General features: G+C 46.5%; 3 protein-coding genes and 1 long non-coding RNA gene across 5 annotated transcripts; 2 read left to right on the top strand and 2 right to left on the bottom strand.

The window, feature by feature from the left end:
* The first annotated feature begins 31,108 nt into the window (after positions 1 to 31,108).
* Positions 31,109 to 33,413, top strand: LOC103651069 (uncharacterized). 2 transcript variants are annotated; one of them, XM_020551166.1, is made up of 3 exons: positions 31,109 to 31,547; positions 31,641 to 31,794; positions 31,917 to 33,413. In XM_020551166.1, the coding sequence occupies exons 2-3, from the start codon at positions 31,677 to 31,679 to the stop codon at positions 33,137 to 33,139; spliced, it is 1,341 nt and encodes a 446-aa protein (XP_020406755.1). In that variant the 5' UTR covers positions 31,109 to 31,547; positions 31,641 to 31,676; the 3' UTR covers positions 33,140 to 33,413. The 2 variants fall into 2 exon arrangements, with proteins under 2 accessions (XP_020406755.1, XP_020406754.1); XM_020551165.2 differs by having other exon boundaries at positions 31,110 to 31,540.
* A 579-nt stretch (positions 33,414 to 33,992) lies between these two features.
* Positions 33,993 to 36,668, top strand: LOC103651068 (putative pentatricopeptide repeat-containing protein At3g11460, mitochondrial). Its single transcript, XM_008676664.4, has one exon. The coding sequence runs from the start codon at positions 34,151 to 34,153 to the stop codon at positions 36,212 to 36,214; it is 2,064 nt and encodes a 687-aa protein (XP_008674886.1). The 5' UTR covers positions 33,993 to 34,150; the 3' UTR covers positions 36,215 to 36,668.
* Positions 36,669 to 45,331: 8,663 nt separating this feature from the next.
* LOC103651067 (probable inactive serine/threonine-protein kinase scy1) lies at positions 45,332 to 80,876 on the bottom strand. Its single transcript, XM_008676662.3, has 21 exons — positions 80,522 to 80,876; positions 79,274 to 79,372; positions 77,231 to 77,382; positions 76,996 to 77,068; positions 76,410 to 76,532; positions 75,803 to 75,911; positions 75,411 to 75,490; positions 75,186 to 75,267; positions 74,890 to 75,029; positions 74,655 to 74,765; positions 74,452 to 74,568; positions 74,270 to 74,359; positions 73,787 to 73,840; positions 73,644 to 73,718; positions 72,489 to 72,564; positions 72,271 to 72,370; positions 56,561 to 56,630; positions 56,058 to 56,131; positions 55,495 to 55,604; positions 46,192 to 46,437; positions 45,332 to 45,965 (listed from the first exon to the last, which is right to left on the bottom strand). The coding sequence occupies exons 1-21, from the start codon at positions 80,645 to 80,647 to the stop codon at positions 45,601 to 45,603; spliced, it is 2,472 nt and encodes an 823-aa protein (XP_008674884.1). The 5' UTR covers positions 80,648 to 80,876; the 3' UTR covers positions 45,332 to 45,600.
* On the bottom strand, positions 61,345 to 69,374 carry LOC109944877 (uncharacterized). The gene is made up of 2 exons (XR_002268174.2): positions 62,600 to 69,374; positions 61,345 to 62,522 (listed from the first exon to the last, which is right to left on the bottom strand). It is a non-coding gene; the product is annotated as an uncharacterized lncRNA (long non-coding RNA).
* Positions 80,877 to 134,127: the final 53,251 nt, after the last annotated feature.

Genomic DNA, 134,127 nt, shown 5'->3' with positions numbered 1-134,127 from the left:
TGGCAGTTAGATTATTCAAGACAAATGTATAACAATAGGTCTTCATTTTACTAGTCGAGAGGTGCTTAAACATTGAAAACTGACGGAATCAGTAAGCTAGATAGTCGTACTTTCAAGATGAATCAATTGTCTTGGCGGGTCTCTAGTGCCTTTTTGCTCATATATTTGATACATTTGCATGAAAACTAATGCTCATATCAGAGCATTCAAACAAATTAGGCAAAAAAAATTGCTTGAAAAAGAGCTGAATTTTTGAACTTCATATAGTCCGCCCAAGGGTGCGGACTGTTGAGAGCACCTAGAGGGGGTGAATAGGTGATCCTGTAAAACTTGAAACTTAAGCCACAAAAACTTGGTTAAGTGTTAGCACAATAATTGCCAAGTGGCTAGAGAGGAGTCAAAATACAATAACCACAAGAAATCAATCACAGAGATGTCACGGTGGTTATCCCGTGGTTCGGCCAATACCAACGCTTGCCTACTCCACGTTGTGGCGTCCCAACGGACGAGGGTTGCAATCAACACCTCTCAAGCGGTCCAAAGACCAACTTGAATACCACGGTGTTTTGCTTGCTTTTCTCAATCCCGTTTGCGAGGAATCTCCACAACTTGGAGTCTCTCGCCCTTACACTTGAAATTCACAAAGAAGCACAGAGCAAGGGAGGATTAGCAACGCACACAAGACACAAGAATCAGAGTGTCAACACGCACACAAGTCGCAACAAGAGCTCGCAACACAACTCAATGAGTTCACAACTCCACTAGAGCTCTGAAAGGGAATTAGGCTTACACCTAGTTCCTATATAATTTTGGTGGTTGAATTGCCCAACACAAATAATTGGACTAACTAGTTTGCCCAAGTGTATAGATTATACAGGTGTAAAAGGTTCACACTCAGCCAATAAAAAGACCAAGTTTTGGATTCAACAAAGGAGCATAGGGGCAACCGAAGGCACCCCTGAACTGGCGCACCGGACTGTCCGGTGCGCCACCGGACATGTCCGGTGCACCAGGGGAACTCAGACTCAAACTCTCCACCTTCGGGAATTCCCAGAGGCGACTCGGCTATAATTCACCGGACTGTCCGGTGTACACCGGACAATGTCCGGTGCGCCAAGGGAGGTCGGCCTCAGGAACTCGCCAGCTTCGGGAAACTCCAACAGCTAGTCCACTATAATTCACCGGACTGTCCGGTGTGCACCGGACTGTCCGGTGCGACTCCGGAGCAACGGCTATCTCCGCGCCAACGGCTCTCTGCAGAGCAATAAATGCGCGCGCAGCGCGCACAGGAGTCAGAATCGCCCATGCTGGCACACCGGACAGCAAACAGTACATGTCCGGTGTGCACCGGACACCCTGGAGGGCCCACAAGTCAGAAGCTCCAACGGTCAGAATCCAACGGCAGTGATGACGTGGCAGGGGGCACCGGACTGTCCGGTGTGCACCGGACTGTCCGGTGCGCCATCGAACAGACAGCCTTCCAACGGCCACTTTTGGTGGTTGGGGCTATAAATACCCCAACCACCCCACCATTCATTGCATCCAAGTTTTCCACTTCCCAACTACTACAAGAGCTCTAGCATTCAATTCTAGACACACCAAAGAGATCAAATCCTCTCCAAATTCCACACAACGCCATAGTGACTAGAGAGAGTGATTTGCTTGTGTTCTTTCGAGCTCTTGCGCTTGGATTGCTTCTTTTCTTTCTCGCTTGTTCTTGAGATCATAACTCACTTGTAATTGAGGCAAGAGACACCAATCTTGTGGTGGTCCTTGTTGGAACTTTGTGTTCCAAGTGATTGAGAAGAGAAAGCTCACTCGATCCGTGGATCGTTTGAGAGAGGGAAGGGTTGAAAGAGACCCGGCCTTTGTGGCCTCCTCAACGGGGAGTAGGTTTGCAAGAACCGAACCTCGGTAAAACAAATCTCCGTGTCTCACTTGTTTATTCGCTTGGGATTTGTTTTGCGCCCTCTCTCGCGGACTCGTTTATATTTCTAACACTAACCCGGCTTGTAGTTGTGTTTCTATTTGTAAATTTCAGTTTCGCCCTATTCACCCCCCCTCTAGGCGACTTTCAATTGGTACCAGAGCCAGGTTCTTCATTAGAGCCTAACCGCTCGAAGTGATGTCGGGAGATCACGCCAAGAAGGAGATGGAAACCGGCGAAAAGCCCACTACAAGCAACGGGAGCACTTCATCGGAAGAGTCCCGCACCAAGAGGAGGGAGAAGAAGAAGATCTCCTCCAACAAAGGGAAGGAGAAGAAATCTTCTTCTCACCACAAAGAGAAGAAGGAAAAATCTTCTTCCCACAAGCCGCATCGGAGCGGAGACAAACAAAAGAGGATGAGGAAAGTGGTCTACTATGAGACCGACACTTCATCAACATCGACCTCCGGCTCCGACGCGCCCTCCGTAACTTCTAAACGCCAAGAGCGTAAGAAGTTTAGTAAGATCCCCCTACACTATCCTCGCATTTCTAAACATGCACCTTTACTTTCCGTCCCATTAGGCAAACCACCAACTTTTGATGGTGAAGATTATGCTAGGTGGAGTGATTTAATGCGATTTCATCTAACCTCACTCCACAAAAGTATATGGGATGTTGTTGAGTTTGGTGCACAGGTACCATCGGTAGGGGATAAGGACTATGATGAGAATGAGGTGGCCCAAATCGAGCACTTCAACTCTCAAGCGACAACGATACTCCTCGCCTCTTTAAGTAGAGAGGAGTATAACAAAGTGCAAGGGTTGAAGAGCGCCAAGGAGGTTTGGGATGTGCTCAAAACCGCGCACGAGGGAGATGAGCTCACCAAGATCACCAAGCGGGAAACGATCGAGGGGGAGCTCGGTCGGTTCCGGCTTCGCAAAAGGGAGGAGCCACAACACATGTACAACCGGCTCAAGACCTTGGTGAACCAAGTGCGCAACCTCGGGAGCGTAAAGTGGGATGACCACGAAGTGGTTAAGGTTATTCTAAGATCTCTTATTTTCCTTAACCCGACTCAAGTTCAATTAATTCGTGGTAATCCTAGATATACTAAAATGACCCCCGAGGAAGTAATCGGGCATTTTGTAAGTTTTGAGTGCATGATCGAAGGCTCGAGAAAGATCAACGAGCTTGACGAACCCACCACATCCGAAGCTCAACCCGTCGCATTCAAGGCGACGGAAGAAAAGAAGGAGGAGGCTACACCAAGTTGACAACCAATAGACGCCTCCAAGCTCGACAATGAGGAAATGGCGCTCGTCATCAAGAGCTTCCGCCAAATCCTCAAGCAAAGGAGGGGGAAAGACTACAAGTCCCGCTCCAAGAAGGTTTGCTACAAATGTGGTAAGCCCGGTCATTTTATTGCTAAATGTCCTATATCTAGTGACAGTGACCGAGGCGACGACAAGAAGGGGAGAAGAAAGGAGAAGAAGAGGTACTACAAGAAGAAGGGCGGCGATGCCCATGTTTGTCGGGAATGGGATTCCGACGAAAGCTCAAGCGACTCCTCCGATGACGAGGACGCCGCCAACATCGCCGTCACCAAGGGACTTCTCTTCCCCAACGTCGGCCACAAGTGCCTCATGGCAAAGGACGGCAAAAAGAAAAAGGTTAAATCTAACTCCTCCACTAAATATGAATCTTCTAGTGATGATAATGCTAGTGATGAGGAGGATAGTTTGCGTTCCCTTTTTGCCAACCTTAACATAGCTCAAAAGGAAAAATTAAATGAATTAGTCAGTGCTATTCATGAAAAGGATGATCTTTTGGATTCTCAAGAGGATTGTCTAATTAAAGAAAACAAGAAACATGTTAAGGTTAAAAAGGCTTATGCTCTTGAGATTGAGAAATGTGAAAAATTATCTAGTGAGCTAAGCACTTGCCGTGAGATGATTGACAACCTTAGACATGAAAATGCTAGTTTAAATGCTAAGGTTGATTCACATGTTTGTAATGTTTCAATTCCCAATCCTAGAGATAATAATGATTTGCTTGCTAGGATTGAAGAATTAAACATTTCTCTTGCTAGCCTTAGAATAGAAAATGAAAAATTAATTGCTAAGGCTAAAGAACTAGATGTTTGCACTGCTACCATTTCCAACCTTAGAGATAAAAATGATATTCTTCATGCTAAGATTGTTGAACTTAATTCTTGCAAACCCTCTACATCTATTGTTGAGCATGTATCTATTTGTACTAGATGTAGAGATGTTGATGTTAATGCTATTCATGATCATATGGCTTTAATTAAACAACAAAATGATCATATAGCAAAATTAGATGCTAAAATTGCCGAGCACAACTTAGAAAATGAGAAATTTAAATTTGCTCGTAGCATGCTTTATAATGGGAGACGCCCGGGCATTAAGGATGGCATTGGCTTCCAAAGGGGAGACAATGTCAAAATTAGTGCCCCTCCTAAGAGATTGTCCAACTTTGTTAAGGGCAAAGCTCCCATGCCTCAGGATAACGAGGGTTACATTTTATACCCTGTCGGTTATCCCGAGAGCAAAATTAGGAGAATTCATTCTAGGAAGTCTCACTCTGGCCCAAATCATGCTTTTATGTATAAGGGTGAGACATCTAGTTCTAGGCAACCAACCCGTGCTAAGTTGCCTAAGAAAACTCCTAGTGCATCAAATGAACATAGTCTTTCATTTAAAACTTTTGATGCATCTTATGTTTTAACTAACAAATCCGGCAAGATAGTTGCCAAGTATGTTGGGGGCAAGCACAAGGGGTCAAAGACTTGTGTTTGGGTACCCAAAGTTCTTGTGTCTAATGCCAAAGGACCCAAAACCATTTGGGTACCTAAAGTCAAGAACTAAACTTGTTTTGTAGGTTTATGCATCCGGGGGCTCAAGTTGGATACTCGACAGCGGGTGCACAAACCACATGACAGGGGAGAAACGAATGTTCTCCTCATACGAGAAAAACCAAGATCCCCAAAGAGCGATTACATTCGGGGATGGAAATCAAGGTTTGGTCAAAGGTTTGGGTAAAATTGCTATATCTCCTGACCACTCTATTTCCAATGTTTTTCTTGTTGATTCTTTAGATTACAACTTGCTTTCCGTATCTCAATTATGTCAAATGGGCTACAACTGTCTTTTTACCGATATAGGTGTCACTGTCTTTAGAAGAAGTGATGATTCAATAGCATTTAAGGGAGTGTTAGAGGGTCAGCTATACTTGGTAGATTTTGATAGAGCTGAACTCGACACTTGCTTAATTGCTAAGACTAACATGGGTTGGCTCTGGCACCGCCGACTAGCCCATGTTGGGATGAAGAATCTTCACAAGCTTCTAAAGGGAGAACACATTTTAGGATTAACAAATGTTCATTTTGAGAAAGACAGGATTTGTAGCGCATGCCAAGCAGGGAAGCAAGTTGGCACTCATCATCCGCATAAGAACATAATGACGACCGACAGGCCACTAGAGCTCCTACACATGGATCTATTCGGCCCGATCGCTTACATAAGCATCGGCGGGAGTAAGTACTGTCTAGTTATTGTGGATGATTATTCCCGCTTCACTTGGGTATTCTTTTTACAGGAAAAATCTCAAACCCAAGAGACCTTAAAGGGATTCTTGAGACGGGCTCAAAATGAGTTCGGCTTAAGGATCAAGAAAATAAGAAGCGACAACGGGACGGAGTTCAAGAATTCTCAAATTGAAGGCTTCCTTGAGGAGGAGGGCATCAAGCATGAGTTCTCTTCTCCCTACACGCCACAACAAAATGGTGTAGTGGAGAGGAAGAATCGAACTCTATTGGATATGGCTAGAACCATGCTTGATGAATACAAGACTTCGGATCGGTTTTGGGCGGAGGCAGTCAACACCGCTTGCTACGCCATCAACCGGTTGTATCTACACCGAATCCTCAAGAAGACATCATATGAACTCCTAACCGGTAAAAAGCCCAACATTTCATATTTTAGAGTCTTTGGTAGCAAATGCTTTATTCTTGTTAAAAGAGGTAGAAAATCTAAATTTGCTCCTAAGACTGTAGAAGGTTTTTTACTTGGTTATGACTCAAACACAAGGGCATATAGGGTCTTTAACAAGTCCACTAGACTAGTTGAAGTCTCATGTGACGTTGTGTTTGATGAAACTAACGGCTCTCAAGTAGAGCAAGTTGATCTTGATGAGATAGGTGATGAACAGGCTCCATGCATCGCGCTAAGGAACATGTCCATTGGGGATGTGTGTCCTAAGGAATCCGAAGAGCCTTCAAATGCACAAGATCAACCTTCCTCCTCCATGCAAGCATCTCCACCAACTCAAAATGAGGATGAAGCTCAAGTTGATGAAGTAGAAGATCAAGCAAATGAGCCACCTCAAGATGACGGCAATGATCAAGGGGGAGATGCAACTGATCAAGACAAGGAGGATGAAGAGCAAAGGCCGCCACACCCAAGAGTCCACCAAGCAATCCAACGAGATCACCCCGTCGACACCAACCTCGGCGACATTCATAAGGGGGTAACTACTCGATCTCGTGTTGCTCATTTTTGTGAACATTACTCGTTTGTTTCCTCTATTGAGCCACACAGGGTAGAGGAAGCACTCCAAGATTCGGATTGGGTGGTGGCAATGCAAGAGGAGCTCAACAACTTCACTAGAAATGAGGTATGGCATTTGGTTCCACGTCCTAACCAAAATGTTGTAGGAACCAAATGGGTCTTCCGCAACAAGCAAGATGAGCATGGTGTGGTGACAAGGAACAAAGCTCGACTCGTGGCCAAGGGATATTCACAAGTCGAAGGTTTGGATTTCGGTGAAACCTATGCACCCGTAGCTAGGCTTGAGTCAATTCGCATATTATTGGCCTATGCTACTTACCATGGCTTCAAGCTTTATCAAATGGACGTGAAGAGTGCCTTCCTCAATGGACCAATCAAGGAGGAGGTCTATGTTGAGCAACCTCCCGGCTTTGAAGACAGTGAGTACCCTAACCACGTTTATAGGCTCTCTAAGGCGCTTTATGGGCTCAAGCAAGCCCCAAGAGCATGGTATGAATGCCTTAGAGATTTCCTTATCACTAATGGCTTCAAAGTCGGCAAGGCCGATCCTACACTCTTCACTAAAACTCTTGACAATGATTTGTTTGTATGCCAAATTTATGTTGATGATATCATATTTGGGTCTACTAACGAATCTACTTGTGAGGAATTTAGTAGGATCATGACACAGAAATTTGAGATGTCTATGATGGGGGAGCTGAAGTATTTCTTAGGATTCCAAGTAAAGCAACTCCAAGAGGGCACCTTCATTAGCCAAACGAAGTACACTCAAGACATTCTAAACAAGTTTGGGATGAAGGACGCCAAGCCCATCAAGACACCCATGGGAACCAATGGGCATCTCGACCTCGACACGGGAGGTAAGTCCGTGGATCAAAAGGTATACCGGTCGATGATTGGTTCATTGCTTTATTTATGTGCATCTCGACCGGACATTATGCTTTCCGTTTGCATGTGTGCAAGATTCCAATCTGACCCTAAGGAATCACACCTTACGGCCGTAAAACGAATCTTGAGATATTTGGCTTATACTCCTAAGTTTGGGCTTTGGTACCCTCGGGGATCCACATTTGATTTAATTGGTTATTCGGATGCCGATTGGGCGGGGTGTAAGATTAATAGGAAGAGCACATCGGGGACTTGCCAGTTCTTGGGAAGATCCTTGGTGTCTTGGGCTTCAAAGAAGCAAAATTCGGTTGCTCTTTCCACCGCCGAAGCTGAGTACATTGCCGCAGGCCATTGTTGCGCGCAATTGCTTTGGATGAGGCAAACCCTGCGGGACTACGGTTACAAATTAACCAAAGTTCCTTTGCTGTGTGATAATGAGAGTGCAATCAAAATGGCCGACAATCCCGTCGAGCACAGCCGCACTAAGCACATAGCCATTCGGTATCATTTTCTTAGGGATCACCAACAAAAGGGGGATATCGAGATTTCTTACATTAACACTAAAGATCAATTAGCCGATATCTTTACCAAGCCTCTTGATGAACAAACTTTTACCAAACTTAGGCATGAGCTCAATATTCTTGATTCCCGCAACTTCTTTTGTTAGATTGCACACATAGCTCATTTATATACCTTTGATCATATCTCTTCTGTATATGCTATGACTAATGTGTTTTCAAGAGTATTTCAAACCAAGTCATAGGTATATTGAAAGGGAATTGGAGTCTTCGGCGAAGATAAAGGCTTCCACTTCGTAACTCATACTTCGCCATCACTCCAAGCAACTCTCTATTCCTTGGGGAGAAATGAGCATCAAAGAAAAGGACTTCGTCTTTGGGAGAAAGTAAGAGCCCAAAGCTAAAGGACCGGACTTCGCCTTTGGTGTAATCTTAACTCATTTATTTATGACCAAAGGGGAAGATAGCACCTCGAGGGCTCTAATGACTCCGTTTTTGGCGATTCATGCCAAAAAGGGGGAGAAATAAGCCCAAAGCAAAAGGGACCGCACCACCACCAATTTCAAAAACTTAGTGTTGAATATTTTCAATTGGTTTTCCTATTGTGTTCAAAAGAGGGAGAAAGTAGTATTTTAAAATGATATATCAAAACCCTCTTGAACACTAAGAGGAGGATCTCATTTAGGGGGAGTTTTGTTTAGTCAAAGGAGAAGCATTTGAAACAGGGGAGAAAATTTCAAAACTTGAAAATGCTTTGCAAAATCTTATTCATTCACCTTTGACTATTTGCAAAAGAACTTTGAAAAGGATTTACAAAAGAGTTTGCAAAAACAAAACATGTGGTGCAAACGTGGTCCAAAATGTTATATAAGAAAGAAACAATCCATGCATATCTTGTAAGTATTTATATTGGCTCAATTCCAAGCAACCTTTGCACTTACATTGTACAAACTAGTTCAATTATGCATCTCTATACTTGCTTTGGTTTGTGTTGGCATCAATCACCAAAAAGGGGGAGATTGAAAGGGAATTAGGCTTACACCTAGTTCCTATATAATTTTGGTGGTTGAATTGCCCAACACAAATAATTGGACTAACTAGTTTGCCCAAGTGTATAGATTATACAGGTGTAAAAGGTTCACACTCAGCCAATAAAAAGACCAAGTTTTGGATTCAACAAAGGAGCATAGGGGCAACCGAAGGCACCCCTGAACTGGCGCACCGGACTGTCCGGTGCGCCACCGGACATGTCCGGTGCACCAGGGGAACTCAGACTCAAACTCTCCACCTTCGGGAATTCCCAGAGGCGACTCGGCTATAATTCACCGGACTGTCCGGTGTACACCGGACAGTGTCCGGTGCGCCAAGGGAGGTCGGCCTCAGGAACTCGCCAGCTTCGGGAAACTCCAACGGCTAGTCCACTATAATTCACCGGACTGTCCGGTGTGCACCGGACTGTCCGGTGCGACTCCGGAGCAACGGCTATCTCCGCGCCAACGGCTCTCTGCAGAGCAATAAATGCGCGCGCAACGCGCACAGGAGTCAGAATCGCCCATGCTGGCACACCGGACAGCAAACAGTACATGTCCGGTGTGCACCGGACACCCTGGAGGGCCCACAAGTCAGAAGCTCCAACGGTCAGAATCCAACGGCAGTGATGACGTGGCAGGGGGCACCGGACTGTCCGGTGCGCCATCGAACAGACAGCCTTCCAACGGCCACTTTTGGTGGTTGGGGCTATAAATACCCCAACCACCCCACCATTCATTGCATCCAAGTTTTCCACTTCCCAACTACTACAAGAGCTCTAGCATTCAATTCTAGACACACCAAAGAGATCAAATCCTCTCCAAATTCCACACAACGCCATAGTGACTAGAGAGAGTGATTTGCTTGTGTTCTTTCGAGCTCTTGCGCTTGGATTGCTTCTTTTCTTTCTCGCTTGTTCTTGAGATCATAACTCACTTGTAATTGAGGCAAGAGACACCAATCTTTTGGTGGTCCTTGTTGGAACTTTGTGTTCCAAGTGATTGAGAAGAGAAAGCTCACTCGATCCGTGGATCGTTTGAGAGAGGGAAGGGTTGAAAGAGACCCGGCCTTTGTGGCCTCCTCAACGGGGAGTAGGTTTGCAAGAACCGAACCTCGGTAAAACAAATCTCCGTGTCTCACTTTTTATTCGCTTGGGATTTGTTTTGCGCCCTCTCTCGCGGACTCGTTTATATTTCTAACACTAACCCGGCTTGTAGTTGTGTTTCTATTTGTAAATTTCAGTTTCGCCCTATTCACCCCCCCTCTAGGCGACTTTCAAGCTCTATATGCTATCACAATGAAACAAATGCGCGGAATCGATGTCTTGGTGCTTAGGAATGTTGTAGGAATGCTTGGTATTCTCCTCCATGCGCCTAGGGGTCCCTTTTATAGCCCCAAGGCAGCTAGGAGCCGTTGAGAGCATTCAGGGAAGGCTGATCTTGCCTTCTGTCGACTGGCGCACCGGACAGTCCGGTGCACACCGAACACTGTCCGGTGCACACCGAACACTGTCCGGTGCCCGATTTCCTTCCAAAAATTGCGCAGTCGACCGTTGGCAACCTGAGAGCCGTTGGCGCACCGGACATGTCCGGTGCACACCGGACAGTCCGGTGCCCCCTTCTAGCCGTTGGCTCGGCCACGTGTCCCGCGCAGATTGCGCGGCCGACCGTTGGCCCGGCCGACCGTGGGCTCACCGGACAGTCCGGTGCACACCGGACAGTCCGGTGAATTATAGTCGTACGTCGCCGGTGAATTCCCGAGAGCGGCCACTTCGCTCGAGCCAGCCTGGCGCACCGGACACTGTCCGGTGCACCACCGGACAGTCCGGTGAACCCAGACTCAGCAGAGTCTTGGCTGCTCGAGCCAAGACATTTCCAATTGTATTTTTCCTGTTTCCAGCACTTAGACACAATACATTAGTCCATAAAACAATGTACTAAGTCTGAGAAACATACCTTTATCCTTGATTTGTACTTTGTCCACCTTTTTACATTTAGGCACTTGTGTTGGACACTAAATCACCAAAATACTTAGAAATGGCCCAAGGGCACATTTCCCTTTCAATCTCCTCCTTTTTGGTGATTTATGCCAACACAACATAAAGCAAGTAGAACAATTACAAAATCAATTCAACTAAGAACTCAAAATTGTTTTGATTCAAATTTGACATATATGGATCACTCTATGCCACCACTTGGTTTGTTTTTGCAAATCAAACTCAAATTTCTATCTTTAAGTCAAATCCACTTGTAGAGACATAAAGAGAGGTTTTCCAAAGAAATTTGATCAAGGATTTCAAAAACCCCTTTTTCCCATAATCAACACTTCTCCCCACAAGAGGCCAACTTTTGACATAAGAGACAATGAAAGAGTTTTGACAAACCAAAAGCTCTAATCTACTATTTTCAAAATTTCTCAAGTGGTAGCTGATCCATCTATTGCTTTGGCCTTTATTTTCTCCCCCTTTGGCATCAAGCACCAAAACGGGATCAATCTTGGCCCTTTAACCCCATTGCCTCACCAAAATCTTCAAATGAGAACACAAAGGCAATAAGAGGACATGAGATGAACTTGGAATAAGTTACCCTCTCATCGGAGTGCAGTGGAAGTCTTTCATGGTCCAAGTCCACCTTTTCCCTTTCAAAACTCCTTTGAGACTAAAACAAGCAAACTCAAGCATATGATTAGTCTCAAAGGGTCAAGTTGTAGCACAACTCCCCCTAAATATGTGCATCACTTGCACAAGGACTTGTGAGGTCCGGGGAGTGTTTGTACAACTTGAGCACCATTGTAAGCAACAAAATGCATAAGGAACATGATCAAAGGCATAAATACATGTATGCTATGAATCAATCCAAGTTCCGCGAATCTAGGACATTTAGCTCACTACGCAACCTGCAAAAGGTCTTTTCATCTAAAGGCTTAGTGAAGATATCAGCTAGCTGGTTCTCGGTGCTAACATGAAACACTTCGATATCTCCCTTTTGCTAGTGATCTCTCAAAAAGTGATGCCGAATGTCAATGTGCTTTGTGCGGCTGTGCTCAACAGGATTTTCCGCTATTCGGATAGCACTCTCATTATCACATAGGAGTGGGACTTTGCTCAGATTGTAGCCAAGGTCCCGGAGGGTTTGCCTCATCCAGAGTAGTTGCGCGCAACACTGTCCTTGAGAGCACCTAGATGGGGGGGGGTGAATAGGTGATCCTGTGAAACTTGAAAACTTAAGCCACAAAACTTGGTTAATCGTTAGCACAATAATTGCCAAGTGGCTAGATAGGAATCCTCAACAAAACACAATAACCAATAAGGATCAATCACAGAGATGGCACGGTGGTTATCCCGTGGTTCGGCCAAGACCAACGCTTGCCTACTCCACGTTGTGGCGTCCCAACGGACGAGGGTTGCAATCAACCCCTCTCAAGCGGTCCAAAGACCCACTTGAATACCACGGTGTTTTGCTTGCTTTTTCTCAATCCCGTTTGCGAGGAATCTCCACAACTTGGAGCCTCTCGCCCTTACACTTGAAATTCACAAAGAACACGGAGCAAGGGAGGGATTAGCAACGCACACAAGACACAAGAAACAGAGTGTCAACATGCACACAAGTCGCAACAAGAGCTCGCAACACAACTCAATGAGTTCACAACTCCACTAGAGCTCTATATGCTATCACAATGAAAAGAATGCGAGAAATCGATGTCTTGATGCTTAGGAATGTTGTAGGAATGCTTGTTGTTATCCTCCATGCGCCTAGGGGTCCCTTTTATAGCCCCAAGGCAGCTAGGAGCCGTTGAGAGCAATCTAGGAAGGCTGATCTTGCCTTTTGTCGACTGGCGCACCGGACAGTCCGGTGCACACCGGACAGTGTCCGGTGCCCGATTTCCTTCCAAAAATGGCGCAGTCGACCGTTGGCAGCCTGAGAGCCGTTGGCGCACCGGACATGTCCGGTGCACACCGGACAGTCCGGTGCCCTCTTCTAGCCGTTGGCTCGGCCACGTGTCCCGCGCAGATCGCGCGGCCGACCGTTGGCTCACCGGACAGTCCGGTGAATTATAGCCGTACGTCGCCGGTGAATTCCTGAGAGCGGCCACTTCGCTCGAGCCAGCTTGGCGCACCGGACACTGTCCGGTGCACCACCGGACAGTCCGGTGCTCCCAGACTCAGCAAAGTCTTGGCTGCTCGAGCCAAGACATTTCCAATTGGATTTTTCCTGTTTCCAGCACTTAGACACAATACATTAGTCCATAAAACAATGTACTAAGTCTGAGAAACATACCTTTATCCTTGATTTGTACTTTGTCCACCTTTTTACACTTAGGCACTTGTGTTGGGCACTAAACCACCAAAATACTTAGAAATGGCCCAAGGGCACATTTCTCTTTCAATCTCCCCCTTTTTGGTGATTTATGCCAACACAATATAAAGCAAGTATAACAAATACAAAATCAATTCAAATAAGAACTCAAATTGTTTTGATTCAAATTTGACATATATGGATCACTCTTTGCCACCACTTGTTTTGTTTTTTGCAAATCAAACTCTAATTTCTATCTCTAAGTCAAACACACATGTTAAGACATAAAGAGAGTCATTCCAAGAGAAATTGATTCAAGATTTCAACAACTCCCCTTTTTCCCATAATCAATACTTCTCCCCACAAGAAACCAACATTTGACCAGAGAGACAATAAAAGAGTTTTGACAAACCAAAAGCTCTATTCTACTGTTCTCAAAAATCTCTCAAGTGGTAGCTGATCCATTTATCGCTTTGGCCTTTATTTTCTCCCCCTTTGGCATCAAGCACCAAAACGGGATCAATCTTGGCCCTTTAACCCCATTGCCTCACCAAAATCTTCAAATAAGAACACAAAGGCAATAAGAGTATAAAGATGAACTTGGAAAAGTTACTCTTTTCATCGGAGTGCAGTGGAAGTCTTGCATGGTCCAAGTCCACCTTTCCCTTTCAATCCTCCTTTAAGACTAAAACAACCAAGCTCAAGTACATGGTTAGTCTCAAAGGGTCAAGTTGTAGCACAGCTCCCCCTAAATATGTGCATCACTTGCAAAAAGGACTTGTGAGGTCCAGGGAGTGTTTGTACAACTTGAGCACCACAATAAGCAACAAAATGCAGAATGAACATGATCAAAGGCATAAACACATGTATGCTACAATTCAATCCAAGTTCCGTGAATCTAGGACATTTAGCTCACTACGCAGCCTGCAAAAGGTCTTTTCATCTAAAGGCTTAGTGAAGATATCGGCTAGCTGGTTCTCGGTGCTAACATGAAACACTTCGATATCTCCCTTTTGCTGGTGGTCTCTCAAAAAGTGATGCTGGATGTCAATGTGCTTTGTGCGGCTGTGCTCAACAGGATTTTCCGCTATTCGGATAGCACTCTCATTGTCACATAGGAGTGTGACTTTGCTCAGATTGTAGCCAAAGTCCCGGAGGGTTTGCCTCATCCAAAGTAGTTGCGCACAACACTGTCCTGCGACAACGTACTCGGCCTCAGCGGTGGATAGGGCAACGGAAGTCTGTTTCTTAGAGTTCCACGACACCAGGGACCTTCCTAAGAATTGGCACGTCCCCGATGTACTCTTCCTATCGACCTTACATCCAGCATAGTCGAAATCTGAGTACCCAATCAAGTCAAAGTTAGACCCCTTTGGATACCAGATCCCGAAGCAAGGCGTAGCAACTAAATATCGAAGAATTCGCTTCACAGCCACTAAGTGACATTCCTTAGGATCGGATTGAAATCTAGCACACATGCATACGCTAAGCATAATATCCGGTCTACTAGCACATAAATAAAGCAAAGAACCTATCATGGACCGATATGCTTTTTGATCAACGGACTTACCTCCTTTGTTGAGGTCAGTGTGTCCGTCGGTTCCCATCGGTGTCTTTGCGGGCTTGGCGTCCTTCATCCCAAACCTTTTTAGCAAATCTTGCGTGTACTTTGTTTGGGAGATAAAGGTGCCGTCCTTGAGTTGCTTCACTTGGAACCCAAGGAAGTAGTTCAACTCGCCCATCATCGACATCTCGAATTTCTGCGTCATCACCCTGCTAAACTCTTCACACGACTTTTGATTAGTAGAACCAAATATTATGTCATCAACATAAATTTGGCACACAAAAAGATCACCATTGCAAGTCTTAGTAAAAAGAGTTGGATCGGCTTTCCCAACCTTGAAAGCATTAGAAATTAAAAAGTCTCTAAGGCATTCGTACCATGCTCTTGGGGCTTGCTTAAGTCCATAGAGCGCCTTAGAGAGCTTACACACGTGGTCGGGGTACCGTTCATCCTCGAAGCCGGGGGGTTGCTCCACGTACACCTCCTCCTTGATCGGCCCGTTGAGGAAAGCGCTCTTCACATCCATTTGGTACAACCTAAAAGAATGGTGAGCGGCATATGCTAGCAAGATACGAATTGATTCTAGCCTAGCCACAGGAGCAAAAGTCTCGTCAAAGTCCAAACCTGCAACTTGGGCATAACCTTTTGCCACAAGTCGAGCCTTGTTCCTCGTTACCACCCCGTGCTCGTCCTGTTTGTTGCGGAACACCCACTTGGTTCCCACAACATTTTGCTTGGGACGAGGCACCAGTGTCCAAACTTCATTGCGCTTGAAATTGTTGAGTTCCTCCTGCATGGCCAACACCCAGTCCGGATCTAGCAAGGCCTCTTCTACCCTGAAAGGCTCAATAGAAGAGACAAAAGAGTAATGCTCACAAAAATTAACTAATCTCGAACGAGTAGTTACTCCCTTGCTAATATCACCCAATATTTGGTCGACGGGATGATCCCTTTGGATCGTCGCTCGAACTTGGGTTGGAGGTGCCTGAGGTGCTTCTTCCTCTTCAACTTGAACATCCTGTGCTCCCCCTTGATCATGCGCCTCTACTTGAGGTACCTGTTCGTCATCTTGGGTTGGGGGATGCACCATAGTTGAGGAAGGCGGTTGATCTTGCTCCAATTGTTCCTGAGGCCGTACATCTCCAATCGCCATGGTGCGTATCGCGGCAGTTGGAACATCTTCTTCATCTACATCATCAAGATCAACATCTTGCTCTCTTGAAGAGCCATTAGTCTCATCAAATACAACGTCGCTAGAGACTTCAACCAAACCTGATGATTTGTTGAAGACCCTATACGCCTTTGTATTTGAATCATAACCTAATAGAAACCCTTCTACAACTTTGGGAGCAAATTTAGAATTCCTACCCTTCTTCACTAGAATGTAGCATTTACTCTCAAATACACGAAAGTACGATACATTGGGTTTGTTACCAGTCAGCAGCTCATATGAAGTCTTCTTGAGGAGGCGGTGAAGGTAGACCCTGTTGATGGCGTGGCAAGCCGTGTTCACGGCTTCCGACCAAAAGCACTCGGGGGTCTTGAACTCTCCAAGCATAGTCCTCGCCATATCTATGAGCGTCCTGTTCTTCCTCTCTACCACACCATTTTGCTGAGGTGTGTAGGGAGCGGAGAACTCGTGCTTGATCCCCTCCTCCTCAAGGAACTCCTCCACTTAAAGATTCTTGAATTCGGACCCGTTGTCGCTCCTTATCTTCTTCACCTTGAGCTCAAACTCATTTTGAGCTCTCCTTAGGAAGCGCTTGAGGGTCCCTTGGGTTTCAGACTTATCCTGCAAAAAGAACACCCAAGTGAAGCGGGAAAAGTCATCAACAATAACTAGACCATACTTACTTCCTCCTATGCTCAGATAGGCGACGGGTCCGAAGAGGTCCATATGCAGCAGCTCCAGTGGTCTTGAAGTGGTCATCACATTCTTGCTGTGGTGTGCTCCTCCCACTTGTTTACCTGCTTGACAAGCTGCACAAGGTCTATCTTTTTCGAATTGCACGTTAGTCAAACCTATCACGTGTTCTCCCTTTAGAAGCTTGTGAAGGTTCTTCATCCCCACATGTGCTAAGCGGCGATGCCACAACCAACCCATGCTAGTCTTAGCAATTAAGCATGCATCTAGACCGGCCTCTTCTTTTGCAAAATCAACTAAGTAAAGTTTGCCGTCTAGTACACCCTTAAAAGCTAGTGAACCATCACATCTTCTAAAGACAGACACATCTACATTTGTAAATAAACAATTATATCCCATATTACATAATTGACTAACAGATAGTAAATTATATCCAAGACTCTCAACTAAAAATACATTAGAGATAGAGTGCTCATTAGATATTGCAATCTTGCCTAAACCTTTCACCTTGCCTTGGTTCCCATCACCGAATATGATTGAATCTTGGGAATCCTTATTCTTGACGTAGGAGGTGAACATCTTCTTCTCCCCCGTCATATGGTTTGTGTATCCGCTGTCGATAATCCAGCTTGAACCCCCAGATGCATAAACCTGCAAGGCAAATTTAGGCTTGGGTCTTAGGTACCCAACTCTTGTTGGGTCCTACAAGGTTAGTCACAATTTCCTTAGGGACCCAAATGCAAGTTTTATCACCCTTGCATTTTGCCCCTAATTTCCTAGCTACTATCTTCCTATCCTTTCTATAAATAGCAAAGGAAGCATTCAAAGCATGATAAATTGTAGAGGGACCATTTATAACTTTCCTAGGAGCATGAGCAAAATTCTTTCTAGGCACATGATGAATATTTTTCCTAGGCATATCTCTACAATGCATATAGGAAGAACTAGAAGCACACATAGCATAAGAATCATAGGCATGTGAATCAAAAGCATTACAACTCCTATGAGACTGTCTTCTATTATTGTACATAAAAGCATGGTTCTTTTTAGTACTACTTGCCATAGGGGCCTTCCCTTTCTCCTTGGCGGAGATGGGAGCCTTATGGCTTGTTAAGTCCTTGGCTTCCCTCTTGAAGCCAAGTCCATCCTTAATTGAGGGGTGTCTACCAATCGTGTAGGCATCCCTTGCAAATTTTAGCTTATCGAAATCACTTTTGCTAGTCTTAAGTTGGGCATTAAGACTAGCTACTTCATCATTTAATCTTGAAATTGAAACTAGGTGTTCATTACAGGCATCAATATCAAAATCCTTATACCTAGTGCAAATCATAACATGTTCTACACAAGAATTAGATTTATTTGCTACTTCTAATTTAGCATTTAAATCATTGTTAACACTTTGTAAAGTAGAAATGGTTTCACGATACATATATAGTTCATAAGAAAGCATTTCATTTCTTTTAACTTCTAAAGCATAGGATTTTTGTGCCTCTACAAATTTGTCATGTTCATCATACAACAAATCCTCTTGCTTTTCTAAAAGCCTATCCTTTTCATTCAAGGCATCAATCAATTCATTGATTTTATCAATTTTATTTCTATCTAGGCCTTTAAATAGACATGAATAATCTATTTCATCCTCATCACTAGATTCGTCCTTACTTGAAGAAGCATAAGTAGAGTCTCGAGTACATACCTTCTTCTCCCTTGCCATAAGGCATGTGTGACGCTCGTTGGGGAAGAGGGATGACTTGTTGAAGGCGGTGGCGGCGAGTCCTTCATTGTCGGAGTCGGACGCGGAGCAGTCCGAATCCCATTCCTTGCCAAGATGAGCCTCGCCCTTTGCCTTCTTATAATTCTTCTTCTTCTCCCTCTTGTTCCCTTGGTCCTGATCACTATCATTGTCAAGACAGTTAGCAATAAAATGACCAAGCTTACCGCATTTGAAGCATGAGCGCTTTCCCTTGGCTTTGGTCTTGCTTGGCTGTCCCTTGCGACCCTTAAGCGTTGTCTTGAATCTTTTGATGATGAGGTCCATCTCTTCATCATTAAGTCCGGCCGCCTCAATTTGTGCCACCTTGCTAGGTAGCGCCTCCTTGCTTCTTGTTGCCTTGAGAGCAAGGGGTTGCGGTTCGTTGATCGGACCATTCAAGCCATCGTCCACGTACCTCGCCTCCTTGATCATCATTCGCCCGCTAACGAATTTTCCAAGGACTTCTTCGGGCAACATTTTGGTGTACCTAGGATTCTCACGAATATTATTCACCAAATGAGGATCAAGAACGGTAAAGGACCTTAGCATCAGTCGGACGACGTCGTGGTTCGTCCATCGCGTGCTTCCGTAGCTTCTTATTTTGTTGATAAGAGTCTTGAGCCGGTTGTATGTTTGAGTTGGCTCCTCGCCCCTTATCATCGCGAACCGTCCAAGCTCGCCCTCCACCAACTCCATTTTGGTGAGCAAGGTGACGTCGTTCCCCTCATGAGAAATCTTGAGGGTGTCCCAGATCTGCTTGGCGTTATCCAAGCCGCTCACTTTGTGATATTCATCCCTGCACAGTGAAGCTAGAAGAACAGTAGTAGCTTGTGCATTCTTATGGATTTTCTCATTAATGAACATGGGACTATCCGAACTATCAAAGTGCATTCCACTCTCTACAATCTCCCATATACTAGGATGGAGAGAGAATAGGCGACTACGCATTTTGTGGCTCCAAAATCCGTAGTCCTCTCCATCAAAATGAGGAGGTTTACCAAGTGGAATAGATAATAAATGAGCATTTGTACTTTGAGGAATACGAGAGTAGTCAAAAGAAAAGTTCGAATTGACCGGTTTCCTTCTCTCGTAGTCGTTGTGGTCGTCGTCCTTTTGGGAAGAAGTAGACTCATCGCTGTCGTCGTAGTAGACGATCTCCTTGATGCGCCTCGTCTTCTTCTTCTTCCCTTCTTTCCGTCTATGGCCCGAGCCGGAGTCGGTAGGCTTATCGTCCTTCGGCTCGTTGACGAAGGATTCCTTCTCTTTGTCGTTGATCACGATTCCCTTCCCCTTAGGATCCATCTCTTCGGGCGGTTAGTCCCTTTGTGAAGAGAACTGCTCTGATACCAATTGAGAGCACCTAGAGGGGGGGGGGGTGAATAGGTGATCCTGTGAAACTTGAAAACTTAAGCCACAAAACTTGGTTAATCGTTAGCACAATAATTGCCAAGTGGCTAGATAGGAATCCTCAACAAAACACAATAACCAATAAGGATCAATCACAGAGATGGCACGGTGGTTATCCCGTGGTTCGACCAAGACCAACACTTGCCTACTCCACGTTGTGGCATCCCAACGGACGAGGGTTGCAATCAACCCCTCTCAAGCGGTCCAAAGACCCACTTGAATACCACGGTGTTTTGCTTGCTTTTTCTCAATCCCGTTTGCGAGGAATCTCCACAGCTTGGAGCCTCTCGCCCTTACACTTGAAATTCACAAAGAACACAGAGCAAGGGAGGGATTAGCAACGCACACAAGACACAAGAAACAGAGTGTCAACACGCACACAAGTCGCAACAAGAGCTCGCAACACAACTCAATGAGTTCACAACTCCACTAGAGCTCTATATGCTATCACAATGAAAAGAATGCGAGAAATCGATGTCTTGGTGCTTAGGAATGTTGTAGGAATGCTTGTTGTTATCCTCCATGCGCCTAGGGGTCCCTTTTATAGCCCCAAGGCAGCTAGGAGCCGTTGAGAGCAATCTAGGAAGGCTGATCTTGCCTTTTGTCGACTGGCGCACCGGACAGTCCGGTGCACACCGGACAGTGTCCGGTGCCCGATTTCCTTCCAAAAATGGCGCAGTCGACCGTTGGCAGCCTGAGAGCCGTTGGCGCACCGGACATGTCCGGTGCACACCGGACAGTCCTGTGCCCTCTTCTAGTCGTTGGCTCGGCAACGTGTCCCGCGCAGATCGCGCGTCCGACCGTTGGCCCGGCCGACCGTTGGCTCACCGGACAGTCCGGTGCACACCGGACAGTCCGGTGAATTATAGCCGTACGTCGCCGGTGAATTCCCGAGAGCGGCCACTTCGCTCGAGCCAGCTTGGTGCACCGGACACTGTCCGGTGCACCACCGGACAGTCCGGTGCTCCCAGACTCAGCAGAGTCTTGGCTGCTCGAGCCAAGACATTTTCAATTGAATTTTTCCTGTTTCCAGCACTTAGACACAATACATTAGTCCATAAAACAATGTACTAAGTCTGAGAAACATACCTTTATCCTTGATTTGTACTTTGTCCACCTTTTTACACTTAGGCACTTGTGTTGGGCACTAAACCACCAAAATACTTAGAAATGGCCCAAGGGCACATTTCCCTTTCAGTCCTGCGACAACATACTCGGCCTCAGCGGTGGATAGGGCAATGGAAGTTTGTTTCTTAGAGTTCCACGACACCAGGGACCTTCCTAAGAATTGGCACGTCCCCGATGTACTCTTCCTATCGACCTTACATCCAGCATAGTCGGAATCTGAGTATCCAATCAAGTCAAAGTTAGACCCCTTTGGATACCAGATCCCGAAGCAAGGCGTAGTGACTAAATATCGAAGAATTCGCTTCACAACCACTAAGTGACACTCCTTAGGATCGAATTGAAATCTAGCACACATGCATACACTAAGCATGATATCCGGTCTACTAGCACATAAATAAAGCAAAGAACCTATCATGGACTGGTATGCTTTTTGATCAACGGACTTACCTCCTTTGTTGAGGTCGGTGTGTCCATCAGTTCCCATCGGCGTCTTTGCGGGCTTGGCGTCCTTCATCCCAAACCGCTTTAGCAAGTCTTGCGTGTACTTCGTTTGGGAGATGAAAGTGCCGTCCTTGAGTTGCTTCACTTGGAACCCAAGGAAGTTGTTCAACTCGCCCATCATCGACATCTCGAATTTCTGCGTCATAACCCTGCTAAACTCTTCACAAGACTTTTGGTTAGTAGAACCAAATATTATGTCATCGACATAAATTTGGCACACAAAAATATCACCATCGCAAGTCTTAGTAAAAAGAGTTGGATCGGCTTTCCCGACCTTGAAAGCATTAGCAATTAAAAGTCTCTAAGGCATTCATACCATGCTCTTGGGGCTTGCTTAAGTCCATAGAGCGCCTTAGAGAGCTTACACACGTGGTCGGGGTACCATTCATCCTCGAAGCCAGGGGGTTGCTCCACGTACACCTCCTCCTTGATTGGCCCGTTGAGGAAAGCGCTCTTCACATCCATTTGGTACAACCTGAAAGAATGGTGAGCGGCATATGCTAGCAAAATACGAATTGATTCTAGCCTAGCCACAGGAGCAAACGTCTCCTCAAAGTCCAAACCTGCGACTTGGGCATAACCTTTTGCCACAAGTCGAGCCTTGTTCCTTGTCACTACCCCTGTGCTCGTCCTGTTTGTTGCGGAACACCCACTTGGTTCCCACAACATTTTGCTTGGGACGAGGCACCAGTGTCCAAACTTCATTGCGCTTGAAATTGTTGAGTTCCTCCTGCATGGCCAACACCCAGTCCGGATCTAGCAAGGCCTCTTCTACCCTGGAAGGCTCAATAGAAGAGACAAAAGAGTAATGCTCACAAAAATTAACTAATCTTAAACGAGTAGTTACTCCCTTGCTAATATCACCCAAAATTTGGTCGACGGGATGATCCCTTTGGATCGTCGCTCGAACTTGTGTTGGAGGTGCCTGAGGTGCTTCTTCCTCTTCAATTTGAACATCCTGTGCTCCCCCTTGATCATGCGCCTCCACTTGAGGTACCTGTTTGTCATCTTGGGTTGGGGGATGCACCATAGTTGAGGAAGACGGTTGATCTTGCTCCAATTGTTCCTGAGGCCGTACATCTCCAATCGCCATGGTGCGTATCACGGCCGTTGGAACGTCTTCTTCATCTACATCATCAAGATCAACAACATGCTCTCTTGGAGAGCCATTAGTCTCATCAAATACAACGTCGCTAGAGACTTCAACCAAACCCGATGATTTGTTGAAGACCCTATACGCCTTTGTATTTGAATCATAACCTAATAAAAACCCTTCTACAGCTTTGGGAGCAAATTTAGAAGATCTACCTTTCTTTACAAGAATATAACACTTGCTCCCAAATACACGAAAATAAGACACATTGGGTTTGTTACCAGTTAGCAGCTCGTAAGAAGTCTTCTTGAGGAGGCGGTGAAGGTAGACCCTGTTGATGGCGTGGCAAGCCGTGTTCACGGCTTCTGACCAAAAGCGCTCGGGGGTCTTGAACTCTCCAAGCATAGTCCTCGCCATATCTATGAGCGTCCTGTTCTTCCTCTCTACCACACCATTTTGCTGAGGTGTGTAGGGAGCGGAGAACTCGTGCTTGATCCCCTCCTCCTCAAGGAACTCCTCCACTTGAAGATTCTTGAATTCGGACCCGTTGTCGCTTCTTATCTTCTTCACCTTGAGCTCAAACTCATTTTGAGCTCTCCTTAGGAAGCGCTTGAGGGTCCCTTAGGTTTCAGACTTATCCTGCAAAAAGAACACCCAAGTGAAGCGGGAAAAGTCATCAACAATAACTAGACCATACTTACTTCCTCCTATGCTCAGATAGGCGACGGGTCCGAAGAGGTCCATATGCAACAGCTCCAGAGGTTTTGAAGTGGTCATCACATTCTTGCTGTGATGTGCTCCTCCCACTTGTTTACCTGCTTGACAAGCTGCACAAGGTCTATCTTTTTCGAATTGCACGTTAGTCAAACCTATCACGTGTTCTCCCTTTAGAAGCTTGTGAAGGTTCTTCATCCCCACATGTGCTAAGCGGCGATGCCACAGCCAGCCCATGCTAGTCTTAGCAATTAAGCATGCATATAGACCGACCTCTTCTTTTGCAAAATCGACTAAATAGAGTTTGCCGTCTAGTACACCCTTAAAAGCTAGTGAACCATCACATCTTCTAAAGACAGACACATCTACATTTGTAAATAGACAATTATATCCCATATTACATAATTGACTGACAGATAGTAAATTATATCCAAGAGACTCAACTAAAAACACATTAGAGATAGAGTGCTCATTTGATATTGCAATCTTGCCTAAACCTTTCACCTTGCCTTAGTTCCCATCACCAAATATGATTGAATCTTGGGAATCCTTATTCTTGACGTAGGAGGTGAACATCTTCTTTTCCCCCGTCATATGGTTTGTGCATCCGCTGTCGATAATCCAGCTTGAACCCCCGAATGCATAAACCTGCAAGGCAAATTTAGGCTTGGGTCTTAGGTACCCAACTCTTGTTGGGTCCTACAAGGTTAGTCACAATTGTCTTAGGGACCCAAATGCAAGTTTTATCACCCTTGCATTTTGCCCCTAATTTCCTAGCAACTATCTTCCTATCCTTTCTACAAATAGCAAAGGAAGCATTTAAAGCATGATAAATTGTAGAGGGTCCATTCATAACTTTCCTAGGAACATGAGCAATATTCTTTCTAGGCACATCTCTACCATGCATATAGGAAGAACTGGGAGCAAACATAGCATAAGAATCATAGGCATGTGAATCAAGAGCATTACAACTCCTATGAGACTGTCTTCTATCATTGTACATAAAAGCATGGTTCCTTTTAGTACTACTTGCCATAGGGGCCTTCCCTTTCTCCTTGGCGGAGATGGGAGTCTTATGGCTTGTTAAGTTCTTGGCTTCCCTCTTGAAGCCAAGCCCATCCTTGATTGAGGGGTGTCTACCAATCGTGTAGGCATCCCTAGCAAATTTTAGTTTATCAAAATCACTTTTGCTAGCCTTAAGTTGGGCATTAAGACTAGCCATTTCATCATTTAACTTTGCAATAGAAGCTATGTGTTCACTACAAGCATCAATATCAAAATCTTTACATCTATTGCAAATAACAACATTTTCTACACAAGTTGTTGATTTACTAGCTATTTCTAACTTAGCATTCAAATCATCATTAATGCTCCTTAAGCTAGAGATTGTCTCATGGCAAGAAGATAATTCACACGAAAGCATTTCATTTCTTTTAACTTCTAAAGCATGAGATTTTTGTGCTTCTACAAATTTGTCATGTTCTTCATACAACAAATCTTCTTGTTTTTCTAAAAGCCTATTCTTATCATTCAAGGCATCAATCAATTCATTAATTTTATCTACCTTGGTTCTATCTAGGCCCTTAAATAAACATGAATAATCTATTTCATCCTCATCACTAGATTCGTCCTCACTAGAAGAAGCATAAGTAGGGTCTCGAGTACATACCTTCTTTTCCCTTGCCATAAGGCATGTGTGACGCTCGTTGGGGAAGAGGGATGACTTGTTGAAGGCGGTGGCTGTGAGTCCTTCATTGTCGGAGTCGGAGGAGGGGCAATCCGAGTCCCACTCCTTTCCTAGATGTGCCCGCCCTTGGCCTTCTTGTAATTTTTCTTCTTTTCTCTCTTGCTCCCATGTTCCTGGTCACTTTCATTATCGGGACAGTTAGCAATAAAATGACCAATCTTACCGCATTTGAAGCATGAGCGCTTCCCCTTGGCTTTGGTCTTGCTTGGCTGTCCCTTGCGACTCTTAAGTGTTGTCTTGAAGCGCTTGATGATGAGGGCCATTTCTTCATCGTTTAGCCCTGCCGCCTCAACTTGCGCTACCTTGTTAGGTAACGCCTCCTTGCTCCTTGTTGCCTTGAGAGCAATGGGTTGAGGCTCATGGTTTGGACCGTTCAGCGTGTCGTCCACGTACCTTGCCTCCTTGATCATCATGCGCCCGCTTACGAATTTTCCAAGGACTTCTTCAGGCGACATTTTGGTGTACCTGGGATTCTCACGAATATTATTCACTAAATGAGGATCAAGAACGGTAAAGGACCTTACTATCAGTCGGACGACGTCGTGGTCCGTCCATCGCGTGCTTCCGTAGCTCCTTATTTTGTTGATAAGGGTCTTGAGCCGATTGTATGTTTGGGTTGGCTCCTCGCCCCTTATCATCGCGAATCGTCCAAGCTCTCCCTCCACCAATTCCATCTTGGTGAGCAAGGTGACATCGTTCCCCTCATGAGAAATCTTGAGGGTGTCCCATATTTGCTTGGCGTTATCCAAGCCGCTCACTTTGTGGTATTCATCCCTGCACAATGAAGCTAAAAGAACAGTAGTAGCTTGTGCATTCTTATGAATTTGCTCATTAATGAACATGGGACTATCCGTACTATCAAAGTGCATTCCACTCTCTACAATCTCCCATATACTAGGATGGAGAGAGAACAAGTGACTACGCATTTTGTGACTCCAAAATCCGTAGTCCTCTCCATCAAAATGTGGAGGTTTACCAAGTGGAATAGATAATAAATGAGCATTTGTACTTTGAGGAATACGAGAGTAATCAAAAGAAAAGTTCGAATTGACCGTCTTCTTTTTCTCGTAGTCGTCATCGTCCTTTTGGGAAGAGGAAGATTCGTCGCTGTCGTAGTAGACGATCTCCTTGATGCGCCTTGTCTTCTTCTTCCCGTCTTTGTGCTTGTGGCCCGAGCCCGAGTCGGTAGGCTTGTCATCCTTCGGCTCGTTGAAGATAGACTCCTTCTCGTTGTTGTTGACCACCATCCCCTTTCCCTTAGGATCCATCTCTTCGGGCGATTAGTCCCTTCTTGAAGAGAACGGCTCTGATACCAATTGAGAGCACCTAGAGGGGGGGGGGTGAATAGGTGATCCTGTAAAACTTGAAACTTAAGCCACAAAAACTTGGTTAAGTGTTAGCACAATAATTGCCAAGTGGCTAGAGAGGAGTCAAAACACAATAACCACAAGAAATCAATCACAAAGATGGCACGGTGGTTATCCCGTGGTTCGGCCAAGACCAACGCTTGCCTACTCCACGTTGTGGCGTTCCAACGGACGAGGGTTGCAATCAACCCCTCTCAAGCGGTCCAAAGACCAACTTGAATACCACAGTGTTTTGCTTGCTTTTCTCAATCCCGTTTGCGAGGAATCTCCACAACTTGGAGCCTCTCGCCCTTACACTTGAAATTCACAAAGAAGCACAGAGCAAGGGAGGATTAGCAACGCACACAAGACACAAGAATCAGAGTGTCAACACGCACACAAGTCACAACAAGAGCTCGCAACACAACTCAATGAGTTCACAACTCCACTAGAGCTCTATATGCTATCACAATGAAACAAATGCGCGGAATCGATGTCTTGGTGCTTAGGAATGTTGTAGGAATGCTTGGTATTCTCCTCCATGCGCCTAGGGGTCCCTTTTATAGCCCCAAGGCAGCTAGGAGCCGTTGAGAGCATTCAGGGAAGGCTGATCTTGCCTTCTGTCGACTGGCGCATTGGACAGTCCGGTGCACACCGGACACTGTCCGGTGCCCGATTTCCTTCCAAAAATGGCGCAGTCGACCGTTGGCAACCTGAGAGCCGTTGGCGCACCGGACATGTCCGGTGCACACCGGACAGTCCGGTGCCCCCTTCTAGCCGTTGGCTCGGCCACGTGTCCCGCGCAGATTCCGCGGCCGACCGTTGGCCCGGCCGACCGTTGGCTCACCGGACAGTCCGGTGCACACCGGACAGTCCGGTGAATTATAGCCGTACATCGCCGGTGAATTCCCGAGAGCGGCCACTTCGCTCGAGCCAGCCTGGCGCACCGGACACTGTCCGGTGCACCACCGGACACTCCGGTGAACCCAGACTCAGAAGAGTCTTGGCTGCTCGAGCCAAGACATTTCCAATTGTATTTTTCCTATTTCCAGCACTTAGACACAATACATTAGTCCATAAAACAATGTACTAAGTCTGAGAAACATACCTTTATCCTTGATTTGTACTTTGTCCACCTTTTTACATTTAGGCACTTGTGTTGGACACTAAATCACCAAAATACTTAGAAATGGCCCAAGGGCACATTTCCCTTTCAACTGTCTGACGTTATGATTGGTGAGTGTGGTCAGAACCTATGCCATTACATCGTGGACTTGAAAAGTCCACAATGAACAGTCTACGACTGTCCATCGTTATGACTTGTGTAAGTGGACAAAATCTATGTATTTGTGCCAAGGGCCTAGAAAGTCCACAATGGATTGTCCGTCCTTAAGGCACAAATATCTTGTTTTGTGCATGTTGGGTAGAACCTAGATGAGTTATATTGTCTTTCTATGGTAGATGACGAATTGTTCAGATCTAGAGCGTGGATTGTTTGTCGATCATTTTCTTCTCATTTTGTAGCTTGGCATACTTTTGCAATTTGCGAGTTTAGAACAATGGACTGTCAACTACTGGATGCGAACTGTCCGCTATTCATCTGTAAACCCAATTTAGCTCAACCTAGGCTAAAAGATTTAATTCTCTTGTAGTTCTAATTAAATGTGCCTAATGTCTTTGATTTTAGTTGAAATTGTATGTTCACCCCTCTGTAGCTAGTATCCTTGATCCTACAAGTGATATAAAAATTAAGGACTCCTTATTTTGTGGATTTAATCATCTTAGAGTAATGTGCATGTTGGAAAGTCACCCACTATGACAGGAACAACTAAATTACTAGAAAACTAGAATGATGATTCATCTTAGGGAAATGGGAGGATAGATTTGGAAGATTGTGCATGATGGGTATGTCATTCTTGTGGGGGATGACCTCTTGGTGATTAATGAAGAAAACATTTTTGTCAATGATCAAGCCATTAATGTGTCATATGATGCACTTGATGTGTGTGAATTCAATCACATTAAAAATTTCAATACTGCTCATGAGATATGGGAGAGGCTCATAAAATTCATGAGGGTACCACCGATGTGGGGAATGCAAAGCTTTAATGTGCAAGAGCAAGTTCAACACTTTTATTATGAAGAAAGATGAAGATGTTGTTGACATGTTTGATCGGCTAAATGATATTGTGAATGAACTCAAGGGGCTTGGGTTTGATGTGTAAAATGATGGTTTACCTCACAAGTTCGCTCAATCACTTCCGAGCCGATATGACATAATTGTTACCTTGTAAGATCAATCTTGAAGAACACATCGCCAACATCAATCTTGGGTGAAGTGCTTATTCACGATATCTTCAAGAAGTCAGAAGAAAAGCTCATGGTGAAGTTGTTGATGAGAAGAAAAATTGTGTTGCATTTAAGCTCAAGCATCAAAATCAAGTACTGAAAATAGTGATTAAGAAGAAAGTGATAGTGAAAATAATGAAGAGATGGCCCTAGTTTGCGAGGAAGTTCAACAAGTTTATGAAGAAAACAGATGACTATTGAAGGAAGAAATTCTCATCAAGAAAGAACCCCTTTGATGAGAGGATGTGCTACAAGTGTGATGAATCGAGTCATGTTGCAATGTATTTCCCAAACAAAAAGAAGGATAAAGAAGGGGAAGAAAAGAAAAAAAATAAAGTTCATAAAGAAGAAGAATGGACAAGCCTCTCTTGTGAATGGGATTCGGATGCAAGTTTAGACTCTAATGATGATGATGGCAAGACCTTCAAAGTGCTTCACGACACTACTATCAACTATCAAGGAAGCTCCTTTGCTCTTCTCTCCATGTTGCCTCGTGGTAAAGGCTAGCACTAGGGTATCAAATGATAATGATAGTGATAATGATGATGAATTATCTTATGATGATCTTGTGCAAATACTTCATGAGGTCGATGACTACATACATAAAGAAAAAAAGAGAAGTTTAAGGCCTTGAATAAATTGTATAAATCTCTTAAAATGTCTTTTGAGGAGCTAAAAACTTCTCATAAGAATCTTAAGGTTGCCCATGAGAAGCTTAAGGAAAATTCTTCCTTTATTATGCATGAAGCCATCAAGCTAAAGGTTGATATGGAGATTATGGGTGGTCCAACTCATGATGTAAATGTCTTTGGGTGATTTACTATACCAGATTGGCAAAGAACCAATCCATATAGAGCACTTAATCCTTGCGTGAATCAAGGGAGAACCACGCCCTTGTGGGTGCTCCAACGAGAACTATTAGGAAGTGTCAACTCTCTGATACCTCACGAAAACACCATTATATTCCTAACCCTTCTTTGCTTTAAGCATTTACTTTTGAGCAATTCAATTTTTTGTTTTTATATTACTAGATTTGCCATGCTAGAATAGGGTTGGAACTTAGGGTGCAAAACTTTTGTCCTAGAAACAAATAAACTTTTAGGTACAAGGGATGAAGTTGGCTATTCGGTAGGATTTAATTGTTATGAGAAATTTTAGATTAGGCTAATTCTACTCCGCTCTTGGGCATCTTGATCCTCTACCACTACAACAAGATAAGCTCAAAGCATGGCATAACCGAGACATGTGCCATGTACAGTTTCACGTCTGTGACAATATAGGACTAGTTGTACCTCTGCTGGACAAGGTCCATTGTGCAGCAAGTACATAAATTTCGCCTCTTTTGTGTTATAAAGAGAGAAGTAAAGCAATGTAGAAGGGATTGTGGTTGTCCCATGTGGACCCAAACAGACAGGCATCTAGGGCTGGGTTCTGGTTGAGCTAGACTCAATTCATCTTTATAAGCTAGGTTGAACCAAGGGATAACATTTGGAGGTGACCTAGAGGCCAATAGTCTAAACTCTAACCAGAACAAAATAAATAAATAGAGACCAGTGTCATCTGGCTCAGCTGACACCAGAGCCTGTAATCTTCTTCACTTGACTCAGATGTCGTTTAAGTTCTCATCCTGGCGTAGGTGTGAATGTCTTCGTCTGATGAACGTTTGTATTAGCCTTGCACCATTTTTCGACTGGGAAGTACGGTGGGGTTTCAGCTCCCTGGGTTTTAGCTCTGCCAAAAAAAAAAACGCTGCATCGAATCCGATGATTTGCTTGCATGGTCGGAGTAGAAAGGCTCCCGTTCCAACATGCAGAAAGGGTCCGAACCATGGTCCATGGACCCGGTCCCAACGATGGATGATATGATCCGGGCCAGGCGTTGACGCCGATGTCAAGCGAACGTGAACCCAAATGAACGAACGGGTGGGTGGGTATTCACGGAACGGAAGTATATGCGCGCGTCGGTTTGTTCGGTTCCTGATTTTCGAGTCCCACCTCGCTCACGCTTCAGAAGTTTCTGCCCCGGTGCCGGTAGCTTTTCATTCGCACACCTCTGATCTTTCACTAGTCACTACTCGTCAATTGCACCGGCGAGCCTCCGATCCGAGCCTAGAGGGTGTTTCGCGAAGCAAGGGACACTTTGACTTTCCATTTCTTCGTGTCTTGGAGCTGATGCGATAGCGACGACTACGAGGCACGCACCGCCGGTGGGTGGTGAGAAGTCAAGGTTTCCCTGGTACTAGTAACAATGGAGACCCACCCATTGGTTAACCGATGCAAGAACAGTTCAAACCATTTGTAAACAGCAATTGGATGGGAGGGAGAACGAATCACGCGGTGACGTGTGGGAACACGTCCCTCGTTGTATTTGTGCGGGCTCGATGCCTCCTCGAGCGCGCGCGCGCGCGGTAGGGGAGACCGGATCTCCCTCCTCCTCTCGCTTTCAGCACCCGTGCGCGTCGTGTCCTAGCAACCTACCGTACCACTTCACTCGCGCAGGCTGGCGTCGACGGCGGTTTGGAAGCAGCAATCTCGCCATAACAGCCTCTTGTCCAGAGCAGAAGACGTCCTAGTCAGACGCACAGCTTGGCCTAGTCCTACTGCTTCCCTCCCTAGCGGTTTCAAGAGACGACGATTCTCCTCCGTGTTCTTCCATCCTTCTGCTGCTCCGGCGTCACGTCTCAGGAGGGTTTCTTGGAACGGATCTGAGCTGTGCAGGGCAGGGCAGGGCAGAGCAGAGCAGCGAATTCCCGTTTATTTCTTGAGATACAGTTGGTGAACAGGTGGAGAAGAAATCGAGAGAATTCTTAAGAGTTCGGCGGGTCTAGGTACGCGGTATGCCTCTCGATCGGTTCTTCTCGACGGCGTCGTGACGACGCGACGCGGTTCTATCGCTGTCGCTCACGAATCCCTGCGTTCTTCTTGCAGGTAAGCCGCACGCCGGCTGGCCCCGGCCGCACCGACATGCAGACCGAGGAGGGGAAGTCGCGGTTCGGGCGGTGCCCGTACTGCCGCGCCATGATCTACCAGGACCTCAGCGCGATCATCTTCTACTGCAGCAGGTGCCGCACGCCCATCCGAGGTACGCAGGAAGAGCTCCTCCTTGCGCGCGACGCCGTGCCGTGTCGGCTTCTCTGTTCACCCACCAGGCCACCACCACCCGGGCGCGATCGATTGACGGCGTCTCCTCCCGCATTGGTGCAGGCAAGAACCCGCAACCCACGGACGAGACCGAGTACGCGCTCGCTCAGCTCGAGATCCTCTCCGCCGACACCGCGTCCGTGTTCTCCGACGACGCGGAGCCGCCAAATCCGAGGTCAGCCTGGGCCGTCGACGACGACGGTGGGCGGCCGCCGCTGCAGAGCAGGTCAGCAGCGACCGGAAGAAGCTCCGTGCCGAGCAGGCAGGGCACGGGAGCCGCGTCGTCCTCGTCGTACAGAGAGCTCGGTCCGGTCCGGACAGGTCCAAGAAGCAGCGGCGGCTCTCTCAGCTCCGGCCTGAACCGGGATCGCCAGACGGAGGCCGCGGGAAGCGCATCGCCGCTGCACGGTCGCGTGACCCAGCTCCGGCCGTCGTCGCGGCGGACCAGGCGATCGAGCGGCGGCAGTGACGCGGGATCGGGCACCGAATCCGACTCCGACGCGCCCGCGCCGGCTACGTCTTACACGAGCCGGTCGTCGCCGCTGAGCTCACAAGAACTCGAGGTGGCGACGGTGTTGTCAGGAATCCAGCCGTCCGACCTTACGAGGACGCCACTCAGCGACCCGGCGTTCCAGAAGGACCTCCTGCAGGCGCTGGACAACCTCCGGAAGCTCATCGCCGCCGTGGACCACCCGCGAAGCATCGACGGGCACTGGCAAGGCGTGACGATGCCTCGGCTGAGCGCGTCCTGCAACGACGAGAGCAGCGGCAAGCGTACAATAACAAGGCGCAGCTCCCGGCTCATGCGCCGCCTGGAGTCGCAGCTCACGCGGGCGTTGCCCGCCGAGCGCCCGCGCCGGAACGCGAGCACTTCGTCCTCCTCTTCGGCATCGAGCAGCCGGCGCGATGGTACCAGGCCGCGGGCGCACCAATGCCGCCCAGTGCTGGGCGGCGCGCCGTTCGTTGTCTGCGGCGAGTGTTCGGAGATATTGCAGCTGCCGCCCGCCCTGCCGGCCGGCAGAGCCACCACGCTGCAGTGTGGTGGCTGCGGCGAAGCGTTCCAGGTGACGTTGCCGACGATCGGCTCGGTGGACCTACCCAAGAAGATCTTTTCAGCGCCGCAGCCTGCTGTCTTCGTCGGACAGGACGCCGAGGAGTATCCGCTCGCGAGAAGCAGCAACCTGAGCGGTGAACAACCACGGCCTGCGGGGCCGCTGCACCGCGTGCTGGGGTACAGCTCCGTAAGCTCGGTTCTACGCAGTCGGCGGTACGGCGACAACAGCTGAGCGTGCCTTTCTCTTTTGTTTTCATTCTTTTTGGGCCCTAATTAGGGCGGAAAGATTCAGTGATTTGTGAAAGTTCATGAACGATTCTTCATTCTTTTCGTATCTGTTTCATAGAATTGCTTGTAAATTCAAACGAGCATGATGCCCTGGTTAGTTTTTTTGGTTTCTATGCACATTTCTTTTCCACTCAATGTGTATTATTTTTAGAATATATTCGTAACCGAAGGCTGTACAAAACGAGAGTTTGTGAGTCCATGTCAAGCTTGTTATTCAACGATCTGTATCATGTGGAAACTCTTAAGGCTCTATTTGGAAGTGTAGTGTTTTTGCAGTTTTGAAATAATACTATGATATTTGATGATACTATAGTATTGGAACACAAAAGGTGTTTAGTTTATACAGGTAAAACACAGTTTTAAATACCATGGTTTACCTAAAACCGTGGTATTTTTAGAGTTTTCGAAACTCCACTCAGGACCTCACTTTTCTTCTCTTCTCTCTACCTATACTTTGTTTTTTCAATGCAACCAAACAGATCTCGGTTTTGAACAATACTGTGGTTTTACTGTGGTAAAGTAATACCGTAGTATTTGTGTCATGTACAATTGTAAACTATAATATCTCAAAACTACATTTCAAAACTGCATTTCCAAATATGTCCTAAGATTTTGATTGTTTGTAGCTAACCAGAACAAGTTACATCATCGAACAAAAGGAAGAAAAGGAAGAACAACAAGAAACCTGCTCCAGTTGACCAAGACAAAGAGTGTCAGCTAGATGTGAGCATGGTCCATCAGATCCAACCATTTCAATCCGACTTGTCAAAAAAACCTGACGTGATCAATGCGATGAACGAAAATAAGCTATATTTTTTATTCCACAACAATCAATGGGTCGAATACGGGTCATAAAAAATCCAATCTAAAGCTAAAAAATCTGACCCAACAAAAAAACCGACCCAATGTGTCCAATAAGAAAGCATGGATCGACCCGACCCAATGCAGGTACAAAATGCCCACGCTATCTCACTCGGACCCGATCCAACGTTTGCGCAAGTCTATCACTCTATTGGCAGCACGGGCCCGCCCGCCGGACAAACATATGATCGAACACCTGACCGTCTCCCAAATGACAAATGACAGCCCATGGAGCATGGCCACTGAATCTTCCGCCGTCGCCTTCGCTGGCGACGCAAATTCCACCGAATCATGGAGCGCGCGGGTGCGCACCCTGACGCGCCTCGGACGGCACAAGGAGTCGATAGCTCTTTTACGTCATGGCGGCCCCTCGCCGCCGCCCCACGCGCTTGCGCTCCCGGCCTCGGTCATCTCCTGCGCCGCGCTATCCCTCCCCACCGGCGTTGCCCAGATACACGCGCTCGCCGCCAAGCGCGGCCTGCTCCCCGCCGCCGACGCCTACCTGCTCTCCGCGCTGCTGACCGCCTACTCCCGCCTCGGCTGCCTCCGGCTCGCCCACCAGCTTCTCGACGAAACGCCTATTGAGTCCACATCCCACACCACGCTCCGCACCGCGTTCAACTCTCTCATCTCCGGCTGCGCCCGCCACTCTCTCCCGGTGGCTTGCTTCGCTCTCTTCCGCCGCATGCGCGCCATCGCGGTCCGCTTCGACGCGGTGACCCTCCTCGCGCTTGTCCCTGCCGCGCCACTGAGCGTGGTGCCGCAGGTCCACGCCCTCGCTGCCCAAGTCGGGCTCGCCACCGAAACTTCTGTGGCCAACTGCCTCATGTCCACATACGCGCGCGGTGGCGCGTTCGGCGCGGCCCTCGCCCGGAGGGTCTTCGACGAGATGCCGCTGGCCTCCCGCGACCTGGTGTCGTGGAACGCTGTGCTATCAGCCCACGCGCAGAACGGCCTGGCTGTGGACGCCCTCGATCTCTACCGCCGCATGCGTAGCCCCGAAGGCAGCGGGGTGGAGCCGGACGCCGTGACGATCGTCGGCGTGCTCTCCTCCGCAGCGCACCTGGGCGCGCGCGGTGTGGGTTTCGATGCTGAGCACTACGTGGTCCAGAGGCTCCCGGGCTTCCGCACCAACGTGCAGCTGTGCAACGCGCTAATCAACTTCCATGCGCGCTGCGGTAGCCTGCCCCGAGCGCAGCAACTGTTCGACGAAATGCCCGCGAAAAGCATCGTGTCATGGACGGCGCTGATTACTGGGCACGGCATGCACGGAAATGGTGGCGTCGCCGTCAGCCTCTTCGAAAGGATGGTGTCCGAAGGCATCCACCCGGACAACGTGGCAATGGTCGGCGTCCTCTCCGCATGCAGCCACGCCGGGTTGTACGACGAGGGGCGCATGTACTTCTCAACAATGGAGAGCGTCTACAAGCTGCGGCCCACACTGGAGCACTACACCTGCATTGTGGACCTCCTCGGACGTGCTGGCCGCCTGGAGGAGGCTCGAGAGCTCATCTCATCGATGCCCATGCCTGCCGACGGTGCCGTCTGGGGCGCCCTTCTTGGTGCGTGCAAGATACACAAAAACGTGGAGATTGGGGAGGAGGCCTTTGCGCGCGTCGTCGAGCTGGAGCCGAGGAACGTGGGATACTACGTGCTCATGTCGAATATATACACCGACACGGGGCAGCTGGACTGCGTCGCGAGGGTACGGGCGGTGATGAGGAAGCGCGGGCTCAAGAAGGAGCCCGGATGCAGCTACGTCGAGCACAACGGGAGGGTGCACCTCTTCATGGCCGACGACCACTCGCACCCACAAGCGAGGAGGATCTACGAGCTGGTGACCAGGCTGGAGCTGATGGTGAAGGAGAAGTCGGGAGTGCGGGAGAGCGTGGTGGCGGTCCCCAAGGGACGCATGGAGAAGGAGGCTGCACAGCCGCTGGTTGGGTTTCACAGCGAGAAGTTGGCGGTGGCGTTTGGGTTGCTGAACACCGAGGCCGGCAGTGAGATTGTGGTGATCAAGAACCTAAGGGTTTGCGGGGACTGCCACTCGTTCTTGAAGGCGGTTTCGGCCACTACCAACCGGTCGTTCCTGGTCAGGGACGCGAGCCGATTCCATCGCTTCGATGGTGGGGTTTGCTCCTGCAAGGATTACTGGTGAAGGGCCTGGTGCTGGGCTGCTGGGTGTGTGAGACCATTTTTTGCCTTTGAACAAGGCGCTAAATGGGATGCGCACGTGCTGATACAGACGTGATACAAAGTCCAAACTACAACGTCCTCACTCCCGGGGGACGCCGTCTCTGCTGTCAGGCGGTACAGGTTGGAACTTGAGGAAGACGAGAGGAGCACTAGATCAGGGCACTTCGTGACGAATTAATTCCAGCCAAACTCACTCCGTTCTGAATAGTGCCTAGTTAGCGTGGATACTGATCGCAGGCATCGGCTGTTGGTTGGAGAATCGAAACCCTAACCCTAATTCATGAGTTGGGTCTCTATTATATAGAGTCAAGTGGACCAAAGCCCATTACGAAGGGGCAAAACATGTAACTCCTATACAACACTCTAACACCATCGCAATTTTAACTCTATCTAATACAGATGTTGAATGGATCAAAAATCGGCGAAAACAATCGACGACAATCCCTTGGTGAAGATGTTGGCGAACTGCAGCGTGGTCGGGACGCTGAGAACCCGAACATCACTGGCGGCGACATGCTCAAGGACGAAGTGCATGTCGATCTCTACGTTCTTTGTGCGCTGATGTTGCACAGGATTGGTGGAGACGTAGACCGCGCTGATGTTATCGCAGTAGACGAGGGTGGCACGTTGGAGAGGGTTGTGGAGCTCTTGCAGAAGCCGGCGTGGCCAGGAAGCCTCGGCCATGTCGTTGGCCACAGCACGATACACGGCGTCAGCACTAGAGCGAGAGACAACGAGTTATCTCTTGATGGCCCAGGATACACTGGTGGGGGAAGTGGATGGCAAGTGAATAGAGTACAGGGGCCGAAGCTGTCACAGCGAGCATGACACGAGTGGGAATGTGTCGTATGGTAAGCCCCCAGAGATCGAACTCTATAGAACAGTGGTTATCACTAGTGAAGCGATGAACTGAGAGAAGATGATGAGTCAAATGGAGAGCATCAAGAACGTCGTTAAGGTAGAAGGGTCCTAGAAGAACTGATGCACCTACTGGGGTGAACGGGAGGGAGGAACTGTTCCCCACCACGATAGAGGAAGGATGTGAGGGTGGAGAGTATGGTAGTGGGATAACGAGCTAGTGGTAGGAGTGGTGTGAAAGGAGGTTCCGGAGTTGACCATCCAATCGGTGGGAGAGGGAGGGGTGGTGAAGGCACAGGATGCGAGGAGAGAGAGCTAGGGGAGGTGCTCCGATAGAGCCACTAGGAGGGGAGGGAGACAGCAAGGTCTCGATCGCCAGGGAGGCAATCATAACACAGGGAAGACAAGTGGTCCAGGCATGTGGTGGCCCGCCTAAGGGTGGAACTGAAAGTCGCCTAGAGGGGGTGAATAGGGCGAATCTGAAATTTACAAACTTTAAGCACAACTACAAGCCGGGTTAGCGTTAGAAATAAAACCGAGTCCGAAAGAGAGGGTGAAAACAAATCACAAGCAAATGAAGAGTGTGACACGGTGATTTGTTTTACCGAGGTTCGGTTCTTGCAAACCTACTCCCCGTTGAGGTGGTCACAAAGACCGGGTCTCTTTCCACCCTTTCCCTCTCTCAAACGGTCACTTAGACCGAGTGAGCTTCTCTTCTCAATCAAACGGGACACTAAGTCCCCACAAGGACCACCACACAATTGGTGTCTCTTGTCTTGGTTACAATTGAGTTGGAATTAAGAAAGAATGAAGAAGAAAAGCAATCCAAGCGCAAGAGCTCAAATGAACACAAGTATCTCTCTCACTAGCCACTATTTGATTGGAATTGTCTTTGGACTTGGGAGAGGATTTGATCTCTTTGGTTGTGTCTTGTATTGAATGCTATAGCTCTTGTATGAGGTGTGAAGGCTGAAAACTTGGATGCATTCATGTGTGGGTGGTTGGGGGTATTTATAGCCCCAACCACCAAACTAGCCGTTTGGTGGAGGCTGTTGTCGTATGGCGCCACCGAACACTGTCCGGTGCGCCAGCCACGTCACCCGACCGTTAGGGTTCGACCGTTGGAGCTTCTGTCTTCTGGGCCACCGGACAGTCCGGTGGTGCACCGGACAGGTCATGTAGATTGTCCGGTGCGCCGTCTGGCGCGTGCTCTGACTTCTACGCACGCTGCCACGCGCTGTAGCGCATTTAATGTCTTCTGCAAACGACCGTTGGCGCAAAGTAGTTGTTGCTCCGCTGGCACACCGGACAGTCCGGTGCTACACCGGACAGTCCGGTGAATTATAGCAGAGCGGTTCCCAGAATTCCCGAAGGTGAGCAGTTCGGAGTTGAGTTCCTTGGTGCACCGGACAGTCCGGTGCGCCACACGAGGGCACACTTCGGTATTCTTTTGCTCTTTCACTTTGAACCCTTTCTTGGTCTTTTTATTGGTTTGTTGTGAATCTTTGGCACCTGTAAAACTTATAGTCTAGAGCAAACTAGTTAGTCCAATTATTTGTGTTGGGCAATTCAACCACCAAAATCAATTAGGAAAAAGGTGTAAGCCTATTTTCCTTTCAATCTCTCCTTTTTGGTGATTTATGCCAACACAAACCAAAGCAAATATAAAAGTGCAGGATTGAACTAGTTTGCATAATGTAAGTGCAAAGGTTGCTTGGAATGAAACCAATAATTATTTCTACTAGATATGCATGGATGGCTTTCTTCTAATTTTAACATTTTGGACCACGCTTGCACCACATGTTTTGTTTTGCAAATGTTTTGGAAAGTCTTTTCAAAGTCTTTTGCAAAGTAGTCAAAGGTAAATGAATAGGATTTTGAGAAGCATTTTCAAGATTTGAAATTTTCTCCCCCTGTTTCAAATGCTTTTCCTTTGACTAAACAAAACTCTTAATGAAATCCTCCTCTTAGTGTTCAAGAGGGTTTTGATATTAATTTTGAAGAGGGTATACCAATTTGAAATTATATCAATAATAAGATACCAATTTGAAAACACTACTTTAAAAATAAATTGAAGGACTAAAAATTTTTGAAATTGGTGGTGGTGCGGTCCTTTTGCTTTGGGCTAATACTCTCTCCCCCTTTGGCATGAATCGCCAAAAACGGAGTCATTAGAGCCCTTCTAACTACTTTCTCTCCCTATGGTAAATAGCATATGAGTGAAGATTATACCAAAGTTGGAGAGTGGTGTAGAGCGACGGCGAAGGATGAATAATTCGATGGAGTGGAGTGGAAGCATTTTCTTCGCCGAAGACTTCATTTCCCTTTCAATCTATGACTTAGCTTGAAATACACTTGAAAACCACATTAGTCATAGCAAAGAAAGAGATATGATTAAAGGTATATAAATGAGCTATGTGTGCAAAATATCAATCAAAATTCCTAGAATCAAGAATATTTAGCTCATGCCTAAGTTTGGTAAATGTTTGCTCATCTAATGGCTTGATAAAGATATCAGCTAATTGTTCTTTGGTGTTAACATATGCAATCTCGATATCCCCCTTTTGTTGGTGATCCCTTAAAAAGTGATACCGAATGACTATGTGTTTAGTGCGGCTATGCTCAACGGGATTATCCGCCATGCGGATTGCACTCTCATTATCACATAGAAGAGGAACTTCGGTTAATTTATAACCATAGTCCCTAAGGGTTTGCCTCATCTAAAGCAATTGCGCGCAACAATGACCTGCGGCAATATACTCGGCTTCGGCGGTAGAAAGAGCCACAGAATTTGCTTCTTTGAAGCCCAAGACACCAGAGATCTTCCCAAGAACTGGCAAGTCCATGATGTGCTCTTTCTATTAATTTTACACCCTGCCCAATCAGCGTCGGAATAACCAATTAAATCAAATGTGGATCCCCTGGGGTACCAAAGGCCAAACTTAGGAGTATAAACTAAATATATCAAGATTCGTTTTACGGCCCTAAGGTGAACTTCCTTAGGATCGGCTTGGAATCTTGCACACATGCATACGGAAAGCATAATGTCCGGTCGTGAAGCACATAAATAGAGTAATGAACCTATCATCGACCGGTATACCTTTTGATCTACGGATTTACCTCCCGTGTCGAGGTCGAGATGCCCATTAGTTCCCATGGGTGTCATGTGGTTTGTGCATCCGCTATCGATGATCCAACTTGAGGCCCCGGATGCATAAACCTACAAAGCAATTTTAGGTCTTGTTCTTAGGTACCCAAACGGTCTTGGGTCCTTTGACATTAGAAACAAGCACCTTGGGTACCCAAACACAAGTCTTTGATCCCTTGTGTTTGCCCCCAATATATTTGGCAACTACTTTGCCTGATTTGTTAGTAAGCACATAAGATGCATCAAACGTCTTAAATGAAATGTTATGTTCATTTGATGCAATAGGAGTTTTCTTCTTAGGCAATTTAGCACGGGTTGATTGCCTAGAACCAGATGCCTCACTCTTATACATAAAAGCATGATTAGAGCCAGAGTGAGACTTCGTAGAATGAACTTTCCTAATTTTGTGCTCGGGATAACCGGCAGGGTACAAAATGTAACCCTCGTTATCCTGAGGCATGGGAGTCTTGCCCTTAACAAAGTTAGATAATCTTTTAGGAGGGGCATTGAGTTTGACATTGCCTCCCTGTTGGAAGCCAATGTCATCCTTAATGTCAGGGTGTCTCCCACTATAGAGCATACTACGAGCAAATTTAAATTTTTCATTTTCTAACTCATGCTCGGCAATTTTAGCATCTAATTTTGCTATATGATCATTTTGTTGTTTAATCATAGCAATGTGATCATGAATAGCATCAATGTTAATATTTCTACATCTAGTGCAAATTGTAACATGCTCAACGGTAGATGTAGAGAGTTTGCAAGAATTTAGTTCAACAATCTTAGCATGTAAAATGTCATTCTCATCTCTAAGATTGGAAATAGAAACATTGCAAACATCTAATTCCTTAGCCTTAGCAACTATTTTTTTATTCTCATTTCTAAGGCTAGCAAGAGAGGCATTCAATTTTTCAATCTTAGCAATTGAACTAGCATTATCATTTCTAAGATTGTCAATTGATTAATCACAAACATTTGATTTCTCAACCTTAGAAATTAATTTGGCATTTTCATTTCTAAGGTTGGAAATAACATCATGGCAAGTGCTTAGCTCACTAGATAATTTTTCACATTTTTCTACCTCTAGAGCATAAGCATTTTTAACCTTAACGTGCTTTTTATTTTCTTTAATTAGGAAGTCCTCTTCGCTATCTAAGAGTTCATCCTTATCATGAATAGCACTAATTAATTCATTTAAATTCTCCTTTTATTGCATGTTTAGGTTGGTAAAAAGTGTCAATAAATCATCCTCATCATCACTAGAATTAGCCTCATCACTAGATGTTGCATACTTAGTGGAGGATCTAGATTTTACCTTCTTCTTTTTGTCATCCTTTGCCATGAGGCATTTGTGGCCGATGTTGGGGAAGAGAAGGCCCTTGGTGACGGCGATGTTGGCGGCGTCCTCGTCGTCGGAGGAGTTGGTGGAGCTCTCGTCGGAGTCCCACTCGCGGCATACATGGGCATCGCCGCCCTTCTTGTAATATCTCTTCTTCTCCTTTCTTCTCCACTTCTTGTCGTCGCCCCTGTCACTATCACTTGATAATGGACATTTAGCAATGAAATGACCGGGCTTACCATACTTGTAGCAAACTTTCTTGGAGCGGGGCTTGTAGTCCTTCCCCCTCCTTTGCTTGAGGATTTGGCGGAAGCTCTTGATGATGAGCGTCATTTCCTCGTTGTCGAGCTTGGAGGCGTCGATGGGGACCCTACTAGGTGTAGAGTCTTCTTTCTTCTCCTCTGTTGCCTTGAAAGCAACGGGTTGCACATCGGGTGTGGAGGAGGCACCTTGCTCGATGATTTTCTTGGAGCCTTTGATCATCAACTCAAAGCTCACAAATTTGCCTATAACTTCCATGGGAGACATTAGCTTATATCTAGGATCACCACGAATTAATTGAACTTGAGTGGGATTAAGAAATACGAGTGATCTAAGAATAACCTTGACCATTTCATGGTCATCCCACTTGGTGCTCCCGAGGTTGCGCACTTGGTTCACCAAGGTCTTGAGCCGGTTGTACATGGCTTGTGGATCCTCTCCTTGGTGAAGCATGAAGCGACCGAGCTCCCCCTCGATCGTTTCCCTCTTGGTGATCTTGGTCACCTCGTCTCCTTCGTGCGCGGTCTTGAGTACATCCCAAATCTCTTTGGCGCTCTTCAACCCTTGCACTTTGTTATACTCCTCTCGACTTAGAGAGACGAGGAGTATAGTGGTGGCTTGGGATTTGAAGTGCCGGATTTGAGCTACTTCGTCCGAGTCATAGCCTTCATTCCCCATGGATGGTTCCTGTGCACCAAACTCAACAATGTCCCAAATGCTAGCATGGAGTGAGGTTAGATGGTGCCTCATTTTATCACTCCACATACAATGATCTTCACCGTCAAAAACCGGTGGTTTGCCTAGTGGGACGGAAAGTAAAGGGGTGCGTTTGGAAATGCGAGGATAACGTAAGGGGATCTTACTAAACTTCTTGCGCTCATGGCGCTTAGAAGTGATGGACGGCGTGTCGGAGCCGGAGGTGGATGGCGATGAAGAGTCGGTCTCGTAGTAGACCACCTTCTTCATCTTCTTCTTCTTGTCACCGCTCCGACGCGACTTGTCGTGTGAAGGGGATCCCTTCACCTTGTTGTTGGACTCCCCGGATGGAGCCTTCCCATGGCTTGTGGCGGGCTTCTCGCCAGTCACCATCTCCTTCTTGGTGTGATCTCCCGACATCACTTTGAGCGGTTAGGCTCTAATGAAGTATCAGGCTCTTATACCAATTGAAAGTCGCCTAGAGGGGGTGAATAGGGCGAATCTGAAATTTACAAACTTTAAGCACAACTACAAGCCGGGTTAGCGTTAGAAATAAAATCGAGTCCGAAAGAGAGGGTGAAAACAAATCACAAGCAAATGAAGAGTGTGACACGGTGATTTGTTTTACCGAGGTTCGGTTCTTGCAAACCTACTCCCCATTGAGGTGGTCACAAAGACCGGGTCTCTTTCAACCCTTTCCCTCTCTCAAACGGTCACTTAGACCGAGTGAGCTTCTCTTCTCAATCAAACGGGACACTAAGTCCCCACAAGGACCACCACACAATTGGTGTCTCTTGTCTTGGTTACAATTGAGTTGGAATTAAGAAAGAATGAAGAAGAAAAGCAATCCAAGCGCAAGAGCTCAAATGAACACAAGTATCTCTCTCTCACTAGCCACTATTTGATTGGAATTGTCTTTGGACTTGGGAGAGGATTTGATCTCTTTGGTTATGTCTTGTATTGAATGCTATAGCTCTTGTATGAGGTGTGAATGCTGAAAACTTGGATGCATTCAAGTGTGGGTGGTTGGGGGTATTTATAGCCCCAACCACCAAACTAGCCATTTGGTGGAGGCTGCTATCGCATGGCGCACCGAACAGTCCGGTGCGCCACCGGACACTGTCCGATGCGCCAGCCACGTCACCCGACCGTTAGGGTTCGACCGTTGGAGCTTCTGACTTCTGGGCCACCGGACAGTCCGGTAGTGCACCGGACAGGTCCTGTAGACTGTCCGGTGCGCCGACTGGCGCATGCTCTGACTTCTGCGCGCGCTGCCGCGCACTATAGCGCATTTAATGTCTTCTGCAGACGACCGTTGGCGCGAAGTAGCCGTTGCTCCGCTGGCACACCGGACAGTCCGGTGCTACACCGGACAGTCCGGTGAATTATAGCGGAGCGGCTCCTAGAATTCCCGAAGGTGAGCAGTTCGGAGTTGAGTTCCCTGGTGCACCGAACACTGTCCGGTGGTGCACTGGATAGTCCGGTGCGCCAGACTAGGGCACACTTCGGTGTTCTTTTGCTCTTTCACTTTGAACCATTTCTTGGTCTTTTTATTGGTTTGTTGTGAATCTTTGGCACCTGTAAAACTTATAGTCTAGAGCAAACTAGTTAGTCCAATTATTTGTGTTGGACAATTCAACCACCAAAATCAATTAGGAAAAAGGTGTAAGCCTATTTCCCTTTCAGGAACACAGTCATAGAGAACAGAGTTCATGGCCCAATCAAACGCCATGAAGGTGCCTCAAACAAACTGGTCGTCGTGGAAGACGTGCACAACGATTGTTGTGGAACTGGGCGAGGCTAGAGGCACCGATGGTGGTGGAACATCGTAGGATGTGCTGGGCAAAGTGGCGTGCGGTGGAAGAGCAACGGGAAAGGGGTGGGTAAATCGGGAATCGTAGGGGCTACGTGCGAGGGAGGGCTCCCCGGCGTGGGAAGCGGGAGCGTGGCCATATGAGCAGGGCTAAGGACGCTGATGCGGGTGAGGGAGGGAGCGGGCACAGTCCAGATGCGTCGAGATTGCAGGTCTGAACATGATTGATGATGAGCTCGTTGTGGCGCACAGCACGAACAGGGAGGAGCTGGAGACAGCGGGCGAGGGCGTTGGCAAAGGCGCGCGCTGACAAGCAGTAGGGAGGCACGAGACTTGGGAGTGAGGTGGAGGTGTGGTGTCGAGGAAGACGCAACACCCCTAGCCAAGCTCCACAAGCTGATGGCGGCATGGTGTTGCGATGTTGAGAGCGTCGGCGAGGCAAGGTTGGAGGAGACAAGCAACTAGCGCAGGGCGAGATGTGTAGCTCGACGCAGAGGGAGTCGGGCCAGGGCGACGCCGCCTGGGCAATGGCAAGCATTGCAATTGCGGGTAGGGAGGCACGAGCCAGCCGAAGGGAGGAACCGATCGGCAGCGTGGGTCGATGGCGGCCCTATGGATGGTGGCGGTTTAGGGGGCGGCGACCCTAAGCGATGGCGCACCTGGGGATGGAGGGGAGGTGCGGCTCCTAGGCGACGACGCACCTAGGGACAACAGCAGCTCAGGGGCAACGACCGATCTAGCGAGGGTAGCAGAGGGGCTATGGGGTGGGGAGGAAGAGAGATAAACCTAAACCTAGATCTAGTACCAAGTTGGAGAATGAAAACTCTAACCCTAATCCAGGGATTGGGTGTTATATTATATAGAAGAGGCTGAAGCCTGAAGCCCATTACAAAGGGGCAAACATGTAAGTTCTATACAGCGCTACACCGACAAGTTTTATCCCAACAAAAAGGAAATGTCAAAGTAATCAAGCCAAAATAAGGCAGGGGCAAATATATTAATAATATTTACTCGAAACAGCTGTGATGTACAAAAAATACAAAAACAAAAAAAAACGTATGTGTCTATTTTAATACACAATGGTGAAACAATATTAATACATTTGTCAAAATTGTGTCCATATATTGATACCTTTTGCTAGTTTACAAAGAATGACATCCTGGTCAGACTCAAAGCATGGGGGACAAAAAGGAAAACTTCGCACTCTTGTACAACATTTGATATCATAAGCCATCACATTCCAGTTGAGGATGTTCTTCCTATTCTTTGAGCACCAAGTTTTGGTTGCGCAGGCTTTGTTCCTCGGCCCTTACCTGATGAGGCTAAGGGCCTGGCTTTGGTTCCTGGTGGAGGTGCTGCAATGGCACCCCATAGGTCGTCACTATTCGCTGCAGCTGGCTTCAAAGGCTTTCCAGATGATTTTGGAGGAGGTGCCGCTATTGAACCCCACAGGTCATCCTCATCGTTATGTGATGTTGATGGCTTGATGTCTGCAGGTTTTGCTGCGCTTTTGGGTGGTGCAGCAGCTATAGGACCCCATAGAGGATCGTCTTCTGATTTTGGCGCTTTTAGTGGGTTGGATTTAGATGAGTTTGCAACTGCATTTGAGAAAATCAAGAGAAGAAAACCGACAGCATTAAATGGTTATCTTATTAATCCAGTTTGGTACCATCACAAGGATGTAAAAGATGGAACTGTTTCCCTATGTGAAGTTGACACGTGGATAATTTCACATTTGATTATGTTTCCAATAGTACAATTGTAATGAAAGATGACCATGCAGCTGCATGAAAGGAAATAATGCACTTGACAAAAGCTACTTACCAGCTTGCTTTGGTTGCGCCACTGGACGTTTCTGTGCAGCCTGTATGTTGGATAGAAGAGATGGTGATGGCTTGTCCTCAAACGGGTCTACATCATCCCATCCATCTTTATCACTATTCTCCTCATGGATATTGTCATCCTCAAGCTCACCCCACCCATCTTCTGAAGACCTTGCTGATGCTGGTGCAGCTTGATCAAGGGAGCTGGATGTGGATTGTGCATACGCTGGTGTGGAAGCCTGAGTCTCTGGCAATCGAATTGATACTCAACTGTAAGTGAACAGTACTATAGGTGCTCACACTCAAATAGTCCAGAAAGAAAAATAGGATAGATGTTGCAATGGTGCATGAAGGTACTAATAACAGGATACTACAAGGTTAGGACTCAACATATATATATAACACATGGCAATATGGCATTATCGATTCTTATTTGTCACGGTTTTTCTGTTCTTTATTGCTTGTCACTATTAGAGATATGTAAAGTCTAACCTATGCGTATCATGTTACTTGTATTCCAATATATGAAATCCACCCCCACCCCTAGTTGGGTGTGGGGTGTTCCCTTCTACATGGTATCAGCAGTCTGGTCTCCCTCCGTCCTCTTCCTCTGCCCTAACTATCCGCACCACCAACTACACGGCCGCGTGGCCACTCACCCCTGTGCACGAATTCCCTTTCTCCGCACGCGACTCCTCCGCCCGCAGGATCTCCGCTAGCGCGCGACTCCTCCCATATGTAACCTCCCCCTTCGCGTGCAACATTGGTCCCATGTGTCTCCCTCTCCCGTGTGTGCGCTCTGCCCACCTCTGCACCTCTGCTACATACGTTTGCGCCCGCCCCCAGCTGCTGCCGTGTGTGCTGTCTCGCGTGTCCTGCTCTGTGTGTGTGCACCTCCTCCTGCTGCTGCGATGTCGACCTCCTCTACGCTCTCATCTGGTACCATCAGCGCCATGGGGACTGTCTCCACCAGGCCATCGTCGCTCCCTACGCAATTATTGTCATCTGCTCTCACGTCCCTGTTGTTCTTGAGCTGAAACATCCAAACTTCCACAAGTTGACGCCCTTCTTCAAGTCCCTGCTGGGGAAGTTTGGCCTTCACGGCCACATCGAAGGGACTGCTCCGGCCAATCGCAATGATCTCCAGTGAATCATGGACAATGCCTGCATCCACAGTTGGCTCCTCAGGTCCATCACACCGGACATCCAGCCATCCAGGACCTCGCCATGGAGGTCGATCAGACAGCGTGCCAACTCTAGATCACCACTGAGGGCTTTTTCTGGCCAACAAGGAGGTCCACATCGTCTTCTTGCATGAGTTCTCCATGAGGCAGGGGGATCTCTCCATCAACAACCACTGGCAACACATGAAGACGGTAGCCGATGCCCGGAGCGATGTCGGACATGCGGTCTCGTCCTCAATCCCCTCCGCGGCCTCAATCCGCGCTTCACCAGCCGGCGGTACATCATCGACACCACACCGCTCAGTGACTTCAACACCACGCGCCGAAGCTCGTCCTTAAGGAACTTTCGCCTAGCCAATGAAGACAAGGTCACCCCCTGCGCTCCTCACTGCCGGTTCGTCTTCGAGCAGCATAATATGTCGCAGGGCCTTTGCTTGCTTCAGCGTGGCACAGGAGCGGGTGACCACACTACCAGCACCGGTGCAAGCAGCAGCGGTGCCAACTCCAACCACAACAAGAAAGGTAGTGGAGTGGTTCAGCAGCAGCAGCAGCAAGGGGGGCCACGCGCTCCCCTCCTGTGGCTCTGTTGGCCCCCTGCCCGGTCAGCAGCAGCAGCCCCAGTGGCGTGGACAGGGGCTGCTTGGAACGTCTCCGCAGGCACATTTAGCTTTCGCTCTGGCAGAGTTCTCCATTCTGGCTGTCGTCCAGCAGCCACAGTTTGCTCCTCTGCCGGGTCCTCAAGCTGGTGGCTGGAACCAGGCGGGTCTCAAAGCGACATTGAACCAGATGGCGCTTCAGGCTGCTAGTCCTTGGGGGCTGGGGTTCTGGACACTGGTGCCACATCTCTTCGGATGGTATATTGCTCACCCGCCTTCATCCATTACTGTGGGCAATAGTCATTCTAAAACATGACACCCCCCCCCCCCTTGGGTACGAGGTGTTCCCTTGTACAGTCACCCACCAAAGGCTAGAATCAGTTCCATCCAAAAAAACACTCAAACTACGGGGGGTAAGACAGCTCCCAGGCATTATTATTAAGAAGTAAAATCTTCTCATGCAGATCGAAAAAAACTCCGAACCCCTGCCCCACCCATATACAACAACACAATAGACCATGTGGGAACGGCCGCGACCGGGGACCAAGCCTGACCTGTGCTTTCGCGTGGACAAACGAGGGGATTTTTTTTTACCCCCAGCCTGAAATTCGCTCCCACGGGGAGTCAAACTCAGGACCTGAGGGGTGCTACTCAGACCACCCAACCAACTCAGCTAGAGGTCCTTTCGCATGATCAGTTCCATCCAACTTTCTGAATTTTGACCATTGACATGCAAAACCTCTAAAGTATGATTTAAGATTTATATAAAAAAACATATTAGCAGATTTTTCTATTGAAATTATTTCATAGAGGTATAAATTATTTAGCAAATGTTAATTTTTTTTTCTCGAATACGCAGGAGAGCTGCGTATCATTATATTAAGTAGAAAAAGATGGGGTGAGGTGTTAAAGAACCTCATACAACTCAACACACCACGCAACAAAAGAAAAAAAAGAAAAAGAAAAAGAGCATACTAGAGACCAACTCCTCAAATAATATGCCGAGGTAAAAGGATATCAGATAATCCGCGAGCCCCAGCCCTACACCAAAGATGAGACTCAGCCATGACCCAATTTATGACCTTGCTAGCCCTAGGCTGCTCGCCGTTGAAGACACATTGATTGCGATGAATCCAAATGGCCCAAGCTCCTAAAATGATAAGGGAGTTCAGCCCCTTGCGCAGCTTCTTATCGGAGGGGCTAATAAGGGTCATGCTTACATTCTCCCACCAATCATCAAAGGAAGAAGAATCAAGACTGGGAGAGAGGTGCTGCAAACCGACCGTTTTCAGGATATTAAACCAGACTTCCCTTGAGAAGACACAGGAAACTAGCAGATGATTCATAGTTTCTTCCTCCTGGTCACATAACAGACAACTTTGAGGATGAGGCAGGCCTCTCCTCGCCAGCCGGTCAGCGGTCCAGCAGCGGCCGTGCGCCACCAGCCACATGAAGAATTTACATTTTCCAGGAGCCCAACTCTTCCAAATCCTCCTCCATGACCTAAAGGTTGTTGAGCCAATAAAGAAACCATCATAAGCCGACTTGGCGGTATAATTTCCTGAACTAGAGAGCAGCCATAAGTGCTTATCTTCCTGTTCCGGGTGCAAAATCCAGCTGGCAGCGAGGTCCCAGACTTGAAAAAATTCAGTCAACACATTAACAGTAATAGCCCCTCTAATGTCCTGAACCCAGCTCCCAGTAGTGAGGGCATCCTGAACACTCCTTTTCCTAGCCCTTGAAGAGACCAACCTGACAAGATGAGGTGCCAACTGTTGTAGGCTTTGGCCATTTAACCATTTATCTGTCCAAAATAGAGTATTCCTGCCATTGCCCACTTCAGAAGAAATTGATGCAGAAAAGAAGGCCAGAACTGAAGGGTGCACATGAAAATTGAAGGCAGCCCAAGGCCGGTCAGGTTCAGTTTTTTTTAACCAGAGCCAACGCAATCTGAGGGCCCAACACATATGCTGCAGGTGGGAGATGCCCAAGCCTCCAAGCTCTTTAGGTCTAGTCACTTTGTTCCAGGCCACCAAACAGTGGCCACCCATAGCTTCTTTTCTTCCACGCCAAAGGAAATTTCTCCGAATTTTGTCAATGGCCTTTAAAGCCCAAGAAGGAAGATCCAATGCCATAGCTAAATAAACCATCATCGAAGATAGAACTGACTGAACAAGAATCAGCCTTCCAGCCCTAGATAGCAGATCAGCTTTCCAACTAGGCAGGCGATCTGCAATCTTATCAATGAATGGCTGAATGTGATGTTTACCAAGTCGCTTCAACGAAAGAGGCACCCCCAAGTATTTGCAAGGAAAATTGGCAACAGGACATGGAAGAAGATTATGAATGGTAGAAACATTTTCCGCCGAACAGTGAATGGGAAATACACTGCTCTTTTCCATACTTGTTTTAAGCCCTGAAGCCTCACCAAAGATCTTAAGGATATCCATGGTGACCTCGAGATCCAGAGCCACAGGTTGCAGGAAGATCACCACATCATCGGCAAAAAGAGAAGTGCGGCAGAGCTCTGAGTGGGCAGATAAAGATTTCAGCAGACCGTCTTCAGCTGCCTTCTTTAACAAGTAGTATAAAATATCCATAACCAGAATAAACAGCATGGGAGACAGAGGGTCCCCTTGCCGAAGCCCCCTTTTGTGGTGAATTTTCTGACCTGGTTCGCCATTAAGAATCACTTGAGTTGATGCAGAAGCAAGCAGATTACTCACAATGTCACACCAAATTTGACCGAAACCCAAATGCTTCATCACTTCTAACAGGAAAGACCACGAGACTGAATCAAAGGCTTTTGTGATATCCAACTTAAGAAGGATCCGAGGAAGTCTTTTCTGATGGAAAAGAATAGCTGTCTGTTGAACTAGCATGAAATTGTCAAGGATGGATCTACCTTTAATAAAGGCACTTTGAGTATGCGACACCAATTTATCCAGATGACCAGCCAGCCTGTTAGCCAAAAGCTTGGTAATGAGCTTAGCAAAAGAATGAACCAAGCTGATGGGCCGGAAATCCTTAACGAGCGAGGCGTCTTCCTTTTTGGGCAGAAGAATAATATAGGCTGAATTGAGCAAGTCAAAATTCAGCAGCCTCCTATTCCAGACTGCCATAGCAGCAGCCAAAATATCTCCCTTAATAATCTGCCAACAGGATTTATAAAATTTCCCTGTAAACCCATCCGGGCCAGGAGCTTTACTGGACGGCAGGGATAAGATGGTTTTCCAGATTTCCTCCTCAGAAAAGGGGCTGTCCAGCGATGAAAGGTCATGCGTAGGGATGTGCAGGTGTTCCAGATTTATAGAATGCTCTCTGTCAGTTGAACGACCCAGCAGATTGAAGTAGAAATCATTAAGCAACTCCTTATCCTCGTGTCTGGACAAAATAAGACCATCCGAGGATAAAAGATTACCAATAAAATTCTTGCCTTTGCGATACTTGGCGTGCAGGTGGAAGAAAGCAGTATTAGCATCCCCCTCAGCCATCCAGGTGATCCTAGAGCGGCTCCGAGCCATAGAGCGCTGCAAGGAGGAAAGGGCCACGGTGTGACCATCAAGCTGGTCCAGCAACCACTTTTCGACCACCGATAAAGGCCTACTATCCTGGGCAATCTGGAATTTATGCATAATTTCACGCGCCATCCCAAGCTGCGCCATAATATTTCCTTCCCTTTTATGAGACCATCTCTGAAGGTGTCTGACAGTGGCTCCAAACCTTCTAGAAAGGGTAACAAAAGGGTCAAAGGAGGGAGAAACCGAGTTCCAAGCGATCTCTACTGCCTCAAGAAAACCAGGAAGCTTAGTCCAGTGGGGTTCAAAGTGGAACCGGCGACGACCAGGTTTCAAGTCATGGAGGCCCAACAACAAAGGGCAGTGATCAGAACCATCAGTGCTCGCACTCTGAAGAAGACAGTTGGGAAAAAGTTGCTCCCAACCAGGAGAACAAAACATTCTGTCAAGTTTAACAAGCGTGGGTGCATCTTGACGGTTAGACCAGGTGAATTTCCTCCCGTGAAGAGCTAATTCTTTAATGCCGAGATCATTGATGAGCCTTCTGAAACTGTGCATAAGCTGCCTATTAAAGTTGCCAGTGCTCTTATCTTCATCTCTGTATATAAGGTTGAAATCCCCCATGATAATCCACGGACCAAGGCAGACAGAACTTAAGCCTCTTAGCTCCTGCATAAACTGATGTTTATTGCTATCTCCCTGAGGACCATACACACAAGTTAACCACCAAGGTTGCTGATCCCTGGGGCTGAACTGCACCGACACACTATGAAGATCCACCCTTGAAGAGCTGGCTGGTCCAATCTCATTGGTCCAGGCCACCAAAATTCCACCACTGGACCCTACCGAAGGAAGGACCAATCTGTGCACAAAATTACTTCCCAGAGATGACAAGACAGTCTGAACGGAAATCTCAGGCATTTTAGTTTCTTGAATACAAACCACATTGGCTCTGAAGGAATTAATCAAGTTGCGAACCACATCCTGCCGAGCCTTAGAATTCAAGCCTCTCACATTCCAGCAAACAATTTTTGAAGGATTCATAATAAAAACCCCAGACAATAACGACCAAACATATAACAGATCAGCACTCACCCACCTCAGGGACAGACCAGCCAAAAAGGGCTGCAAGCGCCTGAATATGGGAAGGGGAGAGAGGCTTGTCAAACAATTTGCTGTAACGATCCAGAGCCTCCGGATTGATGCCTTCGTTCTCATCAATCACGTGAAGGACCCTCATCACCTTCTTTCTGAATCTTGTCTGACCATCGCTGGAAGTGGCAAGGTTCTCAACACCAATTCCGGCAATACGCCGGCTGCGACGAGGAGGAACAGCAGTGGAGTTCGCAGCCCCTGGTCTGCCAGTCTGAGGAGCAGGCAAGATATGCATTGTAGACTTGGTAACCCTGCATCTGAAGGAAGATCTGAGCTGATCTGACATGGGCGAATCCGAAGGCGAAATGGAGACATCCACCGAAGCGTTTTCAGAGCTCTGAACTAACTGAGAGTCGACCAACGAAACTTGGGGATGCTGCTGTAAAACCCGGCATCTTCTGGAATAAACCTTCGGGGGCATACACCACAGGGTTCTGGAAGGAACCAACCCCAGGTTACATGAATGAAGATCCGAGGGTGTCGCATTCTGGAGATCCTCCTGGTCCAAGTGCGTCGTAATCTGGTTGACCACAGAAGGGGATGCAGTTTCCGACAGAAGATCTCTGGGGAAATGGGTGGAGGCAGAGCCGCCCAGACACCGATCACCAGGCACCACAACAAGTTGGGGAGAATAATTATCCCCAGCAGCAGGAAGGACAGGACTCGAGGAGGCGGGAGAGGAAGCGTCCAGAGCAATTAAGGCCTTGGAAGACACAGGCGCTGCCAGCTCAGAGACCGAAAAGGTTGGGGGAGCTGACGCATCAACTGGTCCGACAGGCCTCAGAAACGAAGCATCATCCGCCTCCCGGGAGGAGATTGCAGGCACAGGCGCCGCCAGCCCATCGACCGGAGAAACCGGGAAGGCTAGGGCATCGACTGGCCCGCAAAAATCTGAATTTGAGTTGTCACGTGGCTCCAGGCGCGAGAGAACCGAAGCGCGAACCGAAGACGACTGGTGCTGGAAGCCGCAATGACGCGTCTGCATGGAACCAGAGTCACGACCCCCGCCATCGTCGCGGCTTGAATGGACGCGCGGCCCCAGGCGCGAGAGAACCGAAGCACGAACCGAAGACGACTGGGGCCGGCAGCTGAGACGACGCTTCTGCCTGGAACCCGAGTCGCGATCCCGGCCATCGTCGCGGCCGCCCGGAAACGGCGGAGAAGGTGGGGTAGGGGGCACCAACGACGACCGGTCAGGGTGAGACACCAGGATCGAAACAGGGTAGATCACCGTGCGCGGGGACGAAGGCACATCCCCCTCCAGCACCGACGGCTCCTCCACATGCAGGTCAATAATCGACGGAAGACCCCCTGGATCAGCACACCAGGCCCGTAACTTGAACACGGACAGGTCCCCACCATCCTTAGTGTCATCATGCAAATCGAGGATTATACAGTGTTCATCCAGAAGCTGTTCCGCCGTACGGATCTCCCAGAGATGAATCGGGAGACCAAGAAGCTCAACGTCCAGCAGCCGCGGCAAAGCGCTACCACCAGAGGCCATGAAATGACGGGACCATCTTCTGATGTGCAGACGGAGGGGAGGTGCGTAGAGTGACTGACCACCATTGAACACCCGATCAGCCAGCTCGACGTTGGGAAGGAGGGCAACAAAGGCGCTCGGCGCAACACGACGAAGATCGAGCGCATCCGCCTCAAGATCATATCTCGAGATGAGCGCATCAGAGACCTCCGCGGCGCAGCCAGAGACCTCCCGACCCACAACAGAGACGAGCAGGGCACGCCGGAGATCGTCTTCAGCATGAGTGATCCTCTGGGTGCGCCTAAAGAAGCGCGAAGGCCGGGGAGCGACGCCGGGAAGGACGCGATCAACCTCCAGGGCCGCCTGGGGCGTCCCACCAGAGGCCACAGCACGGTCACCACCACCGAGTCCACCGCTGGCCCTCCGCCTCCTGTGCCCCCGTCGAGTACGACGGTGGCCGCCGCCGTCGGAGCTCAGACCACCGCCACCACCGGAGCCCGCAGCGGCGTCACCATCCTGACCACCCTCCACGCAAACCGGGGCCATGGTGGAAGACGAAGAGTGAGAGACAGGACGCCACACCAGGGAACGTCGCGGTAATCCTGAGCTCGTCCGCCGTCGCGGACACACGCTAGCACGGTGCCTCGACAGCCTGCAGAGGAAACATCTCACCGGACGGCGACAGACAACCGCACGGTGGGAAGGCGAGAAGCAGTTGAAACATTTGCCACGCAAGTCGGCAGGGATAGGCCTGGGGGGAGGCTTCGGAGGACCAGAACGGCGCCAACGAGCATGACGATTCACGACCGTAACCCAACCATCAGCAGGAACGTCATCAAGGGGGGGCTGGACGGGAGGGATGGAGGAGGAGATCAACACATCCCTATATGAAGGTTGCCTCCCAGCAGGGCCGCCACCATCATCACTCCAGCGCTGGGCCTTGGTACGCCCAGCAGGAAAGGAGTCCGGAGAGGAGAAGGGCCTCGGCGCAGGGGAGGGAGGTGTTGTGGCCGCCGGGCCTGGGGTAGGCGCCGGCGTGAGGCTCTGGGGGGGTTCAAGCGCCGGGGGGAGGGGGAGGGGGAGGGGAAGGGCGAGGGGGGGAGGCGGGAGACACATTGTTTCCTTCCGTCTAGCAAATGTTAATTCAATTTTTTTTTTACAAATGTTAATTCAAACTTGTAAAAACTGGTTGTCAGATGCATCCAGAAACCTACAAGTATTCATAACAGTTAAAAAAGAATTGACGGGGGAGTACTGTATACATCCTCTTTTTTTTAAATCTAAACATCATCCCTTTGTGCATGTGAGAATAGTAGTAATGTTAGGGATGAAAGCAATTGTTATAATTAAATTACCAAATACCAATACCTGGAGCGGCAGTCAAAGCTGTTGATGCTTGAGAATTATTAGCATTTGCAGTAGATATTGGGGCGTGGTCAGAAGGTTTACCCTTTTGTGTAACAGAACTCATGGCCCACCTGTATCCAGACGAATTTGAATAAACAATCCAATGGAGAATACAGAAGGCTAAAATAACATATCATTCAGTATGTGGTAACTGCTTAAAACTGGCATAATTTTTTCAACTCTTTCACAAATGCAGGTTAATTTATTACTGATACTCAGAAGTCCATGATGCATTGGGTAAAGCTTTCGACGAGAAATATTAAGCATAAATGATTTGATCTGTTTGGTTCCTACCACATTGTCATACTTCTTTCCACTTGCCAAACTTTGCATAATCTGTGGCAAACAATATGCTCCCCACACCTTACGCAAGGTGTGACAAGAAGATGTTTATGATGGGTGGGGCTGTGGCACGCCAAAAGTGTGGCAGTGAACCGACTCAAAGTGTGGCAATGAACTAAAACAGGCCCCGGTTATAAACAATATTTATTTCCTTTTGACAGCCAAGATGTAAGATAGCTTACCCAAGTAAACCTGCATTTCCAGGCTTTAACTTAACACCAGTACTTTCAGCCACCCTGTTGTCTCCCGTATTAAGCTATAGGACACAAAACTAAAACATTAGAGAACAAAGGAAGAGCAAAATTGACAATACAGAAAGGTAAAGTAGAATAGTTACTAATTTGCATTAGTAAACATACAGCAGATAACCTTATCCCAACAAGAGAGGCTCTACAAACATTTTAACCCTTGAAACTAAACCATGAAAAGTACCAAAACCCTTGAATCTAAATGAAGATAATTCAAATAACTAGCATTGACGAATGCTTGCCAGTTCTGTTTTTTGGTAGGATCCAGAACCAACTGCAGTGATTTTTACCTTCTGCCCTACTCAAGTCTTAAGACAATGAGTGCTTCAGAACATATAAAGAGAATACAACATGTGGCACACCATTAAAAGCAAAATATTGGTTGGTTAAAGTGATCCAGCAAAGTAGATACATCATAGGAAACTAGATATGCATACCTTTTCATGGTGTTGCTTTGCTATTTGCAAGAACTGATCAGTAGCCTGGAAAGCCTTGGTCCGGACATCACTATAGAAACATCAAAGAAATTTGCTATAAAAACCAATGCAGAAAAGTATGTTAGCAAGACACTGTTGCATTCAAAGTGGAATGGCATCAAGCACTTTTCTTTTAGCAACTGTGCATCTAGTGCTCAAACAATTTCTCCAATTTGATCTTTGTGCCGCATGCTACGGAATCGTGGGCCCACAATTATGACAATAGGTTATAATCACAAGTCACTCCACAAAAAGAGGGGAAAGTAGACTATTATAGACAAATGATAGTACCACATACAGACATGGATTGAATGGTCCCATGCATTAAAGTTCCTTGACATCAACAATCTAAATCAACTTGAATGTAACAAGTATTCATTAGCGATTAACATGCATATATCAAACCAAACCTAAAAAGAATCCATTCCAATCTTTGGGCCTTGAATTATCCACAACATGTCCTCATCAACCAGCTGTGGTGTGATGTCATGAGCTGATATTATCCAGCAGAAGGGGTTGACATTGTTAGAATATGCTATACATAGGCTACGACCTTAGTTGTCCAGGATCTTATGGGCTAGATTAGAAACCGACTCAGATTAGAAGTTAGAGATAAAATAGAACAGAATGCATGTGTCCAGTTTATTTAGAGTCAGAATCGGTTCAGATGTTGTAACCAAGCAGAATTCCTCTTGTAATAGGCGGTTCCTGCCTGTATAAATATACAGCTCCATCGACCTTAGAGGTCAAGGCAAGCAATTTAATATTCTGGTGCCATGTTTCTTTCATGGTAAAAAGAGCCACCTCCTCCATCTACTAGCCAGCATCTTGATCAAGAGCAAGTCAACATCAACCTCACCGGCTCCATCCAGCTCTGCAGTACCAACATCTCTCCTAGGGCAAAGTGTTGCTGTAAAGCTCAACAAGATCAACTTCGCGCTATAGAAAGCGCAAGTTCTACCCATCCTTAGAGGCGCGCAGCTACAAGGCCACCTAGATGGCACGGCTGTAGCGCCCAACGAGAAGATCTTCATCAAGCAGGACACAAGATGATCGACGGCGTCAACCCAGAGTGCTTCCGATGGGTCGCGCTTCCAGCAACAGGTCCTTGGCTTCTTCATGACATCCATGACTCAAAAAAGTCATGGGTCAGGTTCCCATCTACGGAACACGCCATGAGGTGGTCAGAACTGCAAAAGACCTACACGTCGCAAGCAAGAGCCCGAACCATGAACACACGGACTGCCCTAGCGAATACAAGAAAAAGTAATATGACAATGGTTGAATATATTGCCAAAATGAAATCTCTTGCGGATGAGATGACATCAGCAAAGAAGATTATTGATGGTGAAGAACTTGTCTCATGCATTCTGGCGGGACTTGATGAAGAGTACAACCGGGTGGTCTGCTCTGGTGACCCGTGTTGAACAAGTCACTGCAGCTAAAGTATTAGAGATAGTCTAGGTATATTCTAGATTGCACATTTGACTGGCAGCTTTCCATGTAACTAGATGTATTCCTTATACTCCAAGCCATATTGTCACTATACATTAAAGGTCACCCACCTTCATTGGGGTGTGCAGCGTTTTCCAAATCATACCTCTCTACATGGTATCAGAGACCGGGATCAATCTCTCCCAGGATCTTAAATCTGCTACCCCCAACCACCTTCTCCAAGCGTCGCAACTCTCCCAGGCGACGCCAACCTCTTCCTCCATGTCTATGGTGCTCATGTCCGTGGATTCCACGGTCGAGTCAACCATGTCTGACACCCTCATGTCCACTACCCCAGGCACCATGCCAGCGCTTGGGGCTTGCACATGCTCGCCCTCGACACGAGCACACAACCCGCACTGGGCGTACCCTCCCTGCACACCACCAATAGCAGCACCTCCTCTACAGGGGCCGAGGATGTCCTAGCACCGAGCGGATGCTTCATCCTCTACATGGCGCCACTGCGAACTGTGGTCACCCACCCCTACGCCACCGTCTCCGTCAGGTCTCATGTCACGATCACCCTGACGATGACGGGTTCCAACTACACCAAGTGGACGTTCTTCTTCAAGTCCTTGTGCGGTAAGTCTGGCCTCCGACCACACATCAACATCACAGCACCTCCGCACCCTGACGATTCTGATTGGGATCAAGCGGACTGTTGTGTTCACTCCTGGATCTTCGTTTTTGTCGACGACTCTGTTGTCGACCTTGCCATGGACACCGACAATACCACTGCCTGGGCACTTTGGCTCACCATTGAGGGCCTCGTTCGCACCAACAAGCAGTCCCAAGCCATCTTCCTCAGCCACGACTTCCACTCCATGACACACCAACAAGCAGTCCCAGGCCATCAGATCCTCAACCAATGGAGCAGGTGTGAACATTAACAACATTGGTCATGTTATTGATACCCCAGTTAAAACCTTGTATCTCAATAATGTCTTACACGTTCCTCATGCCACTAAGAATCTAGTCTCAGTTCATTGTCTTTCCAAAGACAATCATGTCTCACTTGAATATTTTTCTTATCACTTTCTGATTAAGGGTCTAGATACGAGGAAGATTCTTCTCAGCGGTAGATATGCAAACGGTCTCTAACCCTTACTGAGTCTCCGACGAGGGGCTCTTGGCGCCATCAAGATGTCCCCTCACTAGTGGCATAATCGCCTTGGTCATCCATCCTTTCAAATTATTCAAAAGTTAGTCAGCCAAAATAAGACTATATGTTATAGTGAGCTAGAAGAGTTTGTTTGTGATGCCTGTCAACAGGCAAAAAAAAGTCATCAACTTCCATATCCTACATCAACGTGTCCCGTTAAAACCCATTAAACTTGTGTTTTCTAATGTATGGGGTCCCACTCTCTAGTCTGTAGGTAGAAAAAGGTATTATATCAGTTTTGTTGATGATTTCAGTAAATTGACCTCGGTCTACGCTCAAATTTAAATCGGAAGTGTTATGAAAAGTTTGTTGAATTTTAAAACATCATTGAGCGCCCCTTAAACACCAAGATCGTTGATGTCCAAACTAACTGGGGAGGCGAGTATCAGCGTCTGAACTCGTTTTGATCAAGATCGGTATCTCACACCTAGTGTCTTGTCCGGTTGTCCCCATGCTCATTAGCAAAACGGCCCTACTGAAAGAAAGCATCGCCACATAGTAGAGGTTGGCCTAGCTTTGCTTGTGCATGTTTCAATGCCAGTAAAATTTTGAAATGAAGCATTTCTTGCTGCTGTTGCATACCTTCTAAATCGCAGACCCACCAAGTTGCTTGATTATTCATCTAAATTTTTTTCAACAATCTCCTAACTATCCTCAAGGTTTTTGGGTGTGCTTGGAAGCCTAACTTGCGTCCTTACAACACTTGCATGCAGTCATTTAGGTTAGTTAGTTGTGTTTCCTAGGATACAACACCATGCATAAAGGCTATAATGTGGTGCAACTGCATTCATATTTCTTGAGATGTTTTTGACGAAGAAGTTTTTCTGTTTGTTGAGCTTCACCCTAATGTCATGCAAGAGTGCAAGACTAAGGGCTGAAATCAAATTGTTGCCTTCCACCCTTTTACATTCATCTAACGATGACAGTGGGACTTGTAATACAGTTGATCCTTTGTTGTCCAATAATTCATTTGACAATGCTACTAATGAAATTTATGAAGCTGCTATTGGTGACAGGCTAGAAGATGTTGTACAGAGCTCTATCCAGGTTCAGGAGGGTGGTGTGCAGGTACAACAGCCAAACTAGCATCGTGTGTCTGCACAGAAACGTGTTGTCTCACCTCACCTGGTTTACCAACGGCAAACCAAAAGAAGGGTAGATGAAACTAGACCCTGTACAGACCGCACAGCACCTCAAACAAAGTCCTGCAGATCAGGTCTTTGATGCGCCTAATCACCATGAAGCAGCATCACCGAGCTCTATTGATCCCTCAAGCAGCGCAGAAATTAATGTAGCAAAACCTTCAGATGATTCAGCATCATCAGAGTGCTTGGTTTCATCAGGACCAACAGCTCTATCACCTTGACGACCTCTCGTTCCCACAATTTACATAGAGCAGCGCCCTCCAACAAGATTACAAGATGGAACTAAATATGGTTGTTTTACCACCACTGATGAACCTCAAGACCTGTTTGAAGCTCTAGGTGATGACAATTGGAAGAATGCCATGAATGGTGAATTTGATGCGCTGATGAAAAATAACACTTGACATCTAGTTCTTGCTGGTTAGGCCAAGAATGTTATCGACTGCAAGTGGGTATATAGAATCAAACGGAAGGCGGATGGAAAGCTAGACAGATATAAAGTTAGGCAGTTGGCGAAGGGCTTTAAGCAATGATATGGCATAGATAATAGATTATGTGACATTCGGTCATGTCATGTGATCAAAACAGCTACTATCAGGATCGTTCTATCCTTAGCAGTTTTTAGAGGATGGACATTAAAGCAACTTGATGTTCAGAATGTATTTCTTCATGGCATTCTGGAGGAGGAAGTCTACATGAAGTAGCCACCAGGATATGAGAGCACGTCACAGGACACACAGCCCAATCATGTGTATAAGCTAGCCAAAGCTATTTATGGTGTAAAGCAAGACCCAAGGGCCCGGTATTCTCGACTCGGTGATAAATTGCTACATCTACATTTTCCGGCTTCAAAGGCGGACACTTCTTTATTCTTTTATTTTTTTCTCGAAAAACGCAAGAGGACTGCGCTTTAGATATATATTAAGAAAAGAGAGACAAGGGTCTAAAGAGACCCAAAAAAACAACGCACTCCCTATGGAGGCCAGTAACACTCGTACATGAAAGGATCCATAAAAACACACACACACTCCCTACAGCAACCTATGCAGGGGGGCAGCCAAGAAGGAGAGCCCTTTGGCTCCAGCAATTTCCCAGCCTCTTCTTTCCTCATATGCATGCTCCATAATCAGAGGAAGGCTGGGAGACCCTCCATCAAAAATGACTCTATTACGATGCTTCCAAATCAGCCACGATCCTAAAATGATGAGGGAGTCAAGACCTTCCCTGACCAGACCATTTGCTGTCTCTGATACCATCTCCCACCAATCCATAAAGGAAACTGCATCTGGCTGTGGGGCTAAACTATGCAGCCCAAACTTTCTTAGCAGGTTGTACCAGAAAACTCTTGAGAAGACACAATTCACGAGCAAGTGGTTCAGGGTTTCACCTTGCTGGTCACATAAAGGACATCTGATAGGGTGATTCAATCCCCTTTTTGCCAAGCGATCAGTTGTCCAACATCTATTATGTGCCACCAACCAAATGAAAAAACAGCACTTTGGTGGAGCCCAAGATCACCAAACCCTTTTATAGTGCCCAAAGGTGGTAGACCCAAGGAAAAAACCAATATAAGCTGACTTTGCAGAGTATCTGCCATTCAATGATAAGCTGAAAATGTGTCTATCCTCAGTGTTAGGCTGCAGCACAAAATCTACGAGGAGTCGAGGATATTCCAAAGGTGTAGATAATCTACAATGGCTCCAACTGTAAGAGCCCCTTTGATGTCTGCAATCCATCGTCTGTTCAATAGGGCCTGCTGCACAGTCTTCTGTTAATAATTCTTTTTGGAATAATGCTGAATAATCTGGGAGCAATATCTGAGACCCTTTTGCCATGGACCCATATTTTATTCTTATAGCAAGGAAAGTGTATCAATATTTCTCTTGGTCTACCATTGATGACATTAAAGTTGCTAACTCTTCACAGGATGCTATTGATGTTGTGCTTCAATATTTGAGTTCAGAGTTTGCATTGAAGGACCTAGGACAACTCCATTACTTCCTTGGAATTGAGGTACACAAAACTTGCGATAGTATTCACTTGCCTCGGACTAAGTATGCTTCAGATTTGCTTGGTAGAGTTGCAATGATGAATTGCAAGCCTAATGCGACTCCGCTGAGTACTTCAGAAAAGTTAATAATTGGTAAGGTGAACTACTAGAGGATGCAACAGGGTACATAAGCATTGTTGGTGCCTTACAATATTTGATTTTGACACGACCTAATTTGAGTTTTTCAATCAATAAGGTTTGTCAATTCTTGCATGCACCCACTACTGATCATTGGAGGGCTTCCTCCTTCTCTTCCGGTGTTTGGATGTAGGCGTCGTCGAGTTCCTTTGTCCATGTGGGATCCGTCTGGGGGAGTCGGAGCTGCTCGTCACTTGTGTTTGAGCTCGGCAATTGTAACACCTCAAAATCTCATTCTAAAAATTATAGTAAATTTTTTTTTTCGAAGATCTTGAATTGGAATTTTTTTTCTAGTTCCCATAACTTTTAAAGTCACATCTCTAAAAATAAAAGTTTTCTAATAAAAGGATTAACAAAATAGTTCTTATATGAAATAAATTATCACTTATATAAGTGTCCATAAGGATATGTGTAAGAGAAATTTCTTTATAGAGATTATACAATATAAAACTATGTTCCTTATATTAAATAGGTGGGATTTACACATTTAAAAGGCAATGGCTTAAATAATAAATAAATAAAAATAAAATATATTGCATATCATACTAGATCTTGAATTATGCATTTAATTTGAATTTAGAAACCCAATTCATGGTTGAATTTGAAAATTTACAAATCTAAATAAGAGGTAGAGAAAAGGAAAATCAGAAAATGGAAAAGAACCTAACCGGGCCTACATCACCCTATTCGGCCCACCAGGAAATTATACCGCGCCGGCCCAGCTGATTTTGGCGCCGACATCATGGGCCCACCGGTCATCTTCACGCGCGCGCGCGCTCGTTTGTGTGTCGCTGCCAACTCGGGCCCGCGCGTCAGCGCTTTCTTCTCCCTCGCGAACGAACGAACTCGCCGCGAGCTCCGCGTGCTTCTCGGGCGCCGTTCCAACCACCGCGCGGATTCCGGGTCCGAGGTTCACCAGCGCGGGGGGTGGGGAACTAAAGACTCGACCGTGCCGTAGGTACCTGCCTATCGTGCTCTTGCCGCTGTTCCACAAGCACCATCGCGCCGCCGTGGGTTCTTCTTGTTCCGCCACAAGTGAAGCTCGTCGTAGCTGGGACTCTGTCCTCTGGGTTGGCCTAGGCTGGGTCGCCATCGTCTAGAGTGGCCGTCCGCGACCTCAATTGGAGGGCGGACCTTGGGGAGCGCGGGTAATTCCTCACCGTGATCCCGCCACCGTCGTACTTCCGCCCATCGCCGTGGCCACGCTCCTGTGCCTCATTCCGTCGGTAAGAAACCCATCCAATCGACTCGCCTCGTCCTCCTCTACGTTTAGCTCGGTCCAATTTGGGTTTGGCGCTCGGGAACGGCCGATTGGCAGCCTCGCCGGCGTGCTCCGCCGAGCGTGCGGGGCGGCGCCGCCGTGCGGGTGTGCTCCGTTGGGGAAAGATCGTGCGCCGTTGGATGCAGTTCGGGCGGTCCCGATTGATCTTCGCGTACCGCTTCGCGGGGTCCCTCGTGGCCGTCTGATGGTGATCGGGCGGGTGTCGTGTGCCTGGGTCGATTGGCGATCCGGTCCGTTGATTTGGCATCCGATGGCTATGAACCGGACTGGTTTATAATAGCGAAGATCGGATCCTAGCCGTAGATGTAGGATCGTGCGGCTCTGGTCGAAACATACCCCTTCGGCCAGGGATTTTTGTTAAAGAGACCCTGAGTAAAACAGAAACTAACCCGCCGTCCACCGCGGGGTAGGTCTGGGTCTGCTGAAGATTTATAGATTAGCCCCTGCACTTTCTAGTTTTTGGTGCGCAGTCCAGACAGGGAATAAACTATGGAAATTCATTTAGAAAATGATTAATAGTGCAAAATTAATCCCAGAAACTTCTTTAATTCCTAGAAAATACATTTTAACTCCTTTTTGACTCGTTCCAGTTCCTATAATTTTGTAATATTATGGTTTATCATCTAGTACCACTGTTTTCACATGAAATACACATTAAAATTTGTACTCTATTTAATCTTGTACAAAATACATAAAATCTTAAGAAATTCATAACTTAAAATCTATAACTCCAAAAATTGTGATTCCTGTTCCTAGAATTTTATTTCAATATGTAGATTATTAATATGTATTTTGCATATATGTTTGGTGTAATGTTAATTTTGCCTACACACTGTTTGTTTGTATTGCTACAACTAGAGCGAGGTTACGAGTCATCTGAAGATCATCCTGGTACCTGGAATCTCGAGTCCCAGGCAAGTTGTGCCCTTGATCACTTCTTTTACCCACTCATGTTCTAATTAATCATAATGATCTGCATAGGTTAATTTTGATGGGACCTAATAGGTTACCCTAGTTTGTTTATCCTGAATACCTTGTTTAACCCCTGAATCACTTGGGTAGTTCTGCTACTGCTTTATATGGTTTTGGGTTAACATTTCATTATATCTATGTTCCAATTATGTTGTTATTTTATTTATGTTCATGACAAGATCATTAAATGTTAATTGGAACATAGAGCTTAACTTGAGAAACACGTGCCACCACAAGGGTTTATGGACGCCCTTGGCTGATTAATTAGGAAAGCTAGTGGAGGACTACCTTACCCGAAAGGGGCAAGGGCAGTAGGGGAGTGGTCAGTGTAGGGAGGCCCTCGGGAGGATTTTGCTGCGATGGCGGTCCTGCAAGGGATTCCTGCATTGGAGCTTCCTATAAACTGTAGCGGGTTTTCTGAAGCTAGTGGAACTTTGTAAAGGCCTCGTAATGTTACCCTGCCTCGCCTCCTCGGTAGAGGTGTATGGGAAGTCGCGATCCCTTGGCAGATGGGTAACATGACTTGTGGGTAAAGGGTACCACCTCTGCAGAGTGTAAAACTGGTATACTAGCCGAGCTCACGGTCATGAGCAGCTCAGGACTCTCTGATGATTAAATTATGGAACTTAAACTCAATTTGTCATATGCATTGCATCGCAGGTGATGTTGTTACTTTTGTTCTACTATTTAATTGGGTTGGTATTTACTTATACTTAGTAATTGCTAATAAAATTTTGACCAACTTTAAAAGCAATGCTCAGCTCTAACCATCCTCTTTGGTAAGCCTTACACTTCACGTGAGCTCCCACCTTTGGCGAGTTCATGCACATTATTCCCCACAACTTGTTGAGCGATGAACGTATGTGAGCTCACTCTTGCTGTCTCACACCCCCCACAGGTCAAGAACAGGTACCGCAGGATGAGGCGCATGGAGGATGCTGTGACGAGTTCGTGAGAGGTCTAGGCCGTCGTCTCCCAGTCAACTTTGGGTTGCTGGACCGTTGTCTCCTTATAATGTAATTATTTATTTATTTTTGTATAGAACTCCTGTTATGTAGTAAAGATGTGACATTCGATTATGTGCCATGATTCATCATATGTGTGAGACTTGGTCCCAGCACACCTGGTGATTATGTTCGCGCCCGGGCTTTGGACCCCTAAAACCCGGGTGTGACAGAAGTGGTATCAGAGGAATGTTGTCTGTAGGACGAAACCTAGATAGAACTGGACAACCAATATTTACTTACATCTGCTACTCTGATTCTTTTCTAAACTTATCTTAATCTTTTCTCATCCATTTCCGCATTACTCTGATTATTCTTACCTTTTTCCTTCTGAAGACAAATGTGGATTTCACACTTTGAAATCCTGTGCCTAAAGTGACTTTAGAAATAGGAGACCTACTCTTAGGAACAAAAACAAAACTATTTTTATAGGTATTTGTATGCTTGAGTGTTTGTTCTTATGATACTTGTCTGATTTGGATCTTTGATTGAGTGTGATGAGTTGTGGAGTAATGTCCACAATTACATCTGCATATACGTATAGGCTTAAATAGAATTCATAAGAAAACTAAGCAACTTAGATTATCCTCCATTAAAATGTATCTATCTCATAGAGATCCCTCTAATCTTAAAAGACTCTCCCATATCTTAATAGATTCATCGTATCTTATAAGATTCTCTCATATCTTACTAGATCCACCTCATCTTAAAAGGTTCTTCTTACCTTAATAAATTCATCTTATCTTGAAGAGATTTTATCTTATCATAACATATCTAACTAATCTCAAAAGATTTTAACATATCTTAATAATACATATTCTACCCTGTTGGACCTATCTAACCTAAACTAGTCTAATCTAGTCATATCCAATCTAATCTAGATCTTATCTTACTAAATGTGACCTAATCTAGTGTGGTCTAATGTTATCTAGCTTAATGTGGTCCACTTAAACAGATTAATGACACTAGTAGAAGAGATTAGACCCCACTAGCCATGTATTAACTTAACTTAGCACATTGGATCAACTCAACCATGAGCTAACCCAACCCATAGAGCCATGATGAATGGTATAACCTTTCTATTCCCACCTAACAACACACAAACTTTTAACCTACATCTTGTAGTCTATCTCACCCATATATATCTCTCATCTTGACAGATTCTATCTTACCCTTGGATATTCACCTTATACGACTGGTTACCCCAATCTGGACATAAAACAAAGATTAAGCCCTACTAAAGAATCTTCAGATTATAACCAGCTACTAGCTTATTCATTCCGCTTATTGAATAAATTTCTTTGCAAAACTATTACCATATGCTTCTAACTTTCATGGTCAATACCAGGAAAGGAAAGATTACCACACAACAGCAAACAGAAATGAATCCTCCAAACCCTCCACCTATTGAAATCGATCAAGTGGTTGCTGCCCAAAGACTGGTAATACAACAATTAACAGACCTGGTGACCGAGATGCAAAATCAGATAAGACAAGAACGCGAGGAAATACGTCAAGTCCGCCAAGAAATAAGGCAAGCGCGGTTGGAGAGACAACAACAACAACAACAACCTCCACCACCACCACCAGCTCCACCAAGCTACATAAACATATATATAAATTACTACTATTTGTAAGATCTAAATGTTACTTTAGTTAGTGGATGATATGATATTATTTTAAGAAGGAATAATAAGGTCTAATCGACCCCATGTCTTGCTACTAAAGTATGCATCATGCTGAGATTTTGTTTGTCCATATGTGTTGAGATAACATAGTTATACCTTTTTCTTACAAATCTCGAGGACGAGATTATTTTTAAGGGGGGTAGGATTTGTAACACCTCAAAATCTCATTCTAAAAATTATAGTAAATTTTTTTTTTCCGAAGATCTTGAATTGGAATTTTTTTTCTAGTTCCCATAACTTTTAAAGTCACATCTCCAAAAATAAAAGTTTTCTAATAAAAGGATTAACAAAATAGTTCTTATATGAAATAAATTATCACTTATATAAGTGTCCATAAGGATATGTGTAAGAGAAATTTCTTTATAGAGATTATACAATATAAAACTATGTTCCTTATATTAAATAGGTGGGATTTACACATTTAAAAGGCAATGGCTTAAATAATAAATAAATAAAAATAAAATATATTGCATATCATACTAGATCTTGAATTATGCATTTAATTTGAATTTAGAAACCCAATTCATGGTTGAATTTGAAAAATTTACAAATCTAAATAAGGGGTAGAGAAAAGGAAAATCAGAAAATGGAAAAGAACCTAACCGGGCCTACATCACCCTATTCGGCCCACCAGGAAATTATACCGCGCCGGCCCAGCTGATTTTGGCGCCGACATCATGGGCCCACCGGTCATCTTCACGCGCGTGCGCGCTCGTTTGTGTGTCGCTGCCAACTCTGGCCCGCGCGTCAGCACTTTCTTCTCCCTCGCGACCGAACGAACTCGCCGCGAGCTCCGCGTGCTTCTCGGGCGCCGTTCCAACCACCGCGCGGATTCCGGGTCCGAGGTTCACCAGCGCGGGGGGTGGGGAAATAAAGACTCGACCGTGCCGTAGGTACCTGCCTATCGTGCTCTTGCCGCTGTTCCACAAGCACCATCGCGCCGCCGTGGGTTCTTCTTGTTCCGCCACAAGTGAAGCTCGTCGTAGCTGGGACTCTGTCCTCTGGGTTGGCCTAGGCTGGGTCGCCATCGTCTAGGGTGGCCGTCCGCGACCTCAATTGGAGGGCGGACCTTGGGGAGCGCGGGTAATTCCTCACCGTGATCCCGCCACCATCGTACTTCCGCCCATCGCCGTGGCCACGCTCCTGTGCCTCATTCCGTCGGTAAGAAACCCATCCAATCGACTCGCCTCGTCCTCCTCTACGTTTAGCTCGGTCCAATTTGGGTTTGGCGCTCGGGAACGGCCGATTGACAGCCTCGCCGGCGTGCTCCGCCGAGCGTGCGGGGCGGCGCCGCCGTGCGGGTGTGCTCCGTTGGGGGAAAGATCGTGCGCCGTTGGATGCAGTTCGGGCGGTCCCGATTGATCTTCGCGTACCGCTTCGCGGGGTCCCTCGTGGCCGTCTGATGGTGATCGGGCGGGTGTCGTGTGCCTGGGTCGATTGGCGATCCGGTCCGTTGATTTGGCATCCGATGGCTATGAACCGGACTGGTTTATAATAGCGAAGATCGGATCCTAGCCGTAGATGTAGGATCGTGCGGCTCTGGTCGAAACATACCCCTTCGGCCAGGGATTTTTGTTAAAGAGACCCTGAGTAAAACAGAAACTAACCCGCCGTCCACCGCGGGGTAGGTCTGGGTCTGCTGAAGATTTATAGATTAGCCCCTGCACTTTCTAGTTTTTGGTGCGCAGTCCAGACAGGGAATAAACTATGGAAATTCATTTAGAAAATGATTAATAGTGCAAAATTAATCCCAGAAACTTCTTTAATTCCTAGAAAATACATTTTAACTCCTTTTTGACTCGTTCCAGTTCCTATAATTTTGTAATATTATGGTTTATCATCTAGTACCACTGTTTTCACATGAAATACACATTAAAATTTGTACTCTATTTAATCTTGTACAAAATACATAAAATCTTAAGAAATTCATAACTTAAAATCTATAACTCCAAAAATTGTGATTCCTGTTCCTAGAATTTTATTTCAATATGTAGATTATTAATATGTATTTTGCATATATGTTTGGTGTAATGTTAATTTTGCCTACACACTGTTTGTTTGTATTGCTACAACTAGAGCGAGGTTACGAGTCATCTGAAGATCATCCTGGTACCTGGAATCTCGAGTCCCAGGCAAGTTGTGCCCTTGATCACTTCTTTTACCCACTCATGTTCTAATTAATCATAATGATCTGCATAGGTTAATTTTGATGGGACCTAATAGGTTACCCTAGTTTGTTTATCCTGAATACCTTGTTTAACCCCTGAATCACTTGGGTAGTTCTGCTACTGCTTTATATGGTTTTGGGTTAACATTTCATTATATCTATGTTCCAATTATGTTGTTATTTTATTTATGTTCATGACAAGATCATTAAATGTTAATTGGAACATAGAGCTTAACTTGAGAAACACGTGCCACCACAAGGGTTTATGGACGCCCTTGGCTGATTAATTAGGAAAGCTAGTGGAGGACTACCTTACCCGAAAGGGGCAAGGGCAGTAGGGGAGTGGTCAGTGTAGGGAGGCCCTCGGGAGGATTTTGCTGCGATGGCGGTCCTGCAAGGGATTCCTGCATTGGAGCTTCCTATAAACTGTAGCGGGTTTTCTGAAGCTAGTGGAACTTTGTAAAGGCCTCGTAATGTTACCCTGCCTCGCCTCCTCGGTAGAGGTGTATGGGAAGTCGCGATCCCTTGGCAGATGGGTAACATGACTTGTGGGTAAAGGGTACCACCTCTGCAGAGTGTAAAACTGGTATACTAGCCGAGCTCACGGTCATGAGCAGCTCAGGACTCTCTGATGATTAAATTATGGAACTTAAACTCAATTTGTCATATGCATTGCATCGCAGGTGATGTTGTTACTTTTGTTCTACTATTTAATTGGGTTGGTATTTACTTATACTTAGTAATTGCTAATAAAATTTTGACCAACTTTAAAAGCAATGCTCAGCTCTAACCATCCTCTTTGGTAAGCCTTACACTTCACGTGAGCTCCCACCTTTGGCGAGTTCATGCACATTATTCCCCACAACTTGTTGAGCGATGAACGTATGTGAGCTCACTCTTGCTGTCTCACACCCCCCACAGGTCAAGAACAGGTACCGCAGGATGAGGCGCATGGAGGATGCTGTGACGAGTTCGTGAGAGGTCTAGGCCGTCGTCTCCCAGTCAACTTTGGGTTGCTGGACCGTTGTCTCCTTATAATGTAATTATTTATTTATTTTTGTATAGAACTCCTGTTATGTAGTAAAGATGTGACATTCGATTATGTGTCATGATTCATCATATGTGTGAGACTTGGTCCCAGCACACCTGGTGATTATGTTCGCGCCCGGGCTTTGGACCCCTAAAACCCGGGTGTGACAGCAATGATGGCTCTGGATGGGCTTTGTGTGTGGTGCATCTGTTGTCTGGGTTGTTTGTGTATTCTGTGTAGGTTTCGGGCCCGGTTTGCCTTAAAACTGGGTCAATTCTATTCTTCTTAATTGAAAGGTAGAGCTACTGCCATTACGTTCAAAAAAAAGAGAATTCTCAGATATTTCAGGTTCACTCTTGGACATGGTCTCAAAATTGTGAAGTCTACATCCACGCTTATGAGTGCCTTCTCTGATGTAGATTGGGCAGGTGACATAGATGATAGACGTTCAACAAGAGGCTTTGCGGTATATCTTGGTAGAAGTCTGCCATCTTGGTGTGCTCGCAAGCAGCTCGAAGTCATTAGGACAAGCACTAAAGATGAATATAAAGCCATAGCTAATGTTGAGGCAGAATTGATGTAGGTCCAGTCACTTTTACATGAACTAAAGGTTCCTTGTCCTCTTGTTACAAGGATCTGGTGTGATAACATTGGAGCTAACTATCTACAGAAAATCCAAGGTTTTATGGCAGTATGAAACAATCTTGAAATTGATTTTCATTTTGTGAGAGAAAGAGTAGCTAAAGGACTTTTGGAGGTTAGATTACATCTATAAAGGACCAAGTTGCATATGGCATTACTGAGGCACTAACTATGAAGAAGTTGGCTTCATTCAGAGACAATCTTAACTTGTGCAGGTTATGATTGAGGGATGTCAGAATATATTGTACATAGGCTACAGCCTTAGTTGTCCAGGATCATATTGCGCCAGATTAGAATCCGACTCGGATTAGAGGTTAGAGATAAAACAGAACAGGACCGCATGCATCCGCAGTTCATTTAGAATCAGAGTCGGTTGGGATGTTGTAACCGAGTAGTATTCCTCTTGTAATAATCAGTTTCTGCCCGTATAAATATACAGCACCATTAACCCTAGAGGTCAAGACAATCAATTTAATATCCTAGTGTTGTGTTTCTTTCAGGCATTGCACAATGACCTAGTAGTAGGTATGCAGTAGCACAGGGTATACAGCAGATTGGTGATCAGAGACCTGTTGGGCTTGAGTTTGGTGATGAGCCAAAACCCAAGATAGACTAGTGCCTCCTATCTTTAATTTCCCTTGCTTCTTCTGTCTACACTCTACAATATGTCTTTAATTTCCCTTCCTTCTTCTGTCTACAATATATGTGTCAAAAATATGCTGATTACACTTGTGCAATCTTCATCAAAACACATCCTTCCATGTGCCCAAGATGGTACGCCTGGTCTAGCGCCATAAAAACCTTACACGCGATCATCTATTTCAGATCCCTAGAAATTTTACAGGGATGAGACCTGTTGTTACCAACTAACAAGGAGAAATTAGAGATTGAGCTTACCTATCTGGGTCAAATGTGAGGACAACAATGTTAGGCAGGATGCGAGTTGCAATCTCTGTCATTTCGTAGTATGAACCAGTGACACTCAGTGCCATGATTCCTACCATGAAGCAAGAGTAAATAAATGTCAGGTATGGTACAAAGCATTCACATTTGCTCACAAAAAAATACTCATAGACCTAACAATACTAAAACAGCACGTTTGCAAAGGTATGTACCAGCTGCTCTGGCCGGAGGGAAGGTATCACGTAGTGCACGAACTGTGAATGCATTGATCAGTACTCTCTTCCTAGTCTGTTATATAACAAAGCCTTGTCAGCAAATAGGCAAACACTATGCTAGAATTAACAAATAAAATCCATCTCCAGGCTAATATGGATAAAGTTCTATTTTTCATATATATACAGGATTACAGGTTAATCCTAGATAGAAGTGGTTTTCGTAATATCTTTTCTGTTCTGTAATCATGTTTCTGCAGCAATAGATAGTGTTGAATACCCTTAATCAGGAGTACCAGTCAGGTCAGCTGTGAAAAAAGTGTCTTCAACAGAAACATAAACCTTGAACACAGAAGCAGAAGCCTATACAGAAAATGGACGTGTTCATATTTGTACCTTTTTGTGTTTAAAGCAGATTTCAATCAAATGGACATCCAGAGCATAAGAAACTCAAAAAAAAACATATACACAACTGACATCTATATCTATATCTAATATTAAAAGGAGAAAATTTCTTCCTCCAAATTTCCGTCCTCTCTTCCCCAATCCGTCCCTACACTTCCCCGAGCATAATAGGTATGAGGACATATCTGGTGCACATGGAGGATTGGTGCACATGGTGCACATATTAAATCATCATCACTCATTTTAAATCTAATGTCTCTAGTTGATCATTCAATTTACAAATAACACCTTCCACCACTACACACCACCACATTGGAGGGTGTACTTAGCAAAATATATCAAAAAAGTAGAGACGTTAGATCTAAAATGAGTGGTGATGATTTAATATGTGCACCATGTGCACCAATCTTTCATGTGCATTAGATATGTTCTCAATAGGTATAGCCAGTTTTACTAAAACTGGTAGTATGTGATGAATTAGAGATAAGAATCCTGATTCTCACAAGCGGTGCTCATGGGTTAGAATAGTGTGTGTCTAGCCTGGTCCGATATCCGATACCAATATGTATTGGAACAGATGATGTCGCGCGCTCCGATGCAGCATACTGGCATGTTTGGTAATATCTCTAAAAGCTATTTTCAATGAAATTCCCTAACACAACATATTCAGTATATCTAGTTAGTACCTAACATGGAAAAGGATAATTAAAGGAATACAAATAACACAATAGTTGCATCTTTGAGACAGACCCCATCATTCATGTAGCTTGCAATATTGCCAAGAAGAATTGTAGTGTTCGTCCTGATTCCAGGTTCTTCATCCACCTGTCACAGAAAGCAGTGTCTATCATAACTGCAGTATAAACCTTTTCAAATCCAAAAGTGAACTTCACCTGTAGCTTAGAGAGATATTTCAAGAGAGATCCTGAGATTGTACGCTGAGATAGCTGCAGCAACATACCAGACAGTCACTCATCAGGAAGTATAGTTTTTGGCAAAAAAAAAATCAGTGTGTTAAAATCTCAGAAATGTTCCATTAAAGCATGACATGGCAAATTGTTGTGTTATGTGCACACTCCTGCATCTAAAGGCAGCATTTATCTTCTTAATATAATGATGTGCAGATCTCTTGCGCGTTCGAGAAAAAATGAGTTCATTCAACAAAATTGGTCACAATAACCTTAGAAAAACACATTTACAGAATAAGACTGAACACAAGGACAATATTGGTTAGTGGTTACCAAATCACAACCAAGAAAAAAACAAATTTAGAAAAATTGACAAAAGAGTTATGCTTTTTCATAACTAAGGCCCAGTCAGTTTATACTATCTCACTGATAGACCCATACCCAACAGGAGAATAAAGCAAAACTCACTTTTGGTGCTAATATGAGCATTGACTTTAATGTCAGTTCACGGATAGTACCATCAGTATCGGAAAATCCAGTTGCTACATGAGGAAAAACCTAAAAGGGAGATCATTAGATAGATATATTTATGCAGACAATTTTATGGAACAAATACAGATGTACGATTGTCCACAAAGTATATCACATACTTGTTCATCAACAGTTTGAGCAGACATTGATTCCCCAAACTGATCTATGTGGTGCAAAAGACATGCTCGGATAGCTCGGTCATTGGAGGCAAAAAGCTTGACAATAGTTGGCAAGACCTGAAAAGAGCCGGCATTCTCTATTATATCAGATTACTTGATAATTCATAAGCAGTGTTAATCGCAATAAGTAGAGAAAATGTCACCTTGATACTAAATTGGTCCGTAGGAAGCCAGGAACCCATCTTTAACAAAACAGTTAAGGCTGGAGCAGCAGCTGAGCCAAACTCAAGAGAAGAAGCCAAGACAGGGAGCAGCTGTGCACAACGTAACCCAAAGTATACCCATAAAATCACCCGGCTGGTTTGGAACAAATAAACGAAGGTAGAGAATAATCATGAATCAAGGAATAGAGGGTTCTACTTGAGACTTCGGAAGTACCTTTTTCAGGACTATCTCACGGGGAAGCTGTTCAGCTATATTGGGAAGCTTCCGGAAAAAGCTGTCTTTCTCAAAGGTGTCTTTCAAATTAAGAATTTCCATGAACTGGATAGTCTCTACTAACTTATTCTGGAAAAACTCTGAAAACAGAGAGCCAAAGACACCATTTCAGCTTTTCGAACAAATGCAATTCCCACATGGAGGACAATAATTGTGATAAGACTATGCACTGAAGAAATGTGATAAATGTCACCCCAAAAGTTGACTGAACGACATGAAAAATATGTTGAGCTTACCGCTGTTGTCAATAAGTTTTGAAGGATTTAGTCTACGAGTAGGTGTGGAATTCAAGAGCCTCTGGTAATCTGGAAGTAGAGACTACAGGGAAGAAAGTAGTCAATAACCAAAAAGACACAAATGCATACAAACTTCTACAGTTAGAACAGTGAAGAAACTCCAAAACCAATAAATGTAATTGCATGGTGCAAAATAAGTGATGAGGTGAAATCATGTGAGCTAACCTTTGGGATTGAAGCAGTATTTCGAAGGTCCTCTGTTCTAGCCAGCTTTGCACCAGAAAAGAGTTCATATATTAAACACCCTGCAATGAGTGTCATGTTCTCCTTGTTTCAGCTTTCAGGAAATAACAACAATTCAACAAATGAAGAAGAGTTGAAGACCAACGAAAGCAAACAAGTAAACAACAGACAAGTTCAAATGGCATCAGTTTATCAATTTATATTTTGGCACTTCTGTTTAGCCCCTCATGACTTTTATGTAGAATACAAAAGCTCAGTACTAGTATTTAAACACTAGAACACAACTTCTCCCATATATTGTAACCAAAAAAAATATAAACAATTCCATAACAAGCATGCCATGCATGAGAAACCATCAAGAGATTTATGCTCACCCAGTCCCCAAGAATCAATGGCCCACGGAGGTGATTTTCTAATTGAAGCCCAATCTGACTTTGACAGCTCCATTGGCTTGTATTGCATCCCAACTAACCACTCAAATTGCTGCAAAAAGAAAAACACATACATGGGAACAAATTCAGAGAAATTAAACATTTTATTACTTTATTTATCAAGGAATGTGAAGGGCAGGCATGGTGCAGCAGTGAGAGGTGTCTCACTGAGTCACCAAGTCACGGATTTAAAGCAGCCTCTCCGCATTTGCGGGGGAAAGGCTTGCATCGGTTTATCTCTTCCCCAGACCCCACTCATGTAGGAGCCTCCTGCACTCTGTCTGCAACTTTATTTATCGAGGAATGTAATTATACAGCCCATCTCTTCTCTTTGATTTCCATGGTACATTGGTACTAATATGAATTAAACCCTTTTAACTTTTCTGGCCAAAGTTGACCTTAACACAACAGGTGTCAAAATAAAACAAGTTTCAAATATATTAGGTAGGAGCACTGTTTGACTTTGAGTATTACCCAAATGACATCGGAGAGGGAATTGTACAGGCAACATGTGTAACTAATATAAATAAGGTGCAGATCAAGTCCTTACCAGCATGGGGCTACCAGAGGCTTCATTGTTAGCATCAAATTCTGACAGAACATCGAAGGCATGAAGCTTCCAATCCAGGGTTTGTGTAACAACAACACTGGCTAAGCATACATTCCCATGAACCTATATTGATCAAGTGATTGCAAACAGATCATTTAAGAATCAAATCATTTACATCATTTGTAATTTCTAATTATGTGTTAAGACCCCACTGTTTTGATTTAAGTGCAATCCATGTTCCGATAACATCTGTACAAAGCACCCTCCTCATTAATCAAAACAAGGAAATGTTCTAGGTCAAGACTGAAGAACGACAGAACAAAAAAACTAACCTATTTTAAGAACAACTGTGCTGCAAGCAGCTAACACAAATTCATAACCACATGATTCATAAGATTGCTTCATCATCTATAACTAAATAAAACATTGTTACAAGCAAGAAGGAATTATCGGAACAAAACAATGTAAATCTACATGGAAATGTAACAAAGCAACAAAATGGAATGTTTTATCTTGCATCTAAAGAGAATAAAACGAGCCAGATTGCATTTTATGTTCAAAACTTCAACTTGATGCAGGAACTTACAAGTTTGCAATCATTATTGAGAAAGCTCACAGCTTTGGATATCTGATGAAGCCCCCATGCAAAGTACTCATCTCTGCACCATTAATCATAACGACAAAGTAGTTCAATGTCCAAAAAAGGAAACATTAACAGAACTGAATTAAAACCTACTGAAAAAATGCTAGAAACTGCAGATTTTTTTTCTTTGTGAAAAGAACATTTTGATAAACACAAAGCTACAAGAAGCTCACGATACCTCTGTGTACCACCAAGATTCAGTTCCTTGAGCTTTTCAGAAAGTGGCATAACAGGCTCTGTTACAATATAAATCGTGTGTTTGATGGCAGGTCCATCCGCAACTTCTGCTTCAGTACTGTGTAAAAAGGATAAGATATTTGGATGCCGCACCTGCAGTAACCAAAGCAGCAGAGGAAACAAAAGGTCAAGTTAACTAAAAAAAAAAGAAACATTATGTAGAAAATGCTACTTCTGGTGAAAGTAAGATATAACAGAAACAATTCAGTAGTGTTGTGGATAGAAGAACACATAGAAGTATATAATGTTGAATGCTGAAATATTGCAAAACATATATATATATATATATATATATATATATATATATATATATATATATATATATATATATATATATATATATATATATATTTCTGTCAGGGACAGTGGCGGACCCACGTTATGGCCAGCGAGGGCCCAAACCCACGCTCGAATTCTGAAATTCAAGGGAAATTAGGCCTATGTACTGTAGCTCAGCAAGCCCAGCAGTTAAGAGGCCCTCGCTCACTTTTTATCTTGGGTCCGCCCCTGGTCAGGGAGGCACTGTTCACACGGTTACTGTAGCGCGTTAGTTAGGGAAGAGGTAAGGATTAGATCAGATTTGGTTGATAAGGATTGGATCAGATTAGTTGGGAAGAGATAAAAAAATAGATCAGGTTTGGTTAGTTGGAAAGAGATAAGTCGGTCGTCTCTGTAAAAGGGACACTATTGTATCAGTTAAGGTAAGCAAAAATTAGAAGCAAGCCTTCTTCTTGCCCGGTCATGGGCAGAGGCCCTCGGCCGGCGTTCCTGCAACTACAACTCCCTCTCCAATTCCCCAATCCCATCGTAGTCCATAACAATCTAGTATCGAATAGCTTGGGTTTCGATCTACACCGCTGCTGATTTCGTCCAGTCCTTCATCCTGTGTACTCAGTGTCGCATCTTCAAGCGACAGCGACGGATTGGCTTCCTTGCTGCCCAGTCCTCTGCATCAGCAGCCTTGCTGTTGAAAGCCATAGCCACCTCTGCTGCCAATTTCGTCACGCCGCCGTCCCCAACACTGCTGACATCCACATGGGCAGTCGCTGCGCCCATGGCACTGTCGTCGATGCAGCCATCACCTTCTCCATGGGCAACGCCAATAGGGGAAGCCACGGCTCAACCATCACCATCTCCATCGATGGTGGACTTGTGGGCCAACATAAGGGCTGATCTCGCGAAGATGCAAGCCTCGCTCCTGGTGGTTGAGCAGGGGCTGCTGCAAATCAAGGCAGCGATGCAACGTGAGTGGCAGTTGGCGTTGGCCGCATTGCGCCAGACGTTCGTGGTTGTGGGTCTGCATGTTGTTGCTCGTGGCTTCCTTGCACGATGGAGAGTGCAGAAGATGCGCAAGCAGGAGCAGGAACACCTAGCGTGTGTTGGAACTCAGCCACTGCAACGTCACCTTCGCTGGTCATTGAGGCCTTCGTTGGACCGGTGTCATCGCGTATCTTGGTGTCATCTTCTTCCTCCACAGTGCCGAACTTAGATCAGATCGGAATAATTGGTTTGTTGGGCAAAAGATAAGGATTGGATCAGATTAGTTAGAGAAGAGAAAGGATTAGATCAGATTTGGTTGATAAGGATTGGATCAGATTAGTTAAAGAAGAGATAAGGATTAGATCAGATTTGGTTAGTTGGAAAAAGATAAGTCGGTCGTCTTTATAAAAGGGACACTATTGTATCAGTTAAGGGTAAGCAAGAGTTAGAAGGCTTAAAAGCAAGTCTTCTTGCCCGGCCGTGGGTAGAGGCCCCCGGCCGGCGTTCCTCTACAACTCCCTATCCAATTCCCCAATCCCATCGCAGTCCATAACAATTTCATCTTCTTTTTTGGCACTTTGCCTTCTAGTTTGGCCTATATGTTTTTATGACGTTGTCTAGATTTTCTGAAAGAAGGCTTTGTACACTGCTCCTCAAGTCTAAAAGGTACAGCACTATTGAATATTGGTAATCAGAAACCCAGTGACTGAAGTTGTTAGCTTACCGTTCGTAATCTCTTAACACCATTACGGCCAGCAACCATGTGTCTGTCCTGAGGGTTGCTCCCTGACAGAGAAAAAATTGACACAGGTGACCCATCATCCTGTCGAAGACAAGGCAACAAACAATGTTGGCAATGACATACAAAAAAACTCAGACAAAATAATCATTTGGTGGGAAAAAATGATAAACTGCTTAAGAAATCAAAATTGCATACGAAAATTCAGTATTAATGGTAAACCTATGATGAATAATAAACTCCATTGACAGTGCGCAATATCAGTGACAAAAACTTGAGTGGTAATATGACATATGTTCGCTAAACTTCTGTGTATTCAACAATATATTAGGAATTACTAGTTTTGCAAGTCATCCAAGCAGGGGCGGACCCAAGTAGGGCCGAGTGAGGGCACAGGCCCCCGCTCATTTCTTTGTTCTAAGTACTAGAGTCTAAATTTTCACCATGAGGTCCCCTGCTCAGTCCAATTTAAATGTCACTGCTCTAGTATTTTGGTGCTCGTCCTTACAAGTATGCCCTCAGTCATATTTTGTCATAGGTCCACCCCTGCATCCAAGATTTGATTATTTGCTTTTATCGTCTCCTCAGCCTACAGCTGACGTGATGTAATAGTGAGATAAGATGTGTGCACAGTCAAACAAGCAGTCGAAGTTTAAATAACTGAACATAAATATATCACACAAAGTTGGATGTATGGTGAATGCAACATAAGAGCTAGTAGCAGTAACATCCTTAATATACTTTGACTCTCACCAAGTTGGGTGGCATGGCACTGTAAATGAGCTCCATAGTCAAACAAACATATCGTGGTTTAAATAACTGCACACAACTACGTATATCACACAAAATCTAAAGTACAACCAAATACCTTCATTGGCATAACCAGACTAGCCTCGAATCAAATCTACAATGAATCCAGCAATTATGCTTCTAAAGGCTACAACAGTTAGCAATAGTCCAACATAGTCACACCTACCCCTAAAACAGCATTCGAGTTCTCAAAATGCTACAGAACGCACACCCACAAAATCAAGGGCATATGCAGCCACATAGCACATGAACCACACAGCAAAGTGCACGCCAAGCATACCATTCACAGCTCGTTCCTCCCCAAATTCGACAAGCGGAACCAGTTCTGCCGAACCGCGCCAGTCGACGAAGCAAAACAACGACACATCCAAGGGGGGGTCTGATCGATCGGGTGGGAAGGGGTGAAATGATGCGGAAGCGTACCTTGGAGGTACCGCGGTGGTGTGTCCATGAACCCCAGGCGGATGCGTATGTCTCACCAATGGTGTAGGGGAAGTCCTTGAGCCCCGATCCGGATCCCGCGACCACCTCCTTGAGAAACTTAAACATTTTCCACTACGCCTCCTGTGCTCGATCCCCCGTCAAATTTGGTGCAGCGCTTCGTCCGCCTTGACTGCCTCCTAGCTTCGTCGGGTGACCAGCGCGCCGACGCGGCGAGATAGATCCGGGGAGGTGAAATGTATCGTCGAGGGGAGAGGGTGAGCCGGTGAGGGGAGAAGGGGAGAGAAAGGGCCCACCTGGAAGAGAGCGCACAAATATTTTTTCAGATCTTTATCTACCGTCGCATCATTTATCGTCTACCCTTATCTATAGTCACTTCGGTGCATAATCTTTATCGTATCGACAGCTACTACTATATAAGTAGTCTCTAGATGCAAACATGCAAGTAAATCTTCTGATTCGTTAAATCATGATCCAAATATAACGGTAGTTTATTAGTTGTTTTTTAATAAAGCTACTCGAACTCGTGGTGGAAAGGTTTAAGTGTTAGGTGTCGTTTGGTTCATATATTGGTAACATAATGAGTAATCGATAATGTTATATTATGTTTATTTAAGTCCAACCGTAATCGATACTACACTAAAAATAAATAACGGCTTATTCAAACTTGTTACGCTGGTACTCGAATGTGAATCATTACCATTATCATTTACGTTACGTTTCGTGAACCAAACTACACCTTAAATACGACATATGACTAGATCATGATTAGACAAATCAAGAGGCTCGCTTGCAACTAGAGTTTGGATGCATAGCAGTTATTTTCATCTTTATCGTCCCATCGGTTTTTCTTTTACAGACTTTTAGCTAAAATAAAAAAGGACATCTTTTATTGTAATAAAAAAATATTTGATGCTCAACAGTGGGAAACATCAGTCTGTTGAAAAGGATAAGAAAGAAGCATATGATGGATAGTTCATCATTACCATTGACGAGTCTATCATGTTGCTTCACTATGTCAAACTCATCCTTGGAAAATTTCTAGATCATGTCTCAACTTTACAGCAATATTGTAAGTGCAATCAACCCTAATTAAGAGATTTGATGATTAATGGCGAAACAAATAAATTTTATAACAAGTTTGCTCCTAGTATATGTTCAGTTATTGTAAAGACAGAAGGTGTATCAACTCTAATAAGTAAGCGAAAAAGGAATGCGTCAAGGACAATGTATATACATCGTTCGGCTCCTTGATGTGATTCCATGCGACAATCCCGTAAAATTTTATATTTCTTGAGTCATAGAATTCACCATTCTTGTAAGAGAAATTTGTCAAGGTAAATGTGTTTGCAAAAGCTCAAGTATCTCACTTTCAAAAGCTATTTCAAAAAGACAAACTCTTTGGACACTCTGCGAGTTCAACTAGAGTGAGGTTTTGGGGTTAGAGAACCTCCCTATCCTCAGGGGCAGTTCAACCTGTTTTGAGTAGAGGAGCTCTGTTGGGGTCGTGCTTCGGTGCGCCGAAGGTCTCACACGAAGAAGCAGCTTCGGCTGAAGCCGTCTCCAAGAGATGGCCGAAGGTCCCTTTTCATGGAGCTTCGGCGTTTTAAACCGACATAGAGATAGAATGACCTTTTTATACATATAGGTCTGAGTCAATGCTATAAACTTTCGCAAGGGGCATAATTGTAATTTGTCACAGGCTGCGACCTGTGCCTATAAATAGATGAACAGTACCTCTGTACTATTCACGTGAACCTGTCATTTGCTTTCGCATCACGCTTGTACTTTTGTCTTCCGCAGGACCGAAGGTACATTTGTAATTCAAAGTCATTTATATTTATTAATACAAGTAGAGATAACTCTATGACAATATTTAAATGTTTACTTCATATTTTATAATCTATGTGAATGCTTCATTCTTCGTTGTTATGCTTACGAAGGTATATCCTTCGTAACCTTCGTCCGAGATGCTTTATATCCCGAAGGGATATATCGTTATGGAGGACGAAGGACCTTAACACTTAACATTTTTTGTGTTGCCTTGTTCTTAATTCTTAGCATTTGAGAACAAGTCTCCAACATTGGCGCCCACCTCCGGTCAACTCACTTCCACCTTTCTGAGCTGATGGCTTCGTTCAACACTCAAGCTGGAGCTGCTTCGGCTTCGAAGCTGGTGCTCCCGATAACAGGCGGTTCTTGTTCAGAGCCAGCTAACAAAAAGCAGAAGAAGGAGGCTCAGAGAAGGGTGCAGCATGTTGGAGTGCAGGGACCATTCATTAAGTCAAAATGGTCTCACATTCCAATTACTTTCTCTCAGGAAGATCTTCAGCTCAAGGACTATCCTCACAATGATGCTATGGTCATTTCTTGTGTGATCAAAGGGTTTCTGGTTCACAATGTCCTAGTTGACACAGGCAGTGCAGCTGACATTATATTTGCCAAAGCCTTCAGACAGATGCAAGAGCCTGAAGACAAGATTCATGATGCTACGCACCCTCTTTGTGGCTTCGGAGGGCGGCAGATTGTGGCACTCGGGAAGATTACCATGCCGGTAACCTTCGGATTTGTTAATAACACAAGGACTGAGCAAATTGTGTTTGATATTGTTGACATGGAATACCCCTACAACGCCATCATTGGTCGTGGTACCCTAAATGCTTTTGAAGCAATTCTTCACCCAGCTTATCTCTGCATGAAGATACCTTCGGACCAAGGGCCTATTGCTATTCATGGGAGTCAGGAAGCTGCCAGAAGGGCCGAAGGAAGCTGGACTGATTCCAAGGCAATCCATAATATAGATGGAGTTGAAGCTTGTGAACAGTATAAGTTCAGGAGGGAAAAAGCAGCTTCGGCTGATCAGCCGAAGCCCATGCTGCTGTGTGAGGATATAGCAGAGCAGAAGGTGCTATTGGGCTCGCAATTATCTGAAGATCAAGAGAAAACCTTGATAAGGTTTTTATTCAACAATAAAGATGTTTTTGCATGGTCAGCCAATGATCTTTGTGGAGTGAATCGGGATGTTATTGAACATTCGCTCAATGTGGACCCATCCTTCAGACCCCGCAAGCAGAGGCTTCGGAAAATGTCTGATGACAAGGCCGAAGGGGCTCGCAACGAAGTAAAAAGACTCCTAAGTGCAGGAGTTATCAGAGAAGTGAAGTATCCAGAATGGCTAGCTAACACCGTTATGGTGAAGAAGGCCAATGGAAAGTGGAGAATGTGTATTGATTTCACAGATCTCAACAAGGCTTGTCCGAAGGATGAGTTCCCGCTGCCACGGATAGACTCTTTAGTTGATGCAGCAGCTTCTTCGGAACTCATGAGTCTCCTGGATTGTTACTCAGGCTATCACCAAATCTGGATGAAAAAGGAGGATGAGCCGAAGACTAGTTTCATAACCCCAAGTGGTACATATTGCTATCTTCGGATGCCTGAGGGGCTTAAGAATGCTGGAGGGAGTTTCAGCAGGATGACTGCGAAGGTTCTCCAATCTCAGATAGGCAGAAATGTGTTGACCTATGTTGATGACATTATTGTAAAAAGCACGAAGCAAGAAGACCATATTGCTGATCTGCAGGAGACCTTCGCCAGCTTCAGACAAGCTGGTCTGAAGCTGAATCCAGAAAAATGTGTCTTCGGAGTGAAGAAGGGTAAGTTCCTTGGATGCTTGGTTTCAACAAAGGGAATTGAAGCTAACCCAAATAAAATCGAAGCTATACTTCGAATGGAGCCACCAACCACAAGAAAGGGGGCCCAAAGATTGACAGGAAGACTGGCTTCTCTTAACAGATTTATATCCAGATCAGCAGAAAGAAATCTACCCTTCTTCGAGGTGCTAAAATCAGCTGAAGTCTTTCAATGGGGCCCAGCTCAACAAAAAGCTTTCGAAGAACTCAAGCAATACCTGATAGATCTAACAACATTAACTCCACCAATGCCAGGGGCTCCTCTGTTGTTGTATGTGGCAGCTTCGCACTCAGCAGTAAGTGCGGCACTTGTGCAGGAGAAGTTTGATGGACAAATCAAGAAGCAGGTCCCAGTATATTTTGTATCTGAGGTCCTTAGTGTCTCAAAGAAAAATTATACAGAACTGGAGAAGGTGTTGTATGCCGTTCTAATGGCATCCAGGAAGCTTCGGCATTATTTTCAGGCATATAATATTATTGTTCCTTCTTCGCAGCCGTTGAAAGATATCATGAGAAATAAAGAAGCTACTGGCCGAATTGGAAAATGGGCTGCGGAGCTTAATGAATTTTACATTGATTATGTGCACAGATCCTCGATCCAATCTCAAGCATTGGCAGATTTTATTGCCGACTGGACGCCAGGGGCTCAGGGCGAAGAAGCGAATAAAGATGCCGAAGCATGGACAGTGTTTTGTGATGGCTCCTGGGGAACCTTCGGAGCAGGAGCAGCTGCTGTTTTGGTTTCACCGTCCAAGGTTAAAACTTGCTACGCAGCAAGACTGGATTTCAGCTGCACAAATAATATTGCTGAGTACGAAGCCTTGCTCCTGGGTCTTCGGAAACTAAAGGCGATGGGGATCAGGAGGGCGATCCTTAAAACTGATTCTCAGATTGTTTCGGGTCATATTGACAAAAGTTGCAAGGCTAAAGACCCGAAGCTTGAAAAATACCTAGACACAGTCCGAAGGATCGAAGCTTCCTTCGAAGGATTCTCTGTTAAGAATATCCCTCGAGGGCAAAATGAACATGCTGATTTGTTAGCCAGGTCTGCAGCACAGGGGCTGCCGCTACCTTCGGATGTATTCTTCGAAACAATAAAGGCACCTTCGGTGGAGTTACTTGAAAGAGCAGTTCTTACTATTTCCCCTGTGTACAGTGAAGATTGGAGAACTGAAATAATTTCTTACCTTCAGGGCAACTTCCTATCAGATGACGAAGCTTATAATAAAAGAATAGAGGCAAGAGCTCGTCCGTATATCATTATAAAAGGGGAGTTATACAAGCATGGAGTTTGTGCCCCGTTGCTCAAGTGCTTGTCTAGAGCCGAAGGTATAGAGTTGATGAAGGAGATACATGCAGGCCTTTGTGGATCCCACATCGGATCCAGGCCGTTACTTGGAAAAGTGTTCCGTCAAGGATTTTATTGGCCGAAGGCAGCTTCGGATGCAGCTGAGTTAGTTCGAAAGTGCGAAGGTTGTCAGAAATGTGCAAGAGATCAAAAACAACCTTCGTCTTTGACACAGCTAATACAACCCATCTGGCCATTGCAAAGGTGGGGCCTCGATCTGCTGGGCCCATTACCACCGGCTCAGGGCAATCTGAAATATGTTGTAGTTGCTGTGGAATATTTTTCCAAGTGGATTGAGGCGAAGCCATTAGCTACAATAACTTCGGCCACTGTCCAAAAATTTTTCTGGCAGAATATTGTCTGTCGCTTCGGAGTGCCGAAGGCTATAACTGTAGATAATGGAACACAATTTGACTCCGAAGAATTCAGAAATTTTTGTGATCAAATTGGCACGAAGATCCACTTTGCGTCAGTCAGGCACCCGGAGTCAAATGGGCTTGTTGAAAGGGCCAACGGCATCATAATGACAGGAATAATGAAGCTAATCTTCAATCAACCAAGGGGAAAGTGGCCAGATCAGCTTACCAAAGTGGTATGGAGCCATAACACAACAGCATCAAGATCTACAGGCTTTACCCCATTTAAGTTGTTATTTGGTGACGAAGCAATAACCCCGGAAGAGGCCAAAGCTGGATCAATAAGAGTGGTAGCTTCGGCAGAATCAGGTCCCGAAGATACTTGTCTCGTGGAAAAAGATGCCTTAGAAGGGATCAGGCTCCAGGCCGTGGAGAATATCAATAAGTACCAGGCTGAAACAGTTAAATGGCGAGATAGAAAGGTCCGGCTAAAAAATATTGAGCCAGGACACTTGGTGCTTCGGAGAGTGGCCAATCCGGATACAGTGGGCAAATTGCAACTGAAATGGGAAGGGCCTTTCTTAGTAGCATCTTCGTCAAGGCCTGGTTCGTACAGACTGAAGGACATGGATGGCAATGAAATTCCAAGATCTTGGAATGCGGATGAGCTTCGGCGGTTTTATGTATAACTCGATGTAATTTTGACTTTTCTTTTCTTTTTCATGGCACCCTTTTCCTTTCTAAAGGGGGAGAAAGGTTTTTAATGGGGCCATCACATGTAATTTTTCTTTTTAGTTTTATAAGAGCAAAATCCCCCAAAGATGTACATGTAAAAGCTGAGAGCGCACCATCGAGTGCCGAAACTGAAAAAGAGAAAAAGCTCCGAAGACGTCCCTAAGGGGATGCAGAGCTTACAGCGAAAAGTCAACGCTGATTCCGCCGAAAGTAAAAGGCGAAGAAGCTCCAAAGACGTTCCCAAGGGAATGCAGAGCTTATACCGTCTAAGTAAAAGACGAAGAAGCTCCAAAGACGTCCCTAAGGGGATGCAGAGCTTACAGCGAAAAGTCAACGCTGATATTGCCTAAGTAAGAGGCGAAGAAGCTCCAAAGTCGTTCCTAAGGGAATGCAGAGCTAATGTGTGGTTGTTTCCAAGTAATGGCTGACAATATGGCTTCGGACATATGCTTCGGACATTCATCCGTGCATTACATTACATCATAACATTCGCATGCATAAGCATTCATTCATAGCATTTGTGTTCCCAAGTGGCTGCTTCGGCAAAAAAGCTTCGGAGAAGTGCCTTTTTATGACTTGTTACGCTATGTTGTGTGCAAAAGTGAAAAGGTCCGTTGCTTTGGCACAAAGAAAAGTTTCAGTATAAGGGAGAACTGGATTTTTATGAATCGTTGTGTAAAAGAGTAGTAGTCTTTTATGTTTTGTCATGTAAAGGAAAGCTTCGGCAGAAAAGAGAAAGTAGTTTTTTATGTTTTGTAAAGGAAAGCTTCGGCAGAAAGGAGAAGTAGTCTTTTATGTTTTCTCATGTACAAAAAAGCAAAGCTTCGGCAAAAAGAGGAAGCGACCTTTTAGGCTTCGTTGTGTACGAAAAGAAGGGAGGGTGTTTTTTCGCCTTCGGCTCAAAAAACTGATTTCGTCTACAACAAAGCGCCTCAAGCAAAGGGTAAGAATATATTACAAGGTATGTACAAAGTTCCTTGAAGATAGTCTAGTTGTGTTTACAAGAATTGTTACAAAGTTTTTCTACAGTACACTTCTACTGATCTTCATTAAGTTTCAGCTTCGACGACATAATTTAGGCATCATCTTCACCTTCGTCATCCTACATAAATTAAGAGTTTATGAGTAAAAATCAAGAGCAAAGGAAAAGGTAACTCCGAAGTATCATTTCTTACTGGTTCAAGATGACTTCGTGCTTCGTCTCCAGCTTTCTCCCGCCCGCCTTTTGTCCATATCATTTTTATAAATCTATTGGAGATGCTTCGGGCGAGGTCAGGCATATCATCCAGGATTGATGGAGATAAGGTGAAGTTGGGCCTGTTGACAATTTTTCCGTGTTCGCAGCCGGCCTTCAGAAATGCAGCAGCGGTCCCTCGAGAAGCCACCCAGGCACAGAAGTCACCATGCCCAGCTATGACTTCGTCGAGCTCGTCAATCTCCCCCTCAATGTGTTCAAAGGTTTTCGGTAGATCTTCAGCTGAGGGGGTAAATTTTTCGCTGCTAGCTCCAACCGAGTAAAAAATCTTTCTTAATCGTTGAATGCACTTGTTGCTAAATTCCAGGCATTTTTCTTGAAGATTTGCCAGTAGTTTTCTCAAATCTGAATTCTGCTGAGCTTCGGCTTCAAGTTTTTCATTGAGATCTTGTTTTTCTCGTTCGAACTGCTCGGACTGGCGGAGAAGCTTCGAGTTTAGTTCTGATATTTTTGCTTCAGCTTCCGCCAGTAAGCCTTCGGCTGCCTGGAGCTCAAAGTTCTTTTTCTCAAAAGCATCTGATTGCTCCTTTATTTTGTTCTCTAAATTTTCAATTATAGCTTCGTGCTTCTTATCTTCTAGATCTTGCTGCATCCTCAAAGCTTTGCTTAGAAGCATGCTCTACAAATAAACAACCTTCGTTAAAGAATATTGCCATTATTGAAAAACAATAGAAGTTAGGGAGAAGGATGTTTACCTTGAAATTTGAATAAAATAAGCTGCCGACGATATGTTGTCGTCGATAGCGGCTGATGTCTGTCTCTAGCTTCGGAAAACCGATACTCTTTGATAGAGTACCGATGACCTTAGCTCCAGCTGAGTCCCGGATGCAGCCCAGTTGTTCGTCATCAATGCCCCCAAATAGGAGGGCACCTGACTTGTAGCCGCAAGACTTGGCGTAGTCTTTAAGTTCTTCTATTTCGTCCTTCGTCAGTTTTTGCCCAACTAAGTTCTGGAAAGAGTAGGCTTCGTTGTCCGAAGGGTCTTCGGCTATTTCTTTTCCTTTCTCAGGCACTGTGGCCATGGTTTTTTCAGTAGTCGCACCAGCTTCTTCCGCAGCCATGTCTTCCAAAATCTTGTTGATATTCTCAATCGTGGATTTTAAGTTTGTATCTTCGGCTGTAGCGGCTTCGGTAGCCGCGACCCCCGAAGCTACGCCCTCGACGATTGCTGTATCTTCGGCAGCTGCCGATTTTTGGATTGACGCCCTTGGCGGCGTCTTATCGATAACTTCAGTTACCGCAATGATTCTTTGCCGCTTGGGTTTGCTTGTCTTCGTCTGATCCGGCTCGTCCACCTTTCGAAAAAGCTTCGTCAGTTGGAGCCCTAGTGGACTTAGCTTCGTGGGCATGGGTTCAGTCATTACCTTTAAAATTTCATCCACGTCGCTGGTAGAAGGCGGTGTGGGGGACCCCTCTTCTTCGGGAGATTGGCGCTTCGGAGTGGATATTGTTCTTTTCTTGATAATTTTCTTTTTCTTTGCTGGTCCTTCTTCACCTCTGATCAGAGTTTCGGTTTCAGCCACTCTTTTTCTTTTGTGGCCTTCGGCACCCTTATTCAACTGCTCATAGTCTGGATACTCGAGGCCCAGGGCATCGAATACTCGGTTCAGCCTTCGCTTCGGTCGGGTGCCGAAGGCTGCTGTCATTAATTGATCCTCCTTTTTGGAGTAATTCCCCAAGATTTCATTGCACATTGTCTCAACTGTGTCTAACCACTCTTTGCAGGGTTTCTTAAAGTACTTCTTGAATTTAAAGTGATAAGGCAGACGAACTAGCTCCCCCTCCTTCTTCTCTCCCTCCAGCTTCGGCATTTCCCACTCTTTTAGAGTAGGGAAAACCCTGAATGCCAAGAATTCCTGAACTAGATCCCTGGTGCCAATATTTTTTGAGATAATTTCAAATTCACCCAGGGCAGCCCAGGTGGGACCCTTTAAATCACCGATGCGGCAGCGTGGCCTCGTCTCTCCGAAGATTAATTCCAGAGGGCTTTGTACCAATTTTTCTCTGTCTTCGTCAACTTTTACGTAGAACCACTCAGACTTCCAGCCCGCTGGCCATTTGCTTCGGTAGCTGATGACGGGACACTTTGTTGTCTTCCGGTAGGCAAAATTGTAACAGCCGAAATTATCGTGTAGTCCGTCTGTTCTGGCCTTTGTTTGGTAATGTAATTCGTGGGCTTGGCAGAAGCTGTCGGCAAACGGTTCCACAGCTTGGCTTCGGAGGGCCCAGATATAAACATTGAGTCTAACGATGGCGTTAGGAGTCAATTGGTGAAAATAAATGCCAAATTTTTGCAACACATCTCCAATAATTCCATGGAGAGGAAATCTCAGCCCAGCTTTTAAAAAGCTTTTGAAGATTACAATCTCATCCTTCTCTGGCTTCGGGGTAGACTCCTCTCCCCCGAAGCGAAGTAGCTTCTTCTGATCTTCATTGAAAAAACCTGCTTTTACCATCTTCGCAAGGTCAGCTTTTGAAACAGTTGATTTTCCAAAATCCAGGTGACTGGGCTTGCTGGGTGTAGCAATGTCGTAGTCATCTTCGGAGTCAGTCCCATCAATGTTTTCTTCTTCGGCTGTTGTCGGGTTTGCTTCGGCACCAGGCCCCTCTTCCGCAGTCACTAGACCGGAGCGCTGCATCGCTTCGGAGATGGGCACAGTGCCTGAACTTTCGGCTTCGTCTCCTTCACGAACAACTTTGGCAGTAGATCGCACTCTCGCCATTTGATTCTGAGTTTGGGGAAGTCAGAAACCTTTTTCTTTTTTCTTTTTTCCCGAAGCTCTTCTTTCTGACGAAGCAAGCGTCGAGACGGACCTTCGTTCGATTTTGGGATTTAAGCTTCGGCTATGATGGAAAATTTCGGCAGCAAAACAGTGCAAATAGCAATGAATGCTGTGGTAACTTCACACCTACCTGCTTGTTTATATAGTACTGCAGGAAAGAAGGCGAAGCGGCGGAATTGTTACACCAGGCGCGCCGTAACTTGTACCCGCTGCGCAGTGGACCGCAAGGATCAAACAGTAACTCTGCAAGGTGGGACCGACACGCGCTCGGAAGTTGGATCGTTTCTCCGCAACGAGCTCAGGGAAGGTGTTTTTTGGACTTTCGGCTTCCCGAAGCTGAAGAGGCTTTTTTCACGGGTCAAGCTCGTTACGAAGAACGATCTAGCACCGCGAAAGGGGCTACTGTTGGGGTCGTGCTTCGGTGCGCCGAAGGTCTCACACGAAGAAGCAGCTTCGGCTGAAGCCGTCTCCAAGAGATGGCCGAAGGTCCCTTTTCATGGAGCTTCGGCGTTTTAAACCGACATAGAGATAGAATGACCTTTTTATACATATAGGTCTGAGTCAATGCTATAAACTTTCGCAAGGGGCATAATTGTAATTTGTCACAGGCTGCGACCTGTGCCTATAAATAGATGAACAGTACCTCTGTACTATTCACGTGAACCTGTCATTTGCTTTCGCATCACGCTTGTACTTTTGTCTTCCGCAGGACCGAAGGTACATTTGTAATTCAAAGTCATTTATATTTATTAATACAAGTAGAGATAACTCTATGACAATATTTAAATGTTTACTTCATATTTTATAATCTATGTGAATGCTTCATTCTTCGTTGTTATGCTTACGAAGGTATATCCTTCGTAACCTTCGTCCGAGATGCTTTATATCCCGAAGGGATATATCGTTATGGAGGACGAAGGACCTTAACACTTAACATTTTTTGTGTTGCCTTGTTCTTAATTCTTAGCATTTGAGAACAAGTCTCCAACAAGCTCTCTGCTCAAAACCGGTTGAACCGACCCTGGAGACAGTTCAACCGGTGTTAGGGTCTGACTAGCCATTCTGACCGCTATCTTCCAGTCATACTGGCATATGACAGGTCAGGCGGTTGAACCAGCCCTAGAGGGCGCTTCGACCGATTTTGCTAGTTGACTTCCAGTCAAACTAAACTTTTTGATCTTGATTTGGCTCTATTCAACTAGTTTTGGGGTGATTCAATCGCTTTCCACGCAGAAAGTTTCAATCTTCAACACCTTTTGAGGGACCTCTATAAATACCCCCTTGTGTGTCTCTCCTTATTTACTCTAGCAACTCCTCGCATTCATTGCTGGCCTAACTTGAGACAAAAACTCACATCCCTCTCTCACAAACCCCAAATCGCTCCCAAATCAATTGATTGAAGAGCCCTTGGTGTGAAGTTTGTGTTCGTAACTCTCGGATTTGGTTCTCCTCTCATCCTTTCTTTCTCATATCTCGAGCTTGTTGCACACATCTTATCACTACACCATGACACAAAATTAGCGTCAAACATCTGTCAGTAAAAAAAGACCGTTGGCGACAGCCGGTCTGTCGCAATATATTACCATCGCTCTAGCTATTGGGTTTATATTGTTCTGGCATCAAACCATTTGTCGGTAATAATGTAGAGATATTGTGACAGTCTATCTATCGGTAAAAAGGATTACGCGCGACGCAACATCTGTCGGGAAAAATTTACATCGGATTATTTGTCGGCATTAGGGTTGGGACTTATAATTAAAAAAATTAAAGCCATGCGCACAGCTATAGCCGCGGCCGCACGGCATATTTTCATATTTGCAACCTCTTCTTCGCGCGCGAGGAGTCGATCGAGGGCAGGCCGGGACGCCGCCGTCGCCGCTTCCATTTCCGCGAGGAGGCGAGGACAGGCCGGGACGTCGTCGGCTTCTTCTTCTGCCACACCGCCGGCTTCTTCTTCTGCCTGGAGGCGAGGACAGGCTGGGACGCCGCCAGCTTCTTCTTCTTCTGCCACGTCGTCGACTTCTTCTTCTGCCTAGAGGCAAGGACAGGCCGGGACGCCGCCGCCGCCGCCGATTCCATTACCGCGAGGACAGGTAAGAAGCATGGGTGGCGATGATGGGTGGAGGTGCCTTTGATTTCATATTTTTTATGTCTGGGTAGAGGAGAGCAGTACAAGAGATCTAGAGGTTGGGAATTTGGGATGCAATATATCCTCTAATCATTTCCTTGTTCGGTATGTTTGAATTTGGGGATTTTGGAGTCAAGAGGTCGTACTGACCTGGCTCGGTGCTGCTACTGTTGCTCTTTGTTGCGCGCGATTGGGTTGGACATTGCCACCTAGCAGTCCTATAGGGTGTCTGAGTAGTGGCTCTGCCATTAGTCCCACCAACAATATCTCGACCTAACAAGATAGGTTCATGGACGTATGGGCGTATGGCTGTTGCCTGTTTGTCGGCCTGCAATTCCTACTCCACCCGCGGTTCAGTGTCTGAAGCCATGTCCACCGCAACACCATAGCATATGGGCGTATTATATAGGTTGGTCGGTTTCTAGAGTCTTGGACGATTAGGATGTCTGATCGACTAATCGATCCATATTATTCTAAGGCACAAAAGTACGAATGCACAACAAACTAAAGTGTTAAAGAGTTTTTTGTGCAGAAAACATTCACATGTGTCTTCATGAACTATCTGATCCTTATTTGAAAATATTTTTAAGTTCAAATTTGAAAATATTTTTATGTTCTTTTTTTGGTATGGGTGCATATATCTATTGGAATAAGGAACATAGCCGAAGATCACTTTTGTGTTGAGAAATCTGCTGGCAAGTATTGCGGACAGACAGCCGGCAACGATAAATTCAGTGGTGCACAACGCCTGAACGATAGCCATTGGTCAGTGGTAATCTCTAGCCTTAACTTTTTCATCTTCTGTTGATCAAAACTATCTAAACTGGGAAAAAAGTAATTAATTTAGCTTTTATCTTTGATACTTGTAACGATTCCCCTTTTTCCACCTCTACTTTGAGGCTAGGAAGGGTACATTTCATCTTATTATTTGTTAAGGTACAACATGGATAAAAGGTGGATGAATGAACCTAGGTATATTTCTGACAATGTACTATAAACCATTATTTTGTAGTAATCACCTTTGACCAACATATCGTTTTTGTACCTAATATTTATAGGCACACGAAGGTCTACATAGATGGGGTAGCTGGATTTATTGAGTTTGCGTTTAGCAATTCTATAGGTGGAAATAGAATTCTATGTCCTTGTAGAAAATGTGTTAATTCTCTATGGAAAGATGAAAATGAAGTTCGTTCACACTTGATATGTGATGGTTTTCAAGAGGGATACAAAAGGTGGACTTATCATGGAGAAACAGACTCTATGCCTATTAACAGTCATGACTATAGTGATATAGAGGCTACAAACAATTCAGATGAAGATGACATAGCCAATTTGGTTCAAGACATGGCTGGTGGTCTAGATGATAAAGGGGATTTTGAAGTATCTGATGGTTTAGATGAAACTGATGTAGATTTAGAAGCCATCAATCAGTTAGTGATAGATAATACCCAAGAGCTATACCTAGGGTGTAAGAAGTTCTCAAAGTGGCATTTCTTAATAAGAATTCTTCACTTGAAATTGCTTGGAGGGTGGACAGATAAAAGTTTTGATATGCTACTAGATCTACTAATGGAGGCTTTCCCTGATGGCTTGGCATTGCCAAAAAATTTCAATGAAGCAAAGAAAGTAATTAAGTGTCTAGGACTCGGGTATATCAAAATTGATGCATGTGAAAATGACTGCATTTTGTTTAGGAAGGAGTATGCTAATTGTGATGCATGTCCCACATGTGAAAAGTCACGCTGGAAATCAAAAAGGAGAAGTTTAAATGGAAAACGTGTACACAAGGTTCCATGCAAAGTTCTTCGCTATTTTCCAATAAAAAGAAGGCTTCAGAGGTTATTTGTATCATCTAAGACAACAAGTGACACGAGGTGGCATGATGAGGAGCGTATACAAGATGGATTACTAAGGCATCCTGCAGATTCACCTCTCTGGAAGGATTTTGACCAAAAGCACCCAGTGTTTGCTTCTGACAGTCGCAACATTAGACTTGCTTTAGCTACAGATGGTTTTAATCCGTTCAGGTCCATGAATGTTAGCTATAGCATTTGGCCTGTTATTCTCATCCCATATAACTTTGCACCATGGTTGTGTATGAAGCAAACAAATTTCATTATCTCATTGTTGATTCCAGGCCGTAGATCTCCTGGTAGTGATATAGATATTTATTTTGAGCCACTAATTGATGATCTGCTGGATATGTTTGTTGAAGGGGTAAGGACTTATGATTCTGCAAAGCATGAGTACTTTCAATTGTGTGCTGCAATAATATGGACCATATCTGATTATCCAGGTCTAGGGTACATTGCAACATGTACTACATCAGGTCAAGTAGCATGTATTGAATGCCACTCATATACATGTTCTCTACGATTGAAACAAGGTACAAAAAATTGTTATATGGGACATTGTAGATTCCTAGACCCAAACCATCCATATAGATTTGATCCAAATTCATTTGATGGTAAAGTTGAGGACCGGCTAGTGCCTAGACCACTTTCTGGAGAGGAAGTTTTATTGCAAACAGAGAATATGCACACAGTGCATGGGAAAGGTTGCCAACATAAAAAGAAAGCAAAAAATAAGGAAGGAGATTCTACTGTCATTTGGAAAAGGAGGTCTATTTTTTAGGCTTCCATATTAGAAGGATTTAATGTTACGACATAATTTAGATGTCATGCATATCGAGAAGAATGTATGTGATAACATTGTCAACACCCTCCTAGGCATTCACCAAAAGTCCAAGGATAACTTGAAATATCGTTTGGATCTTCAATCCCTAGGCATCCGAACTAAGCTTCATCCTGTTCCAGTGGGTGACAAGTTTTATTTACCACCAGCATCATATACTATGAGTGCGTCTGAGAAGACATTTGTTGGGGTCTTGTTCTCAAATGCTATGAATTAAGAACAAGGCAACATAAAATGTTAAATGTTAACGCCCTTCGTCCGCTGAAGCATTATCTCCCTTAGGATATAATTAACTTCGGACGAAGACCATAAGCAAAATATCATGAAGGTCTTACCTTCGTGATCAACTCTATAAAACAATGTAAACAGTGCTAGAACATGAAACGTTAAAGAAATTTATACCAAAGACAAATATTATTACACATATATTTTATTATACAAACTTAAGTATTAAAACGTAATATTCAGATACATTTATACCTTTACCTTGGCAAAGAACATTAATTCTAGTGTGATGCGTCGATGATTACAAGATTGCGTGAGCAGTAAAGGAGTACTGTTCATCTATTTATAGGCACAGGACGCAGCCTGTGAGAAATTACAATCAGCACCTTACAAAAGATTACAATTATGACTCGGACCCTTATGGACTAAGAAGTCATTTCATCTTTAAGTCGGTTCGAACCTTCGTCTTCAGATACGTTATAGTACCGAAGCTTCATGAGTGGTAGCTTCAGCACTACGTTTAAACGGATTTGCCGAAGGTGTTTCTTCCTGCAGGACCTTCGGCGACGAAGCATGGCCCCAACAGTAGCCCCTTCGCGGTGCTAGATTGTTTTTTGTAACGAGCTTGATCCGTGAAAAAGTCTCTTAGGCTTCGGGAAGCCGAAGGTCTGAAAAACACCTTCCCTGAGCTCGTTGCCGGGAAACGATAAAATTTCCGAGCGCGGAGTGGTCCCACCATGCAGATTCACCTTCTCGGGTTTTGTGGCCCACCGTTCAGTGGGTGCGAGCGACTGTTCGTCCGGTGTAGGAGACTTGACAATTCACCTTCTTACCTGCAGCACTATATAAACAGACGAGTAGGTGTGAAGTTACCACAGCATTCATTGCTATCGCACTGTTTTGCTGCCAGGAATTTAACCATAGCCGAAGCTTGACCCTTGCACTCAAACGAAGCACCACCTCAGATTCTGCTTCGTCGCAAAAAGAGCTTCGGAAAAAAGGTCATTAATTTCAAAAAACTTCTAGAAATTCATAATCAAATGGCTAGAGTGCGCTCCACTGCCAGGGTTGATCATGAGGGAGATGAGACCGAAGCCACTGAAACTGTCCCAATTTCCGAAGCAATGAGGCGGTCTGGGCTGGCAACATCAGAGGATACATCTGCCACCGAAGCAAAACAAGCTGATGTTGAAGAAGATGAATTTTAAGATGAGTACGGTGCAACGCCATCTAAACCCAGCCACTTAGAGCTTGGGAAGTCTACTATTACCGAAGATGATATGGCTAAGCTACTGAAGCTAGGTTATTTTAGTGAAGACAAAAGGGAGCTGATTCGCTTCGAGGGAGAGGAAGTTACCCCGAAGCCAGAAAAAGATGAGGTGTTGGTTTTTAAGAGCTTCTTCAAAGCAGGGTTAAGATTTCCCCTGCATGGGATGATTGCAGATGTTTTAGAGAGATTTGGGATTCACCTTCATCAGTTAACTCCTAACGCCATTGTTAGGCTTAGTGTTTACATCTGGGCACTCCGAAGCCAGGAAGCAGAGCCACTTGTCGAAGGTTTTTGCCGGGCACACGAGCTTCATTACCAGACAAAAGCTAGAGAAGATGGGCTACATGATAACTTCGGCTGCTATAATTTTGCATATCGGGAAGATGCCAAGTATCTAGTTATCAGCTATCGTACAAAATGGCCAGCTGGCTAGAAGAGTGAATGGTTTTATGTCAAAGTGGATGAGAAGAAGGAGAAGCTAGTTCAGAGCCCTTTGAGTTTAACCTTCGGAGAAACTAGGCCCCAATGCGTCATGTATCCAGATAGTCCATGCCAGATTGCATTGGGCGAATTTCGGGTTGTTGCAGAGCACATTGGCACTAGGGATCTAGTCCAAGAATTCTTAGCCTTCAGAGTATTCCCAACTTTGAAGGAATGGGACATGCCGAAGTTGAAAGGGGAGAAGAAGAAGAAAGAGCTTGTTTGGCTACCTTATTATTACAAGTTTAAAAAACATTTTAAAGCACCTTGCCAAGAGTGGTTGGACACAATTGAGGTTATGTGCAACGAGATCATTGGCAACTATTCTAAGAAAGAAGATCAGTTAATGACTGCGGCTTTCGGTACTCGTCCGAAGCGAAGAATGAATCGGGTGATGGATGCCTTGAATTTTGATTATCCTGACTATGAGCAATTGGGCAGAGGTGCCGAAGGTCAGAAAAGAAAAAGAGTTGCCAGCGTCCTTGACAAAGAAGGTACTAAATTGGCTAAAAAGGACAAAGAAATTTCTGAGAAAAGAAAACTGAGCCCTGAGCCGAAGATAGCTACTTCAAAGAAAAGGAAAGCTACGGCCCCGAAACCAAAGACGTCAGGCCAAGAGGGAGAAGCTCCTGCGACGCCTTCTGCTGCCGATGTGGAAGAAATTCAAAAGGTAATGACTGAACCTTTGCCTATCAAGCTAAGTCCGCTGGCACCATAACTGACGAAGCTTTTTCAGAAGGAAAAGGAGCCTTCGGCAACAAAAAGTCCTGCTAAGCTGAAAAAACGGAGAATTATCCAAGTGGCCGATGTTATTCATCAGACACCGCCGCCGGCATCGGCGTCAAAAATACCAATTACTGAAGACGCTGGCGCTGCCGAAGTTGAAGCCACCGAAGCCGAAGGTGCCAAAGCCGAAACCGCCGAAGATTCTGATCTAGAAACCACACTTGGTGATATTGATAACATGCTTCTAAAATGGCTGAGGAAGAAGCTGTTGCGGCCGCGGTGGACACAACAATTGAGAAAGGAAAAGAGCCAGTTGAAGATACTTTGGAAGAGGAAAACTTCAATTTTCAAGATATACTAGGGCAAGAGTTATCAGAAACTGAAAGAGAAGAACTGAAGAAATATGATGTATCATGTGGATATAAACCAGGGGCTTTGCTGTTTGACGGAGTCAATGAAGGGAAATTGAGATGCCTTCGGAATTGAATCGAGGTAAAGGTCGTTAGGACTTTTTCGAAGAGTGTTGGCCTGCCAAAGATTGAGGCGGACCTCTGCAGGTACCGGCGACAGCATGTCGCCGGTAGCCTATTCTATGCTAATTTTAAGGTAAAACTCTTAACTTGTTATTATTATTATTATTATTATTATTTAAATTAAGATGTTTTCTGACGAAGGTTGTTTTGCCAGAGTATATTACTAAGTAAGGTGTTGAGGATGCAACAAGATCTCGAAGACGAGAAAAACGAAGCTACAATTAAAGATCTAGAAAATAAAATCAAATATCATGAAGCTGCTTTGGAGAAAAAGGACTTCGTCATCCACTCCATGGAGGGTTCGCTGGCAGAAGCTCAAGCCGAAATTGACAGATTAAACAACGAATTACTCATAAAATCAGAAAAATCTGAGCAAGAAAAGAAGAATCTTGAGACAAATCTCAAAACCAAAATTGAGAAGAGTTCAAATTTGCAGAAATCATTGAAAGAGCTTCAGGATAAATGTTTAGGGTTCGGCAACCGATGTGTGCAGCGGCTGAAGGATGTCTTTTACTCAATTGGAGCCAGCCTTGAAAAGTTTACACCTTCAGTTGAAGACATGCCAAGCACCTTTGAATATATTGAGGGCGAAGTTGATGCGTTTGACGAAGTTATCGCTGGGCATGCCGATTTCTGCGCCCTGTTAGCTTCTCGAGGCACAGCTACTGCTTTCCTGAAGACTGGCTGCACGCACGGGAAAATTGTTAATAGACCAAACTTCAGTTTGTCACCAGCAGATTTGATTGACATCCCCAGTCTAGCTCGAAGTATAGGAAACAGGTTTATGACTCAAATTTGGATAAACGACGGGCGAAAAATGGCTGGTGACGAAGCTCGAAGCCACCTTAAGCCAGTGAGAAACTTATACTTGTTATTTTTACCTTCTCCTTGAACTCTGCGCTTTTCTCATTCCGTTTTAATATGTACAGGATGATGAAGCTAAAGAATGATGAGCTGAAGCCTTAACAGATGTTCCGAAAGACTCTGCTGCAGAAGATTCTAGAGAAAATTTTGTAATATGATTGTAAAAAAATTTATGTAAATTTGTGCGTACCTCGTAATATATCTTTACCCCTTCGTACGTGTATGATCTGCTTTGTTGTGGACAAAATTTTCTTTTTGAGCCGAAGGCGAAAAACACCTTCCCTTCTTTTCGTACACAACGAAGCATGACAATTTCTTCTTTCTGTTTTTCCCCGAAGCTTTATCCTCATAGCCGAAGCATCTGTCTTCTCTGTATGATATGATGATAATGATCCTATGTATGTCTGAATGAATGTTTATGAATGCAAATGTCATGATGTAATGTATCGTGCAAATGAATGTCCAAATACATATTCGAAGCCATAATCATAGCCTTCACTCCCTTAGGAATGACTCAAATCTCTTTGCCGCTTATTTTTCGGCTTCACCGTTTATTTTTCGGTGTATCAACGTTGACTTTTCGCTGTAAGCCTCCCTTAGGAGCTTCTTCGCCTTCTACTTCGGCGGAATCAACGTTTATTTTTCGCTGTAAGCCTCCCTTAGGAGCTTCTTCGCTTTCTACTTCGGCGGAATCAGCGTTTATTTTTCGCTGTAAACTCTGCATTCCCTTAGGAACGACTTTTGAACTTCTCCCTGTTTTCTTTTTTTTCTTTGCACTCGATGGTGCGTTCTCAGCTTTTACATTTACATCTTTGGGGGATATTGCTCTTATAGAGTTGAATTAAGAAAAAGAGAAATTACATGCTGTGGCCCCATTAAAAACCTTTCTCCCCCTTTGGAAAGGAAAAGGGTGCCATAAGAAAGAATAGAAAAAATTACATCAAGCTAGACATAATATCGCCGAAGCTCATCCGCATTCCATGATCTAGGAATGTCGTTGTCGTCCATATCCTTCAATCTGTAGGAACCGGGTCTTGACGAAGATACTACCAGAAATGGTCCTTCCCATTTCAGATGTAGCTTGCCTACTGTGTCTGGGTTGGCCACTCTCCGAAGCACCAAATGTCCTGGCTTAATATTCTTTAGCCGAACCTTTCTATCACACCATTTTATTGTTTCGACTTGGTATTTATTGATGTTTTCCACAGCCTGAAGCCTGATCCCTTCTATAGCATCTTTGTCCACAGAATAATCAACTTCGTCTCCTGTCGAAGCCACTGTTCTTATTGATCCTGCTTTTGCTTCTTCCGGAGTTATTGCTTCGTCACCAAATAATAACTTGAATGGTGTAAAGCTTGTTGACCTTGATGCCGTTGTATTGTGGCTCCACACCACTTTAATTAATTCATCTGGCCATTTTCCTCTGGGCTGATTGAAGATTAATTTCATTATTCCCATCATTATGATGCCATTAGCTCTTTCGACAAGTCCATTTGACTCTGGATGCCTAACCGATGCAAAATGGATCTTCGTGCTAATTTGCCCACAGAACTCTTTAAAAGCTTCGGCATCAAACTGTGTTCCGTTATCCACAGTAATGGCCTTCGGCACTCCGAAGCGACAAACGATATTCTGCCAGAAAAATTTCTGAATGGTAACCGAAGTTATTGTGGCTAAAGGCTTCGCCTCAATCCACTTGGAAAAATATTCTACTGCTACCACAACATATTTTAAATTTCCTTGTGCTGGTGGTAGCGGGCCTAACAAATCAAGGCCCCACCTTTGCAATGGCCAAGTGGGTTGTATTAACTGAGTCAAAGACGAAGGCTGTTTTTGATCTCTTGCGCATTTCTGACAGCCTTCACACTTTTGGACTAATTCCGCTGCATCTAAAGCTGCCTTTGGCCAATAAAATCCTTGACGAAAAACTTTTCCCAGCAAAGGCCTAGATCCAATATGAGATCCACACAGGCCTACGTGTATTTCCTTCATCAATTCTATACCTTCGGCTCTGGATAAACATTTGAGTAGTGGAGAACAGACTCCATGCTTGTACAACTCCCCTTCTATTATAACATATGGTCGAGCTCTTGCCTCTATTCTCTTGTTATAAGCTTCGTCATCTGAAAGGAAATTACCCTGAAGGAAAGAAATGATCTCAGTTCTCCAATCTTCACTATGAACAGGAGATATATTGAGGACTGCTCTTTCAAGAAGTTCAACCGAAGGTGCTTTTATTGTTTCAAAAAATATTTCCGAAGGTAAGGGCAGCCCCTGTGCTGCTGACTTGGCTAGCAAATCAGCATGTTCATTTTCTCCTCGAGGAATGTTTTTGACAGAAAACCCTTCAAAGGAAGCTTCAATCCTTCGGACCATGTCTAAATATTTCTCAAGCTTCGGGTCTCTTGCTTTACAACTCTTGTCAATATGGCCAGAAATAACCTGGGAATCGGTTTTAAGAACCGCCCTTCTAATCCCCATTGCCTTTAACTTCCGAAGACCCAAAAGCAAAGCTTCGTACTCAGCAATATTATTTGTGCAGCTAAAATCAAGTCTTGCTGCGTAGCAAGTTCTAACTTTGGAGGGTGCAACTAACACAGCAGCTGCTCCTGCCCCGAAGGTTCCCCAAGAACCGTCACAAAATACCGTCCATACTTCGGTATCTTTAGTTGTTTCTTCTCCTTGAGCCCCTGGCGTCCAATCGGCAATGAAGTCTGCTAACGCCTGGGACTGTTGTCGGGGACCATAATTAGGGGTACCCTCAAGACGCCTAATTCTCAGCTGGTAACCCCCATCAGCATAAAGCTGCAAAGGCCTGATGGGTACGATTAAGTCAGGGATCAGTCCACACGAGTGACTCGATCACGCTTCACCCGAGCCTAGCCTCGGCCAAGGGCAGCCGACCTCGAGAGACTTCCGTCTCGCCCGAGGCCCCCCTTTTTACGGCGGACACATCACCGGCTCGCCCGAGGCCTTGGCTTCGCTCAGAAGCAATCCTGACTAAATCGCCACACCGACTGACCAAATTGCAGGAGCATTTAACGCAAAGGTGGCCTGACACCTTTATCCTGACACGCCCCCCCCGACAGAGCCGAAGTGACCGCCGTCACTCCACCGCTCCACTGACCAGTCTGACAGAAGGACAGCGCCGCCTGCGCCACTCCGACTGCGGTGCCACTCGACAGAGTAAATCTGACAGGCAGTCAGGCCTTGCCAAAGGCGCCACGGCGAACTCCGCTCCGCCCAACCCCAGGGCTCGGACTCGGGCTAAGACCCGGAAGACGGCGAACTCCGCTCCGCCCGACCCCAGGGCTCGGACTCGGGCTAAGACCCGGAAGACGACGAACTCCGCTCCGCCCGACCCCAGGGCTCGGACTCGGGCTAAGACCCGGAAGACGGCGAACTCCGCTCCGCCCGACCCCAGGGCTCGGACTCGGGCTAAGACCCGGAAGACGGCGAACTCCGCTCCGCCCGACCCCAGGGCTCGGACTCGGGCTAAGACCCGGAAGACGACGAAACTCCGCCTCGCCCGACCCCAGGGCTCGGACTCCGCCCTGGCCTCGGCCGAACGACCTCCGCCTCGCCCGACCCCATGGCTCGGACTCGGCCTCGGCAACAAAAGACAGACTCAACCTCGGCTTCGGAGGAGCCCCCACGTCACCCTGCCTAGGGCACAGACCCGCCACGTCAACAGGGAGCGCCATCATCGTCCTACCCCGAATCGACTCGGGTCACGGAGAACAAGACCGGCGTCCCATCCGACCAGCTCCGCCGGATGGGCAATGATGGCGCTCCACAAGCTCTGTGACGACGGCGGCCCCCAGCTCTCTTACGGAAGCAGGGCGACGTCAGCAAGGACTCGACCGCTCCAACAGCTGTCCCTCCGCCAGGCTCCGTCGCACCTCCGACAACCACGACATCACGCCAGCAAGGTGCCAAGACCTCTCTGGCTGCCACATTGGCATGTACCTAGGGCGCTAGCTCTCGCTCCGCTAGACACGTAGCACTCTGCTACACCCCCCATTGTACACCTGGATCCTCTCCTTACGACTATAAAAGGGAAGACCAGGGCCTTCTTAGAGAAGGTTGGCCGCGCGGGACCGAGGACGGGACATGCGCTCTCTTGGGGCCGCTCGCTTCCCTCACCCGCGTGGACGCTTGTAACCCCCCTACTGCAAGCGCACCCGACCTGGGCGCGGGACGAACACGAAGGCCGCGGGACTTCCACCTCTCTCACGCTCGACTCCGGCCACCTCGCCTCTCCCCCCTTCGCGCTCGCCCACGCGCTCGACCCATCTGGGCTGGGGCACGCAGCACACTCACTCGTCGGCTTAGGGACCCCCCTGTCTCGAAACGCCGACAGTTGGCGCGCCAGGTAGGGGCCTGCTGCGTGCTGACGAACAGCTCCCCGTCAAGCTCCAGATGGGCAGTCTCCAGCAACCTCTCCGGCCCGGGGCGGTGCTTCGTTTCGGGACTCTTGAGTTCATGTCCTTCGACGGCAGCTACGACATGATACTTCTTCCACCGCCGCGCGACGACGACAATGGCGGCCGACAACCCGCCCGCCGGCGGCGGAATCGACGACATCTTCCCCGCGTGGTGGAAGAACAGCATTCGAGCTCGCTCCGTTCTCTCCCCCGCCAACGGAGGAGGCGGCGGGGCCATCAAGGCCAAGCGGGAGGCCGCGCTTCGTTGGCCGTCGAGCGAATCGACGCCCCCGGCGCCCCGACGGAAGGCACGCCGGACGTCGACCTCGCGTTCAAGACAAAGGCAAGTGCCGTCCCCCTGCGACACGCTGACCCCGAGCAAGAAGACGACGCCGGCGCGCTCGCGGAAAGCCTGCAGGACGTCGCCCTCGTACCTGAGATGACGGTGCAACCAGTCCCCGATGTGACTACGTCGCTCCTCGTCGACCAAAAGGTACCGACTAACTCCCATCTTATGTCATTTCGACTCAGCCTCAACCCGCCAAACGACCTCGCTTTGGCGGGCGCTCTCATTGAGGCGAGTGCAACCCCACTGGGGTTTCGTATGCGGTCGCCTTGGGACCGGCTGACGGACGTCTCGACCTACGGGCCCTCTGGGTCCGAGGAAGATGACGATCCCAGCATCTGTTGGGATTTCTCCGGACTTGGCAACCCCAGTGCCGTGCGGGACTTCATGACCGCATGTGACTACTGCCTCTCCGACTGTTCCGACGGAAGCCGCAGCCTTGGCAACGAGAGCTGCGGCCCAAGCCGCGAATGTTTCCACATCGAGCTAGGGGATCCCTCCGAAGGCAACCATCTCGGCATGCCGGAGGACGGTGATCTTCCTAGGCCGGTGCCTCGCGCCGACATCCCACGGGAGCTAGCTGTGGTCCCCGCTTCGGCGGGGGGTTACGACCCACAACTCGAGCAAGTCCGCGAGGCGCAGGCCAGGCTCAACGAGGGAACAGGAGCGCTTGAGCCGATCCGTCGGGACGTCGGGCAGGCATGGGCGGGCCAACCCCTGGCCGGAGAAATACGTCACCTGCCCCAAGGTCTCCAGCACCGCGTCGCCAACGATGCCAGGGTCAGGCCGCCGCCCGCATCTAGCGGGGTTGGTCAGAACCTGGCAGCCGCAGCGATGCTCCTCCGCGCGATGCCGGAGCCATCAACCACCGAGGGTCGGCGAATCCAGGGAGAGCTCAAGAATCTCCTGGAAGGCGCTGCGGCCCGACGGGCCGAGAGCACTGCCTCCCGAAGGCAGGGATATCCCTCGGAACCTCATGCCGCGACTTCCCGATTCATGCGGGAAGCCTCGGTCTACACCGGGCGCACGCGCAACACCGCGCCTGCGGCCCCGGGCCACCTCGGCAACGAGCACCTTCGACGCGACCGTCGGGCCCACCTCGACGAAAGGGTGCGCCGAGGCTACCACCCCAGGCGTGGGGGGCGCTACGACAGCGGGAAGGATCGGAGTCCCTCGCCCGAACCACCCGGTCCGCAGGCCTTCAGTCGGGCCATCCGACGGGCGCCGTTCCCGACCCGGTTCCGACCCCCGACTACTATCACGAAGTACTCGGGGGAAACGAGACCGGAACTGTGGCTCGCGGACTACCGCCTTGCCTGCCAACTGGGTGGGACGGACGACGACAACCTCATCATCCGTAACCTCCCCCTGTTCCTCTCCGACACTGCTCGCGCCTGGTTGGAGCACCTGCCTCCGGGGCAGATCTCCAACTGGGACGACTTGGTCCAAGCCTTCGCTGGCAATTTCTAGGGCACATACGCGCGCCCCGGGAATTCCTGGGACCTTCGAAGCTGCCGGCAACAGCCGGGGGAGTCGCTCCGGGACTACATCCGGCGATTCTCGAAGCAGCGCACCGAGCTGCCCAACATCACCGACTCGGATGTCATCGGCGCGTTCCTCGCCGGCACCACTTGCCGCGACCTGGTGAGCAAGCTGGGTCGCAAGACCCCCACCAGGGCGAGTGAGCTGATGGACATCGCCACCAAGTTCGCCTCTGGCCAGGAGGCGGTCGAGGCTATCTTCCGAAAGGACAAGCAGCCCCAGGGCCGCCCATCGGAAGAGGCTCCCGAGGCGTCTGCTCCGCGCGGCGCCAAGAAGAAAGGCAAGAAGAAGTCGCAACCGAAACGCGACGCCGCTGACGCGGACCTTGTCGCCGCCGCCGAGTACAAGAACCCTCAGAAGCCCCCCGGAGGTGCAAACCTCTTCGACAAGATGCTCAAGGAGCCGTGCCCCTACCATCAGGGGCCCGTCAAGCACACCCTCGAGGAGTGCGTTATGCTTCAGCGTCACTTCCACAGGGCCAGGCCACCCGCCGAGGGTGGCAGGGCCCGCGACGACGACAAGAACGAAGATCACCAAGCAGGAGAGTTCCCCGAGGTCCGCGATTGCTTCATGATCTATGGAGGGCATGCGGCGAATGCCTCGGCTCGGCATCGCAAGCAAGAGCGCCGGGAGGTCTGCTCGGTGAAGGTGGCGGCGCCAGTCTACCTAGACTGGTCCGACAAGCCCATCACCTTCGACCAGGCCGACCACCCCGACCATGTGCCGAGCCCGGGGAAATACCCGCTCGTCGTCGACCCCGTTGTCGGCAATGTCAGGCTCACCAAGGTCCTGATGGATGGGGGCAGCTGCCTCAACATCATCTACGCCGAGACCCTCAAGCTCCTGCGCGTCGATCTGTCCTCCGTCCGAGCAGGCGCTGCGCCCTTCCACGGGATCATCCCTGGGAAGCGCGTCCAGCCCCTCGGGCGACTCGACCTCCTCGTCTGCTTCGGGACGCCCTCCAACTTCCGAAGGGAGACCCTGACGTTCGAGGTGGTCGGGTTCCGAGGAACCTACCACGCCGTACTAGGGAGGCCGTGCTACGCGAAGTTCATGGCCGTCCCCAACTACACCTACCTGAAGCTCAAGATGCCGGGCCCCAACGGGGTCATCACCGTCGGCCCCACGTACAAACACGCGTTCGAATGCGACGTGGAGTGCGTGGAGTACGCCGAGGCCCTCGCCGAGTCCGAGGCCCTCATCGCCGACCTGGAGAACCTCCCCAAGGAGGTGCCAGATGTGAAGCGCCATGCCGGCAACTTTGAGCCAGCGGAGACGGTTAAGGCCGTCCCTCTGGACCCCAGCGGCGACACCACCAAGCAGATCCGGATCGGTTCCGGGCTCGACCCCAAATAGGAAGCAGTGTTCGTCGACTTTCTCCGCGCAAACGCCGACGTCTTTGCGTGGAGTCCCTCGGACATGCCCGGCATACCGAGGGATGTCGCCGAGCACTCGCTGGATATTCGGGCCGGAGCCCGACCCGTCAGGCAGTCTCTGCGCCGATTCGACGAGGAGAAGCGCAGAGTGATTGGCGAAGAGATCCACAAGCTAATGGCAGCAGGGTTCATCAAAGAGGTATTCCATCCCGAATGGCTTGCCAACCCTGTGCTTGTGAGGAAGAAAGGGGGGAAATGGCGGATGTGTGTAGACTACACTGGTCTCAACAAAGCATGTCCGAAGGTTCCCTACCCTCTGCCTCGCATCGATCAAATCGTGGATTCCACCGCTGGGTGCGAAACCCTGTCCTTCCTCGATGCCTACTCAGGGTATCACCAGATCCGGATGAAAGAGTCCGACCAGCTCGCGACTTCTTTCATCACGCCGTTCGGCATGTACTGCTACGTCACCATGCCGTTCGGTTGAGGAATGCGGGCGCGACGTACCAGCGGTGCATGAACCATGTGTTCGGCGAACACATCGGTCGCACAGTCGAGGCCTACGTCGATGACATCGTAGTCAAGACAAGGAAGGCTTCCGACCTCCTCTCCGACCTTGAAGTGACATTCCGATGTCTCAAGGCGAAAGGAGTCAAGCTCAATCCTGAGAAGTGTGTCTTCGGGGTGCCCCGAGGCATGCTCCTAGGGTTCATCGTCTCTGAGCGAGGCATTGAAGCCAACCCGGAGAAGATCGCGGCCATCACCAGCATGGGACCCATCAAGGACTTAAAAGGTGTACAGAGGGTCATGGGATGCCTCGCGGCCCTGAGCCGCTTCATCTCACGCCTCGGCGAAAGAGGTCTGCCTCTGTACCGCCTCTTAAGGAAGACCGAGTGTTTCTCTTGGACCCCTGAGGCCGAGGAAGCCCTCGGCAACCTGAAGGCGCTCCTTACGAAGGCGCCTGTCTTGGTGCCCCCGGCGGATGGAGAAGCCCTCTTGGTCTACGTCGCCGCGACCACTCAGGTGGTTAGCGCCGCGATTGTGGTCGAGAGGCAAGAGGAAGGGCATGCATTGCCCGTTCAGAGGCCGGTCTACTTCGTCAGCGAAGTGCTGTCCGAGACCAAGATCCGCTACCCACAAGTTCAAAAGCTGCTGTATGCTGTGATCCTGACAAGGCGGAAGCTGCGACACTACTTCGAGTCTCATCCGGTAACTGTGGTGTCATCCTTCCCCCTGGGGGAGATCATCCAGTGCCGAGAGGCCTCGGGCAGGATCGCAAAGTGGGCGGTGGAAATCATGGGCGAAACGATCTCGTTCGCCCCTCGGAAGGCCATCAAGTCCCAGGTGTTGGCGGACTTCGTGGCCGAATGGGTCGACACCCAGTTGCCGACGGCTCCGATCCAACCGGAGCTCTGGACCATGTTTTTCGACGGGTCGCTGATGAAGACAGGAGCCGGCGCGAGCCTGCTCTTCATCTCGCCCCTCGGAAAGCACTTGCGCTACGTGCTGCGCCTCCATTTCCCGGCGTCCAACAATGTGGCCGAGTACGAAGCTCTGGTCAACGGGTTGCGGATCGCCATCGAGCTAGGGGTCAGACGCCTCGACACCCGCAGTGATTCGCAGCTCGTCATCGACCAAGTTATGAAGAACTCCCACTGCCGCGACCCGAAGATGGAGGCCTACTGCGACGAGGTTCGGCGCCTGGAAGACAAGTTCTTCGGGCTCGAGCTCAACCACATCGCTCGGCGCTACAACGAAACCGCAGACGAGCTGGCTAAAATAGCCTCGGGGCGAACGACGGTCCCCCCGGACGTCTTCTCCCGGGATCTGCATCAACCCTCTGTCAAGATCGACGACGCGCCCGAGCCCGAGGTACCCTCGGCTCAGCCCGAGGCACCCTCGGCACAGCCCGAGGTACCCTCGGCCCTCGAGGGCGAGGCACTGGATGTCGAGGAAGAGCAGAGCGGGGCCACGCCAGATCGAGATTGGCAGGCCCCGTACCTGCAATATCTCCGTCGAGGAGAGCTACCCCCCGACCAAGTCGAGGCTCGGCGGGTAGCGCGACGCGCCAAGTCGTTCGTCTTGCTGGGCGATGAAGAGGAGCTCTACCATCGCAGCCCCTCGGGCATCCTCCAGCGATGCATCTCCATCGCTGAAGGTCGGGAACTGCTGCAAGAAATACACTCGGGGGCTTGCGGCCACCACGCAGCGCCCCGAGCCCTTGTCGGGAATGCTTTCCGGCAAGGCTTCTACTGGCCAACGGCGGTGGATGACGCCACTAGAATTGTCCGCACCTGCGAAGGGTGCCAATGCAAAGCAGACCCACCTGCCCGCTCAGGCTCTGCAGACAATACCCATCACCTGGCCCTTCGCTGTATGGGGTCTGGACCTCGTCGGTCCCTTGCAGAAGGCGCCCGGGGGCTACACGCACCTGCTGGTCACCATCGACAAATTCTCCAAGTGGATCGAGGTCCGACCTCTGAACAGCATCAGGTCCGAGCAGGCGGTGGCGTTCTTCACCAACATCATCCATCGCTTCGGGGTCCCGAACTCCATCATCACCGACAACGGCACCCAGTTCACCGGCAAAAAATTCTTGGATTTTTGCGAGGATCACCATATCCGGGTGGACTGGGCCGCCGTGGCTCATCCCATGTCGAATGGGCAAGTAGAGCGTGCCAACGGCATGATTCTACAAGGGCTCAAGCCTCGGATCTACAACGACCTCAACAAGTTCGGCAAGCGGTGGATGAAGGAACTCCCCTCGGTGGTCTGGAGCCTAAGGACGACGCCGAGTCGTGCCACGGGTTTCACGCCGTTTTTCCTGGTCTACGGGGCTGAAGCTATCTTGCCCACTGACCTGGAATACGGCTCCCCGAGGACGAGGGCCTACACCGATCAAAGCAACCAAGCTAGCCGAGAAGAATCGCTGGACCAGCTGGAGGAGGCTCGGGACAGGGCCTTACTACACTCGGCGCGGTACCAGCAGTCCCTGCGACGCTACCACGCCCGAGGGGTCCGGTCCCGAGACCTCCAGGTGGGCGATCTGGTGCTTCGGCTGCGGCAAGACGCCCGAGGGAGGCACAAGCTCACGCCCCCCTGGGAAGGGCCATTCGTCATCGCCAAAGTTCTGAAGCCCGGAACATACAAGCTGGCCAACAATCAAGGCGAGATCTACGGCAACGCTTGGAACATCAAACAGCTACGTCGCTTCTACCCTTAAGATGTTTCCAAGTTGTTCATATACCTCGCACCTACGCAAAGTTTAGTCGTCAAGGAAGGGTCGGCCTAGCCTCGGCAAAGCCCGACCCTCCCTCGGGGGCTAAAAGGGGGGAGACCCCCTCTGCGTCAAATTTTTCCTCGAAAAAGGATATCTTTTTAGCAGGATTACTTTCGTGCTTCTTGACTACTTCGGAAAGCGGATCCTGGAAACGACGGAGTACACGTAAGCAGCCAAGGCTGACCGAGCCGAGGGACTCCTACGCCTCCGGGATACGGATACCTCACTCATCACCTTTTGCGATAAGTAACTCGCGCTCGGATAAAGCGACTCCGTGGACCGAACAAGTCTTCACGTTCGGAAGCTCTCCTGCCGAAGCAGTCCTTCAAGCTTTCTCGACTAAGTCGGGGACAGGGCCTCATGGACGGGTGAAAGTACGCGTAAGCGGCAAGGCCGACCGAGCCGAGGGATTCCCACGCCTCTGGGATACGGATACCTCACTCGTCCCTTCCGCGAGAAGCAACTCTCGCTCACACAAACATCCCTGTTACCGACAGAGAGTCCAGATGCTCGAAACAAGAGAAAAAAAGACGCAGCTTCGCAAGCGCGGCGAGGGTGTGTTTTTCTGGCCTCGGCGGCCGCAGAAGGCACACGCTACAAGACGATCTGATCCTGCAGGCTCGGGTCTTCACGCTGAAGGGAGCCGTAGCACCCTCGGCATCGACAACGTCTTCAGCAAAGTCCGACCCAGCCTTGGACGGCGACGCGGTCCAGGAATTCCTCCGGGAATCCGGCCCGAGCAGGCGGCTCGGCCGGTTACCCCTGGGGCCTCGGCCAACCGGCTTCCAAGGGCGCCAACCCGACCCGAGGCCTCGGCTGATCGACTTTGGCGTCGGCTCCGCTGACGGACAACACGGCTAGGCTCTGGCCAACCAGGTTCCCATTCTCGAGCCAACTCCGCCTCTGTTCATACTGATATCGCTACCCCTGGCCTCGGCTCATCGAAGGGCGGCTGAGGGGTCTTTTTAACTAAGCTAGAGGAGCCCCAGACAACAAGGCCGATCGGGCCGAGGGATTCCTACGCCTCTGGGATACGGATACCTCACTCGTCACCTTGACACGGGGCGACTCATGCTTGGTAAAGCGGTTCAGATAATCAACTGGCGAGACTTAGCGCTCGAAAATGAGGAAAAAACACGGCTCCGTGCCGAAATTACATACATGTTTAGGCCCCGACAGCCGCAATGAACAAACACACCGGCATTCGAGATGCCATTACAAACGGAACTCTGGTTCCCCCTCCGCAGGTACGAACAACCCCACTCCGAGGGGGAAGGCCTGTGGAGCAACGGAAGGCCGACGAATGGCACGCCGTCACCTGCCCCAGCAGCGGCAATGACGACGACTTCTGCTCCGGGGGGTCGAACAACGGCAGCACTGACCCTAGGGCGGATGCTGCTGCCAGGAGGCCCCCGCCCACGATAAAACTCGTGAGGCAAGGACGGGCAGAAGGCCGTAGAGTTGGAGGTCAGTCCGTGGCTGGCCCCGGCTATCGCGCCGGTGGAAGAACCTCTTCCAGCTGCCGTGGCGGACGCCGGCGCCGCGAGCGGCTCCGAAGCCACTCGCGTCTGAAGACCGGGCACGCTGCAGCTGCCAGCGCCACGGACAACAACCGCTCCTCCCCCCCATCACTGAGTGAAGGAGCGGGCCGCCGCCCACGCGGGGGCCGACCTCAACTCGGCGCACTCCCCTCCCCAGCCCTGGTGATGAAAATCCTTGAGGCTGAGGGAGGGGCAGAGGCCGCAGCCCGGCTCGCTTTCCCCCACCATCAAGCCGGAGGTCGCCATCCTGGGTGACCACCGGTGGAGGGGTGCAGCCGGGCTGCATGATGAAAATCCTTGAAGCCGAACGATGGCTGAGAGGTACCAACTCCCATGGAGTAGCGTTCCTCCAACGAGGAGGCGGAAAGGCGGCGGATACCCCCCACCCGGGGGCTTGGAAGATGGAAAGACACGACGCATAAGGGAGGAAGAAGACATGGTTGCCTTCTGAAAGGAGTCTCCCTCCTTTTAAAGGCAACTCTCCCTACGTGCGCCCCCAGACGCCGCGGGCTGAGTCTTCTCCAACACGCTCCAAGGCCCTCCCCTGCGACTCGGGGGCTGGGTCCCGCATGTCATGCAAACCGGCTCAGGGCAGAAGAAGCCAAACCGCCGCGCGTGGTGCGCACGACCGTCCAGTGGTTACAAGCGACCCCCCACTTTTGCCCAAACCAACGGGCGGAAGGGGCGGACAGCCATGCAGGCGGCATGCAACCGCGCCAGGTGGACGCGCTTCTCCGACTTCTGACACGCCAGCTTGGAAGCCCAGGCCCACGCGTCAAGCAACTGGCGCTCCAGTTGCTGCATGCAAGCAACCGCACCGCCACTTGCGCCACCGTCGCGCCTCTTCGGTTGCAGAGCCTATGCCGCGACTCGAGGCAACCCAGCAGCGCCAGCCTGGCGCGTTGGTCAAAGCGACCGAAAGTGGGCCGGCAGTAATGGCAGTGGCAGGCGGGCGGGCGCAGCAGTCACGTCGTCAGCCAGGCTCACGTCTCATCCTGGGACAGCGAGAGAGCCTCCTCCCACGGCGTGAAGACGGTGCACCCGTGACCCGTTCCTCGAACGGATCGCGCACGCGCAACGGCCGCCCCGCCAACCACTCGCCCCGTCGCATAAACTCCGCGGCGGGACAGGCGGCGCCTCTGACGGGAGGAGCGCGCGACGCTTCACCTTCGCCGTAATAACCGCGTCAGAAAAGGTACGCCACGTCGTTCGATTTCGTATCCTTTTCCTTTTTCCTCTTTCTCTATCTCTTGCAACAGGGACCGGGAAAGGGGGATACCCCGAAAAGGATCCTTCTCCGCGAAGGAACCGGGCTCCGAGCCCCCCCTACTGATCAGGGGTTCGAAGACTGGCCCTCCGAAGGGTTCAACAGTCGCCTCAGATCGCGTGGGCCTGACACCCACTACTGGTCAGGGGTTCGAAGGCCAGCCCCCCGAAGGGTTCCATGACCGCCTCAGGCTACTCGGGCTCCGCGCCCATTACTGATCAGGGGTTCGAAGGCTGGCCCCCGAAGGGTTCACAGTCGCCTCAAACGCCGAGCGAGGGATGACCAGGGGTACGTTCGATACATAACCGAGGCTCGGGCTGCGCTCCCGAGGTACCCTAGGACATTTCCGAGACCAGCGGGAACGATCTTGTAACGGAATCCCATCGGAGGGAGGCATCGAGCCCTCGGACCCCGTCGCCAGGGGACTGGGTCCGGCAAATCACCCGCAGGTACTTTTGGGCGTGCCTCTGGGCCCCTAGCCGACCCCCAACGAACGGGGCATGGACGTCCACTCGGATTACCCGCTTGCAGCTCACCGGAGACACCATGTTCGGTGCCCATCGAGGGTAACATGGCGCACTCCCCCCCTCCTCCTTGCGGAAAGGCGACGTAGGGGCGTATGTAAAAAGTCGAGTCTGTCCCTGATCGTCCTCTCGCCCTGTGCAGAGGCTCGGGGGCTGCTCTCGCAAAAACCGGCACCGGCCAAACCGTTGACAGCGTCAACATACCAGCCCGAGAGCTTGGGCCCCGACCGTGCACCCGGGCTACGGCCAGTTCGCATGAGGGAACGACCAGACCAGCCGAAGCATTACGCAAGGTGTTAATACCTCGAAGGAGTGTAACCACTCCTCCGAGGCCTCGGGGGCTACACCCAGCGGGTGCGCTCGCGCGCACCCACCGGAACAAAATGCAACCGAGAAAGGCTGGTCCCCTTGCAAAAAAGTGCGACGAAAGCCTCCAAGCGAGTGCTAACACTCCCTTCGAGGCTCGGGGGCTACTGTCGGGGACCATAATTAGGGGTACCCTCAAGACGCCTAATTCTCAGCTGGTAACCCCCATCAGCATAAAGCTGCAAAGGCCTGATGGGTACGATTAAGTCAGGGATCAGTCCACACGAGTGACTCGATCACGCTTCACCCGAGCCTAGCCTCGGCCAAGGGCAGCCGACCTCGAGAGACTTCCGTCTCGCCCGAGGCCCCCCTTTTTACGGCGGACACATCACCGGCTCGCCCGAGGCCTTGGCTTCGCTCAGAAGCAACCCTGACTAAATCGCCACACCGACTGACCAAATTGCAGGAGCATTTAACGCAAAGGTGGCCTGACACCTTTATCCTGACACGCGCCCCCCCCCGGCAGAGCCGAAGTGACCGCCGTCACTCCACCGCTCCACTGACCAGTCTGACAGAAGGACAGCGCCGCCTGCGCCACTCCGACTGCGGTGCCACTCGACAGAGTAAATCTGACAGGCAGTCAGGCCTTGCCAAAGGCGCCACGGCGAACTCCGCTCCGCCCGACCCCAGGGCTCGGACTCGGGCTAAGACCCGGAAGACGACGAACTCCGCTCCGCCCGACCCCAGGGCTCGGACTCGGGCTAAGACCCGGAAGACGGCGAACTCCGCTCCGCCCGACCCCAGGGCTCGGACTCGGGCTAAGACCCGGAAGACGGCGAACTCCGCTCCGCCCGACCCCAGGGCTCGGACTCGGGCTAAGACCCGGAAGACGGCGAACTCCGCTCCGCCCGACCCCAGGGCTCGGACTCGGGCTAAGACCCGGAAGACGACGAAACTCCGCCTCGCCCGACCCCAGGGCTCGGACTCCGCCCTGGCCTCGGCCGAACGACCTCCGCCTCGCCCGACCCCATGGCTCGGACTCGGCCTCGGCAACAAAAGATAGACTCAACCTCGGCTTCGGAGGAGCCCCCACGTCACCCTGCCTAGGGCACAGACCCGCCACGTCAACAGGGAGCGCCATCATCGTCCTACCCCGAATCGACTCGGGTCACGGAGAACAAGACCGGCGTCCCATCCGACCAGCTCCGCCGGATGGGCAATGATGGCGCTCCACAAGCTCTGTGACGACGGCGGCCCCCAGCTCTCTTACGGAAGCAGGGCGACGTCAGCAAGGACTCGACCGCTCCAACAGCTGTCCCTCCGCCAGGCTCCGTCGCACCTCCGACAGCCACGACATCACGCCAGCAAGGTGCCAAGACCTCTCCGGCTGCCACATTGGCATGTACCTAGGGCGCTAGCTCTCGCTCCGCTAGACACGTAGCACTCTGCTACACCCCCCATTGTACACCTGGATCCTCTCCTTACGACTATAAAAGGGAGGACCAGGGCCTTCTTAGAGAAGGTTGGCCGCGCGGGACCGAGGACGGGACAGGCGCTCTCTTGGGGCCGCTCGCTTCCCTCACCCGCGTGGACGCTTGTAACCCCCCTACTGCAAGCGCACCCGACCTGGGCGCGGGACGAACACGAAGGCCGCGGGACTTCCACCTCTCTCACGCTCGACTCCGGCCACCTCGCCTCTCCCCCCTTCGCGCTCGCCCACGCGCTCGACCCATCTGGGCTGGGGCACGCAGCACACTCACTCGTCGGCTTAGGGACCCCCCTGTCTCGAAACGCCGACAACTGTATTGAGGATCTATGCACATAATCAATGCTGAACTCATTGAGCTCCGCAACCCACTTTCCAATTCTTCCAGTAGCTTCTCTGTTCCTCATGACATCCTTCAAAGGTTGTGACGAAGGAACAATTATATGATATGCTTGAAAATAATGTCGAAGCTTCCTGGATGCCATTAAGACGGCATATAAGACATTCTCCAATTCTGTATAATTCTTCTTTGATAGACTAAGAACTTCAGAAACGAAGTATATTGGGGCTTGCTTTTTGGTTTGTCCCTCAAGTTTTTCTTGAACAAGTGCCGCACTCACTGCTGAGTGCGAAGCTGCCACGTACAACAGAGGAGCCCCTGGCGCTGGTGGAGTTAACGTCATTAAGTCTATCAAATACTGCTTCAGCTCTTCGAAGGCTCTCTGCTGAGCTGATCCCCATTGAAAGACTTCGGCTGACTTCAACACTTCGAAGAATGGTAAATTTCTCTCTGCTGATCTAGATATGAATCGATTGAGAGATGCCAGTCTTCCTGTCAGTCGTTGAGCCCCCTTCTTCGTGCTTGGCGGCTCCATCCGAAGAATAGCTTCGATCTTATTTGGATTAGCTTCGATTCCTTTTGTTGAGACCAGACAACCAAGGAATTTCCCCTTCTTTACTCCGAAGACACACTTCTCTGGATTCAGCTTCAGACCAGCTTGTCTGAAATTAGCGAATGTCTCCTGCAGATCAGTAATGTGATTTTCTTGCTTGGTGCTTTTTACTATAATATCATCAACATAGGTTAGCACATTTCTGCCTATCTGAGAATGGAGAACCTTCACTGTCATTCTGCTGAAGCTTCCTCCAGCATTCTTGAGCCCCTCAGGCATCCGAAGGTAACAATATGTTCCACTAGGGGTTATGAAGCTGGTTTTTGGCTCATCCTCCTTCTTCATCCAAATTTGATGGTAGCCTGAGTAATAGTCTAGCAGACTCATAAGCTCTGACGAAGCTGCTGTGTCTACTAGAGAATCTATCCTTGGTAATGGAAATTCATCCTTTGGACAAGCCTTATTGAGATCAGTAAAATCAATACACATTCTCCATTTACCATTGGCTTTCTTCACCATAATAGTGTTGGCTAGCCACTCTGGGTATTTCACTTCTCTGATAACCCCAGCGCTAAGAAGTCTTTTTACTTCATTCCGAGCACCTTCAGCTTTGTCGTCAGACATTTTCCGAAGCCTCTGCTTTCTAGGTCTAAAGGATGGGTCAACATTGAGCGAGTGTTCAATGACATCCCTGTTAACACCACAGAGATCATTAGCTGACCATGCAAAGACATCTTTGTTGTTGAACAAAAACCTTATCAAGGCTTTCTCCTGTTCCTCAGACAATTGAGATCCCAGCAGCACCTTCTGCTCTGTGATATCTTCGCATAAAAGCATGGGTTTCGGCTGATCGGCCGAAGCAGCCTTCTCCCTTATGTACTTGTACTGCTCACAAGCTTTGGCTTCAGCTATATTATGGATCACCTTTGAATCTATCCAGTTCCCCTCAGCCTTTCTGGCAGCTTCCTGACTCCCATAAATAGCAATAGGTCCTTGATCCGAAGGTATCTTCATACAAAGATATGCTGGATGAAGAACTGCTTCGAAAGCATTGAGTGTTCCGCGACCAATGATTGCATTGTAAGGGTACTCCATGTCGACAATGTCAAACACAACTTGCTCAGTCCTTGTATTGTTGACAAATCTGAATGTCACTGGCATGGTAATCTTGCCAAGCGCTACAATTTGTCTTCCTCCAAAGCCACAAAGAGGGTGCGTAGCATCATGAATCTTGTCTTCTGGCTCTTGCATCTGTCTGAAGGCTTTAGCAAATATAATGTCGGCTGCACTGCCTGTATCAACCAAAACATTGTGGACTAGAAATCCTTTGATGACACAAGATATGACCATAACATCATTGTGAGGGTAATCCTTGAGCTGAAGGTCCTCTTGGGAGAAGGTAATTGGGATATGAGACCATCTTGACTTGATGAAGGGTCCCTGTACCCCGACATGTTGTACCCTTCTCTGTGCCTCCTTCTTCCGCTTCTTATTGGCTGGTTCTGAGCACGATCCGCCTGTTATTGCGAGCACCAGCTTCGTAGCCGAAGCAGCGCTAGCTTTGTTGTTGAACGAAGCCATCAGCTCAGAAAGTGGAAGTGAGTTCACCGTAGGTGGGCGCCAATGTTGGGGTCTTGTTCTCAAATGCTATGAATTAAGAACAAGGCAACATAAAATGTTAAATGTTAATGCCCTTCGTCCGCTGAAGCATTATCTCCCTTAGGATATAATTAACTTCGGACGAAGACCATAAGCAAAATATCACGAAGGCCTTACCTTCGTGATCAACTCTATAAAACAATGTAAACAGTGCTAGAACATGAAACGTTAAAGAAATTTATACCAAAGACAAATATTATTACACATATATTTTATTATACAAACTTAAGTATTAAAACGTAATATTCAGGTACATTTATACCTTTACCTTGGCAAAGAACAATAATTCCAGTGTGATGTGTCGATGATTACAAGATTGCGTGAGCAGTAAAGGAGTACTGTTCATCTATTTATAGGCACAGGACGCAGCCTGTGAGAAATTACAATCATGCCCCTTAAAAAAGATTACAATCATGACTCAGACCCTTATGGACTAAGAAGTAATTTCATCTTTAAGTCGGTTCGAACCTTCGTCTTCAGATACGTTATAGTACCGAAGCTTCATGAGTGGTAGCTTCGGCACTACGTTTAAACGGATTTGCCGAAGGTGTTTCTTCCTGCAGGACCTTCGGCGACGAAGCATGGCCCCAACAACATTATTTTGTGAACTACTAAAAGGAGTAAAATTTCCTGATGGTTATGCATCAGATATAAGAAACAATGTGGACGTGAAGGAGAAGAAGCTTGTTGGGCTAAAGAGCCATGATAACCATGTTTTGTTACAATATTTACTTCCACTTGCCGTGAGAAGGATATTACCAGAAAAAGTTAGTGGCGCGCTGATTCGTGTGAGCAATTTTTTAAGCAAATCTATTCGCCAGTTATTCATATAAGCGATATGCATAAGCTAGAGTCAGAAATAGCTGAGACTCTAAGCATTCTTGAGACTATATTCTTACCATCCTTTTTTGATATTATGGTACACTTAATGGTTCATCTTCCTACTCAAGTCATAATTGCTGGCCCTGTTCAATTTCGTAATATGTACCCAGTGGAGAGGTAAATTTTAATATATTTTAGCAACAAATTAAACTTAGTTTTACTCATAGGAAGGTTTAACATATATGGCATTCTCCTTTATAGGTTTTTAATGAGATGTAAGGGCTATGTTCGCACTAGGAGTCACCCAGAGGGGTCAATTGCGGAAAGTTATCTATTTGATGAAAGTCTCACATTCTGTTCTCGCTATTTACATGGTGAAACTAGATTTAACCGGAAAAAAAGAAATGATGATGGCTTGGATGATGATTTAATCAATACCACCCCTTTCTTCCATAACGTAGGTCGAGGATTAGTTGGTAAGCATAGTGTCACATTAGACCACAAAACATGGCTTCAAGCACATAGATATGTCTTGTTCAACTATGACCATATAGAGCCTTACTTGAAGTAAGTTTTCCATTATATATCTTATAATCAGTATCATCCATTTATTTCATGATTACTAAAGTATAATGTATGTTCAGTAAACATATAGAATATCTTTACTTGGCTGACCATCAAAATCAAAGAACAATCAGTCGTTTACACTATAAGACATTTCACGAGTGGTTTAAGTCACACGTAAGTATCTATGAAAATGGTTTATACAACATCTAGTTCCACATTATTTCTTTAGTGCAATGACAATCTTTAATATCGTCAGGTGGAGACAACGGGTGAGGAAGTACCTGAGGAGATAACAATATTAGCTAAGGAGCCTAACATGGTTGCACATTCTTATGAAAGTTATACTATAAATGGGATAAATTTCCATACACATTCTTATGATGTGGGTAGGTCAGTGCAGTGTAGTGGTGTAGCCCTAGTTGCACATGCAACAAATTTTGATGGGACAAACAATTATAACCCAATATCAATGAGCAAAATTATTATGGTGTTATAAAAGACATTCTTGAGCTGAACTACCATCACCAAGGAAAATTAGTATTGTTCAAATGTGATTGGATTGATAACCGAGTACGAGACAAATGGGTCAAAATAGACAATTTTGGGGTGACAATGGTCAACTTCAAGCATTTATTCAATACTGGTGACAACAAATTAGATGAGCCATTTATTTTTGCATCTCAAGCAACTCAAGTTTACTATGTGCAAGATCCTATTGATGCTGATTGGTTTACTGTTTTAAAGTCAAAACAACGTGACATGTATGACATGGATGAAAGGCTAGGCAATAGTATAGAAAATAAGTTCTTTCTTGCCAGATTTGGATGCAAACACACAAGTTAATGTTTCTATTGGTGGTAGTTGTTGTGTTAGGATTGATATAGATGGAATAATGATGACGAAAACCAACCTAGCAAGTAAGATATGTTTATATTTGTGTATGCAAAAATGTTTCATTTTACATTGTAATGTGTGATTGTAATCTCTTTATGTCTTCATTCAGGAGTAAAGTTTGTAAGAGGAAGAGGAATGGGTAAAGAAACAGAGGTCAATGAATATGAACTGCAGAGGGCTGCCAACATAAAAGAAAATATGAAGAGGATGAGATCTCTTAATCTCCCTATACCTAGTACTATGGTTAATGAAGCAAATGGATCACATCGAGCCAACAAGAAACACAAGATTAATGTATTCCCCTATTTAATAAGTTCATGTTTTGAACCTGTATGTTGAATGTTTTCAACTTCTTTGAGTGTAGACAAGGAATTTAACAGATTCAACTAATGGTCCTACTTTGCGATCAAGGACTCAAAGGGATATTGTTGACGATAACCATGAGGATACTAAGTCTGAAAATAGTTATGGAGAATCTGAATATCCCATCAATGATGAAAGTAACAATCAAACAAACTTTAAATTCACTGTATAACTTTTGAAAATAGTTATCAAGAAATGTTTTCATCTGTTGTATTTCATGAAATAAGCAGAGCAACCTGTTGGGCATCATAATATAAGGAAAGGAAGGGGCCCAACCTTGAAGAAGAACATATATTCAAATAGTGGTGGGCCTAAAATCTGCATTACCCTTAATGAATATGGCCAACCTGTTGGTAGGAACATCAAAGAGTTTGGTAATTTCATAGGAACTTTGGTGAGGAAAAATATCCCGGTTTCTTCTGAGGATTGGAGACTAGTTGATTCTAAAAAGAAGTTCGAGTTATGGACAAAAGTAAAGGTAATCTGATTTATTGAGTTAATTTGACTTAGCCTATTATGAGTAGATTTGGTAATCAACTACATTTTTATTGAAACAGGAATACTATGAGTTGGATGAATCTGGTATAGATTATGTTATAACATCTGTAGCAAAAAAGTGGAGAGAGTTTAAGGCTGACCTAAAGATGAAATACTTTGATGAAACATTGAGTTTTGAAGAGCTTATTGCTAAAAGGGATGAAAGGGTGAAAGAATCTGATTGGGAGTGGTTGATAACTTATTGGATGTCTCCAGAAGCTGAAGTACGTGCTAATTTGTTTTTAATTGCTTTTTTGAGATATAAACCTTCATTACATTGTTGTACGAATGAATTTGTCTTATAGTTTTGACTGATTATTATTTATGTTGTAGGTTCGTACAAACAGAGGTAAAGATAATCGTTCAAAGTTGACTATGTCACATGCAGCTGGCAGCAAAAGTTATGCTCGTGTGGGGCATGAACTGGTAAAAACTGATAATCATTGGTTTGTATAATCATTATTTTTATTTATGAAAAATCTAGTCAATTACTTGACCAATTCATTTTTTCTTGTAGGCCGAACAACAAGGACGTCCTGCGAGAAGAGATGAAATATATGTTAGAACACACACGCGTAAGAACAAAGAAGGGGATATTGTACCTCTACCTGGAGCAGAGATATTCATTGTGAGTACTTTTATTTATGATTTCTGTAATAATTAAAATATAGGTGAACAAAAGATAATATATATGTGGTTCTCTTAAGAATAAATTTGAAGAAGCTGTTGCTGCAAAGCCAGAATTGAAGGATAGAAGTATTCAAGATGGTGATTTATATGCACATGTTTTTGGAGAGAAAGAACCAAGAGGTCATATTCGTGGTTTAGGCTTAGGACCAACTCCACAAGATGTAGGCACCCCTGGAACTCAAATGAAAATATCAACAAAGCTTCAAATGGCGTTGCAAGCTCACAATCATTCTGAGCAAGAGGTTAGAGCCTTAAGACAGGATATGAATCAGATGAAAGATAAAATGGATCAAATTTATCAAATGTTGGTAGCATCTCAAGGGGTGCAACATATAGAAAGCCCATCACAACATGGGTCTAATTCTCGACAGGTGATATAATATTGCATTATTTAGACATTGTAGCATATATCGAGCAGTTCGCCCATCACTAACACTTTTTTATTTTTATTTTTCTTTAGAACTTAAGGGTGCATCGTTCAAATGAGGTGGCACATGATTACAATGGTAATGACCATTCACAAAATATGGTTCAAGATGACTTGCAACTTACTAGGTGAGTTGCAAGCACTGTGGGTCGTCCAAGGAATCATGAAGATGTTAATACTATTGAAGAGCAAAGTCGCAGGCGAGACATTGCAACAATGGTACCTCAAAGAAATCATGGATCATCTCAAATTGCAGATGATAATCCTGTAATTTTCTCATCTATCACTTCATATTTATGTTTCATTATTTAAACTTTGTAATCTTACTTCACATATTTTATTAGGTTGGTAAAGAAGTGATATTATATTCTATGATGAGATCTGAAGTTCCTGTTGCAATAGCAAATATTATCTCAACCGACCCAACCACTAAGGTGGGAGATGTTCCTCTTGGAAGGGAGTTCACACAAGTTTTTGTGACTCGCGTGCTAAAAAGGGAAAGTACTCTGCCACGACCATACTTAGGTGTAGAGAGTATGGGGGATGCTCTTTTTATGCCCGTTGCATGGCCAACAAACAAGGTAATACTACAACCTTGTATTTTATTTATGTAATTAATGGAACTAGCTTCTAATGTTCTGTATTTTTAGATGAGTCGTAACAAACAATCAACGTTGACCCAAGGTTCTACAGCAGCAGGTAAATATTTTCTTCATATATAGTTGTGTATAAGTGTAGAGTTGGATTAAAAATAGAGTGAATGGTACTATTGTGCATTCAAGCACCTACAGAATTGCAATATAATTAGGTAGCATTTAAGTAATTACAACATGGGCTAGGACAACGAATTAACCATATTTGAATATGGAGAACTTCACGTGACTAATTAATCATAACCACAGATTAAAGGCACATAACTTCTAAGGGAAACTAAGGAGATCGAAATTATTTGTAATACCTAGACATATAATAAAGACAATATAAACTATACATAACAAATGCATCTGTATGCAGAGTATAGCAATAAATAATAGCTCAAATAGAATACATATGCAGAAGACTTTGTGGTAAAAGATGACCTGCAACAGCCCCGACAGTCTTTGCAACATTTGGCAGACTAAGTTCTGTATGGACACCATCACCACCAACAGAAGGCCCCCAGGAAAATGGCCCTACACTCAGATCAACAAAAGCAAACCTGAAAATAAAGATCAGGTTAGAAGAATGACCACTCTAACCTCAATTTAGGAAAGGGATAAGCAAAAACCATATCAGACCTCTCTCTGCCTATCCATATGTCTGAATCGCATCAGTGATGTGCTGAAGCCCATGGACATCTTCATAATCGTTTGGACTGCTCCACCAACCACTCACAATTCACAGAGCATCGATAGGGACTGCTCACTCGCTCTTCTATTGAGCAGGTATACCACCAACACTAATCCTGCTTCCTCCATTGGTAATGATATGTGGGGTCTTGCCACCGATGTCCCTGATAAGTGTCGCCCATGGGATCCGGGTCTTCGCCAGATGCTAGGTACAAGGACACTTTTGAAGCAAAATGCAAATTGTATCGTTGGTGCCCATGGTGTTTGTCGCCCGCTCGAGTCACAGCCACCAATATGCTACATAGGCAGTGTCTATGATTTCAGACCGATACCATGGCCGTCCTTTGGTCGTAGACAAGATACCTTGTTGCCGAGGACTATTTGGCCAACACCCAGATGCACAATGATGTTGCTTCCATTCTGCAGATGCTATCTTCCTAGTTGTTTAGTGGTAGTAAGTCTCCTTATAGCAAGAGTACTTTCACTCACTGACCAGCAGCTAAAAGTAGTCCTGGTTGTGCACATGAAACCACTTAAGTTGATTGTTCTGTGAATAGTTACAGGTCATCTGAGAGCATGTTTATGTGAATAGTTACAGGTCATCTGAGATGTACTAGACCAAGATAGTGGACAACAATGGAGTACATGTTCATCCACCCCTTATGATTGTTCTGACCTCCATTGCTGCTAAAGGATTGTTCAAATTATTTCAAGCCTTTGTGCACTATTCAGTTGTCTGAGAGCATGTTTCTTCTTGTGTCAAGTTCATTAGCTCATGGACTTTTCAATCAACTCCTTCGACAATGCAAATTGTATCGTTGGTGCCCATGGTGTTTATCGCCCGCTCGAGTCACAACCACCAATATGCTACATAGGCAGTGTCTCTGATTTCAGACCGATACCATGGCCGTCCTTTGGTCGTAGACAAGATACATTGTTGCCGAGGACTATTTGGCCAACACCCAGATGCACAATGATGTTGCTTCCATTCTGCAGATGCTATCTTCCTAGTTGTTTAGTGGCAGTAAGTCTCCTTATAGCAAGAGTACTTTCACTCACTGACCAGCAGCTAAAAGTAGTCCTGGTTGTGCACATGAAACCACTTAAGTTAATTGTTCTATGAATAGTTACAGGTCATCTGAGAGCATGTTTATGTGAATAGTTACAGGTCATCTGAGATGTACTAGACCGAGATAGTGGACAACAATGGAGTACATGTTCATCCGCCCCTTGTGATTGTTCTGACCTCCATTGATGCTAAAGGATTGTTCAAATTATTTCAAGCCTTTGTGCACTATTCAGTTGTCTGAGAGCATGTTTCTTCTTGTGTCAAGTTCATTAGCTCATGGACTTTTCAATCAACTCCTTCGACAAACACTAGTAGATAAATTCTGGAACCTCTGCTTAGGTTCTTTATGTCGCAATTCCCGCCATTTTCCCTTCCAGCAATAGTTCTGGCCGTTTCGTTTGCAATTCTGTGCCATTCAGCAGTAGACCAATTAACACATGACTTATACAATTCATGTTGGGCTGCTTTTGTGGGAGGTTCTGTAAGTGCAAGACGCCATTGTTTGAGACACTCGTACATGTGGCAAAAGAGTCATACTTTATGTCAAAGCACATCGGCATCAAGAGACCCAAGTGGTGCACGTGTTGTGTGATTCTGACAAGGAAACTTTTGATTTGGTTGCATGTTTATGGACTGTCAAGGCCACAACATGAGCATGTGCAGAGAAATTCAGGCATCTTGATGCTTTATGTAGGGTTCTTGGCTAGCATAAAGAAGGAGCAGACTAAGTTAGTCCTTCAGACAGTACGAATTAGCAGCAAAGCGTCTGGGCATGGGACAGTCTATTTTAGGATTTGCATGGGGCTGTTAATGGAGTACATGATTGTTCATATGAATGGACAACAATGGAGTACATGATTGTTACTCCTTTTTTCGTTTTTTACTATGTCCTGTGAATAGTTACAGGTCATCTGAGAGCATGTTTATGTGAATAGTTACAGGTCATCTGAGATGTACTAGACCGAGATAGTGGACAACAATGGAGTACATGTTCATCCGCCCCTTATGATTGTTCTGACCTCCATTGCTGCTAAAGGATTGTTCAAATTATTTCAAGCCTTTGTGCACTATTCAGTTGTCTGAGAGCATGTTTCTTCTTGTGTCAAGTTCATTAGCTCATGGACTTTTCAATCAACTCCTTCGACAAACACTGGTAGATAAATTCTGGAGCCTCTGCTTAGGTTCTTTATGTCGCAATTCCCGCCATTTTCCCTTCCAACAATAGTTCTGGCCGCTTCATTTGCAATTCTGTGCCATTCAACAGTAGACCAATTAACACATGACTTATACAATCTGCAGACCTGGTGACTGTTGTAATGGAGAAATCTGCAGATCTGGAGCTGATGCTGTACTCGACATTGGAGTATGTGGGGAAGCCACATTATCAATCTGAATTTCTTGACTGTTTTGGTCACCAAAATTCAGTCCTCCAGGTGATTGCTCTGAAGGTGCTGCAATATCTTCATTCCCAACTACTGTCGTTAATCTGTCAGACAACTCATATACTCAACCTCAAAAGTGTTAGTTATTTGCTTGTCTGTAATTCCCAGTGAATTTTCCCAGTCCTTAGCTTGAGCTCCCATTATCTCTACTTCCCAACCACTGAATGAAATAAATTACCAGAGTTAGATTACAATAATACATTTCTACTATATTAAAGCGCTGCATCTAGGCGCATAACCAAGGATAGATTTACAGTTTATAAAAGTTCAGATTTACCTACTGTGTCACTTTATATGTCATCTTATGTTTTTCTTAGCTCTGAAAACTTTGTTCACATCTGCTGCAGGAAAAGGTGCTGGAAGCACAAATGATCGGAGTTGATTCTTGAAGTGCGTGAGAAAATATCATTCGCATGCATGGTGGCCGTTGGTAACACCCAACTGTTGGAGAGATTTTAGTTTGTTAGATAAATCTAGAGACTTTTGCATGTAATAGAACTAAAAGGTCACTTCGGAATTTAGAAAACATGTATACTTATATTTATATCTTCATCAGGCAAATTGTGTTCCAAACAAATGTATGCGGGGAATCTAAAGTCATGGATCTATCTCTTTTAGTAATCAAATTTCTTATATTCTGAGCTACATATTATTCAAGTTGCCTCGAAGTGTGTATTGTAACCAGTTTATTAATTGTTTCATTAGAATATATATATTTGTATGCATGTATTTTTTTACCGGACACAAAGAACAACGTCAAACAATCTGTCGCCATATAGACTTTTAGCGACAGACTTGTTGTCGATACAGTAATTATGTCGCCCAGAATATGTGCGACGGCAAAGACCTGTCTGTCGGCAATAACAAACACATTACCGACAGATAGCTAGTCGGTATTCCTATGTCTGTCGGTAAACATTATTGCCGACATGACTTTTAGCGACACACATTATTTGTCGGGAAAACTCATTGCCAACAGACTGTGTGACGCTATTTAGGTGTATTACCATCAGATAGGCTGCCGGCAATAATGTGTCACGGCTTAGTGTATGCAAATTTGTTGTTCTTGAAATCATCGAGTTCCTTGATGGATTGAGGTCGCTTGGGAGTTTCCAAACTTGTGGACGCCCCTAAGAAGTTTGTATCACCTGCTCTTTGAGCCAATTTGAAAAGAGTTTGCCTTGACCTTTGTGGTTGGCTTGTGGAGGATTAGGGTTGGACTAGACCTAACCCTTTGTGGGCTTCTCAATAGGGAGTAGAACACCTTTGTGTTGTGGTAGAACCTCAGGATAAATCTCATGTCTTGTGTTCTTGCTTGAATTCAATTGTTGTGTTTTATCTTTGTCAAGGAATGCATCGAGTGTTGTTATAGGTGTGTGGATCTTGTGGAAGTGCTCCACTCGTTTTTCTCTCCTTCTATACTTAGTTTATTCCTTGTGTTTTGTATCTTGAAAGAATATTTCATTGTATTTGCACGTTGTTCTTAGCCTAGATCTATTCTCGCATTTAGACTAGTTCAGAGTGGTTCAACCGGCCTTAATAGCGGTTGAATCGGTCTCCACCGGTTCAACTATTTATTTGACATTATTTCAAAGTTTGTGTTGAAAATTTCAGGTTTATCCTATTCACCCCCTATATGCTACTTTCAAGCGTCAATTTTTCCGCTCTAGTTAACGAAAGGCCTCTCGCCACCGGCACTAGACAACCCCGAGATCAATCGTTTCGTCTCTTTTGTGATCTTCATCTCTTTTCCTGGGCTAGAACAAATTGCCATGTCCATTGGATCGAGCTTGTCCATAAACAGACTGGTAAGGGACCTGCTCTCTGATGCATCGATCCTCATATCTAGTATACTTTGGAACACTTCCTATACACATTCGCTACCTGTCACTCATTAACCATATGGTTACGAGAACGTCATATGGGTTGCACCAAACGTTTAGCTTTTGTTGTAGAGATAGAAACATGTATTAAGATAGAGCAATAATATTGGAATAGAACTGCATGATATAATAACTGTGAAAATATGTTGTCCAACTATTAAGGATAAGAACCATCAAAATTTTGCATAAGGATTGTTCTATATCAAGCATAAACATTGTCTGCTGTGATAATATCAATTGCATTATGTTTTTTCACAAAGATGCTTTTTTACATTATGTTTTTACTTCGCAGGAGGTGGTGTTTTAGGACTGCGTGCAGTGTGTCGCGATGGGGACAGTGGTGTGTCCGCGGATGTTACATGTTTTTTCTTGTGGGGTTAGGTGGTGACCGTGATATGTCAACAAATGTGACACGACACTTCTCTTGGGATGGAGACATGACATCGTCGTCGTCACATATGCTTGCCTTATCATCCTGATTTTTTCGCCCACGACCAGCTGCCCTCTTCATACCATGACGAATGCGGGGAGATTGTTGATGATCTGTGTGCTGATTCCCCTATGCCTCCATCGGTTCATGTGGTTGCAACACTGAATCTGCAAGAGCATCAGTTGGTGTATCTGTGGTGCTGCTGACTCCTGTAGACCGTGGTATGTCAACAATAAAGACCTCCTGACTTACTCAATGGTGATTCACTTCGGATTGTGGGAGGACGGTCAACCGACTTCATGGTGTCAATGTAAAAAAAGATGACTGCCTCTTTATATTGGACACCGTTTTTAATATTTTATCATAAATGATATGAATGACAAAATAATACTAAAAAATATGCATAAAGGTATTAACTGGGTTTGAATTGATTAATTTCCTAACAATGTATAGACACTACATAGGTGTTGTCTCTACGTCCACAAAAAAATTAAGCCCTATCTGAAAGGGAAATAGGATTTAACCTTTTTCCTATAAATAATTTTGGTGGTTGAATGGCCAACACAAATATTGGATTAACTAGTTTGCTCTAGAAAATATGTTCTACAGGTGCATAAAGGTTCAACACCAACTAATAAAAGATTGAAGAAAGGGTTCAAAAACAAAGGAGCAAAAAAACCAAGAGTGCCCTGGTCTGGCGCACCGGACTTTCCGGTGCACTAGGACCGTACAGTCTCAAACTCGCAACTCTCGGGTTTCTCAGGGCGCGCTCCGTTATAATTCATCGGACTGTCTGGTGTGACAGCGGAGCAACGACTATCCAGCGCAACGGTCGACTGCAACGGACCCCTGCAAACGCTACAGTGCGCAAACAGTGCGCGCAGAAGTCAGAGCAGTCGTGAGAGGCGCACCGGACAGTGAACAGTGTCTGTCCGGTGCGGCACCAGACTGTCCGGTGCTACTAGAAGACAAAGCCTCCAACGGTCAGAAGCTCCCGAACCCTAACGGTTGGGTGACGTGGCTGGCGCACCGGACAGTGTCCGGTGGCACACATCGACACCAGCCACCCCAACGGTTGTTTGGTGGTTGAGGGCTATAAATACCCCCAACCACCACCACTCCAACAATCCAAGTTTCCAGCACTTCACATTCAATGCAATAGCTAGTGCATTCACTCCAAGACACATTTTCAATAGAATCAAAGCCTCTCCAAGTCCCAAATACATTCCACTCACCTAGTCACTTGAGAGAGAGTTTGTTCATGTTCTTTGCGCTCTTGCTTCTTGGATCGCTTTTTTCCTTCCTCATTCTTGTTCTCAAGTGACTTGTAATCAAGGCAAGAGACACCAAGTGTGTGGTGGTTCTTGCGGGGTCTAAGTGACCCGTTTGATTAAGGAGAAAGCTCACTCGGTCCAGGTGACCATTTGAGAGAGGGAAAGGGTTGAAAGAGACCCGGTCTTTGTGACCACCTCAACGGGGACTAGGTTCTTTAGAACCGAACCTCGGTAAAACAAATCATCGTGTTCATCCGCTTTATTTCTTGCTTGATATGTTTTCCCTCTCTTTCAGACTCAGATTCATTTCTAACTCTAACCCCGGCTTGTAGTGTGTGCTTAAGTTTATAAATTTCAGATTCCGCCTATTCACCCCCTCTAGGCGACTTTCACTAACAATAAATAATATGTTTATAATGAGTGCAACCGATTTTTGCATAAAACATACTAAAATAGGTTTCATATTGATTGATATCACAAAGGTGTGTAACCACTGCATAAATGTTGTCTCAGCGTGTATAAAACCTCTAAACCCTACCAATATAATATATGAGTGCTTGTGTGTGCAAAAATGTATAAAAGGTACGAACTGGATTATGAATTGATTGATTGCCTAATAATGTGTACCCACTGCATAAATATTGTATATGAGTGTGAAAGTCGCCTAGAGGGGGGGTGGATAGGCGGAATCTGAAAATTATAGACTTAAGCACACACTACAAGTCGGGGTTAGCGTTAAAAATGAAATCGAGTCCAAGAGAGAGAGGGAAAAACAAATCAACCAAGAAAATAAAGCGAATGGACACGATGATTTGTTTTACCGAGGTTTGGTTCTAAAGAACCTAGTCCCCGTTGAGGTGGTCACAAAGATTGGTTCTCTTTCAACCCTTTTCCTCTCTTAAACGGTCACCTAGACCGAGTGAGCTTTCTCCTTAATCAAATGGGTCACTTAGACCCCGCAAGGACCACCACACACTTGGTGTCTCTTGCTTTGATTACAAGTTACTTGAGAACAAGAATGAAGAATGAAGAAAGCGATCCAAGCAACAAGAGCACAAAGAACACGAACAAAACACTCTCTCTAGTCACTAGGTGTTTGGAGTGAATTTGGGACTTGGAGAGGCTTTGATTCTTTTGAATTGTGTCTAGGAGTGAATGCAATAGCTCTTGTATTGAATGTGAAGTGCTGGAAACTTGGATGCTTGGAGTGGTGGTGGTTGGGGGTATTTATAGCCCTCAACCACTAAATAGCCGTTGGGGGTGGCTGCTGTCGATGGGCGCACCAGACAGTCCGGTGCGCCAGCCACGTCACCTAACCGTTAGGGTTCAGGAGCTTTTGACCATTGGAGGTTTTGTCTTCTAGTGGCACCGGACAGACACTGTTCACTGTCTGGTGCGCCTCTGACTTCTGCGCTCTAACTCTGTGCGTACTGTTCTTCACTGTTCAGCGGTCAGCGCGACTTTTTGCAGTCGACCGTTGTGCGAGTAGCTGTTGCTCCACTGGTGCACTGGACAGTCCGGTGGCACACCGGACAGTCCGGTGAATTATAGCGGAGCGCGCCCTAAGAAACCCGAGGGTGGTGAGTTTGGAACTGTACGGTCCTGGTGCACCAGACACTGTCCGGTGCGCCAAACCAGGGCACTCTTGGTTCCTTTGCTCCTTTGAATTTGAACCCTTTCTTCAATCTTTTATTGGTTTGTGTTGAACCTTTATGCACCTGTATATCATATACTCTAGAGAAAACTAGTTAGTCCAATATTTGTGTTGTGCATTTAACCACCAAAATTAATTCTGGGAAAAAGGTTAACCCTATTTCCCTTTCAATCTCCCCCTTTTTGGTGATTGATGCCAACACAAACCAAAGCAAATATATAAGTGCAGAATTGAACTAGTTTGCATAAGGTAAGTACATAGGTTACTTACAAATTAAACCAATTTATACTTTTACTATATATGCATGGATTGCTTTCTTTTGTTTACCATTTTGGACTACGCTTGCACTACTTGTTTTGTTTTTGCAAATTCTTTTGGAAAGTCTTTTCAAAAATCTTTTTGCAAATAGTCAAAGGTATATGAATAAGATTTCTAGAAGCATTTTCAAGATTTGAGATTTTCTCCCCCTGTTTCAAATGCTTTTCCTTTTGACTAAACAAAACTCCCCCTGAATGAAATTCTCCTCTTAGCTTTCAAGCGGGTTTTAATAGATACCAATTGGAAGTATGTTGAGATGCTAGTTTTGAAAATATTTATACCAATTGAAAGTAAACACACCAATTTGAAATATATCAATAAAAAATTTTTGAAGGGTGGTGGTGCGGTCCTTTTGCTTTGGGGCTAATACTTTCTCCCCCTTTGGCATTAATCACCAAAAACGGAGACTTTTGAGAGCCCTGATTGCTTTCTCCCCCATTGGTATAAGTAAATATGAGTGAAAGATTATACCAATCGAAGAGTGGTGTGGAGTGAAGATGAAGAATAAATGATACCGGTAGAGTGGAGTGGAAGCCTTGTCTTCGTCGAGTACTCCATTTCCCTTTCAATCTACGACTTAGCATAGAAATACACTTGAAAACACATTAGTCGTAGTTATGAAAGAGATATAATCAAAGGTATACAAATGAGCTATGTGTGCAAAGTTTCAATCAAAGTTTTGAGAATCAAGTATATTTAGCTCATTCCTAGGTTTGCTAAAGGTTTTCTCATCTAAACGCTTGGTAAAGATATCGGCTAATTGTTCTTTGGTGCTAACATAAGCGATCTCTATATCCTCCCTTTGTTGGTGATCCCTCAGAAAGTGATACCGAATGTCTATGTGCTTAGTGCGGCTGTGTTCAACGGGATTATCCGCCATGCCGATTGCACTCTCATTGTCTCATAGGAGAGGGACTTTGCTCAATTTGTAGCCATAGTCCCTGAGGGTTTGCCTCATCCAAAGTAATTGTGCATAGCAATGGCCTGCGGCAATGTACTCGGCTTCGGCGGTAGAAAGAGCTATTGAGTTTTGTTTCTTTGAAGCCCAAGACACCAGGGATCTTCCCAGAAACTGACAAGTCCCTGATGTGCTCTTCCTATCAATTTTACACCCTGCCCAATCAGCATCTGAATATCCTATTAAATCAAAAGTGGATCCCTTGGGGGTACCAAAGTCCAAACTTAGGTGTATAAACTAAATATCTCATGATTCTTTTCATGGCCCTAAGGTGAACTTCCTTAGGATCGGCTTGGAATCTTGCACACATGCATACGGAAAGCATAATATCCGGTCGAGATGCACATAAATATAGTAAAGATCCTATCATCGACCGGTATACCTTTTGATCCATGGACTTACCTCCCGTGTCGAGGTTGAGATGCCCATTTGTTCCCATGGGTGTCTTGATGGGCTTGGCATCCTTCATTCTAAACTTGGTAAGTATGTATTGTATGTACTTTGTTTAGCTGATGAAGGTGCCATCTTGGAGTTGCTTGACTTGAAATACTAGAAAATACTTCAACTCCCCCATCATAGACATCTCGAATTTTTGAATCATGATTGTCGATACCCTAGATCAGGGTACCCCTTACTACAGTATGAAGGCACGGTGCCCGTACGGCGGTCCCTAGCCGTACGGTGAACAGCATCCGACCCCACCATGTGGACGGCTCAAGGGGCACCACGTGGCGAGAAAAGATGATACATCCCAGGATGTATCAGTTGGACCGGACCTCCGCAAGGAAGCACTGGACCCCTGTACGCACAACCCGGACCCCCGATTAAAGCCCGGGACTCCCAAGTAAGCATGCTGGGTCCCTTGGATGGGGTCCAGATCCCTCCGAGTAAGGTCCGGGCCACAACGAGGCCCTGGGACAAGGGAGACCCTAGCATAAGCAAGGGTCCGGTACTGACACGTGTCCAGGCCTTATCCTGTGCGCTTGCGCTCCCTGCTCAGGCGGAGACCCGATGCTGCCACGTGGCTTGTTGCCCGTGACATAAGCCAGCGGGCGGAGCCTGACGTAAGGCTTCTAGGCCGCGCGGTATCTGCATTTATTGCGGAGAGGACGCGCCGCCTGTCCACCCTGCTGACAGGCAATGTGCCCCCTCGGCATTTAATGCGTCCTGTCCACTCCGCTGGCAGGCGGCGCCAG

Source organism: Zea mays, chromosome 3, assembly GCF_902167145.1.
Source record: "Zea mays cultivar B73 chromosome 3, Zm-B73-REFERENCE-NAM-5.0, whole genome shotgun sequence".
Taxonomy (NCBI): Eukaryota; Viridiplantae; Streptophyta; class Magnoliopsida; order Poales; family Poaceae; genus Zea; species Zea mays.
Note: the sequence above shows the minus strand (reverse complement) of the source record. Positions and strands in the feature narration are given on the sequence as shown.

Excerpts from the sequence above, each read along its gene's own strand:
- LOC103651068 (XM_008676664.4), top strand. The coding sequence starts at position 34,151 with ATGCCCACGCTATCTCACTCGGACCCGATCCAACGTTTGCGCAAGTCT.
- LOC103651069 (XM_020551166.1), top strand. The coding sequence starts at position 31,677 with ATGCAGACCGAGGAGGGGAAGTCGCGGTTCGGGCGGTGCCCGTACTGC. Across the intron at positions 31,795-31,916 it reads GTGCCGCACGCCCATCCGAG|GCAAGAACCCGCAACCCACG; the intron begins GTACGCAGGAAG and ends GCATTGGTGCAG.
- LOC103651067 (XM_008676662.3), bottom strand. The coding sequence starts at position 80,647 with ATGTTTAAGTTTCTCAAGGAGGTGGTCGCGGGATCCGGATCGGGGCTC. Across the intron at positions 74,569-74,654 it reads CGGACCAATTTAGTATCAAG|GTCTTGCCAACTATTGTCAA; the intron begins GTGACATTTTCT and ends GGCTCTTTTCAG. Across the intron at positions 72,371-72,488 it reads CCCTCCGGCCAGAGCAGCTG|GAATCATGGCACTGAGTGTC; the intron begins GTACATACCTTT and ends GCTTCATGGTAG.